Source organism: Schistocerca serialis, chromosome 8 (genome assembly GCF_023864345.2).
Source record: "Schistocerca serialis cubense isolate TAMUIC-IGC-003099 chromosome 8, iqSchSeri2.2, whole genome shotgun sequence".
NCBI lineage: Eukaryota > Metazoa > Arthropoda > Insecta > Orthoptera > Acrididae > Schistocerca > Schistocerca serialis.
In genome coordinates this window covers 339,756,592-339,900,770 of record NC_064645.1, presented here as the reverse complement: position 1 = coordinate 339,900,770, position 144,179 = coordinate 339,756,592, and the positions used below count along the sequence as shown (strand labels likewise).

Genomic DNA, 144,179 nt, shown 5'->3' with positions numbered 1-144,179 from the left:
TCTCTCTTAAGTGTTTGCAGCAATAGGCTATCCCCTTTTTCTGTCTATCTTCCTCTTCATTTCCGCGTAAGCAGTGCACTCCACATCACTCATAATCTCCTGCGTGTATAAAATCCTTTGTCATCCTGGGCGATTCTTTCCCTCCTGCTATAGTTCCTATGATGTTACTGTGTCTTAGAAATGCGTCCTATGAGTTTCTCTCTTCTTACGTGGATGTGTCTCCAAAAAGATCTCGTTTCCTGTACTCTTCTCAACATCTCTCCATTGGTAATTCTGCCTTTCCACCTGATCTTCATCATCCATCTTAGCACCAAATCGCCAGGGCTCCCGTACAGGGTCACGCTCCAAACAAATGCTTTCATGACCCATTTCCTTATTTCCAGACTGATGTTTTTGTTCGTGAGCAATTTTAGCCTGCTGAATTCTACTTACAATTTCTTTCTAGCTTGTACCATCGCTTGTAATTGTGCTTCCCAAATAGGTAAATTTCTCTATCATTTCTAGTTCCTCTCTTCCAGTTCACAGTCTTATAAAGGAACCGAGCGAGGTGGCGCAGTGGTTAGCCACTGGACTCGCATTCGGGAGGACGACGGTTCAATCACGCGTCCGGCCATCCTGATTTAGGTTTTCCGTGATTTCCCTAAATCGCTCCAGGAAAATGCCGGGATGGTTCCTTTCAAAGGGCACGGTCGACTTTCTTCCCCGTCCTTCCCTAATCCGATGAGACCGATGACCTCGCTGTCTGGTCTCCTTCCCCAAAACCAACCAACCAATCTTAAAGGTTCATACTCTTCTTCAGCACCACATACCATTACTTTAGTCTTTCGCTTGTTTTTTCTCATGCCATGCTGACGATAGAAAATCCTTTCCATTGTGGTCAGAATCTTCTCTAGACCTTCTTTCGTCTTCGTGATCACAGCAGTATCATCTGTGTAACGTAGTGTGTCGGTCTTCTGCCTATCAATTTTGATCCCCACATCAGCAGTTTCATGAACTTGGTCTACAACTTTCTGGATGTAAGCATTGGATATGACAGGAGAAAGAGCATCATCCTTGTCTCACCTCTTTTTTTAAATTTTTGCTTCTTGTTCTTGACGAAAATTCCTAATCACAGCCACTTCGCTCTTACAGAAGCTGTGTATTACCCTCATCTCTTTGTATTTTATCCCTGCTTTCTTCAGCATTCTGAACATCTCTTGCTAGATAACGTTATCAAATGCCTTTTTCAGGTCCACAAAGGCAATATAAGTTGGTTTATTTTTCTGTATTTGTATTTCGATAAGAACCCTTAATGCCAGAATTTCTTGTTCCTAATGCCTTCCTGAAACCAGACTGATCTTCACTCAACATATCGTCCACCTTCTCTCCAATTCTCTTCAGAATTATCATTATAAGAATTTTTGATGCATGCGATATTAGGCTTCAGGTTCTGTACTGTTCACATTTTGTACCTGCCGCCTTCATCGGTATAGGAACGATGATGCATTTCTGGCAGTCGGTAGGTATCTCTCCTGTGTCATAGATGTCCTAATCAGTTACGGCAGCATTATTTTCATGTTGTCACCAACATTCTTGATTAGTTCTGCAAAAATGTCATCAACAAGCGTTGCGTTGTTTTCTCATAGACCTTTAAGAACTTTCTAAAATTCTTGCAGACTGTAGTCTTCTTTGTCAACTTCGTCTATTTCCTCTTAATTTACTATTACATCCTCTGATAAAGATATTCCCTCATACAATTCCTCAATGAATTCTTTCCATCTCTTTCCAAATCTTTACCAAACAACATTTTTCTCTCTTTGTCTTCTCCTGTAACCGAGTTTACTGTTTAGAGTTTGTTAAAAAGTTTATTTGCTCTTCTGTAGGTTATATCACTTCTTCCGTTTCGCATATTTTCTTGCACTTCTCTGCACATTTCCTCAATAAAACTTTCTTTTACTTTCCTAGCTTTTCCTTAATTTTTTGTATTCAGCTTTTTCTTGTTCATCAGCTCCGTTTTTGTATAGTCTTCTGCTTTCGATGAGCTGAATAACATCTGATGTAATCCATCTCCCCTTACTTTCCCAACTATCTTTTCTGCTACTTTGTATATATCAGATTTAATTTGTTCCCAGTTTCTTTTACTTCGCCATGATGTACATTTTTAGCTAGGTGTTTTGTTTCTTGTGCATAGTACCTTGCCAGTCCCTCAGTTTTCAGTTTTTCTGTTTCCCATTTCTGTTTTACTGTCTTTTTCTCCAGACATTTGAATCTGAATGAACTATTCACAAGGCCAGATTGTGGTGACTGTCTATGTCTGCAGATAGATAGCTCCTATAGTCTTTAACTCAGTTTCTAAAACGTGATTTCACTAAAATGTAATCGGCCTTTTGTCTCAAGCCTACTGGGGCCTTCCAGATGTGTCTTCTTCGCTTGTGGTATTGAAAAATGGTGTATTTGCAAAGACTAATTGCTGTCTGGAGCAGAGCTCAATTACCAGGGCTCCTCTTTGTTTTCTTCTTCCAAGTTCAGTGTTACCCACCATCCCATCTTTCAGTTCTACACCCATATTTGCATTCCAGTCCCCCATGACAATCAGGTTTTCATCTCCGTTAATATTTCCTATCATATTACTTACGTCTTCGCACATTTCGTCAACTACCACATCTTTTAGTTTGGACGTTGTTGGTGTGTTAGCCTGTATTATCACAACTGTATTGCACTTATCCCTTGACACATGAGCCAGTGTTTTTCCTTAAAATCACTCCAAATCCTTCCACTCCAGGTCTTTCTTGATCAGTTCTGACGTGATTTACTCAGTATTCTCCACACCAGAAGTCTCCTGACTGCGGCCACATAATCTCTGATATGCCAAGTATATCGATTTCTAGTCGTTCCATTTCAAGTTCTAGGTTTTCTAATTTGCTGCATTGCAGCAGTGTTCTCACATTCCAAGTGGCTATTTTAAAACTGGATTTCTTTTCTTTACCTTAACGTATCTTTCTCCAGTCCTCTCCCGGTGGTCCGATTGGGGGACTATTTTATAGAAAATACTGGCACGGTTTTACTGCTGATGCTTGTGATATCGATGGATCCTTAATGTGATGGTTTTCTTTGCCTTCCACATCCCACGCCATTTGCCATCAATCGGTCCTTCTGCCTTCGGAAACGGTTTCTCATTTCCAGGAAAAGAGGTTGCTCTGCCCAGAAATTTGCTGAAATGATGACTTATTCCGGTCATCTCTCTGTCCCTATCTACGATAGACGTCGCATAAGGTGACGCTGACCCCTGTCTACCACTTGGAGGTATAGATCAGGAGTTTCCGTTCATCGGGTCTAAGACCTTAACGGCATTTCCTGGATCCCTGAGTACTTTAGAATGCTTAAATTAATCACGCCAAACCCGTTCATAACCATGATGAGTCTGCGCTGATGCTGGACAAAGACACAAGAAAAAGAAGAAGAGTGAAAAGTAATAGTCCTAGACCACTCCTTTGGGGTACACCCGAATCTACATAGGCCTTAGTTCCCAGAATGAAAAAGGTAATGAGTTGCAAACACTCATCGCATATCCTCTAACTTGGTTCAACGTGATCGCTATTCAGAGATTTTTTTACTGTAAACGCCTGTCATAATTATATTTGTGACCTAATTCTCTTCTCCCATTATTGAAAGTCTTTTTTTTATTAATTGGCCTTTGACGTTAACCATCTACCCAGAGAAATGAGTAACTACAGATTTGGTATACAATATCATATATACAGCATAGGCATTAAAAATTAAATCAGTTCCACGTAAATTTCATTCGCTCTATATAATCACCCACTCAATACAGTCCATGTATATCACAACTTCTAACGTTGGAACCTTCGTGTCCGCATTATAAACGGATATCCACTTCTTGCAGAAGCCGGACAATTCTGACATAATCCGTTGTTGTCATTTCGAAACAGTTCCATTACAAATGTGGGTTGGAGAAGTCCCGCTCTGACCAAAGCCTTAACGTGCGTTGGAACGCCCTATCCCGCCAATGTTAAATTTAGTGACTTGGCTTCCCTGTATTTCAGGAGCCACTGTAGCCATTGACATGAAACTTTTACAGGACATTAAACTGTGTGTTCTGAGTGTCCTGAACTACAATAATTGCATTTCAGCCACTGCTTTCGAAAATACAGTCTTTTAATTAAACGGTTAAAATTTTGCGTATTTTTTTGCACGTTATCGTTAATAATTTTAATTATACATAACATTATGTTCTTCTTTTAGTTCACTAGACTCAGGATATGTATGTTATTACTCCCTGAAAATTTGAATACTCTACTCGGAGTAGTTTCTGAGATTTAGGGAAAAATGCAACAGAAAAGTTAATTTTCAGGAACGGCCTATAAAGTTTCAAAAGACTCTAACTCAATATATGCTTAATTTTCTATTTTTAGTCACTCAGAAGCACCCTGCAGCATGCTGTATATCATCCTCTTCATCTTTTTCTAAGTTTTTTCTTCTTTTCTTCTTTCTGGACTCCTTAGTGGCCAACTGTGCTGCATACTCCTCTTTATCAGTGCGAACCTTGTCCATCCGTTCAAGTTCTCTGATGCAGTTTTCCCCAGGATTAATTCCCATATGCTGTAGCACTTTCACCCTAACAATGTTGCCATCATTAAAAGCATCACTTATCCCTTACTTTAGTGTCTTCATTACAACAAAAACATTTTTGGTAAGCGAGTCCATATAAGACTATTGAACGACCCACTGGGATTTTGAGTCTGGCCATGCACACACTTCCTCAGTAATTCAGGATTTACAAGGTCTCTGTAAATGGGTTTCATTATATCTATGACTGCTGCTGGGATGGAATGTTTATGGCTGTATTAACTGTTTGAGTACTGGGCATTGCGGTAATTGCACCAAGAATCATGTCCAGGAGGGCAAAGGTGGTGCACTGGTTTTTCATCAGTTAACAGTCTGTAGAAGAAGGTAGCCCATATTGCCTGCTTCATTTTCAACAAATCCTCAGTGTTATTTTTAATCACCATCCCATAATACTGCTGTAGTTCATCAATCATTATTTCTGTCAGCCTGCCGCTTATGGTTTTACCATCAGAAAGTTTCTTGTCTCTCAAGCTTTGTTTCAGCTTCCTCAACCTGGTGCCCATCCTCTTCTGGACTTGACATGACATTAAACCTTCATAACACAGCAATCCACAGCCTCCTATATAAAAAAAACTATCGATTTCATTAGATCTTGAAGTAATGCACGTAAAATCATTGCATGTAGGCTTTCACGGCCGGCGTCTTTATCAGTAAACTCTTCCGGGCTAAGTTGCCGTGGTCGATCTGTAGAACTTCTTCTCCCTGACGTTTCGTTCTCAACTACGGAGAACATCTTCCGAGGTGAGTCGACGACTGGCTGCTAGGAGCTGGGGCCGCCGCTTATATAGAGATCATAGGGGGGCGCCACCACACGTCACGTGGCGTCGATGTGCAGCTATCTCTGGCTATCGTCTGTTCTCTCGATTGCAGGCAATCGATTGTCACGTGATTGATGCAACGTCGACCGCCATATCTTATCCCATTTTAATCCTTCTTCTTTACGATTAAAATTGTATTGATGTTTGTGGATTTCAATTGCCTCTCTATACATACGTGTATAATAGTGCGACGTCCTCGCTAGCACGCTTGTTTCACCAAATTTTATGTCGTGATCTCCATCCTTAAAAACATGTTCCGCTACTGCCGATTTGTCGATATGTCCCAAGCGACAGTTTCTTTTGTGCTCCGTCAACCGTGTATTGATGCTTCTTTTTGTAGTTCCTATGTAAACCCTGCCGCAACTACACGGAATTTTATATACCCCTGGGGTGGCTAGGGGGTGACGAGCATCTTTTGTTGATCTTAGGCATTCACTAATTTTCTTAGTAGGTCTAAAAATGGTCTCTACCTGAAACTTGGCTAGTACTTTTCCAATGCGATCCGTGATATTATGGATGAACGGAAGAAATACTTTTCCAGCTGATGGTTGTTGCTGTCTCCTATTTTTAGGCATTTTTCTATTTGGGTGAAGTGCTCGATTAATCTCGTTTTTCGTATAACCATTTTTCGCAAAGGCCATTCGTAAATGATTTAGTTCTTCTTGTAAGTAGCCTGGTTCACAAATATTATTGGCCCTATCCACTAGTGTTTTTATGACCCCCCTCTTTTGCCTAGGGTGGTGGATTGAGTTCTTATGGAGGTAGCGATCGGTATGTGTACCTTTCCTGTAGACCTTATGGCCTAAGGTCCCATCCGCCCGTTTGATAACTGATACATCCAAGAAGTTAAGTTGTCCATTCTTCTCCTTCTCCATCGTAAATTTAATCTTTGGGTTGATGCTGTTTAAGTGTACCAGAAAATCATTCAAGTCTTCTTCCTCATGATTCCATATTACAAAGGTATCATCCACATACCGATACCACTTCGAGGGGCTTTTTTTGGCCGACTGCAATGCTTGATGTTCAAAATATTCCATGAATAAATTCGCAATTGCGGGACTTAGGGGGCTTCCCATGGCTACCCCATCGATCTGTTCATAAAATTCACCATTGTACTGAAAATAGGTTGAGGATAGACAGTGTTGGAACAAGGCTACTATATCAGTAGGGAACATATTGGCTATATGGGAGAGAGCTTCATCAACTGGAACCATCGTGAACAAAGACACTATATCAAAACTGACAAGTATGTCATTAGGACCGACAGTAATTTCCCTCAATTTCTCAATGAAATGTTGTGAGTTTTTAATATGACTCTCAGTTTTGCCTATGTGAGGTTGTAACAAAGAGGCAAGGTGTCTGGCTAGTTCTTGGGTAGGACTCCAATTGCGCTGACTATTGGTCTCAAAGGAACATCAGGTTTATGTATCTTTGGTAATCCATATAATCTCGGAGGATAAGCCTCCGTTTCACAAAGATACTTTTTAACTTCTGTAGGAATTGAAGACTGTTTTATCAGACGATTGGTGGCATTCAGCACATTCGTTGTGGGATCCTTTTTCAACTTCTTGTATGTGCTGGGTTCCAGGAGATCACTGATCTTCTTGTGATAATCCTCAGTATTCATTAAAACAGTAACATTTCCCTTGTCAGCGGCAACTATAATAACATTCTTGTCTGCATTGATCTCCCGCAATGCCTTCCTTTCCCCTTGAGACAGATTGCTGCTGGGTGGCTTAGCTTTGCGTAATATCCTGGAGGTTTCCATTCTAATTTCATCAGCAGAATATGATGGTAACTGACGAATTCCTGCCTCTATATTAGCAATAATGTCCTCCACAGGAATCTTGGATGGAGTTATTGCAAAATTCCCTCCTTTAGACAGAACAGAAAGTTCTTCCTTAGACAATTCTTTTTCCGATAAATTAATAACCGTTTGGGAATTGTTTGGAATCGGTGTTTCCTGTCGACCCTCTTGTAGACGATCAAACTTGTCCTTCTGCCTATTGGAAGACACTTCTGCACTAATCTCCATTGATCTAAATGTTAATCTGTCCACTTTGTTCCAATGACAAAACTGCATAGTATTGCTAATAAGTAAATGAAGATTTAGCAGTTGGCCATCACATACCGCCAGTCCTCGTCGTGTCTGATGTATCCGCTCACGTAGTAATGCCAGTTCCATGCGTGAATAAATACGGTTAGCTTGTGGCGAATAAAACAAGGCATTGCGGGAGATCAATGCAGACAAGAATGTTATTATAGTTGCCGCTGACAAGGGAAATGTTACTGTTTTAATGAATACTGAGGATTATCACAAGAAGATCAGTGATCTCCTGGAACCCAGCACATACAAGAAGTTGAAAAAGGATCCCACAACGAATGTGCTGAATGCCACCAATCGTCTGATAAAACAGTCTTCAATTCCTACAGAAGTTAAAAAGTATCTTTGTGAAACGGAGGCTTATCCTCCGAGATTATATGGATTACCAAAGATACATAAACCTGATGTTCCTTTGAGACCAATAGTCAGCGCAATTGGAGTCCTACCCAAGAACTAGCCAGACACCTTGCCTCTTTGTTACAACCTCACATAGGCAAAACTGAGAGTCATATTAAAAACTCACAACATTTCATTGAGAAATTGAGGGAAATTACTGTCGGTCCTAATGACATACTTGTCAGTTTTGATATAGTGTCTTTGTTCACGATGGTTCCAGTTGATGAAGCTCTCTCCCATATAGCCAATATGTTCCCTACTGATATAGTAGCCTTGTTCCAACACTGTCTATCCTCAACCTATTTTCAGTACAATGGTGAATTTTATGAACAGATCGATGGGGTAGCCATGGGAAGCCCCCTAAGTCCCGCAATTGCGAATTTATTCATGGAATATTTTGAACATCAAGCATTGCAGTCGGCCAAAAAAAGCCCCTCGAAGTGGTATCGGTATGTGGATGATACCTTTGTAATATGGAATCATGAGGAAGAAGACTTGAATGATTTTCTGGTACACTTAAATAGCATCAACCCAAAGATTAAATTTACGATGGAGAAGGAGAAGAATGGACAACTTAACTTCTTGGATGTATCAGTTATCAAACGGGCGGATGGGACCTTAGGCCATAAGGTCTACAGGAAAGGTACACATACCGATCGCTACCTCCATAAGAACTCAATCCACCACCCTAGGCAAAAGAGGGGGGTCATAAAAACACTAGTGGATAGGGCCAATAATATTTGTGAACCAGGCTACTTACAAGAAGAACTAAATCATTTACGAATGGCCTTTGCGAAAAATGGTTATACGAAAAACGAGATTAATCGAGCACTTCACCCAAATAGAAAAATGCCTAAAAATAGGAGACAGCAACAACCATCAGCTGGAAAAGTATTTCTTCCGTTCATCCATAATATCACGGATCGCATTGGAAAAGTACTAGCCAAGTTTCAGGTAGAGACCATTTTTAGACCTACTAAGAAAATTAGTGAATGCCTAAGATCAACAAAAGATGCTCGTCACCCCCTAGCCACCCCAGGGGTATATAAAATTCCGTGTAGTTGCGGCAGGGTTTACATAGGAACTACAAAAAGAAGCATCAATACACGGTTGACGGAGCACAAAAGAAACTGTCGCTTGGGACATATCGACAAATCGGCAGTAGCGGAACATGTTTTTAAGGATGGAGATCACGACATAAAATTTGGTGAAACAAGCGTGCTAGCGAGGACGTCGCACTATTATACACGTATGTATAGAGAGGCAATTGAAATCCACAAACATCAATACAATTTTAATCGTAAAGAAGAAGGATTAAAATGGGATAAGATATGGCGGTCGACGTTGCATCAATCACGTGACAATCGATTGCCTGCAATCGAGAGAACAGACGATAGCCAGAGATAGCTGCACATCGACGCCACGTGACGTGTGGTGGCGCCCCCCTATGATCTCTATATAAGCGGCGGCCCCAGCTCCTAGCAGCCAGTCGTCGACTCACCTCGGAAGATGTTCTCCGTAGTTGAGAACGAAACGTCAGGGAGAAGAAGTTCTACAGATCGACCACGGCAACTTAGCCCGGAAGAGTTTACTGATAAATGCACGTAAAATTTTGACATTTTTAACTGGTGTAGATTATATTTTAAAAATTAAATAAAATATTTCTCATGTGAGTTTATAACATATATATATATATATATATATATATATATATATATATATATATATATATAATTTTATTCGGAAAATTGCAAATTTTATAATGAGATAAAAATTGGGAAACGTGAAAAAAATTTCCGTTCTGACTCCCCTTCCGAAACTTGCGGCGTTGTCTGTCATAGCATGAACACACTAGTATCACATGGCTGAGGTCTGAAATCTCAGTTGGGTAGACTTCGCAATATCGAGATGGATGAACATTCATCCTATAAAGATGTGAAAGGCAACAGCCGTGACCCAGCCAGATGCACGCTATGGTAGTGATATGACGTCTGTTCAGCTTGATTGGGGAGATCCAGGTTTTTCAAGAAATATTCGGCTTTATTTCGTCATAACGTCTTCCTTTGGACTGTTGTAAGATCTCTCCCATCTGTGACCATTCTTGATGGACCTTTATGCTTACATTAGCAACAAAATATATATGCAGAAGGGGAGTGTAGTAAGGTTGACCATCAATCCCACTTTGTTTCTCCAGGTGGTCCGCCGTCACGTTACATGAAATACCAGAGTGTCCCTTGATCCATAATTACTGGACATGTGTATGTTGACTTTCAGACTTGTAGATTAATTTAATTACATCGACCACACGGCGGTTGGTGTTGAAGTCCCGCTGCATTTTCCAGGCTTCCCAGTGAGCTCCTTGGATCCGTGACAATAAAGGATGTCGTCCAAATGATTTGCCACGTATTGAAAGGCTTCCTTAATTGGAAGAAGTTAGCAGTGAAGATGCTAGTTTCAGTCGGTAGCTCAAACATAGCCCAGTAAAGTGGATCTCCGCAGAAGTAAGTAAAGGCGGTGCTCTCTCTTGCTTTGGAGCCGTCAGTGAATGTTTTGACCAATGAGGGCTACTTCGATGCAACCAAATGGGAAAGGCCAGTAGAAGTAGTGAAGGTGCGATCCGTCCCTCTGGTCTGATAGAAGATTGTGGTCTGGTAGTTCAACACTTCGTATTCTAAGCTAAATGCGGGAGACAAAGAATCGTTTAGGACCATGGATATCACATATGTTTAGGTGCCTGAAACTTTGAAATAGGAGAGGTAACGTCCTCCTTCGAATCCTATCGACGTACCCGTTGTCCTCAGTGGAGCAGTTAAGATTTTTTAGAAGAGGATGAACTGTTTGCTCTGCCGTGATAAGGATGAATTTCTGAGCCAAAACAGTCCTCCAGAATTGAAAGAGCATCCCCGTTGCCTCCACCAAAGGCGAGTTCGCAGGTGTAGAAATCATTACCCCAAGACATATGCGTATAGCACGATACTGCAGAGTATCGATCTTGCTCAGTAGAGTTGTCGAGGCATTGCCCTATAACGTGCATCCATAATCCATTATAGACTGAATCATGCCACGGTAAAGATATTAAAAGATTCTTTTTGGGCTCGCGCGGAATTAAGCTAGTGCGAGGAGAAACTCTATCGTTGCAGAAAATTGTTTTTATCGTATCAGTTTACTGTAGCTGTGGAGATGTATATCGCCTCTCTGACTTTGCTGTTCGAACGATATTCCACAGACTATTTCTTTCAGCCAACGCATTACTAATTAAATTTTGATTTATGTAGCTTTCGATATTGATGGCAGTCTTCGCAAAACTGAATGTATATGTATGGTGTCAGGGTCAATCAACTAAAACTTGCATCGCAAATATTGCGGAAATGGAAAATGCTATTGACGTGTGGTTTTCACAGAATAGATTGGCAGTCAGGGGCTCATACTGTTAGCCAAGCAACAGACTGTAATAATAAGTAGGATAAGTTATAATGTTAGGTGTGTTTGTTGCAGGACTCTTGTGCGAATCGTTTACGAGATATCATATTTTGAAAAGTTCCCACACTGACAATTGTAGAATACCTGTGGTAGCACACACTACAGAACAACACAAATGCGTACCGCAGTTATGTGGATTCTGACCAGTAACGAGAAAAATGACCGTTACATGTTGTGTTCAGAATGATCACCAGCAGTGACAATACACGCTTCCAGTCTGGTATGGAACGACTAATGTACACGTGGTAGCGTTTCAGCGGAGATGTCCGAGCAGAATGCAATAATACGTCGTTGCACGTCATCAGATGTAGTTGGTATGTCCTTGTAGAAAGCGTCTTTCAGCTTTCCCCCCAGAAAGAAATCTACTGGCGTCAAATCTGGGGAATGCGCCGTGCAAGGAATAGATCCTCTGCGTCCAGTCCCAACGATTTGGAAAAAATTCGTGAAGACTGTAACCTCCCCACAAAAATTTGAAAGAAAGAAACACGACAATATTTAATTATGAATGCTAATGGACATTGCGCTAACCGTAACCTGCCCACAATGAAATGTACTGACAATGGCAACAAAAATTGTGAAATTCGCAATCTGACTCAAATATAAATTCTTCACAAAATTTAAAGTCCGTTCAGTGACAAGAAAATACAATTAAACCGAAATATCGGTCTTTGGCCCTGTGTAAAACAATCAGAATTAAAGTCTTACCTCAGAATAAATGGATGTCACATATCTGCTCTTGTTGTTGCGCACCGCTTGGAGGAACTGCATTGCAAATAATAATATTCTCCTTTTTTTTTTTTTTGATTCTAGTGGAATTTTTCTTCAAAAGAAGTGGAATGAAATGGGAAGTGCAACGAGATCTTTAGTTCAAAAAAATTAAACTTTTGAGAAAATGCTTTTGAAATAAAAAATTATTATTGGGAGACTTGTTGGAGAATAATTACAATAAATAAAATTTTTCATTATCTAATGATTATATTAATTAACAGTATACCTTATTCCTCATCTTGACCATTGTTGCCGACCGCCTACATCACACAACCGCACTGGGCTGCTACTACTGACCGACCGCTCTGCATGACGACTACAGACTGAGTACTGCTCTCAACTAGACAGAGCTACAGACTCGCAACGACTGACTGACAGACTCGCAACGACAGACTGACTGCTACTCTGCATAGCGACAACTAACTCGCAAAGACTACTACTGACTGAGAACCGCTCGCAACACTCGCGCGGTCAAGCGCATACTCTCTGGTCACAGATGCTACAATGCCTCGCCATCGCTGCTGCGTTACATACGTGTTTCATAACCCTCCACTCGGGGGGCAAAAATTTGGCAGCGATGGTGAGTCATTTGGACTTGCCAAGCGCGGCAAAATTTTTCTTTAATTAACAAAATCCTACAACTTACAGAATATTTAAATGTTGTGCACACGCACTAAGTACAAAATATATCAGACAAGGACAAAATGTGAATACTAAACATAGTAGCAAATCAGAAAAAAGTATATACAAACTTTTTGACAGATAAAGTGCACAGGCACTGAAAAAATTCTTTAGCATATGCAGAACAAATAGACAGACTGGCAAGAATAATTAGATGTAGTACATAAAGTAAATGTTGTGCACACGCACTAAGTACAAAATATATCAGACAAAGACAAAATGTGAGTACAAAACATAGTAGCAAATCAGAAAAGTATATACAAATTATTTGACAGATAACAAAGTGCACAGGCACTGAAAAAATTCTTTAGCATATGCAGAACAAATAAACAGACTGGCAAGAATAATTAGATGTAGTACATAAAGTAAATGTTGTGCACACGCACTAAGTACAAAATATATCAGACAAAGACAAAATGTGAGTACAAAACATAGTAGCAAATCAGAAAAGTATATACAAATTATTTGACAGATAACAAAGTGCACAGGCACTGAAAAAATTCTTTAGCATATTCAGAACAAATAAACAGACTGGCAAAAAATATTATGTTGACAAGTGTACATGCACTGAAAAATGTCTTTAGCAATTTCACAACAAATAAACATAATGGCAAAAAAAAAATTCATGTCCAAAGTGCACATGCACTGAAAAATGTCTTTAGTATTTTCACAACAAATAAACATAATGGCAAACATCATGTCGACCAGTGACATAAGTGTACTCACACTGGAGTTTAGCGAATCGAAAAATGTATAACCTATGAACATAAATGATGTTACCAAAAAAAAAATTTTTTCTTTATGTGACAAGAATCAGGATAGGAAAGGGAAGGATTGCATCATGGTTGTAGCACTTTAGATTGCACACAGCCGCTCTGAAAGTCCATATCTTTCCACAGTAGTACAACACCAAGTGACACAACTTGAAGTTCTTTTCCCATCAGAATTTATCAGTGTAGCCAAGACACTGAACTGTCGTAGTAATGTTCCATGTTTTCATTTTGGCAGTACATTAGGTACACCAAACAGTGGGACCATAATAATGTCTTCATCGCTCATGGTGGTGGACAGCATGTCGTGTCAACACCACACTCTTACAAGGCACACCAACGTAGAATTAGTGCAAAACCAAATATAGTGCTCCATGATCACTGGGATAAACAGGACAAATGGACATTGCAGTAATTCAGGGTAGTCAGCTTATGAGGTGAAAGACATCAAGTCACATAATATTGACAATTACAGTCTTCATTGATAGTTCGTGGCATTCATAGCCCAGTTATTGAACATTTCTGTACCAAGTATGTAGTATTACAGAAAAATGTTCATTAATTGTTTTACATAGAATCAGTAGCCTTCTTGTCCTGGTTACAAAATATTATGAAATAATCGCATTCTTTTCAGTTACAGAGTATAATTAAGAATCATTAACCTTCTCCTAATTACAGTTAATTAATCATTTGTCATTAATTAATCATTTGTCTAATTACAGTTAATTAATCATTTGTATAATTACAGTTAATTAATCATTTGTCGTTAATTAATCATTTGTCTAATTACAGTTAATTAATTAATCATTTGTAGCCTTAATTAATTACAAAGCATTATTAAACAGTACCATAGTTAATTAATTATGTGTCATTCCAATCTATTAAGAATCATTAGTCTTTTCCTAATTACAAAGCATTATGAAACAGTCACATTCATTTCCAACAACAAAGTATCAACATTGGAAACAAGAGCTAATCAGTGGCATAATTAATAACAATTCGTGGAGTGACATTAATTATTGGCACTCAGTGGCCATCAAGTATTGAATAGAATAAAACATAGTTCATCATTCAGTATTATTCAGATCATTACAAAGTCATTATTAAAAATCAGTTAATTACAGTCAAATCATTAGTAATCACAGGCATTACAATAAACAGTGGCAGTTATTAGCTAGTGACAAAGCATTATTTTGAATATAGTCTCATTAAGAGGTCATTACTCGAGTGACATGCTATTCAGAGTTGATCAGTATTATTCAGAATTATCATAAACTAGTGACATTATGTGGGACTGGTAATACATTTTTTTGGTAGCAATGCATTGCGCTGGGATCGATAATTAATTGCTGAGGCATAATACTTTTTGCTTTTGACCTATTGCTGCAAATGAGGATAGGTAACGTCATTCGTCATGAGTCAGCTGTAGCAAGATTATGTAACAAGGCAGTACATGTGATCACATTTATAAATGATAAACACAAATGGGTAAAAATATAAAAATGCAAGTACTAGAACAGGTATAATAAGTAACAGGTTTAGTAAGTGTCATGAAAAACTTCTCCTGGAAAAAATACAAAAACGGATTATTGACCTGAAAGAAGAAACGCACACTATGCTGAAAAGTAGTGAACTTCGAATTAACAAGTAGTGAAATGTGTATAAAATGTGTTCCATAGCTGTCCTTTCCAAAACTTTCCGTCATCCTACTATGCAATGTAACACCTGCTGTCAAAGCAAACCGCAACAAATACTTAAATAACTACGTGGCATAAAGAAAAAAAAACTTCATTATCCATATCATCATAACTTCACCATTATCATCACCTGTAAAGAAAAACTTCATTATTCATAATACCATTTCCTTCATCATTATTCATCAGTATTCACTATCATCTGCAAAAAATCACTTCATTACTCATTACCTAACTATTCCTTATCTCTAGCATATTTCATCACTAAAACTAAGATGTGTAGTTCTCTCTGACAGCCTGCATCAATCACCTTGTATTCTGAAAGAAAAAATTAGTTAAGACTGCTATTCTGTGATGAGTATAGTATAGTCTTGTTAATGCTTGTTAATCCTGATCCCTTTACTCTTCCTCATAAAGTTATTGCATCTCCTTTCGTTTATTCCGTAGGTGAAATTCCCATTTATGTTAAATTTATTTCTTAGAATCATCATTCCTTTCTGAAATTGATGAACAAAGATTAATGTCTTGCATTTAAATCCTATACCCACTAAATAATGACTGGTTTATGGTGACACAATTAACCATACAGCATAACATGACAGAAAACGTAATATGTCCAAGACATTGACAGTGTTCGGATGCGAAAAAATGTACACAGAATAATACAATGCAGTAGCAAAAAAAATGTGAAACAGTCACGATGTTGAGATGTCATAAGGCAAAAAAAAAATGTCAAAGTCGACTGGTGTGTGTTATATCTTAACTATTTCATAGTGCATACAAACAAAACTGGAGTACAGTCATATACACAAAAAAATGGAAAATGTGCACGGTCTGATGTGTAACGACAAGAAAAGCGACCTGCTAACCTTACCTTGCCGGGCACTTGCCAAGAAAAAAAAATACGATAATCATCAATAAGTAGTCACATAAATATAATTGCAGAAATAGTCGTAAATGTGTAAATTCATCTGGAAAAATATGCACGGTCTGATGTGTGACGACAAGAAAAGCGACCTGCTAACCTTACCTTGCCGGGCACTTGCCAAAAAAAAAAATACGATAATCATCAATAATTAGTCAGGTGAATTAATTGCATTAGTAAATGGCATCATAGTGTGTTGAATCATACAGTGGTTTCACTCAATAAACGGTTTAATGTTTGAGATATGGTGATTGCCTTTCGATTTTCTGGTTCTCAAAGTTTCGACGTGTACAACATTGGGGTGAGGGATGCTGCGAATCCGATACGGACCTGCGTATAGAAGTTCAAATTTACTGCACTTACCTTTTAATTTGCTGGATAAATAGTGTGTACGTACTAATATCTTCTGTCCAACGTGAAAGTCGCGGCGTGTACAAACCTGTTTTTGCTGTCTTCTCCGGCGCTCTGCGGCACGTTTGATGTTGTTCAGCGCAATGTCAATTATTTCGTGGTGTCGTAGGCGACGATTTTTGGGGAATTCTATTAATTCTTTAATTTTGTTCGGTGGTTCAACGTTTTTCAGTATAACAGTCGGAGATAGCATAGTGGATTCATTTGGAATGGAATTAATTACATCTTGGAATGAGAGTATGTGTGTATCCCAATCAATATGTCTTTTGTGGCAGTATATTCTGCACAGCTTACCAATTTCCTTCATTAATCTTTCACAAGGGTTCGAAGAAGCGTGGTACTTGGATATATAGATCGGAGAAATGTTTCTAGCTCGTAACATGCGTGTCCATACACTACTACGAAATTGAGATCCATTATCAGAAATTACTTTCATTACATGCCCTACATGAGATAGAAAATGTTTTACAAATGCTTTCGAAACAGTTTTAGCAGTAGCTTTGCGTAACGGAGTGAAAGTAACAAATTTTGAAGTGAGCTCAACAGCGACAAAAATGTAGCAAAAACCTCTGTTAGTTCTCGGAATCGGACCAAAAATATCTACTGCGGCCATGTGTCTTAATTTCACAGGTATAATGGGATATAAAGGAGGAATATGTGAAGTGGTGTCTGATTTAGCTTTCTGGCAAATTTTACAAGACGCTAAAACTCGTCGTATACGTTTTTCCATGTTGGTAAAATAACAGTTCTGTCTCAGTATAAGAAAACATTTTCGTGCTCCGTAATGTGCGTAACTTAAATGAGTGTACCAAATTAGTTTGTTAACCAGTTCGTCAGGAATGCATAATAACCAAATGTTGCTGTCAGGATGAGAGCGGCGAAACAGAATGTCATTGCGTACAGTGTAGTGGTTCCTAATCGTAACATTTTTCCTATCTTGCCAAAGGTGTTTAATTTCTTTCCACACATTGTCCTTATTTTGTTCTTGTGCTATGTCCTGTAATGACGATGAAATAAAATTTTCAAATGCAACTTGTTGAATGTACATGACGCTGAAATTTGCTTTGCAGAAGTTGGTTGCGATGTCTTGCTGATTGTTGCCGAGAGAACGCGATAGTGCGTCTGCTATAACATTTTGTGTGCCGGGAATATGAACAATCGTAAAATTAACTTCTTGTAAATATAGTTTCCATCTACTTAATCTGTCGTGAGTAAATTTAGCTGAAAGCAAAAAATTGTATAGCTCTATGGTCTGTGTAAACGGTGGTATGTCTGCCATAAAGAAAGTGCCGAAATCTCGTAAAAGCCCAGACAACGCATAATGTTTCCAATTCCGTAACAGAGTAATTTCGCTCAGCAGGTGACAGAATGCGGCTTGCAAATGCGATGTTTTTGATTACTATTGAACCATCTTCTTCAATTTCCTGGAAAATGTGTACGCCTAAAGCGGTGTTAGAACTGTCGGTGGCAATGGAAAAATTTCTAGTAAGATCTGGGTGCGATAATAGTGGAGCATTCAACAAAGCATGTTTCAAATAACATTCTCGTGAGCAAAATTCTGCTTGTCAAAAGTAATGTTTGCGTTACTGTAGTATGCAATCTGTGCTGTATCTGGTTAAATTCTATCGTACGTGTTATTATTTACGGGAGAATGTTGTGGCATATCCACTGTATGAACTGTTCTGTTATTTCATACTGACGTGTTACGCTATGGATGACACCTATTGTCTGGATCATTCATGATAATGTGTTGTTGCTAATGTTCTTGCTGCTGAAAAGATCGACTGTTATTAAATGTACGCTGAAAATTGTGCTCATCATTTTTACGTCTGTCATGATAGTAATTTCTATACGGCGCATAGCGATGCGAGTTGAAATAGTGTGTTGTCTGTACGTAGTTATTTCTTTGCTGCCATGCGTTACTATTTGTTATACCAGGGACTATACGTGCACGCGGCGAAACATTAAAGTTTGGTTGACCTTGTAGACTGCATTGTTGGTTAGGTATGCTAAGCGGCTTACTTTCATGCTATTGTGGTGAAAAACATCTATTGTTACCAAAAAATGCGTTTGCTGTTAATTTTACTTTTACACATACTGATGATTACGATTTTATCTGTTATTAAAATTACGGCGGTAGTTGTCATTACGGGAGTGCCTACTGAATATTGTCACATTCGGTAAAAGTTTGTCATATCCGGTTTTCATTACATGTTCTTAATCCTAGGTAGAGCAATAGTTAAAGAGCAGTTTGGATAGATATAAAGGATAGTAGAAGAAAAGGCAGCAGTGCAGAAAACTAAAGATGAAACAGCACTACTACAGCTCGGGGCCCTATGCTCGCTACGGCACATATTCATTAAAGCGTAATGAATCCCCTGAGGTCCATTACGCACTGCAAATAAATTTTAGCTTTTGCGTTGCACGCAATAGCGGTAAAAATTCAAAAGCAAATAGTTGTATCCATGTTAATTCTAGTTTCCTCATTACAGGCAATGCTGATGAAAATACAATAGCAATTTGTCGCTTCAGGTTCAAAGCTAGTTTCTCCATTACAGATAATAGCGGTGAAAGTACAAAAATAAATTGTCGTATACAGTGCAAATCGTGTATCTGTGTTCTGCCATTATTAAATTCCTTACATTTTCTTACAAATGCAAACTGCTTATTATCAACGTTCTCGTCACTGAATTTGAGAACACGTTCGGGTTTGTGTGTGAATCTGTTCGTCTGTGTCATTTCGGATTTCAAGTTGCGTAGCTTTTCAGATTTTAATTCGCGTAGTCTCTGTAAATTGCTCACATTATACACACTGCGTGAGTCAGACAAATGTTCACAACGTGGTAAATTCTGTGACGTATTGGTGACTGAAATAGTTTTTAATTCTGTTACTTTAAAACTTTCGACATTTTGGTTGTTCTGTCGTTCACTTTTATTATTGACTTCCGTATTCGGAGTGTGTGAAACTTCCACTGACTCTAAATTAACTTCGTCGCGAATCTGTACTTCGTTTTTAGGGCATTCTTCAGTGACTGCATTAATTTCGTGTATCAGTGTTTCGTTCGCTGAACATTGTTCAGTGACTACATTAACTTCGTCTTTATGTGATTCTGTTGTGCCTACACGTGTGCTACTTAATTCTTGTGCAACAGTGCCAACTTTTTCATTACTGTTATTAGCACAAGTCATAGTATTCACACGTAATTGTACTTTAGTGTCCTGACATTGTATGGTAACAGCTGTAATCTGTTCGCTAGCTTGTTTGTTCTGTTCATTAAGGTTATCGTGTTTTTCCCTCGGCTGTTTAATACATTCAGAAAATTGTTTGTTCCGTTCTCTAAATTGTTTATTCTCTTTTTCCAGTCGTTTGTTCTGCTTATCAAGTTTTTCATTAATTTTATTAAGTTTTTCGTCCCGTTCACTAAGTTGTTTGCTCATTTGTCGCAACAAAGCCATAATTGGATTCGACTCAAGGTCAGCATTTCTATTCTCTGTGCTGTTCAATAGTGGATCTGGAATTGTTTCACTTTCTGTGACCATTTGGTCATTTTGAAATTTACAAAAAGGTTTGCCAGTCAAATGTATACTATCAGTCATTGTTTCGGAATTAAATAAATCTGTCCTACTTTGTGTGATCTGTTCATTTTCATTAGACAAATTTGTCTGTACATTACTTGAGTTTTCCGAATCGGGTGTGTTAAGCTCTGCAGCGCTCATTACAATAGAGCATTCTGCGTCATCAATTGTCGTCAAGTTAACAGACGAGGCAATTGAGTTCGTTTGTTCATCATTAAGGTGAAAGTCATCATTAGTGGTTGGAATGCACTGATTGTTAGTGAACGCAGGATTGTCATCATTACGTTGCGTATCACAATTACTATCGGTCACGTTGTTTAAGTCGGTAATTTCATTCACAATACTTCGCGATACACTATTCACAGTCTTTCGCGGCATTTTTACAATAGTCAAAATTTTTCACAAAACAAATCAACACAATGCAAAAGCAACACACAAATACAACAGAGCAACAAATTGCCGTTGACCTGTAGAAAGAAAGTCACAAGATTAATAAAAGCGTAGCGCCAAATCTTAATTATATCTAAGCAAATAAGAGCAGATATCTGACTGTCGCTCAAAAGACTCTCAACGAAATACGATCCTGGACTGGGTGTCGCCAAGTGTAACCTCCCCACCGTAATTTTAAAAGAAAGAAAAAATTGACAATACTTAATAGAAATGTGGAGCCAAGTGTAACCTCCCCACAAAAATTTGAAAGAAAGAAACACGACAATATTTAATTATGAATGCTAATGGACATTGCGCTAACCGTAACCTGCCCACAATGAAATGTACTGACAATGGCAACAAAAATTGTGAAATTCGCAATCTGACTCAAATATAAATTCTTCACAAAATTTAAAGTCCGTTCAGTGACAAGAAAATACAATTAAACCGAAATATCGGTCTTTGGCCCTGTGTAAAACAATCAGAATTAAAGTCTTACCTCAGAATAAATGGATGTCACATATCTGCTCTTGTTGTTGCGCACCGCTTGGAGGAACTGCATTGCAAATAATAATATTCTCCTTTTTTTTTTTTTGATTCTAGTGGAATTTTTCTTCAAAAGAAGTGGAATGAAATGGGAAGTGCAACGAGATCTTTAGTTCAAAAAAATTAAACTTTTGAGAAAATGCTTTTGAAATAAAAAATTATTATTGGGAGACTTGTTGGAGAATAATTACAATAAATAAAATTTTTCATTATCTAATGATTATATTAATTAACAGTATACCTTATTCCTCATCTTGACCATTGTTGCCGACCGCCTACATCACACAACCGCACTGGGCTGCTACTACTGACCGACCGCTCTGCATGACGACTACAGACTGAGTACTGCTCTCAACTAGACAGAGCTACAGACTCGCAACGACTGACTGACAGACTCGCAACGACAGACTGACTGCTACTCTGCATAGCGACAACTAACTCGCAAAGACTACTACTGACTGAGAACCGCTCGCAACACTCGCGCGGTCAAGCGCATACTCTCTGGTCACAGATGCTACAATGCCTCGCCATCGCTGCTGCGTTACATACGTGTTTCAAGACATGCTATAGTACATCCAGCACTATACGCTAGACAGTCGTCATGTTGGTACCACAGGTTCCTCCCATTCTGCAGAGGAACTTCTTATAGCATTCATGGGAGATGGTCTGTTAGGAGGCTGTGATACTTGCGCGTTCTCAGAGTTCCGTCTTTGAAACATGGACCTGTGAGGTGATGGTTCACCATCCCACACCACAAGTTTACGCTCCATGAACGCTGACGTTCCACCTGACGATCTAACAGGGATTGTCAACAGACCAATAGTGCATGTTTTGGCAGTTTACCTGGTCATGACTGATAAATACGGCTTCATCATTTAACAAGATATGTGATACATCTAGAGTATATTGTCTTAACACAATGGTATTATAATCGTTTCCATGCAGCTGTTATTGGAGACAGATTTTATAGGGATGTAACCTATGTCAATGGAGAATGCGTATTACACTTGGCTGACTCATGCCACTTCCTCGTGCGATTGCCTGGGAGATAACATGTGGATTAACTGCAACAGTAGCAAGAACGTTGATTTCCCCCTCTTCTGCAGTCACTTGTTTACTCCTGTTACGTTGTCTAGGGGCTACACTACCACTTTCACGCAAATAGTTGAATGGGTTGATAAATGATTACGGAGATGTTTAGCATATATTAGGAATACTTGCCGCATACACCATACAAGAACGAACTACATTCTTCTTACGCTCTTCATATACCATGAGCATGTCAGCTTTTTTTTGCGTTAGTAAATCCCATCGTCCACTCACCCCCTAATGCTTGGACTGTCATACACTGATTAGCAAATGACAATGCACTCAAAGAAGACACAAGTACACTGTAAAGAAATATAACAGGCAACTGTGCAGGCTGAATGGTACAAACAATTGTCGGTGTGGAAACTTTTCAAAATACGATATCTCGTTAACGGTTCAAAATGGCTCTGAGCACTATGGGACTTAACATCTATGGTCATCAGTCCCCTAGAACTTAGAACTACTTAAACCTAACTAACCTAAGGACAGCACACAACACCCAGCCATCACGAGGCAGAGAAAATCCCTGACCCCGCCGGGAATCGAACCCGGGAACCCGGGCGTGGGAAGCGAGAACGCTACCGCACGACCACGAGATGCGGGCTCTCGTTAACGGCTCGCACTAGAATCCTGCAACAAACACCACTCGACATTATAATTTACACTACTTTTAGTTAGTATCAGTAGGCATTGTTCCATTTAAAAAAGTGTATGTTAGCACAAAAATACGCTTTCTAAGTATTATTACACTCTGTTTATTGGCCAACAATACAAGCCCGGGACTACCAATCCATTCTGTGAAAACTGCATATCAATAGCATTTTACATTTCCGTTGTATTTGCAGTTCAAGTTTTAAGTGACTCATCCTGAATCTTCAGTTTCAGTTTTATTGGATCCTCACAGTAAATTGCACAGCTTATTTAATAATACTTTCTGCCGCAATAGACAATAAACAACAACATACTCACAGTTGCCGACTGTTTGGCAGGTTGTCATACTTTTTGTTTCACTGTATAATGATATAGTTGAAATAAAAAACATTTCTATTTTTGACATATTAATTAAAAAGCATTCATGCAAGCTAGTCCATGGACAGGTCCTTCTGTAACCTGGTCGTCGGGGGCCTCCTTTGTCTTCGCTCGGTGTCATGAAACAGGAAACAAACAAAACTATTTAGTTTAAGTAACTATTTCGATACTAATATATTAAAACGTCACTGAAAGAAGAAAATAAAGGAAAAACACGGACTCATCTTCAGGCTTTCAGCTGTTCAGGAGAATAGTGCGCCGAAAAGTTTTGGCACGCTACAATTTACATCTGAAGATTTCTCTCCATTAAGTATGACGTAGTGTATTCAGTTTCACTAGGAATTCTTGAATCCAATCACATAGCGTATGTCATGCACCGAATGTTCGTATTTTGATAATTACACGTCTGTGTGGAACTGCATAGAACGCTTTCCGAAAGTCAAGGAATAAGTGTAACATCTAACATGCTTTCCGCCTTCCATCCAGCGTAGCAATTGCATTCGTAAAGTTTTTTTTAAGAAAATGTCAAACAATAATTAAGCGACTAATCTCGGTATGAGATAATGTTAGCCACAGATAAGATAATATGCGCGTCGCTGCGTACCTTCTTGTTGTCGTGGTCTTCAGTCCAGAGAGTGGTTTGATGCAGCTATCCGTGCTACTCTATCCTGTGCAAGGTTCTTCATCATCCAGTACCTACTGCAACCTACATGCTTCTGAATCTGTTTAGTATATTCATCTCTTGGTCTCCCTCTACGATTTTTACTCTCCACGCTGCCCTCCAATACTAAGTTGGTGATCCCTTGATGCCCCAGAATATGCCCTACCAAGCGATCCCTTCGTCTAGTCAAGTTGTGCCACAAATTTCTCTTCTCTCCAATTCTATTCAATACCTCCTCATTAGTTATGTGACCTACCCATCTAATCTTCAGCATTCTTCTGTAGCACCACATTTCGAAAGCTTCTATTTTCTTCTTGTCAAAACTATTTATCGTCCACGTTTCACTTCCATACATGGCTACACTACATACAAATACTTTCAGAAAGGACTTCCTGACACTTAAATCTATACTCGTTGTTAACAAATTTCTCTTCTTCAGAAACGCTTTCCTTGCCATTGCCAGTCTACATTTTATATCCTCTCTACTTTGACCATCATCAGTTAATTTGCTCCCCAAATAGCAAAACTCGTTTACTACTTTAAGCGTCTCATTTCCTAATCTAATTCCCGCAGCATCACCCGATTTAACTCGACTACATTCCATTATCCTCGTTTTGCTTTTGTTGATGTTCATCTTATATCCTCCTTTCAAGACACTGTCCATTCCGTTCAGCTGCTCTTCCAAGTCCTTTGCTGTCTCTGACAGAATTACAATGTCATCGGCGAACCTCGAAGTTTTTATTTCTTCTCCATGGATTTTAATTCTAACTCCGAATTTTTCTTTTGTTTCCTTTACTGCTTGCTCAATATACATCTGTCCTAAGCCTGAATAACAACCTTTTACAGTGCGGACGGCTGCGAGACGTACTGGAAGAGAGTCAGTGAGGTTCGGGAAAGTAACTACAGGGATGTGTGCCATGCCGACTCCATGCCGTATCCGGCTGCGCTAGGTTTCTCGGTTGAGGATCGATGCCGCGAACAACCCGATAGAGGTGGTCCCAAAGATTCTCGATTCGGTTTAAATCCGAGGAATTTGTTGGCCAGGGGAGTATGGCAATCTCATCCTGGTGCTCTTCAAACCACGGACGTAGACTGCGAGCTGTGTGACACTTGCACTGTCCTGCTGGTAGATACAACTGTGCTGAGGAAAAGTGAACTGCATGTAGGGGTGGACATGGTCCCCAAGGATAGATGCATACTTGTGTTGATCCATTGTGCTTTCCAGAATGCTGATATCATACATGGAACGCCACGACAACATTCCCCAGCCCATAACGCCCCCTCCTCCGGTCTTGACCCTTCCGACGATTTTACATGGTGCTTGCTTTCAGACGTTCCACGCCATACACGTCGACGGTCATCTGAAAAGGCCACCTCTCCCCTCTTGTCGCTGCTCAGTGCAGCTGCTGTTTTGGCGCACATTCCAGGCCTCATTGCTGATGAACAGCTGTCAGCATGGATACATAAGCCATGTGCCTTTGTGGAAGCCCATACAAAGCAACGTTCGCTGAACGGTCGTTGAAGAGACACTGTTGGTAGTCCTTAGTTCAGCTGTGTGGTCAGTTGCTCAACAGTTGCAGGTCTCTTCGCCTGTACAAACCTACGCACTCCCCCTGTCATCTATTGCTTGTGGTATCCCATAGTTTTCTCAGCTCCGGTTGTGGACAGCGCCATACTTTAACCACATTAACAGTTACAAACTTAGCCGTTTCGGAAATGCTGCCACCCTTGGCTCGAAAGCCAGTATCATGTCTTTATGGACGTTAGACAGATGGCTCTTTTTCTGCACTACGACAACTATACTCTTTTCCGCATCCCCCCAGTACACTTTAGACATTCTCCACTGCTGGTGCTGCTTCCTGCCGTCTGTGAGTGATTATTGCACGCCGACGTTGAACATAAGCGGTGGTCACTTTAATGTTACTGGACTGTGCATAGCTCGTCACTGTACAAGAAAAGGTATTCGCTAATCTTAGATCTACTAGTACTGGCTGAAACGATAGTAACTTTTGAAAGCCAAATTTATTTTGTAGCACAAATTCTACTCGTTTCTAAATAAAATTTCTAATAAGATTCGTATGCCTCGTCCAAAGCCTTTCTGACCTATTTTTCATTTTCCAGGGCTCATCGAAATAAGAGTTCATTCTGTTCAAGACATCTTTCTTCGACATGAATTTCCTTCCTATGATATATTTCTTGAAGACTTTGAAGAGAATTTAGTTGGAATTTGGAGAACAGAGTGGCAGAGGCAGCATTTAGTAGTTCGGTCATGTTGAATATGGCAGTAGCTGGAGAGTGTACGACTGCAATGACCGAACCAAAGAGCAAGGGGGTGAGAAATAGACAGACAGATGGCCTATATTACAAAAAAAACGTGAATAATAAAGTGGGAAATTAATAAAAGTTTCCATTGAGTAGGGTGCTATATAGGATGGTAGTATACTGACGCAGTTTCTCAAATAATATATCAAAGAAGCAGAAAAATTGAAAGAATGTTAAAGAATGGGAATAAGAGTGTTAAGGGACAGATACCAATGCAAAGGTTCAGAATTGATAAGTGCTTTTGTGCAGGAGTATAAAAGACTTAAAATTGTTGAATGGATTGGAAAGACTCCTGACGAAAACATCGAACAAGACAGATGGCATACCAATAATTGTACAATGCTTGCACTCACTCCAAAGCTATTGCGTCTCTCGTAGTAACCATCAAATATTTTCCAGTGTTAGAATCAGTTTGCATGGCTTTACAGGCTGTTGAATTGAATTTATCAAAAGCACATATCCATGTACAAGAAATAATAAAAATCTTGAAGCAACACACAGAAAATTTGATATCAGTATTTGAAGATATACTTACAACTGTTAAAAATGTACCGGCCGCGGTGGCCAAGCGGTTCTAGGCGCTTAAGTCCGGAATCACGGGACTGCTACGGTCGCAGGTTCGAATCCTGCCTCGGGCATGGATGTGTGTGATGTCCTTAGGTTAGTTAGGTTTAAGTAGTTCTAAGTTCTAGGGGACTGATGACCTAAGATGTTAAGTCCCATAGTGCTCAGAGCCATTTGAACCATTTTTTTGCTAAAAATGTGACAGATTAAGTAAATGTGGATCTTTCAGTACCAAGACAAGATGAGAAACATCATCCAGGTAACTCTCTAAATGAGTGTTACAGATGATCAAGTTTCATCCCATTTATTTGATTCTATAATTTCCTCATCGCAATCCTGACTTTCAGATGAGTATACAGAAACATCTTAGTTTATTTAAACTACATCCTCATCAAATGAAAAATGTGTGCAAAAAATACAGAAATATTCAGAGGTATTATAATAGTGAAAATTTCCTACCTGAAAGTACACTGTTGTACAATTTTTTTCTCAGTGAGAGTGTAAATACTTACAAATCTATCAGCCATTGTTGACAAACGTACAGAATTTTTCCCTGCTGTAAAAACGGCGCTGTTAATTGCTCTTCCTTTAGCTACAACTACAGGTACACATGAATTATCATTTAGTATTCCATGAAGAGCAAAAAAGTGTCCTCTTTCCACAGTGAATGAAAACCGGAGTTGTATGGTTTGTGCACACTAAGTGTTCACAGAAGAAAAGTGATTGAAAAACCAGATTTTTCTAAGATCGTCACTGACAAACTTTGGTAACAGTCTCAGCAATTGTCATCTGTCTTCAAATAGGATTAAATATAATATTCCATTTTGTGTAGTTACGTATCAGATATGGCTCTTTGTGAATAGTCTTTCCTTCATCAGCTCTTTTTCAGAAAGCAGTTGATTATATTATTATTTTAAAGCATAATTTATAAGCTTTCATTTGATATCATTGAAACTACAACTTTTGGTGCTTGTGAGTAGATGTATTTCGTGCAAGCTATGATTATAGAGTATAAGCATGTTTACAATATGTTCCCTACATTTTTACTTTCGAGGAAGATTAGTCAAAGGCTCTTTGCGACTGGTTATTTTTGTTTAAAACTAACAATTTTCTCATTTTAGATTTCTTCTTGCTTCAGATCTTTCACATTTAGTTGTCGTTGTTGTTGTTGTGGTCTTCAGTCCAAAGATTGGTTTGATGCAGCTCTGCAAGCCACTTGATCTTGTGCAAGCCCCTTTGTCTGTGAGTAACGACGGGAGGACGACGGTTCAATCCCGCGTCCGGCCATCCTCATTTAGGTTTTCCGTGATTTCCCTAAATCGCTCCAGGCAAATGCCGGGATGGTTCCTTTGAAAGGGCTCTGCCGATTTCCTTCCCCTTCCTTCCCTAATCCGATGAGACCGATGACCTCACTGTCTGGTCTCCTCCCCCGAAACAACCAAACCCAACTACTGCAACCTACATTCTGCTGAATCTACTTACTGTGTAAATCTCTTGGCCTCTCTCCACGTCTTTTACCCACCACACTTCTCTCCAGTACTAAGTTGGTGATTCCCTGATGTCTCAGAATATGTCCTACCTACCGATCTCTTCTTGCACTTGTAGTCAGGTTGTGCTACTAATTTGTTTGTTCCCCAATACCATTCAGTACTTCTTCATTAATTACGTGATCTATCCATCTAATCTTCAGCATTCTTCTGTAGTACAACATTTCGAAAGCTTCTATTCTCTTCTTGTCCAAACAGTTTATCATCCATGTTTCACTTCCGTATATGGCTGCACTCCATAGACATAATTTCATAAAAGAGTTCTTGACACTTAAATCTGTACTTGATATCAACAAATTTCTCTTCTTCAGAAGTGCTTTCCTTACCATTGCCAGTCTATGTTTTATATCCTCTTTACTTAAGCCATCGTCATTTATTTTGCTTTCCAAATAGCAAAACTCATCTACTACTTTAAGCGTTTGTTTTCCTAATCTACTTCCGTCAGCATAACCTGGTTTAATTCGACTACATTACATTATCCTTGTTTTGCTTTTGTTGATGTTCATCTTAGATCGTCCTTTAAAGACACTGTCTATTCTGTTCAACTGTCCTTTGCTGTCTCTGACAGAATTACAATATCATTGGAAAATCTCACAGTTTTTATTTCTGCTCCCTGGACTTTATTCCTTCTGCAGATTTTTCTTTTGTTTACGATACTGCTTGCTCAGTGTACAGATTGAACAGTGTAGGCATCAGGCTATAACCCTGTCTCACTCTCTTCTCAGCCAATGTTTCCTTTTCATGCCCCTCAACTGTTATAACTGCTGTCTTGTTTCTGTACAAACTGTAAATAGCCTTTCGCACCCTGTAGTTTATCCCTGCTATCCTCAGAATTTCGAAGAGAGTATTCCAATCAGCATTGTCAAAAGCTCCCTCTAAGTCTACAAATGCTATAAACGTAGCTTTGCCTTTCCTTAACCTATCTTCTACGATAAGTCATTGTTTTAATATTGCCTCACGTGTTTCTACATTTCTCCAGAATCCAAAAGATCTTCTACCAGTTTTTGCATTCTTCTGCAAAGAATTCGTCTTAGTATTTTGCAACTGCGACTTATTAAACTAATAGTTTGGTAATATTCGCACCCGACAGCACCTGCTTTCTTTGGAACTTGAAGTATAGTATTCTTTCTGAAGTCTGAGAATATTTATTCTGTTTGATGCATATTGCTCACCAGATGGAACAGTTTTGTTATCTGTGGCTCTTCCTAGGCTACCAGTTCTTCTAATGGAACGTTGTCTACTCTCAGGGCCTAGTACTGACTTAGGTCTTTCAGAACTCTGTCAAATTTTCCCTTCTTTGCTTGTGACTAGTTGTTCACCTGTGATCTTGATATTCATACAGGTGATTCTCTCTTCTCCAAACGCCTCCTTACTTTCCTGTAATTTGTAGCTATCTTTCCCCTAATGATAATGCTTCTAAAACCTTACATTTGTGCTCTAGCCATTCCTGCATAGCCATTTGCATTTCCCGTCAGTCTCATTTTTTAGACGTTTGTGTTTGCTTTCGCCTGCTTCATTTACTGCATTTTTATATTTTCTCCATTCTTCAGTTAAATTCAGTGTCTCTTCTGAAACCCAAGGATTTCTTCTAGCCCTCGTCTTTTTACCTATTTGATCCTCCTCTGCCTTCACTCTTTCATCTCTCAAAGTTACTTCTAATCTATTCCTTTCCCCTGCTCTTATCAGCTGTTCCCTTATGCTCCCTCTGAAACTCTCAATAACATCTATTGCTTTCTGCTTATTCAGGTGCCATCTTCATAATTTCGTACCTTTTTCAGTTTCTTCAAGTTTTTATTTACAGCTCATAACCAATACATTGTGGTCAGAGTCCACATCTGCCCCTGGAAATGTCTTACAATTTAAACCCGGTTCTGAAAGCTCTGTCTTACCATTATACAGAGTGAGTCACTAACTATTGCCACCAGGAATAACTCTGAAAGTATGATAGTAGCTGAAAAGTTAGTGGGAAAAATATTGCATGGGACAACGGGGGCCACAGTACGACGTTTGTTTCTTGTTGCTAGGTAGGGTCATGTCAGAGATATGAAGGTCAACTCCGTTTCTTTAAATGGGATACTATAGCTTGGTACTTATTTTCTGATAGCGGCTATCGAGATGAATACAACGATGTGTAGCAGTAAGGTATTTTAAGGTCAACGAAGGTAAAAAAGGTAGCATGAACGTCTATTTACAGAAGGTGTTCGAAGTGATAAATATTGGTATCAATGCAGTGCTGCACTCTCCTTATCATGGATTGAGTGGTATTCCTTATCACTTCGGCGCTTATCGAAGCACATGTTCTGACAGTTCTCTCTTGTATATCGTGCAAATAGTAAATATTCGCCGAAAACGGCGTATCCATCTAAATTGCCATTGACATGTAAACACCAGTCGACAGTTTCGCAATACAACACTAACAGGAACGGTAAGACTAGTATCGTCGACTCAAGCGAATGTGAATTATGTATTCCTGCGAAGAACAGGTCGATATGCCTCTCATTCACGAAGAAAGCCAACTAAGTTCAGTGAGAGCTAGAGACTTATACGCTGACAGATATCTTCAACATACTCACCCTACACGTCGTACATTGAAATATGTGTATGATAAATTGAGAACAACTGGGATATTTAACGCATCGGAAATGTATTTGGCAAAGGGAAGTTACTAACAAGGAAGCGAAAATTGGTACTTTTCCCACTGTGGTTCGAGATCCTTGTGTTAGTTCACGTCAAATCGCAAGGGAATCTGACATGAGCCAGAATAGTGTTGTTCGTGTTCTACATCGCCATAAATATCATCCTTACCATATTGGTCTCCACCAAAAATTAACTGTTACGGATTGAATGCGTCGCATTGAATTCTGCCGGCGGACTCAACTACAGATTCAGAGGGATGACACATTTATTAATTTCATTTTATTTACTGACGAGACTACATTCACAAACCGTGGAAATGTTAATTTGCATAACATGCATTATTGGGCAACTGAAAATCCAAATTGGCGGCTGCAAGTTGCATACAAAACACTGTGGTCGGTGAATGTATGGTGTGGGATTCTTGAGGAATGAACTATAGGCCCCATTTCGTCGAAAGAAATCTTAATGCTGGGAAGTAAACCACATTCCTGCAAGAAACATGTAGGTATGTTATTGGAAGAAATACCTTTAGGAACAAGGTACAGAATGTGGCATCAACACGATGGGTGTCCAGCACATTGTTCGTTGATGGCTAGAAATAAGCTGCAGAGACAATTTCCAAATCATTGGATTGGACGCGGAGGATATGTGTCATGGCCGGCTCGTTCGCCAGACTTGACGCCTCTGGATTTTTTCTTGTGGGGATTCATAAAAGACATTGTTTATAAAGACGTTCCAACTACACCTGAAGATATGCGAGAGAGAATTGTCAGAGCATGTGCTTCGATAAGTGCCGATGTGATAAGGAATACCACTCAATCCATGATAAGAAAATTGCAGCACTGCATTGATACCAATGGTCATCACTTCGAACACCTTCTGTAAATGGGCGTTGCTGCACTTTTGTGACCTTCATTGACCTTCAAAGAAGTTACTGTTACACATCATTGGATTCGTCTTGATAGCCACTATCAGAAAACAATAACCAACCTACAGCATCCCATTTAAAAAAGTTGACTTTCATATCTCTGAAGGGACCCCACCTAGCAACCATAAACCAACCAAAAAACACCGTTGTCCCATGCAACTTTTGTCCCACGAACTTTTCCCATCCTATCATACTTTCAGAGTTATTCTTGGTGGCAATAGTTAGTGACTCATCCTGTACAATCAATTTGCAACCTTCCAGTGTCTCCAGGTCTATTTCATGTATACAGCATTCTTTCATGATTCTTAAACTAAATGTTAGCGATGATTAAATTATGCTCTGTGCAGAATTCTGCCAGGTGGCTTCCTCTTTCATTCCTTTCCCCCAGTCCATATTCACCTACTATCTTTCCTTCTCTTCCTTTTCCTGCTATCGTATACCAGTCCCCCAGAACTATTAAATTTTCGTCTCCCATAACTATCTGGATAATTTCTTTTATCTCATCGTATGTGTTTTCAATCTCTTCATTGTCAGTGGAGCTAGTTGGCATAGAAGCTTGTACTGCTGTGGTGGGTGTGGGCTTTGTGCCTGTCTTGACTACAATAACGTGTTCACTATGCTGTTCATAATAGCTTACCCACACTCCTATTTTCTTGTTCAATACCAAACCCACAACTGCATTACCCCCGTTTGATTTTGTATTTATAATCCTGTATTCACCCAACTAGAAGCACTGTTCCTCCTGCTATGAAACTTCACTAATTTCCACTACATCTACCTTTAACCTATACATTATCGTTTTTAAATTTTCTAACCCACCTTCCCAATCAAGGAATTGGATATTCGACCCTGTGATTCATAGAAGGTTTGTTTCTCCTGATAATAACATTCTCCTGGGTAGTCCCTGGCCGAGGATCTGAATGGGGACCTACTTTACCTCCAGAATATTTTACCCAAGAGGGTGTCATCATGATTTAACCATACAGTAGAGCTGGATGCCCCCGGTAAAAATTACTGCTATGGTTTTTCGTTGCTTTCAACTCTTCACAGTACCAGCACAGCAGGGCCATTTTGGCTAATAATAAAAGGGCAGATCGGTCAGTTATCCAGACCCCTGCCCCTGCAACTATCAAAAAGGCTGCTAGACCTCTGCAGCCGGCCGGAGTGGCCGTGCGGTTCTAGGCGCTGCAGTCTGGAACCACGCGGTCGCTACGGTCGCAGGTTCGAATCCTGCCTCGGGCATGGATGTGTGTGATGTCCTTAGGTTAGTTAGGTTTAATTAGTTCTAAGTTCTAGGCGACTGATGACCTCAGAAGTTAAGTCGCATAGTGCTCAGAGCCATTTGAACACCTCTTCAGGAACCACATGTTTGTCTAGGATCTCAAGAGATATGCCTCCATTGTGTTTGCAGTTAAAGTGCGGCTGTCTGTACCACTGAGGTATGCAAGCCTCACCACCAACAGCAAGATCTGTGTTTCATGGGGGGTCACATTAAGTATTATTTTAAAATTGTCAGTAAATGAACAAAAAATACCTTTTCAAATATTTTACTGCTTTATTTCCTAACCTTCCGATCACTTTGTTGAAGAATGTCATATTTAATTTAGAAGATAGTCAGCTTCATAAATGTGTCATATCCATAATCATTTTAATATTACCTTGTTACAAAAAGATATACTGTGAAGATAATCGTGCTTACATTTTAAGTATCAGAGTAATCTATCTACAACAAGTATAAACACTTCGTAAATAACCATCAGTACTCTGAATTATCATAAGTTTTTTGTATCACTGAGCCGTGCTGCAGGTCGCGTTGGTGCTGTTTGTAGATATCTGCCCTCTGTTGCAGGCCAGGCGGTATCGTTTAGTTAGCTCGGCTGGGGTTGTTTGTCTTCTTCTCGTGTTGACTGGCGCCAGTCGGTTTCGCAAGCGTTGCCTGTCCGCCAGTGGCAGCAGCGGCGGTTATCGATATGTAGTAACTGTTGCCCTATCTTTGGGGCGACGCTGTTGTTTTTCCGGGTCTTGTGAGTGTAAGAATTCGGTTGGGGACTCTGGAGGAGCCAGGTCTGTGCATTCCCAGAACACGCCGGGACTGCTGGCGGCACGCATGGACTGACAGATGGAAGGGCTGTGGTCACGAGAGTGCACGACCTCGTCGTAAATCGGATCCAACAAGCTTTAAGATGAGTGCATTTCGATCCAAGTAAAGAAACCTTCACAAGTGTGCTATTTCGCGATTCTCCAGTGACTTGGGTTCGTATTGCTACTCGTAATGTCGCCGAGGCGAAGAGCAGCGAGTGGAGTTCTTGGGGAAGGCGGATCTGAATCGCTTTCCTCGACTTCTTATAATTATTTCTGCGTTCAACTGGTTACAATTTATTAAGTTGAACCAGTGGTAATTTTTCTTGGCTGGTGACCACTAAGGCCTCAGTTACCTGCCCTGGGGATTCGTGTATGTAACGGCAGTGTATATTTCCTAGCCTTGCCGCTGCTGTACGGTAAGACGTGTAGTTTTGACAGCTGTCTTGATTGTAGGCCGGTTGGTTATTCCTCTACTCTGGTGGTAATGATTTCTTTCTCGTTCTGGGGGCTCTAAACACAGTATTCTGGACGTAGTGCAGACCGCCGGTTCCGGCTTTGGCGTATTGTTCCATCGTTGCATTTGGTTTATCGGACGTCAGGTAGCTTCAGCAAGATTATCATTAGTCATTCGTTAGTCTGAGTTACCATCTTGTGAAGTGAATGCAACTCTTGGCAGCCTATCTCATCGCTCGCGAAAGTGTTTGTAGCCGGACCTTCTCAGAGGTCAATTCCTGGAGCACTGTCTGGATCAGTTGCTTGTTTTTTTTTTTTTTTTTTTTTTTTTTTTTTTTTTTTTTTTAATTAACTTTGCTATTGTATTTGCTGTTTAACAGCAGGTTACAAAAATTTTTATATTGTTGCCATTCCTGGCGTGTAAGGCTTCCATCTGTCACTGTGGACATTTGTCTTAAAACTCAAATTTGGTATTTGTATTTACGGAGTAAGCCTTTAAAACCTTATTTACTGCCATTCCTGGCGTCTGAAGCCGTCTGCTGTGTTTGTGGCGACTTGCCTTTAATATTTCAATACCTGTAATTTGTAAGTTGCAGCGAGTTTTAAACAATTCTTAATTTATTGCCATTCCTGGCGTGTAAGGCCTTCTGCCCAGATCACAATGGCTTGCTTTTAAAACACTATCTGTTGTGTCTGTATTTAATGGTGATTTGCTAAATTGTAACTCACTGAAAACACTATTATTTACACTGTTGTTTATTTCATCATTAATAACATGTGGTATTTTTTATTTATTGTTGAGTCTGAAATTACTGCTTTAAAATAAGTTGTGTGTAATTGTAAAGGCAACTAATAGTAACTGGTTAAGGCCCTGTCCACAATCGTAACCAAATCCTGCCTTCCCTTGACTACCACCAGGTTTCAACTGGCAGCAGAACGTGGTTACGATTGTAATATCGTCATTTCAGTGGCTGTTGGTTTGATTTGTTAATGTCTGTGAGTGTTCTACGATTTCTGCCTTTGGTATTCTGTTCTGTTTTAGGTGATCAACTCTGTAATGGCGGTCAGGCAGTGCCCCGGGATCGTCCTATTGAGGAGGGACCACGTCACTTGTGAGTTGGCGATAAGACGCCAGCCTATTGAGGGTAGTGTTCCGGACTTAGCAGCCCGCTTGTGTGCTACTGCTCTTCAGCCGGTGGACGTCATGCCGGATGTTGTGGCTGAGACAAAGGCAGCCATTGAGTTTTTGTTTAAAGCTGTTAGGAATCTTGAGGTCAACATCGGCTTTTCAGAGGGCACTCAACCTAGTGGCAGTCAGCTAGACAGGGTGCAGGCACAGTTGATACATTTAACCAACTGAATATCTGATTTAAGGGCGTTAAAGTTAGAGGATTGTGATATGGAATCAACCGCTGAATTGGCGTCCTTGGTCAATAAATTGCAGTTTAAGGTCACATGGTTAGAGCTTGATGGGAAGAGGACAGGGGAGCAGGATTTGTTATCTTCCGAATGGTCCGCTAGCGAACCCCGGAATAACGCCCTTATGTCCTCCGAGGGGTTAGCCGGGGCGTTTGCTTAATTGCCTAATCCCCTGGTGCATCTGTATCTATCTGCTACAGACCGACTTGAGCAAATTGAAAGGTTGTTATGGTTGTTGGTTCGCTTTGAGCAACACGCTGATGTGTTTTGTCTCTATCGTATCCTTTAACTAGAGGCGAATTGAGGTCTCTGGTATCCAGGGCCATGGCAGAAGGGTTTTCATTGCAGCAGTTCAGGGAGCTTGTGATCAGCGAAAGATTGACCACGGGAGTTTGTAAGCAGTTCGAGTGTCGCTATATTTGGTAGATGCAGCAAGGTAGGGAGGAATTGCATCAATAAGTGGAAAGAGTTAAGATAGCCTATTTGGCCTTGTTAGTCGACTTGCCAGAACGGGAATTAGTTTCAATTGTCCTGAGGGGAATGCGAGCGGCGGATAAGTCACATTTTGTTTTTCGTGGTTGTCCCTCCACTTGGGAAAAACTTCGTGCCGCCGTTGTAGCGATATCATTGTAATGGTAAGCAATGTTCTTAAAAGCTAATGGTAAGCAATGTTCTTAAAAGCATCATTGACTAGTTTCTGCACATTGTCACACTCTGAATTTTAAAAAGACATTATATATTCAGTTCTGCACATCTAGGTACTACACCAGTGATAAGTATAACACATGGTGAGGAAATAATAAATAGGGTGGAAACTTCAGAATTCAAAGGTGTCCATACTGATGAGATTAAACTGATGAAAGCACATTTTGTAACTTCTGAAACAATTTACTTCAGTCACATTTCGCTTAGAATATTTGCAAATCTTGGGGAGAGATATATTAGTAAGATCGATTGAAGACTCTCTCAGGGTATTCCACTGATGAACTCTTCTCAGGTGATGAGCAGAGTGGTGGTGTCGTCTTGTCAAAACGTTTCGATGAGTGTCATACCCATCATCCTCAAGCGAGTTGTCAGGACGCTGTGCTGGATATTTCTATAGAGTTACTTGCCAGCAGGCCAATCATGCGCCTCCGGAAAAAGGTGCCGAGTGGCTCGACGGTGGTGGAGGATCACAGCGCGGCCGGTGGTAGGGGACCACGGTGTGGCTCTGGTGCGGGCGTCGAGTCCTGGTCGCTGTCCATGCCGTCCGCGGACGCCACCACCTTCCGAACGGAGTGTACCTGACGTATCAGTTGCGGGATCCCACGCTGCGCTAAGTTGAAATCCCTTATCCAGATTGACCAGACTGTTGTGGAGACGTATTTCCACTGTCTCCTTAAAGATGGAGTCCCAGAGTCCGTTGTCAGTGCATATCTTCTTCGTTTCTTCAAAGTTGAAGGTGTGCCTCTCGTTAATGCTATGCTCTGCTACCACGGACTTTCTTATTTGCCGTAAGCGCACGCTTCTGACGTGCTCCGTACACAGCCGTGATATACACCGTTGCGTTTGTTCGATGTACTGCCTTCCACATTCACACTCGATACTGTAGATGCCCGGCATCTGCAATCCTAAAGGGTCTTTGGTCGAGCCACATATGTCCTTTACATTCCACGTTGCGTGGGAAATGGCTTTTATATCATGTGTAAGGTGGCTATAATTTCGCACCTTACATACTTTGCCATGATTTACAGTTGGAATTAGGTATCATTTGATTGGTTGTAGTCGCGCGGTATTAGGCGAGCGGTCTCGGGCGCTGCAGTCATGGACTGTGCGGCTGATCCCGGCGGAGGTTCGAGTCCTCCCTCGTGCATGGGTGTGTGTGTTTGTCCTTAGGATAATTTAGGTTAAGTAGTGTGTAAGCTTAGGGACTGATAACCTTAGTAGTTAAGTCCTATAAGATTTCACACACATTTGAACATTTTTGATTGGTTGTACATCGCATATATGAATATTTAAAGAAGACTGACATTGTCACCTACATCTTGTAAATAGTTGTTAACGCTTATTGCATGAAAGGTTTGTCTTTATTATCAAAACGGCGTAATGAATGATTGCCTATACTAGCAGAGCTTGTAACGCCAGTGGAAATGAAACGGCAGGCATAATTCAGGCCCTGGGTGGAAAAGCCCGCACAGGTGTGTTGGTCCTGTTTAACACAGGCCCAAGACTGAAGATTGGGGCACCTGAGTGCTGAAGCACGATAGAGCGGCGGCCGGCCAGTTGTGTAGCGAGGCCAGAAGGATACCCAGACAATACTTCGGAAACTCTGAAAATCTTGGACACGACAGACAGGAAAGAGGAAGCATTACCTCGAAAATCACGCAAGCTGGGTTATTTCCGAGGATTTTTACTCTGAGAAGTGTACCATTGAATGACTTCCTAATTAACGGGAATAGGTATTTCCTCATAAACTTTCCACGCCGGACGTCAAAAGACTAAAATATGGTTGGTCGGCGTTTGGAAGAATCTGTAGAGGGTGAGGATGTTCCGTGGTTTCGAGAATATGATTCACCTTCTGCAGTTACGAGGGTGGGGGGGGCGAGCTTTGCTGGGAAGTTCAAATGACTCTGAGCACTATGGGACTTAACTTCTGAGGTCATCAGTCCCCTATAACTTAGAACTACTTAAATCTAACTAACATAAGGACATCACACACACCCATACCCGAGGCAGGATTCGAACCTCCGACCGTTGCAGTCTCGCGGTTCCAGACTGTAGCGCCTAGAACCGCTCGGCCACTCCGGCCGGCCCTTTGCTGGGTAGCTAGCAATGAAGAGAAAGCGGTCTTCCGTTTTGAGCACCCATGTTAGATAGTCGTTCAGTATCAGCTTTTGTTGGTATAGATGGACTTGCTGTCTTTGCTCTCAGGAGATTTTATTGTTAGTGAACGGTTAGACACTGTACTGCTGCGAACTTATACGATTCTCTACTTCGCCTCTGGGTAGGGATTCGATGTTAAGTACACAGCATTCAATGATTGAGAGCACTACTTCTGTCTATACTCACATTGAGATGTTATATGAATTCCGTCCTTGTGGCTGAGAGTTCGCGTTTGTCTTCTGTAGAACACAGAGAGGAGAAGACAGTATTAGATTATGCTAGTCAGAGTATCGCCTTCTGCCATTCTAGTATTTTGAATTAGTCTTTTTTTATATTTTGTGACTGGAGTTCTTCCATCGTCGCAGACATGTATGAGAACCATCACTCTGATGCACCGGATGCAGTACATATGGTGATTTTGCTAATTGCTTCAGCTTATTGGCGATATAAAGCTAAATAGCTGTGATCATGTAAGTTTATTTCCACTGAGGCTGCACAGCACTGTAGATCATCTTTGAAAGTAGTGTCTTCTAGTGTTTGGTACCTAGATGACATCAGTCATTTTTCACGCGTTATTTGTATTAGATCGCGTATCCGTAAAAAGGAAAGATTTGGGCAATTGATCGGTAATATTAGTTAGGAAATTTATTTGTATCTCGTTATGTCCACTGGACATTGATATATAAACATTTGTGATATATAAACGAGGTTTTAATCTACAATAAATGAATAAGCAGAAACTTTATTTATAATTTTGTAGTTACTAGAACCTACTCATTCATTCATGTTTCATGTTGTAATTTATATGTTAAAGAGTAAGAAGGAGGAAATACACTCCTGGAAATTGAAATAAGAACACCGTGAATTCATTGTCCCAGGAAGGGGAAACTTTATTGACACATTCCTGGGGTCAGATACATCACATGATCACACTGACAGAACCACAGGCACATAGACACAGGCAACAGAGCATGCACAATGTCGGCACTAGTACAGTGTATATCCACCTTTCGCAGCAATGCAGGCTGCTATTCTCCCATGGAGACGATCGTAGAGATGCTGGATGTAGTCCTGTGGAACGGCTTACCATGCCATTTCCACCTGGCGCCTCAGTTGGACCAGCGTTCGTGCTGGACGTGCAGACCGCGTGAGACGACGCTTCATCCAGTCCAAAACATGCTCAATGGGGGACAGATCCGGAGATCTTGCTGGCCAGGGTAGTTGACTTACACCTTCTAGAGCACGTTGGGTGGCACGGGATACATGCGGACGTGCATTGTCCTGTTGGAACAGCAAGTTCCCTTGCCGGTCTAGGAATGGTAGAACGATGGGTTCGATGACGGTTTGGATGTACCGTGCACTATTCAGTGTCCCCTCGACGATCACCAGTGGTGTACGGCCAGTGTAGGAGATCGCTCCCCACACCATTATGCCGGGTGTTGGCCCTGTGTGCCTCGGTCGTATGCAGTCCTGATTGTGGCGCTCACCTGCACGGCGCTAAACACGCATACGACCATCATTGGCACCAAGGCAGAAGCGACTCTCATCGCTGAAGACGACACGTCTCCATTCGTCCCTCCATTCACGCCTGTCGCGACACCACTGGAGGCGGGCTGCACGATGTTGGGGCGTGAGCGGAAGACGGCCTAACGGTGTGCAGGACTGTAGCCCAGCTTCATGGAGACGGTTGCGAATGGTCCTCGCCGATACCCCAGGAGCAACAGTGTCCCTAATTTGCTGGGAAGTGGCGGTGCGGTCCCCTACGGCACTGCGTAGGATCCTACGGTCTTGGCGTGCATCCGTGCGTCGCTGCGGTCCGGTCCCAGGTCGACGGGCACGTGCACCTTCCGCTGACCACTGGCGACAACATCGATGTACTGTGGAGACCTCACGCCCCACGTGTTGAGCAATTCGGCGGTACGTCCACCCGGCCTCCCGCATGCCCACTATACGCCCTCGCTCAAAGTCCGTCAACTGCACATACGGTTCACGTCCACGCTGTCGCGGCATGCTACCAGTGTTAAAGACTGCGATGGAGCTCCGTATGCCACGGAAAACTGGCTGACACTGACGGCGGCGGTGCACAAATGCTGCGCAGCTAGCGCCATTCGACGGCCAACACCGCGGTTCCTGGTGTGTCCGCTGTGCCGTGCGTGTGATCATTGCTTGTACAGCCCTCTCGCAGTGTCCGGAGCAAGTATGGTGGGTCTGACACACCGGTGTCAATGCGTTCTTTTTTCCATTTCCAGGAGTGTAATATCATCATTGAGAGATTACAAGATCTCCAGGGGGTTGTCAGATAGGAACAAATCTTCATTTTCGCGTTCAGTTTTTTCCATTGCGCACATTCTTTTTAACACATGCTTGGAGTAGCATCATTGGCATGCTTTTTCAGTATTCTAACGATTTTGGCTGTTGGCGAGCCTCTTCTCACGTGTTATCTGCGTCTCGCTGTAGCCTTTTTTATGGAAAGTTTCCCGCAGACGCTGCAACTCCTATGGCAAACTCCCCCTAGCACAGATAGAGCTGACTCTATGTACTAACGTGTTTAGTACGGAGTTGTGTTGTGCTGGCTGGTGGCAACTCTGAGCATTAAGATAAAGGCCCATGTGCATCTTCTTCCTGTAGACCAAGTATCCCAACGTGCCATCCGGATTTCTCTTGATTAAAATGTCCAGGAAGGGTAGACATCCATTCTCTTCTACTTCCATAGTGTACTTGATATTTTCATGAGTGCCATTGAGATAACGTAGAAACGTCTGTGGGTTTTCCTTGCCATGTGGCCACACCACAAAAGTGTCATCAACGTATCTATAGGACACCTTTGGATTTAGGTGGGCGGCATCCAGTGCCACATCTTCAAAGTCCTTCATGTAAAGGTTGGCAATACCTGGAGCTAAGGGGGAGCTCATGGCAACCCAGTCTATTTGTTCATAGAATTTCCCACCACATTTGAAATAGGTGGTAGTTAGCACATGATGGAAGAGTCTCATTGAGTCTCCAGCAAAGTGTCCCTTGAGAAACACTAAGGAATCGCCGAGTGGCACGTGAGTGAGAAGGGATGTAACATCAAAGTTGACTAGTAGGTCCTCATCTATGCACAGCTCTTGGAGTACTTTAACAAATTCTGTCGATTTCGTATGTGGAGTGGGCAGTGACCCACAAGTGCTTTTAGCAGTTGTGCTAGATGTTTGCTTGTCCCATATCTTGGTGAGTTTCTGATGTTCAGTATCAGACATAGTGGAACCTTCTCCTTATGGATCTTCGGGAAACCATATAATCGTTGAGGCGCCGGTGCCCTGGGTTAAAGCCTTCTGATGGTGTTCCTGTCTAATGCAGAGATGTTGGGAAGATCTGTGGTCTTACATGTGACTGCAGTTGTCCCTTCTTTCTTCGCTTATTTGTATGCAGGGTCTTGCAGCAAAGTCTGGATCTTTTGCCAGCAATCTTCTGTCTGCAGTAGTACAGTCGCATTGTCTTTATCTGCTGCTAAGCCCACTATATCCTTGATCGTCACGGAGGGCTTTCAGCGCCTTGTGTACTGCTGCTGAAATGTTGTTCTTTCGCAATCCGGCTTTCTCAAGTATTCTGCAAGTCCCCCTCCTCACTTCTTCATTGGTCTCCGAAGAGAGCTCACATGTGACTTGCTCAACATTGCTGATGATGTCACGGTTTGGTAAAGTTCTAGGAACTGGAGCAATGTTCAATCCTTTTGACAGGACGGAGAGTGTTGGTTCATCCAGTTTTCTCTCAGTCAGGTTGATGCTGGTCTTCACACTGTTTGATTTGTCTTCCTGCTGCCAAGCCCCTGTAAGGCGGAGAAACTTGTTGCACTGTTTCTCGCTGGCTTTCATCTTGTGGAGCTCACTACTTGCATAATTGTTGCCATCTAGCCACTCCCAGGTATGTGCTGGCTGAATGGAAACCAGGTACAAGTGGTGAGAGAACAAATTTCTCGTGTTCTTGTCGAGTTCCATTCTAGTAATACGGATATGCTTCTATACCAGTGCTGAACTGGTTCATCGTAATATGGATTTTGTCATGCCTCTGCTGATGAGATGCTGTAGGTTAGAAAACTGCAGCATCACATTCTTATCCCAACAACTTAGCAAGAAGGCCAACCTGCTGAGCAGCTTCTCCTTCTTCATTCATGGTTTCTGCAGCATCTTGTAGCTGCGTTGGATGTCCTCCCCGTAAAGGTGTGACAAATGCGATTGCAGGCTTTCCCGGCATCCATTGATGAACTCTTCTCGGCTGATCAGCCCAGAGATGGCGCCGTTTTGTCGCAACGTTTCGCCTGCAGAAGAGCACAATGGTCAAGTAACTATATAGATATGTGCAGCACAACATCCCAACACCTCGCTTGAGGATGATGGGTACAAAACTCATCGAAACGTTGCAATTACTGCAGTTGGTCGTAAGACCATAGATCTTCTCAGCAGCTCGGTACTAGACAGAAACACCATCAGAAGGTTTTACCACATAGCACCGACACCTCAACGACTATATGGCCTTCTGGAGATCCATAAGAAGAAGGTTCCACTATGTCTGATACTGAACACCATAATCTCACCAACATATGGGGCAAGCAAACATCTAGCATAACTACTAAAACACTTGTGGGTCACTGCCCACTCCACGTCAAGAACTCGACAGAATTTGTTAATCTACTCCAGGAGCTGCGCATAGATGAGAACGACCTATTAATCAGCTTTGATGCTACATTCCCTTTCACTCGTGTGTCGCTCGACGATTCCTTAGTGCCAAGGGACACTTTGGTGGAGACTCAATGAGACTCTTCCATCATGTGCTAACTACCACCTATTTCAAATGTGGTGGGAAATTCTATGAACAAATGGACTGGGTTGCCATTAGCTCCCCCTTAGCTCCAGGTATTGCCAACCTTTACATGAAGGACTTTGAAGATGTAGCACTGGATACCGCCCACCTAAAACCAAAGGTGTCCTATAGATACGTTGATGATACTTTTGCGGTGTGGCCACATGGCAAGGAAAACCCACAGACGTTTCTACGTTATCTCAATGGCACTCAAGAAAATATCAAGTACACTATGGAAGTAGAAGAGAACGGATGTCTATCCTTCCTGGACATTTTAATCAAGAGAAATCCGGATGATACGTTGGGACACTTGGTCTACAGGAAGAAGATGCACATGGGCCTTTATCTTAATGCTCGGAGTTGCCACTAGCCAGCACAACACAACTCTGTACTAAACACGTTAGTACATAGAGTCAGCTCCATCTGTGCTAGGGGGAGTTTGCCATAGGAGTTGCAGCATCTGCGGGAAATTTTGCGAAAAACCAGCAACAGCGAGACTCAGATAACACTTGAGTGTTGCGGACAGAGAAGAGTTGGGTGCGCTATGCTGGTTCGCCAACAGCCAAAACCGTTAGTATACTGAAAAAACACAGTATAAAAGCCATGTTCCATGCAATGCGAAAAGTAAAGGACACATTGGGCTCGACCAAAGACCCTTTAGGATTACAGACATCTGGCATCTACAGTATCGAGTGCAGATGTGGAAGGCAGTACATCGAACAAACATCAAACAAACATTTCTTATGGCAAATAAGAAAGTTCGTGGTAGCAGAGCAAAGCACTAACGAGGGGCACACCTTCAGCTTTGAAGAAACGAAGAAGATATGCAGTGCCAACGGATTCTGGGACTCTGTCTTCAAGGAGGCGGTGGAAATACGTCTCCACAACAATCTGGACAACCGAGATAGGGGATTCGACCTTAGCCCAGAGTGGGATTCCGCAATTAAGGAGATACATAAGGAAAGCTATGTTCGGAAGATGGCGGCGTCCGCTGACAGAATGGACAGCGACCATGACTTGACGCTTGCACCAGAGTCGCGCCGTGGTGCCCCACCAGCATCCGCACAGTGATCCCCCACCAACGGGCACGCCACTCAGCACCCGTTTCCGGAGGTGCATGATTGGACTGCCTGCAAGTAACTACACAGATATGAGCAGCACAGCATCCTTACAACTCGTTTGACGATGATGGGTACAAAACTCATTGAAACGTTGTGACAAGACGACACCACCACTTGGCTGATCACCCAAGAAGAGCTCTTCAAATATCTGTAAGTTGATATATTTTGCCCATTTTGATTCAGTGATGTGCGGAATAATGTTCTTGTGTATTGTCTTTAAAAAGGAATTTCTTCAATGATCAAAAACGTGCTATAAGACTAATATATGATGCTCACCTATGATCATCATGAAGACATCTGTTTAAGCATTTAGGCAATTTGACTACTGCTTCACAGTATGTGTGCTTCCCCATGAAGTTTGTTGTAAATAGTCGACTACATTTTAAAAGGATCAGTGGTGTACATTATTACAATACAATATAGAAAAAATGACATCCATTATGCCATATTGTGGTTTTTTTAGCACGAGAAGGGGTACACAATGCTCCAAGCAAAGTTTTTGATCACTGACCCAGTGACATAAAACTTCTGACAGAAAGCAAAAGTAAAATTTGGAAATAAATTCAAAAAGTTTCTCCATGATAATTGCTTCTACTTCACAGAGGTATTTCTTTTATTGTTATGTGTAAAAAGTCGTAGGAGTTATACCTCGCATCTGTATGTTAAAAAAAGACAAAAATGCTTGAAAATCAATAGCTTGTAGCCATATTTACAAAATAATTTTTAATTTGAATATAAAAAACTTCTTCGAGATCACTTTGATTTGTCATTCAGATGATCTATGGAACATGAAATTAATTAATTAAGTACATAATCCCTCCCCCTTGTGGGGGAAATTTTGCTTCAACTCTGAAAAAAGATTCATTCCTACCTATCACCTATTCTAATAAACAGTTTGGAACAGTTTTTATTCTCTCTACCAATTGATACTTTCTACTAGTTCATGAGTTTGAATTATTCTGCTACTCGTTTCTTGAATATTTACTGCCGACTAAATCTGTACTGTGTATTGCAGTATTTTTTAGGAAATTTTTGTCAAGAAGAACTGATATTTTCCTAACAGAAAACTACTGAAGCAGAAGGCAAATGACATTTATTTATGTACAAAAATTAGTTATTATCTAAGTCATACCCAGAAGATTGTAATTGAGATGTAATTGATAACTGTATGATCTAAAATATCTGTGAGTGTTATTTTGTGGGAAAAATGGACCAACTTTGCACCATTGACAACGTGGGTCAAAGTAGTTCCAAAGGATTTTCATTACTTGTTCTAGACCTGATTCAGCTTGGGATGAATCTTATTATGCTGAAATTGAGCAATGCTAAACGATTAATGCTGTTATAATATGGTATGTGTGTAAACAGAAGCTAGGACCTCCCTGCAGTTTACACCATAGAAAACCTGATATAAAGATGGAAATCGGTTAGAAACGGAACACGTGCTTGAGATGTCACAAAGCTCTTCTAATCCAATGCAGGTACTAGTGAATGACCTAAGCAGAGGATATCCAGACAGTGCTTGATTCTTTAATGATGAAGGCCTGTTAAAGAACAAATTCTTCATGAAAGTTCAGACAAAGATTGGCAACCACACAAAAGAATTCAAATGGAAGCTCAGCAACATCTACTGATAATGCAGAGAGCCTCTCAAAAGTGCAAAACTGAAATCAATTAGCTAGCAATTGCCCTATTTCTGGTTATGCAATGCGAAAATAAACATTACCCTGGTGTTATTGCAAGTTTTATCGAAGCTGGTGCGATCATGAATATCTTGATGTCATGGCTCGGCAACTGGAAATAGCCTGTAAACAAAGATGTACTTTTTCATAAATTGGGTGGTATAGTTATGACTCTATCAAAATGCTTAAGCGAAAGAGCCATTTTCTCAGTGCCAGAGTTGGTCGATGGTGATGAATTTTGCAAAATATTTTCCTGTATTTCTCTGGTATAGATGCTGACATTTTGTCAGACCAACATAACTTATGAAGCTTTTTCCTTTTCTTTGATAACAAAAATACCTAAATTTTGTTCACGTTTGTTACTTTTTTTACGTCTTAAATTTAAAAAAAGTGACGCTACCCTGAATTTTTATTGCTTTTGTCCTTTTAATACCAAAAATTACATTAATGTTGGTTTACTATATAAGGTAAGACAATAAATTTTAAAGAGGGTAACATTGCCCAAACTACTGTCCTGTATCAAAATAGTGTTTATATTAAGTGGATCAAAGTAACTCACACCAGGGTTTGCTTTGCTCCAATTTTTAGAACTCTATAAAATGAGAAAAATAAATCTTTGGTATCTTTGTGTGGTACTCTAAAGGTTTCCACGTCAATCAACAATAGACTAACCTCATTTTCAGAGTCCTTTTACGAAACTGTTATGAATTACATGATTTTGTTTGAAAATTTGTCCAAAATTGAAGCAAAGTAAATGCGAATACCAAATTTCAGTAGTAAAGACTGAAAGATTGCAAGAAAAACTATAGACTTAAAACTTGACTTTGAGAGGTATTCATAAGATTTATTTTTTAAGAAATCGAAGATTATTTCAGCAAGCTAGGCTAGTTGTATTTTATTTTTTTCCCCTAGGACTCATGGATGTGGAAGTCAGAGATGCTAGCATTAAGTCGATAAGTGGAGACGACTGATACCCGTAAACTTTGTGGTCATGTGATCCTTGTACATGTGGTTGCGTCATGAGTGTCATGTAGATGGAAAAGGTGATATTGGCAGATAGTAAACAAAGTTAAGTGAATAGTGAAGAAACGGATTGCGACGTCTATCCATATAGTTTTCGATATGGAAGAATACAATGGAAATGGAACTGTGAGTGTTACGTACTGTCATCTCTCCTGAAATAAATTTATTGCGTTCTACGGTGATGGCGTTACTTGTGCAGAAGTATTATATTCTTCTGACATTTTTAGGATCTCTACAGCCACCACGGAGTGCTGTTGAAGATTCATGGAAGTCATGGAAAAGATGATGACGGCCATAGTTTGGGCACCTTGAGTATTGTGGAATTTGTAAGTGTTACAGCTGGGGTGTAATAGTTAATGCACGAAGTTGACAAGGCTACTACAAAGTTACATGGTTGGCACATTGCACTGTTAGTCCATAGGCTAGTGATATGTTCACCAGAGGTCACAGGTCGTTTGTACACAGCAACTTATGTCTTCTAATTAGTCAACGCTGTTGTGGTTTCTTAGTAATGGAGTCGTTTAGTTACAAAGAAAACAAATTGACCAACATGAGTCAGAAACATTGTTATTATGGAGACTTAAAATATTTCGTTGACATGTCGTCATACTTTTTGCCGACTGGTACACCGTATATTTCCATTGTTCATAAAACTTGTGACAGCTTGCGGTGAAGGCCAAGCAGATACCATTTTGACTAGGGAAAATACAGTTTCTGTGCTGTGGTGTTAGATATTCAAAGCTGTGCATTCCACTTCCTGAATACAATGACTGAAAGAATGTTAATGACACTGCCAGCACATCCTTTCTCTTCTTTAATTGTTGGTACACATCCTAACCCACAAAAACAACAGTTAAAACCTGGGCATCATTACCACATTATTTACATGGTCACTAATGCAGTGCTTACTGGAGTCATTCTGAATCGCCATTTTCCTTTCATTGAAAATATGGGTAGGTGTATCATTAATTTGTATCGCTTTTAGCACAGATAAATAGAACTTTAAAGATGGGTTTGTATTCAAAATGAAACAATCCCCTCTCACTAAAAGTGAAAGTTGAAACCTGTGAACTGCCATTAAATTCTCCCCATACAAAGTTGCACTAGGTAGTATGACACTAGCTGTTCTGAAGACCAAGACAGCCTGTTTATTGAGGCAATTGATCCCAAAATTATTTGTATTAGTTTGTCTTTAAAGCTTATCAGTATCTTCATTTGTTTGATAAGTTAAAGTTTCTTAAGTTACATAGGTGTTTATGTAGGCTTCTAAAATTGTTGAAAGGTGATTATTCAGTTTTAATACATGATATGTCATTAGTTAATAGACTGTATTAGATTATATAAAGCTGTGAGGAGACATCTGCAGTTATGATAAGCTATTGAGACCCATACAATAAGCCACTTCCTTGCAAGCTGCTAATTAGGTAAACTTCTAATGATTTGGATAGTTTTTGGAAATCTTGGTTACTTTGGTTAAACCTGTAGAGCATAACCATGTTCTTTCTCGCATGTTGATCAGTTGACTACTCAGAAACAAACTCTTCAAAACAGCAGCCTTCAAAAACAGATTACAGGTATTCATATATAAAGTCATAGCTTTTATCTGTTTGCAGCATGTGGGGACATTGTTTACAATCATGTAGCTCTAAATTGTGATATCATTTGATTATAATTACTACTACTACTACTATTTGTTTCTGGGAAATCCCATAAGACATGGGATATTGTATTCTCCTTCTGCCCCCCCCCCCCCTTCCCAAATGGTCTTAACCGCTTTCCCTCACACCACAACCAGGTTGTTTTAGTATCAAATGCATTGGCTTCGCCAACTCACAACTGAACTCTTCCCTTCCAATCTAACTTATACTTTGGGTTAAGCTAAAGATCAGTGTATCACCACGATCAGTGTATAGATATTAAATTTGTTGACTTTGCCAGCTAATGACAAAACTGTGAACATATTCACCAATAGGTGAGGTGATAGCAGCTATTATTGTCACTGGCCAAAGCCAATAATTTGCATTTTACCTGAAACATCTTTGAAATATGACAGATTTTATCACTTTTCAAATAGAGTATGCAAGGATATTTGCAAAGCCATATTTAGTCCTTTCTTTGCAAGCAGTGCTCCCACTAATGTGTAGTTAGTGATGCATCAGACCCCGCTATCTGAGAGAATTGTGTACCTTAGCAAAGTGTTTCAAATGTTACATAATGATTTACAATAGTATGTCATCTCCATTAAATACTCTGGTCATATATTATTTTGCAATCCCCTTCTCTTCACCCAACCTTAACAGCCATAATTTGGTGATTGCGCCTGACCATTGAAGGGCTGAAAGAATGAGCAGAAGAAGAATGATGTAAATTTCTGGATCTACATACTATGTACTCCATAAACTACTGTGTGGTGGATGGCAGAGGTACCTGGGGGTGAATTTTTGACAAATGTGGGTATGAGACCAGTAATATGTAAGAGCAAATTTCATAAAATCAAAGATCTGCCACAGCAGATGAGCACAAGGCACTGACAAGTCCTTTCTGATGGATTTTTATAAAGAATATTTATAAGGTGCTTAGTATGCTGTGTCAGCATTATTTGTGTATTAGTGTCTGAAGGAGTTATTTCAATGGTGTTTCTTGATTTTATTATATGTATATTGTGTCAAATTGGAGGGATACACTCAAATTGTCAACTGTTTTCTCTGGTCACGATTTCGGATTTCTCCTTGCCCAGCAACTAACAAATTAGTGCACAGAAGTGTGCACACTCTTAACTTACTGGAAGGAGTGAGAAGCCATCACTGTATCCCATTACAGCAGTGTAGCAACTGAACCCACCAGGAAAAAGTAATTCCGAATATCCAAAATGCTTTGTAGCAGATAAAAAGAAAAGGTTAACATGCTACTTGGTAGTAGGAATTCAAAATGTCATGTGCAATCCCACAACATTCTATCAAATCACTGCCGAGTAATGGGATTGTATGTCTCTGGGAAACAGTGGTTGGAAGTAGCAGAAAACAAGCTGCAGGTAGTCAGCAGAACAATTTCGTCTGATAAGTGTCTCACCAATAGTGCTCTTTTATACACAAGTCCGTCAGTGTGATGATCAAAATGGTATATGAAAGAAATGGTGTATCACTTTAAATACTATATATATTTAACTGGGTGTCTTTTATTTACTGACTAAAACATTCTCTACTTATCTGGGGATTTACTCTTGTCTCTGTTTTAGAAGAGGATGGTTAAATGTAGAGTATATTTTGAATTTTTTGAGGTATCTGACTTCTTAAAACATTAAGAGATAAGTTCCTTGTTTGTTTTAGTAATAAGCCAGCCACATCTAGGTTAAAGAGGTTTATACTTCTGAAGCTCCTGTTGTTAATTAGTTTTGTACAGGCAGTTTTGGTTTCATTTTACAGAGACGATGTGTGTGTCAACAAATAGGTAGTCTAGTGATAGTTATTTACTATACCAGTATATAAGCAAGTGAAGTATTATGCGATGTAGTCTCGCTTTACTATACCAGTATATAAGCAAGTAAAGTCTTAAGCAATGTAGTCTTGCTTGTCCACATGCCTAGAGTATCCTAGCAGTTTGGTGCTCTTGTTGGATAACCAGCAACCATCCATTTTAGTAACAATCGGATGAATATTGTAAGCATTCTGCAGTTAAGAGAGGTTGCTGGATGCCCAAAACACTAAGATTTTCTTGTTTTAATAGAATGCTGATTATTCTAGTCTGTCAGCAGTCACACATTTCTGTAATTTTTTCAACTTTGTACTAGTTTTACCTGTTTATAAAGTTGAAAGAAGAGTACTGTTCTATATAGTGGTGTGTGTTGGTGGGGCTTTGGGAGGGTTGGCTCTTCCTGCATTTCTGTCCTATAAATACACTGGCTTGCCATTGGAGATGTAATAGGCATACAGCTGTTTCTCATTTTTCCAAATGTGTCTAATTTTCCTATAGGCAGCATTTGTCTTTTCCTTAGTTGTGTGTGCATCTGTATAGTAGCGTTTCCCTCTAGCCATTTCTTGTTAGCTGTTTTGCAGTCTCGGTCAATCTCATTTCTTGGACATCTCCATTCCTTTTCAATGAAATTCAGTATCTTATGAGAGATACAAGAATTTCTATTAGGCCTTATCTTTTTTACCTGTATGGTCCACTGCAGCCTTCACTGTTTCATCTCTCAAAGTTACCTGTGGTATCATCTCTTTATCTTGCAACCTTTTGCAAATTCTTTGCTTTTAATCTGCAGTTCATAACCAATAAATCATGGTCAGTGTTTGCATCTGCCCATGGAAGTGTCTTCCAGTTTAAAATCTAGGTGTGAAATCTGTCTTGCCATTATACAATCAACCTGTGACCTTAGTGTCTCCAGGTCTCTTCCATTTAAAGAATCTTCTTTCATGATTCTTAAATCAAGTGTTAGTGATGATCAAATTATGCCCTGAGTAAAGTTCTCCCTGGTTAATTTCTTTTACCCAGTCCATATTCCCATACTATTTTTCCTTCTATTCCTCTTGTTAATATTGAATTCCAGTCCCCCTTCACAAACTTTGGTCTCCCTTAACCACCAGTATAATTTCATTTATCACGTCATAGGTACATTATTTCAATGTCATCTGTGGAACTACTTGACTTGTAAACTTGTAGTGTTACAGTGTGTGTTGGTTTCATGTCTGTCTTAAAAGGAGATGTCCCCAGCTGTGCAGTTGACTGTTTGCAACCACCTATAGGGTGGTGTAGGTTAAGAACCCAGGTATCACTCCCTAAAGATGTTCACCCTGGTGGGCCCTTGTTTATGAGTAACAGCTGAAAAACAATTTATCATGATCCTCTAGAATATTAAATTAATGCCATATGCTCGACTGCCGTTGTAGCATAATGGATAGCTTGGAAGACTAGGAAACTGAAGTGGCGGCTGGAATTTTGTCACATTCATTAATGATTCTTTTTTTAAAAAAATTTCTAGTTTCTTCAGTATTTGCTTCAAATGTAAATCTTTCAATTTTCTAATCCTTGTATTCTTTATTTGCTCTCGTATTGTCTTCCTGCCATTCTTTTTTAATTTGGAATCTTTGTCCATAGGGTTTTAATTCTTTTTTATTTATGTATTGTAATATTTAGTCATTTAAAAATACTGATCAAGCAACAGAAAAGTGAAATAGTTATTAGTATTCATATTGACAGTGCTACAGTCACAAATATTTTCCATTGTGAGAGGTACAGTTTTTTGGGTGGTAATTGTCATACAAACATTTGAAACATAAATTTTTCTTGCACAATGGACAAACTATAAAAGCTATCTTTCTGCATTTGCATAGTTTCTTCATCAAATTCAATGGGAAGCACACCTCATTCATGTTATGAAATAATGTCTTTTCACTGCATCTTCGATCCATACCAGGCATACCTTATGTTTCGAAAGACTGGTGGACAAAGAATCCGATGAAGAGTGGAATGTATTTTGATTACGTCTTCACATGTAGCAATTTCAGATTTATCTTGAAGTAATTCAGGTGTGCTCTGGCATCTTTTAATAATATTTTTCACCTGACAATAAAAATATATGTCACATGGCTGACGCAAGAGTACAGTTTTGAGGAGGGATTTTGACAGTGCATGTAGCATTTCCAACACTGTTCACCAATATTTTGTTGTATAAAGTGTTGACCATCTTACCACTCCTTGAATAAACTAGTTACAAAGTCATTGTCTTTAATGTATGGTTTCATTATAGGTTGCACGTATTGTCTGTACAGCTTTCGTTAATTTTCCTGATTTTGAGCAGGTGACGGCCACGTTTCAGTATTCTGACTCCAAATTTTCAATTTCTTTAGCAGCTTTAGGTCTAAGTTTATTTCTGGCCTCCAGCATATGTAAGAACACTTGTGCCAGCAATCCCCTTGTGAATGTCAATGTATATTGCGGTATATATGAATGTGTAGCTTTCGCCAAATCTCTCTTGCATTACACTGTTTTTGATCCCAGAAATTCCAGTGGTAGATGTTACGTTGATTTGTAATTGCAACCCATTTGATTGGTATTATTAAGAATGTTTGGATTGTAATTGCCTCTTATCAGTACTATTTGCTGCAGACTCGCAAAGCAAATGTGAGAGGAAAATGAAAAAAAATAAACAAAAAAGAATTGATTTGTGATTGGTAACTGCAAGTCCACCAATGATTTTGAGCCCAAGGGAGAAATGAGAACAAATAAGAAAGTTAATACAATGGTTACAATAACTTGCTAAAGGCTTAGAAAATTTAAAATTATTACATTTGAAGCAAATAACTGAAGAAAAATAAAAATTAGGAAAAATTTCTTAAAAAAATATTAGGAATGTTAAAAAAATCGAACCTACCACCTTCTTTATCCAGTCATTTACACTATCCATTATGCTACAACAGCAGTCAAAAATTAGGTGTTAATTTAATGTTCTAGAGGAGGAGGTTAAATTGTTTTGTGGCTTTTACTCTTAAACAAGCCGCCCCCCCCCCATCTGAAGTATACTGTTTAGAATTAAAATGCAGAGAGCTGGCAATACACAATTTTTTGAGTATAAATGTGGTGGATGATTGCACTGGTACTCTCTTAACAATTTTTTATCCTTTTTTGTGTCAGGAAAATTTTTCTGTGAGCAGCCCGCAAAAATGGGGGGGGGGGGGGTTGTGTTGGCTACACTGGGGTCCTGGACAACAGTTGCTGATTTTTCCTATAGAAATTCACAGTTCTGAGATATTTCAGTTTGTTCCATTGTGCCTTACCACATAAATTCAAGCAGTGGCTGCCACTTCTAATACAAAAGAGAAAGTCTTGTTGAAAGATTCATTTTCAAAAACTCTGTAGGAACTTGCATACTTCATTTGCAGTAATATCCCCTTAGTATATTTCTAAGACTGCTTCCCGTAATCTGTAAAAACAATATGAAAAAAGGGAATTAACAAGAGTGTTCTGTTGGAAATCATTAAATTACTTAATTTTGAAGTATCATAGAAACTGTTACCAGTAACGAAGAGAGTCCATTTATTATCAAGCAGTGATGAGACTGTAACCCATAATAAGGGGAATAATTTTTCTTTTTTTTTCCACTGAATAATTTTCATAAAAGGGCTTGAGAGATAATGTGTAGCAAAGAAAACACACTAATTCAGAAACAGTGTTTCTTTTTGTGTGTGCGCAGAAAGTAAGATGCTACTCAGAACACAAACTTCAGAAATGGATGTAGTTTAGCTTGATTTACATAAAACTGTTCTCTTTGTGGGTGCAGTGGATGCCATTTAGTCCCAAATTATAGGTGCAGATGTGCTAAATACATATGCAACAACTGAGAACTGTAGTCATATAGTTCACATATACAATACTTCTCGCTTGCATATTAAATTTATTTTGGTGTTCAAGAAGAGAATTCTTGATCTGCCTACTGCCCCCTGCACACTCACCCAATATAAGGTGACCCAATGATTAAGAAATTTGGCTTACAGAATTACTGGTTTCTGAACAGTATTGGGTTTTCCATGCTTCACGTAAATTGCTTCAACTACCCTTATCCAACTGAATTAGTGCATTGTGTATAGTGATGGAATATTGAATCATGACAGAGGCTTTCCCAGCTGGTGAACACAGCCTTGGGTAAAGTGAGTGAACGAGTAATCCAAAGGCTCAGCAGTAGATGGTTACTACACATCAAATATTAAGTTTGTTAATATTTTCATAAAACATTTTGTTCTATCTGTTTTGAGCTATGGATTTTCATTGTATTATTGTGACAATTATTATATCATTGAGAGATGATCCTTGGAAGGCTAAAGATAAAACAAGAAAATAAAAATAACACTTGTCCAATATACTACACAGAATTGAATCTAGATGATTTTTGAACATATTCATTTGTCAAGTAATGTGTTTAGAAAGCTTGCAGTTGGTCAGCACTGTGATGCAAACTATATCAGTATAGTATTACCTTCAATTACAGTTAAGCTTATTGTTAAAAGAGGTAGTCATTACAGTTGCAAAGATTACAGTAATGTAGAAAGTGTATATCCCCTTGTCATGTTTGTGTTTACTGTATTATGAGGATCATACTGAAATTAGTGTGCTAAGTTTGATAAAAATGACTAAATTTTCATAATCTACAGACTTTCCACTGTGATGACATATTGTGATGTCATTAACTTGTTAAGATTTTATTTTATTGTGTACTGTCATTAAATTCCTCATAAAAGGACAAAAGCTGCTTTGGAATTTCTTCTAAGACTGTCCTCACATTCACCATAGAAGTGCCTGTGCAATACACAACACGAAGAGTTAACAGGTTCACAAGAGATGATGGACATGCCATTGTGAATGAAATCACATCAAAACTTGCAGTAGGGTATGATGCAGTGTACATAATGATTGATTGATAGTGTAGGTTGTCTAAACATTTGTGTCCATGGGGCATTTATTGACCCAAGAGCACAAAGTTCAGGGAAGAACCATCGTGTTAAAATTTCTTTAGAGATTTCAAAATGGAGGAGGAAGTTTTTTTAGCAAATACTCCAACAGATGATAAAAACTAGTTCTCGTTACAAACCTGAAAGAAAACACCCGAGTATAGAATGGTACAATTTTGATTCTCAATCAAAATAGAAAGCAAGAACCATATGATCTGCTGGGAAACTAATCGGTGTTGTCTTCTGAGGTGCAGTGTATTGCGTTCTGTTTGATCTCCTGTATTCTGGACACACCATAAATGCCCTCCACTATGTCCAGGCATCTTGGAACCTCCATAATATATCATACCATAAGTGCCCTGGGAAGATAGTCATCTTGAACCATGGTAGTACATGATCTCCCACTGCTTGTGTCATTGTGAAGAAAATTAGCCTTCCATACCCTGCCTTTTTGTCCCAGTTTGTCATTATACCGTCTTTATGGTTCCGTGAGAAAACAGCTGTTAGTCCAATACTATGAGACGTTGGAAGACATCCAGAAGCAGTACATCTACAGAAAAGGAATTTTTTATGCATGGATAAGTGTGTGGAAAGTGTGCAAAGAAATGGAGATTGTTGAAAAGTAATAGAAAAGTTTGTAGATTATGGTGATGTACACACTTGCTCTAAGATAAAATAAAAATTATATCAACTGTTTGCTCATGACTCTCAATACAATCCTCATATTTCAGGGTGCAGCAGCGAAACTTGATTACTCAAAAGATCAATGAAACAAAACAAAAAAAAAAGTGCACCACTTATTTCTTCTTGTGTTTCTACTTATTTGGGAAATCAGAATTATACATTTAAAAAATATCTAGTAAATACTGTATATTGTCAGTACATCGATTTCATCAATTTCTTAAGTTAGCTCTTTTGAGCACATTGTTGGTTTTGTGGGCTATTGCTAGACAAATTTTGTCCTTCAGGTGTAAAAGATCCATAGACAACTGATGGTAATGATGATTGTATATAGCCTCATTTAAAAAAAAGAATAGCAAAAGGCTATATTGAGCAAGCGCTCTGATCTCAGAAAATAATCTATCAAGATCCAGTCTCCAGAGAACTTCCCTTTAAAACATGCATTGCATTTCTCATGTCTCCATCTTGCTGAAAAAATGCGTTCCCAAAATCAGTTTGTTAAAGACTGGGTAAGTAGTAGTTCTCAGATATGTTAACAAATTGCTAAGACTTCACAAAGCTCATCACAAAAAACACTAGCAAGTTCTGAGGCAACTTCTCAAGCAGCTCTTTCCATGTATTTTGCCGTGCAAAATAATTGTGTACACTGATTTCTTGCTCAACATCAAACTTTTGCCAATGGAAACTAACATTATCATGAATATAGACCTCATAATGATCAGAAAGTTGGTCAGATGTATGCTTACATACTGAGTGCCAATGAATTTAAAAAAAATTAGTGTCTAACTGCTTCGATGTTTTGTAGCTGAAGTAACTGCATTTTTCCTCTTTGCACATTCGCGGTTGACTTGAAGCTGTCCACCCATGAAAAAACTGATTTGCTGGCAGAAAGAAGGGGTTTGTGAGGAATATTGCAGTGTGCACAAAATGAATGCTACACAGTGACAATCAACTGGTATTTGAAAAAGTAGACCTCTGCAACAAACACCTGTGTTGCACATTTGGCAAAGGTGGTTTTGGTGCTAGGCAAGTGGTAAACGAAGTTACTAGTCCACTGCTTTGAATGAGACCATCCCCACTCTTGGCCTACAATATATCCCTTTACAGCACCCCATTCAAATCTGCAAGTTTCATTGCTGCACCCTGTAGTATTCATGCACTATACTACTTTCTAATACTGAGTATGAAACTTAGCCCACAGGAAAGGCTATTGAGTGGAAAACATCAGAGGTGTCTGTTGATTCCGAGACTCATGACCAAGATTGGTCTGTTGTACATACTGTCGGGAACCGTACTCGAACAGTGAGCTGTGAGTGTTACTTTTATTCTGGTTATGAAACTCTTATTTTTAAGTCTTGTTAGTATGATCTTACGTAACAGTGTAGTTTTTCGTTATTTGTTATAGCTTCAAGTGCTGATAGTCAGGCACAAAGCAGATGTCTTCGAATTCCTTTATCGGATGTCAAAAGTTTCAGAGTCACAAGAAATAAGCAACAGCTCACTGTAATGCAGAGAGATGGATCAGTACACAGTTCATTCTTCTTTCAGAATGGAAATGCAGATTGTTTTGTAGATGCGTTGAAAGGAAATTTAAAGACTGTGAGGTAAGATAACCTTTTTCTTTTATTTGTGAGAAAATAACAGTTGCTTTGTAGTTCTTTTCTTGTTGGCAACAGATTTGTGATTTCCATTTATGGTGAAAATCATGTATCACCATATGTTTTAATTATCTTCTTACTATAATGATTGAAGTTTAAAGTATTCTGCAAAGATATTTGTGGAATTGAATTATGAATATTTGTCGATCATGACAGATGCTTTGTAATTGATAAAATGCCTATAAAAGTAACCATAGGGATCAAAGAAGATTATATGAACACATTGTCATAGTCACCTTATTCCTAGACCCCATTTGCCGACGCCTATGTAATGCACTATTAGCTTTCACGTCACGAAGACATTATTCATGAATATGGGGATCAGAAATGTGCAAAACTTATAATTGTACAAGAATCTATGCAATACCTATACTACTGACAATATGCTCAAAGGCAATAAAAAATATTGAGACAGCAGAAGTTTGATATGTACAGTCAATTTGATCTTGTTTGTGTAGCGTGTACTGTTCATCCCTTTCTTGTGTATTTGATATTTTGCTTGCAAAGCTGCATATTTTTCCTTGTAACATTGCACAGCTTTGTAATCTGATGACTCAGATATGTAAATATCAGCAGTGGACATAAAAGAGACTGTGGAACTTTTTACATATCTAGAGAGCAGATCTCAGTGAAAATGTGATAGAAACTGCATTATATGTGAACTTCGGTCATAGAAGACCATACAGCAGCAATGACTCCCAACCATGGTCAGGCTAGTAAAGAGCATGCAATTGCCGAATAACTTCTGGAAAAGATAGAATCCCCACATTATTCACCGCATTACTCACTCAGCCCGAAGACTGTATAAGAGTAAGGTGCTGCATGCTTACACCATGAAAATGGTAAAAGAGTAACTGGTTATAAATATGGAATTATTCTGGGCAGATTAGCTGATAAATGCTTGAGACACTAAGATTGTTGAAGATGGAACCACCATTATCGAGACAAAGGATGTGCCCCCAAAGATCGTTTGGCAATGGAGAACCAAGAACATTTAGATCCCATTGAAGAGGTATGGGTATTCCATAAACTTCCCATGATTGAATTCTTGAAGTGGCACATGTTCACTGGTAAAAATGTATGCAAAGTGCATTGCCCTGAAACGGGACTCCGACAGGACAGAAATGTCTGTGTGTCCCTAAAATCTTTAATTGCCAGGCCAAGATATTTTTTTTTTTTTGCTCTTTTACAGACACAATTGAACAGAAGATAACTATTAAGAAATATGAAATAATTTTAGCTAATTCAATTCATTCAATGTAATATGTCTTATTCTCATTAGGGATTGCATGTTGCAAGGTACTACTCCCACTCTCATGACAAAAATAGTGGTTTGCTGATTTTAATGTTGAAGTAGCATGTCTGAAGGTCCCCATAATGGATTATATGAATGATATTGAGCAATTGTAATCTGTACTGGAAGACTGGTTAAGGGCTTGCTATATTTCTTTAGAACCTCTCGAGAAATTATATTATTTTCTTTGCAAAAAACATGTTAAAATGCCATGTAGTCATAAGGAATTCCAGTCTTGAATTCTGGCAGGTTTTTACAGTTTTGAATTTCAGACTCTGCCATGTAAGGTTAATATTCATATTGATTTGCCAGACTCCAGTCTTTCCTGCAGCTTCTGTTGATCATAAGTGTTACAATCTGTTAATTGCTGCTTTTTGCTTGAAGAATATATTTCTCACAGTAATGTCATGTTTTTCAGGTCCAAAAAGGATAAGAATCTGTACTTGATTCTGGACCAGCCAGAGAGCCAAGTTCTAGATCGATCCTTTGCCGAGCTGGATCTGTTCACAGAAAATACAACTTATGCAGTATGGAAGTTTGTCAAAAACCTTCACAATCACCCTTATGAGACAACAATGGAAGCATTCAGCAAGCTGACTGATGTTTTGTGTATGTAATTGAGAAATTCTGTATTATTCCTCTCAATTTCTATGAACACGTAATGACAAAAGGTAATTCCTTTTAAGGTTGGCAAAGCAGATATTTTTGTATCTGTAATTCAGTCTGGTTCCTGGTGAACATCGAGCGAGGTGGCGCAGTGGTTAGCACACTGGACTCGCGTTCGGGAGGACGAAGGTTCAACCCCGCGTCCGACCATCCTGATTTAGGTTTTCCGTGATTTCCCTAAATCGTTCCAGGCAGATGCCGGGATGGTTCCTTTGAAAGGACATGGCCGACTTCTTTCCCTAATCCGATGAAACCGATGACCTCGCTGTTTGGTCTCTTCCCCCAAACAACCCAACCCAACCCAACCCTCTTGGTGAACAGTTAAACATAATCACTCGTGTGTTGAAACACAAGTCACCAAAAAGTTTACAAAACAGTTGTACAACAAAGATCTACTCAAAATTGCTGTATGTTGCATAGATTACTGCACTCATTTAACAATTTTGTTGTTCTCCATTTAGTTCACAAGTGACTTATTAACAGATTAGTGAATACAGTTACCACAGAATAAATGACACATTGTTTATAAGTTATGTAGCATGTGAATTCTCGAGTACCAATAAGAACAATTTTTAATTAAAAAACTTGAATTTAGAGTGTGGGAACCACTCGTGGTCAAGGCAAAAATCACTCTCTTGACCAAATGGTATTACAGTCAACCAAAGTAGAACTTTTGATGGTAATGGGTGGAAATCACTGTATTCACATCCCAAGTAGCCCTAGTCATCATGAAGGCACAACAGTCAGTCCAGGGAATATTCAGATATAAGAGATGTGGTGCAGTGCTGTCTTCAGTCCATCAGCTAGCCGTGGAGAGGAACACATTAGCTATCAAATAGAAGTGAGAATGGGTCTGTGACCACGTGACCGTTTTCTCGTAAATCTACTGGCTGATTAGGCCCATGTGACCTGCCACCCTTTGGTGCACACAGCCATGCCACCAAACATAGATGAGTCAATAGTATGGAGTCATCCATGAATACACCCTGCGGGATTACAAGTACCAGACTAACATTTAAGTGCATGAATCTCAGGTGGTTGTTAATGATAACTCCACACACACACACACACACACACACACACACACACACACACACACACACACACACGAAACTTTTTTTTAAAGCCATTTGCACAGAAAGTTTAATGTTAACGACTATGTGAAATTGGAAAGGTTATTAAGGACTGTTAAATGTGAGGAAAGCTGGGGGTATTGATGTTGCTTTTGGTACAAACGTTCATTTAGTGAATAATATTTAGTAAACTGCAACACAGTTTAACATTTTCAAAAGTGTGTGTTAATGATATTGACAACCTTTTTTTTCCTTCCACGGGTTTGAAGCAGCACCTTAGATTTGTGGACAATATGTTGTTCAGTACATAATCAGTTTTCTTTTGTACTGTGATGCCTAAGTCAACAGCGAAGGCTGCTTGATTAGTGAAAACCAAAGCTAATCAACTTAGCCATCTTCCAATCTGGACCAAATGATATGCACTACTAGTAACACTTGAACTCATTTCTGAATGTTGATGATTTAAAATACTAGGATGAAAACCTGCTTTTGATTATCTCATGTTTGGAAATTATTTCCTGTGCTGGTCACTGATTTGCTCAATGAAAACGCAGCAGCCATACCTTGTCATACATTATTACTAGGGACAGGAATAAAGTTTCGTTTTTTCGTCATATTTAGCATTACTTTTTGCTAAATTGGTGTTACTTTTAGCCATGTTTTTCTAATTTTGTTACTTTTTTTTTTGCCAGAATCGGTGTTGGTTATTTTGCAAAACTCAGCCTTTCTTTCTTTTTTCCTTAAATTTTGGCGTTTTTCTTGTCAAATTCATCATTAACAACCCTCCACTAGACCTCGGGTGGCTGTGGTGGACCAGCAGCGTGCGCGCGGTGGAACCCTGTGATAGCGGCAATCCATCAGGAGCGCGCCCATCAACGTCCTCCACCACTGATGCAGACAGAATGCTTACACCGAGAACCAAACATGGCCGCCGGGGGTGACTGCTATCCCCACCACTGCGCGCATGCAACTGGTCCACCACGTCACCAGAGGTCTAGTGGAAGGGGATGACCGTGCATATAAATAGCCCGCTCTCCGCAAATCTCGACACTTTGCCAGAGAATGGGTAGTATGATACTTCCTGAAACGTTGCAGGACATCAATGCTACCACTTGGCTGGAGACCTGAGAAACCATCATCAACAGTTTGTGCCGGGAAAGCCTACAGTCACGTAGACGACACCTCTACAGGGAGGAAATAGTCTGCAGCTTCAAACGGCTGCAGAAAGAACGCACCAGGAAAGCGAAACTTCTCAGCACACTGGCTTTCCTACAATGCTGTCGAGACAAGAACATTTTACCAAGGTTTGCAGTGATTCGATATCCAGTAAAATCTAAGAAGACCGTCCGGATATTATGACAAGCAGGCATAGCCTTAGTAAGGGAGCGCATTCATTTCACTCAGAAGGAGCTTGACAGGAATGCGTGCATCCTCCTCACATGCCACCTACACCTGGCAAGGACATTACCAGCCTATCTGTGGGAATGGGCCGACTGCAGCACGTACTCCAACAGTGAGGTGCAAAAACGGGGCTCTAAATCTAAGCAACTCAGCAAATTCGGCAGACTAGCAGGGACTTAAGACGACAAGAAAGGAGATGAATGACAACAGAGCTGTGGTCAATTTGATTGGAAAACAACTGGATGCTGCCACAATCACAGTCCTCAAAATGGACTGAATTTCGCCCCCATTCCCAAAATGATCCCGAAATGAGACATTATCAGTGGTGTGGATGAAGCAGTACGAGGGCTTCCAAAGGAGGAAGTTAGACGGGGAACTTGCTGAATAATCAACAGATCTTGATTACCTAAAAGTAATGTATCTGCAGAAGAACAAGCAGCTCTCCGGCCCTTAGAGATGGTCCTGATAAGAGATGACCCTGATATAACGATCCTACCAGCGAACAAAGGGAACGCTGCAGTGCTATTAAGCACTGCCAAGTACTGACAGAAAATAAACCTGCTGCTACAAGAAGGATCCAACCCTGATGATTAGTAGAAAGAAGATAGCTCTGCTGACTTACCTGGGCCAGTGAAGAAGCGGCTGTACCCCAGAGCGCCAGCGATACCACACCTCTATGGACTCCCCAAGATCCATATGGAAGGGGTACCTCTGAGACCGATTGTGGACTTCATCAACTCTCACAGTTATGGACTTGCAAAATACGTGGGGACACTGCTCAAACCCCTTGTGGGACACTGCAGCACCATGTGAGAAACTCAGCCGAATTCGTAAAAATACTCAGGGACATGTGACTACAAAGGGAGGACCTACTTGTGAGCTTTGACGTGATGTCGCTTTTCATGAAAGTGCCCCTTAAAGATTCCTTGGCACTTTTAGCTCAGCACTTTGAACCACAAACAGTGAGCCTCTTTGAACATGCACCAACAACTACCTACTTTCAGTGCAACCGGGAATTCTTCTAGCAGATCGATGGTGTGGCCATGGGCTCCCCACTGGCTCCTGCGATTGCAAACCTCTATATGGAACATTTCGAGGAGGTGGCCCTTCAAACTGCCAGACATAAACCAAAGCACTTCTTCCGCTATGTTGACGACACTTTTGTCGTGTTGGGGCTTGGCAAACAGGCGCTAGACGAGTTTCTGGAACACCTCTACAGCATCTATTCGAACATCAAATTTTGCAATGGAAACCCTTGATACAGGGTGTATACAACCCAGGAAAACTGGGAGATCCAAGAAAAACCTGGGAATTTTTTCGTCCGGGAGAAAACCAGGAAAAATCCGGGAATTGTTTGGAATTCTGGGAAGTTTTCATTGTTTTAGTTTTCAGTTAAATTTTTATGATTTTGACTGGTAAGAACCAATACTCTAACAAAGGATATTACTGTATCCTGCTACTGCAGAATAATACTGTAGCAACAAAACATGGACGAGAGAAAAAAAAGAAAATAAAACTTAAGTTTCAAAGGAAATGCGCCATATACAACAACAAAACAGTGCTCATACAAGCGTCTGCCAACAGCAAAATGTGTCAAAAGCTGTAGGAAGACTATGCAATGCTTTGTAACAACAAATTGCCTCCGATAAGCGTGGCGTGACAACTGTTTAAATTAGATTCGTTTGAGCAGTTGCGGTCGGGTTCTTGTGCATGCGCAGTTGAGTCACGTATGAGCAATACCTTCTCCTGCTTCTGGTTACAGAAGTGTGGCTGGGCGCCACTACTTAATATTGCCCCGGTTCAGAAATTAGTAAATCTGGGGCTGATGCACAGAGTAGTCTGGCTTGTGGTGGGGAGGTGGTCGTCTCCATGTGACTTGTTTACATTTAGTGATTATGTTGTTTTCTCTTCCTTTATTGCTCTCACGTTAAATGATAACAAAAAGGATTTTTGTGGCCGGGAGCTATCAAATGAATTAAAATACGTTCGTGTTATTACGGAAGGCTAAAATATGTTATTAGTTTTAGATTTTATTTCCACCTTTCTGACACTCAAACATTAATCGCTTTACAGAACAATGAAGTTATTTTTGCCGGTTTGCTAAAGAGATTTGGCTTTTATTAATCTTTTCTGTTGAGGCAGTCAATTTATTTGAAACTAAGTGTTTAATTTCACACTATTGGCTAGTTTCAACTGTTCACTGCATTTCAAGTGCACGTATGGCATTATGCCATAATAAAGAACCAAACATGTGATAATACAGTACTGGTACTCCAAGAAAATTACATATGAATGTGCATTTTAAACCGAATTATGCGTCTTAGTATGGTTCACGAAATTCCGAAGCTCTTGAAGTATCCTCTGATGTCTTGTTTCTTTTATGACATACCGTATTTACTCGAATCTAAGCCGCACTTTTTTTCCGATTTTTGTAATCCAAAAAACCGCCTGCGGCTTAGAATCGAGTGCAAAGCAAGCGGAAGTTCTGAAAAATGTTGGTAGGTGCAGCTACAAATATTAACTTCTGCTGTCGAATATACAGGGTGTTTCAAAAATGACCGGTATATTTGAAACGGCAATAAAAACTAAACGAGCAGCGATAGAAATACACCGTTTGTTGCAATAAGCTTGGGACAACAGTACATTTTCAGGCGGACAAACTTTCGAAATTACAGTAGTTACAATTTTCAACAACAGATGGCGCCGCATGTGATGTGAAAGATATAGAAGACAATGCAGTCTGTGGGTGCGCCATTCTGTACGTCGTCTTTCTGCTGTAAGCGTGTGCTGTTCACAACGTGCAAGTGTGCTGTAGACAACATGGTTTATTCCTTAGAACAGAGGATTTTTCTGCTGTTGGAATTCCACCGCCTGGAACACAGTGTTGCTGCAACAAGACGAAGTTTTCAACGGAGGTTTAATGTAACCAAAGGACCGAACCCCCCTGCGGGTCCGGGGATTAGAATAGGCCCGCGGTATTCCTGCCTGTCGTAAGAGGCGACTAAAAGGAGTCCATCCCCCTCACGGGGGTAGTTCGCGCCTGCGTCCGGAGACGGACGGTTCCACGACCTATCATCGTGGTCCTTTTGGTTTTTTCACTTCTCGTTTCTTCCTTCCTTTTGTTGGTTCCTTTCTTTGCTCTTCTCCACCTCACTGTCTTCCTTACTCTTTCCCTTGCCTTCTCCTTGCCTTCTCATTGCCTTTTTCTCCTTGCCTTCTCATTGCCTTTTTCTCCTTGCCTTCTCATTGCCTTCTTCTCCTTGCCTTCTTATTGCCTTCTTCCCCTTGCTTTCTCATTGCCTTCTTCTCCTTGCCTTCTCTGGTCTCCGCCTCGGCGTTTGAGACAGTCTGTCCTCTTTCTCCCTCTCTCTCTTCTTTTTCCTCCTCTTCCTTCCTCCCTGTGCGTGCCTGAAGGCCGACCCACGCGTTCGCACGCGTAGCCGGTGACGGGGTAACGCGTAAGTCCCCGCCCTGGGTAGACATGTAAGGCACGCGCGTACCCCCTGGTAAAGGCCAGGCCCGGGGAGGGGTGATTGCCTGAGCTGATACCTTCTGACCATGCCGATTGGTCCCTCCGTCTGTTTCTCGGGAGGTGTGACCTGAGGTGTAAACATTCACCTAAGGCGGGAGTGCCCTCTGAGAGGGTCCCCACAAGGAAGGAGCGCGCCATCGGAGACGCTGGCAATCATGGGGGATTCCTCCGCAATGGATTCTACTCCATCTCTTTCGACTTCGACCCAAAAACGGAAACGTGACCAGCCAACAGTGACAAAAGTACTACCGCCTGCCCCACAGTTCCTCGTAGTTTCTCGAACTGAGGACGGAAAGGATTTTTCCTCTGTCAACCCTTTCGTTATTCAGAAGGGCGTAGATGCCATAGCCGGATCTGTCAAATCCTGTACCAGGTTGCGTAACGGCACCTTATTACTGGAAACTGAGAATGCCTTTCAGGCACAAAAACTGCTTCGGGCCACCCTCCTGTACACGTTCCCTGTCCGGGTGGAGGCCCACCGAACCTTGAATTCGTCTCGTGGTGTGGTCTATACTGGCTCCCTCGACGGATTGACTGACGAGGAGCTTCAATCATTCCTCGCTGAGCAGGGCGTGACGGCTGTCCATAGGGTCATGAAAAAGGTCAACAATGACCTTGTACCGACCCGGACAATTTTCTTGACCTTCGATAGTGTTAAGCTGCCATCGCGCATCAAGGCGGGCTACGAGGTTATTTCTGTTCGCCCCTATATCCCGACACCTACGCGCTGCTACCAGTGTCAGCGTTTCAATCACACTCGACAGTCTTGTTCCAATGCGGCTAAATGTGTCACCTGTGGCAGGGATGCCCATGAGGGTGACTGTCCACCTCCGTCTCCTCATTGTGTGAACTGTCAGGGTGACCATGCAGCATCCTCCCGCGACTGTCCTGTCTATAAGGAAGAACGCTGTATCCAGGAAATTCGGGTCAAAGAGAAAGTGTCCACCTCGGCTGCTCGCAAGCTATTGGCTAGTAGGAAGCCCACGCTGCTCCCAGCGGGGAAATACAGTACTGTCCTCGCCTCTCCTCGGACTACCCGGGAGGTAGCAACCCAGACATGCGATCTGACCTTCAGCACCACGGTCGTCCGTTCGGCCAGTGCTAAGATCGCGCGGTCGACGTCTCCTCTTCCTCCCATCACCCCACAGACACCAGCACCTTCTTCAGCTTCTGCTAAAACGAAGACACCGAAGTCAGATGCACGGGCCTTCAAGAAAGAACCATCCCGTGCAGACTTCCTCCGTACCTCGACCTCACAGCCTTCTACCGGTACTTCCACTACACGTCCTTCCAAAAAGGCGCATAGGAAGCACAGTTCTCCTTCCCCGCCACGGCGCATTTCTTCTCTTGCGCCACCCAGCGGCTGCCGCCCCAGGCCGTCATCCGTTTCGCCTGGCCGCACCGCTGGTCGCCGTACATCTGGCCGTTCACTGGCGGAGCAAGCTCCCCCTCCCGACCATCCTCCCGAGATGGCCGATGATCCTATAGGCCCAATGGACGATGACTGTCCGCCTACTGATAGCGGCGGCAGTGCTCGCTCGAAGCCAGGCCCTAAGCGGCCTTCGAGGTGACCACTTCTCTCATCTTTCTTTTCTTACGATGGCACTTATTCACTGGAATATTCGCAGCATTCGCTCCAACCGAGAGGACTTGAAGTTGCTGCTCTGCTTGCACCGTCCGCTTGTCGTAGCCCTCCAGGAAACGAAGCTACGCCCCTGCGATCAAATTGCCTTGGCACACTACACCTCTGTGCGTTTTGACCTACCCCCTGTGGTAGGTATCCCAGCTCATGGAGGGGTTATGTTGCTGGTCCGGGATGATATTTACTACGATCCCATCACGTTGCACACCGGCCTGCAGGCAGTTGCCATCCGCATTACTCTCCCCACTTTCACGTTTTCCTTTTGTACCAATTACACTCCATCGTCGTCTGCCGTTACCAGGGCAGACGTGATGCAACTTATTGCTCAGCTACCTGCACCATTTTTGTTAACTGGAGACTTCAATGCCCACCATCCCCTTTGGGGCTCTCCAGCATCCTGCCCGAGGGGCTCCTTGTTAGCAGACCTTTTCAACCAGCTCGATCTTGTCTGCCTCAATACTGGCGCCCCTACTTTTCTTTCGGACACATCTCACACCTATTCCCATTTAGACCTCTCTATATGTACTCCCCAACTCGCACGCCGGTTTGAGTGGTATGCACTTTCTGATACATATTCGAGCGACCACTTCCCGTGTGTTATCCATCTCCTGCAGCATACTCCCTCTCCGTGCTCCTCTCGTTGGACCATCTCCAAGGCAGACTGGGAGCTCTTCTCTTCCAGGGCTACCTTTCAGGATCAAACCTTCACAAGCTGCGATCGTCAGGTCGCACACCTCACGGAAGTCATTCTCGCTGCTGCTGAATATTCCATCCCTCACCCTCCTTCTTCTCCACGTCGCGTACCGGTCCCCTGGTGGACCGCAGCATGTAGAGACGCTTTACGTGCTCGTCGACGTGCTTTACGCACCTTTAAGCGCCACCCTACAGTGGCGAATTGTATTAATTATAAACGATTACGTGCTCAGTGTCGTCGTATTATTAAAGAAAGCAAGAAAGCCAGCTGGGCTGCTTTCACAAGCACCTTCAACAGTTCTACTCCTTCTTCTGTTGTCTGGGGTAGCCTGCGCCGGCTATCTGGCACTAAGGTCCACTCCCCAGTTTCTGGCTTGAAGGTCGCGAATGAAGTCCTTGTGGCCCCTGAGGCTGTCTCCAATGCCTTCGGCCGCTTTTTCGCCGAGGTTTCGAGCTCCGCTCATTACCACCCTGCCTTCCTCCCCCGCAAACAGGCAGAGGAGGCTAGGCCACCTGACTTCCGCTCCTCGAATTGTGAAAGTTATAATGCCCCATTCACCATGCGGGAACTCGAAACCGCACTTGGCCGATCACGGTCCTCCGCTCCAGGGCCTGATTCTATTCATATTCAGATGCTGAAGAACCTTTCTCCTGCGGGTAAAGGTTTTCTTCTTCGTACATACAATCGCATCTGGATTGAGGGACATGTTCCCTCATGCTGGCGCGAGTCTATTGTTGTCCCGATTCCTAAGTCGGGGAAGGACAAGCACTTGCCTTCCAGTTATCGACCTATCTCGCTTACCAGCTGTGTCTGTAAAGTGATGGAGCGAATGGTTAACTCTCGATTGGTTTGGCTGCTCGAGTCTCGACGCCTACTTACCAATGTACAATGTGGATTTCGTAGGCGCCGCTCTGCTGTTGACCATCTGGTTACCTTGTCGACCTTCATTATGAATAACTTCTTGCGGAAGCGCCCGACCGCGGCTGTGTTCTTTGATTTGGAGAAGGCTTACGACACCTGTTGGAGGGCGGGCATTCTCCGCACCATGCATACATGGGGCTTTCGCGGTCGCCTCCCTCTTTTTATTCATTCCTTTTTAATGGATCGACAGTTTCGGGTACGTGTGGGTTCTGTCCTGTCCGACACCTTTCGCCAGGAGAATGGGGTGCCACAGGGCTCAGTTTTGAGCGTCGCTCTCTTCGCCATCGCGATCAATCCAATAATGGATTGCCTCCCAGCTGATGTATCAGGCTCCCTTTTCGTGGACGATTTTACCATCTATTGCAGCGCGCAGTGTGCACGTGTCCTGGAGCGCTGTCTTCAGCGTTCTCTTGACCGTCTTTACTCCTGGAGTGTCGCCAATGGCTTCCGTTTTTCTGCCGAGAAGACGGTCTGTATTAACTTCTGGCGCTACAAAGAGTTTCTCCCACCGTCCTTACGACTCGGTCCCGTTGCTCTCCCAATCGTGGAGACAACCAAATTTTTAGGCCTTACATTTGACAGGAAACTTAGCTGGTCTCCACATGTGTCATATTTGGCCGCCCGTTGTACCCGTTCTTTAAATGTCCTCTGTGTTCTCAGTGGTCTGTCGTGGGGAGCGGATCGAACCGTTCTACTTCGTCTATATCGGTAGATCGTCCGCTCCAAGCTGGATTATGGGAGCTTCGTATACTCCTCTGCACGGCCATCCATCTTACGCCGCCTCAACTCCATACAACATCGGGGTTTACGACTTGCGATCGGAGCATTTTATACCAGTCCCGTAGAGAGTCTTCATGCTGACGCTGGCGAATTGCCACTCACCTACCGGCGCGATATACTGCTTTGTCGGTATGCCTGTCGGCTACTGTCAATGCCCGACCATCCGTCTTATCGTTCCTTTTTTGACGACTCTCTTGACCTTCAATACGGGTTGTATGTCTCTGCCTTGCTACCCCCTGGAGTTCGCTTTCGTCGCCTCCTTCAACACCTTCATTTTTCACTCCCTGCAACCTTTCGAGTGGGCGAGAGCCGCACGCCACCTTGGCTCCAAGCTCAGGTCCGCGTTCACCTCGACCTCAGCTCGCTCCCAAAAGAGGTCACCCCCGGTTCGGTCTACCACTCCCGTTTTTTGGAACTTCGTTCGAAGTTCAAAAACATGACTTTCATTTATACAGATGGCTCTAAGACCAATGACGGGGTCGGGTGTTCCTTTATTGTCGGGGCACAAAGTTTCCAATACCGGCTCCATGGCCATTGTTCGGTCTTCACAGCTGAGCTCTTTGCCCTCTACCAGGCTGTTCTTTACATCTGCCGCCACCGACATTCTGCTTATGTCATCTGCTCAGATTCCCTGAGCGCCATCCAGAGCCTCAGTGATCCGTACCCGGTTCACCCTTTCGTACACCGGATCCAACGCTCTCTTCAGCAGCTGGTGGACGTCGGTACGCCGGTTAGCTTTATGTGGGTTCCTGGCCATGTCGGTATCCCTGGGAACGAAGCTGCAGATGCCGCGGCCAAGGCTGCGGTCCTCCAGCCTCGGACAGCTTCTTGTTGTGTCCCTTCGTCCGATTTTAGCAGGGTCATTTGTCGGCGCGTTGTGTCGCTGTGGCATGCCGATTGGGCTGCACTTACCGACAACAAGCTTCGGGCCTTAAAACCTCTTCCCGTGGCTTGGACGTCCTCCTCACGCCCTTCTCGGCGGGAGGAGGTCGTTTTAGCAAGGTTAAGAATTGGACACTGCCGGTTCAGCCATCGCCATCTGCTGACAGCTGCGCCGGCGCCGTTCTGCCCATGTGGGCACTTGCTGACGGTTAGACACATTTTAATGTCCTGTCCTGATCTTAACACACTGCGCCTCGATCTTAAACTGCCTAATACTTTCGATGCCATTTTAGCGGATGACCCACGAGCAGCTGCTCGTGTTCTTTGTTTTATCAATTTGACACACCTCGCTAAGGACATTTGATGATGTTTTTTAATCCTATGCCTGTCAGTCTGTCTTTTATTGTGTTTTCCCTTTTAGTTGTTGTTGTCAACTTGTGCCTCGCGGTGCATTCTTAGAGTAGTCAGGGCGCTAATGACCATTGAAGTTGTGCGCCCGAAAACCACAAAAAAAAAAAAAAAAAAAAAAAAAAAAAAAAAAAAAAAAAAAAAAAAAAAAAAAAAAAAAAAAAAAGGACCGAAAAGCGATACAATAAAGGATCTGTTTGAAAAATTTCAACAGACTGGGAACGTTACGGATGAACGTGCTGGAAAGGTAGGGCGACCGCATACGGCAACCACAGAGGGCAACGCGCAGCTAGTGCAGCAGGTGATCCAACAGCGGCCTCGGGTTTCCGTTCGCCGTGTTGCAGCTGCGGTCCAAATGACGCCAACGTCCACGTATCGTCTCATGCGCCAGAGTTTACACCTCTATCCATACAAAATTCAAACGCGGCAACCCCTCAGCGCCGCTACCATTGCTGCACGAGAGACATTCGCTAACGATGTAGTGCACAGGATTGATGACGGTGATACGCATGTGGGCAGCATTTGGTTTACTGACGAAGCTTATTTTTACCTGGACGGCTTCGTCAATAAACAGAACTTGCACATATGGGGAACCGAAAAGCCCCATGTTGCAGTCCCATCGTCCCTGCATCCTCAAAAAGTACTGGTCTGGGCCGCTATTTCTTCCAAAGGAATCATTGGCCCATTTTTCAGATCCGAAACGATTACTGCATCACGCTATCTGGACATTCTTCGTGAATTTGTGGCGGTACAAACTGCCTTAGACGACACTGCGAACACCTCGTGGTTTATGCAAGATGGTGCCCAGCCACATCGCACGGCCGACGTCTTTAATTTCCTGAGTGAATATTTCGATGATCGTGTGATTGCTTTGGGCTATCCGAAACATACAGGAGGCGGCGTGGATTGGCCTCCCTATTCGCCAGACATGAACCCCTGTGACTTCTTTCTGTGGGGACACTTGAAAGACCAGGTGTACCGCCAGAATCCAGAAACAATTGAACAGCTGAAGCAGTACATCTCATCTGCATGTGAAGCCATTCCACTAGACACGTTGTCAAAGGTTTCGGGTAATTTCATTCAGAGACTACGCCATATTATTGCTACGCATGGTGGATATGTGGAAAATATCGTACTATAGAGTTTCCCAGACTGCAGCGCCATCTGTTGTTGAAAATTGTAACTACTGTAATTTGGAAAGTTTGTCCGCCTGAAAATGTACTGTTGTCCCAAGCATATTGCAACAAACGGTGCATTTCTATCGCTGCTCGTTTAGTTTTTATTACCGTTTCAAATATACCGGTCATTTTTGAAACACCCTGTATGTAGCGCTACACAGGTATGCTTTGTAGGCACAAAGATAAATACTTTCGCCAAAACCTCTGCGTCAGTAAATAAGTTAAAAAAAAAAAGGTGGAAGACGAGCTTTTTTTTTTTCCGCCCCGAGTTTCGACCACTGCATTTTCATACATTATCCAACGAAGTAAATACAAATTCCGTATTGTTCATCTTCGAATGTAGCAGAATTTCAATGTACTACGAAAATCCGACTGGCAAGACTGTTTAGGATGTTTGTCAATATGGCCAACTCTACGTTCTGAATTTTTTCCTACCAGTGAGAAGAGTTGGTTGCTAATAGGAACCTGATGAAATGTGAATTACATGCAGTATTCTCTTCACCATAAGAATAATCGAATATAAACATTTTGCCATGTATTCATTCGCGTTTGCTGCTATCTCATTTAATTCCTGCCTAATAAACTACGAAACTAGAGTGAGACAACAGCAAACGCGGAAGAATATACGTATCGTGTCATGTTTATATTCGTATTATTCTTATGCCTAATGTGATACAGTCAGAAATGAAGTATGGCAACTGACTAGATTTTTAAATCTAAGATGACTCTAATTTCTGTGCAGAATTTGATGTACTACAGAAGCGGCCGCAAAGATTTTCAAACGGAGAAAAATTTTCGCCGAACTCTCGTTCAGAACATGTTCTGAAATACGCAGTCTATTATTTGGTTCTTGTTGATCATTATCAAAGAAAGCAGCAGTGTAAGTAACAACAAATAGCAGTCTCTTACCATTGTTTTGCTAGTGAGACGATTCCCTCCTCTCTTTTTTTTTTTTTTTTTTTTAAATTGTAAGCGGCGGTAGCGCGCACAAAAGCAAGCCGTGCCGCGAGCGGCGACAGGCCGTAAACATGCGCTGTCAGAATGCGACAAACAATGCATGACAGTACAGTAATGCATTTTCAGCTTAGGATGACGTGAACACCTATAACAAAGAAAACGGCACTTATCAGATCAAAGCAAAATAAGCAATCGATTCAAACCAGACAGAGCACGTGAAAAAGGAATGGTACTCGCATAAATACGAACGGAGCGCCTGACGCATAGCAATGGCTACCTGGTAAAGCTTAACTGCTAAGCTTACGACTCGAACCAAACTACTGTCGCTGTATCGTCATTCATTCGACGTAAATTGTGTCTCATATTACAATGGACCAACTTTGTTTCGATTTGGAGGTGTGGCCTAAAACTTTTCTCTCCCCTTGAATTTCGAGTCGCAAATTTCAGGTGCGGCTTAGATTCGGGAATTTTTTTTTTTTTTCCTTTATTTCGAGTCTCATTTTTCAGGTGCGGCTTAAATTCGAGTGCGGCTTAGATTCGAGTAAATACAGTAATGTAAGATCTTTTAATGTTTTACACGTACGAACATATGTGCTTCCTGCTTCATTGTAGCTGTGCAAGCGTGGCGCTCTCTTGAAACTGCAGAAATGAACCTATTTCTAACAGGTCGCGGGAAAATATTAGGAATGGTGGTTTGAAAAGCGTTACGTTCAAAGCAGATTTCCTTTAACTTTAGATGAGCTATGTGCAAAAATGTATGATGAATTTCTTAAATCATAAAGCGTTTGACTCTCATTTAAAAATCAACTCTTTGAGGATGACCATTTAGAAGAATTTTGAGCCCAGATCAGACATTTACGTCGTTATTAAAAATTTTACTCATTTGTGTGAGTTTCGTTTTCTAAAGTGCTGGGAAATTCTACTCTGGTATAAAAACCATAAACATTTAAAGGGTTGATGAGTATTAAAGTGCCGAATAAGAGTATACTGCCACTTAACACGGAAAAAGTGTATCTTCACCCGGGAGAAAGTGTATTTTTAACCAGGAAAAACCCGGGAATTTGTTTTCCTTGTCCACGTATACACCCTGTGATATTTTAATCAAGAGGAAGGCAGATGGTTCACTATGCCATACAGTACATAGGAAGAAGACACACACACACACACACACACACACACACACACACACACACACACACACACACACACACACCTATACCTTCATGCAACAAGCTGCCACCATCCAGCACAAAGACAAACAGTACTGACTACCCTGGTACATAAGGTGCACGCCTTATGCGACAAAGACAGCCTACCATCCGAGCTGCAATACCTGAGGGAAGTCTTCCACCAAAATGGCTACAGTGAAACACAGATCAACAGGGCGCTTTAAAGGAAGAAGGAAGCAGTGAGAACCCCAGAAGATGATGAAGATGATGAAGGAGAATAAGAAGAAGAAGACAAACATAGTATCTTGTTACAGTGAATATTCATATGAGTAACAGTAAAATATAAGGAATTACACTTTCCACATCATCAAAAAGGAGATTTTTATTAAATAACAGTTCGCAAGAAGTACTCCAAAAATTGTGAATTTCAGATTTGAATTAAATTTGAAATATTTTGCCAGTATTTTTTATTTAAGTAATAAGACATTATTTAATCTTAAAAGTTTGCACACAAATAAATGTGTTATTTTCAATGTTTATCACAATTTTTGATGGCCAAACCAGTTAATTTAATCTTATTTTAGGGCTTGATTGAAAATATCTGTGCTTTGTATCTGGAATATTTCTTGTCAAATATGTTGTCCTTTATCTAATGTTTTGCAATTCACTTTGTTTTTTGATGGTACATTGAAATGTCAATTTGCCTGGGTATGTTAGATATTTTCAGTTATGCATGAACATATAAAACAAGCATTTTTTTTTTTTAAATGCAATAGAAGTACTAAATGTGTAAAGCATGCTCATCATTCAGGTTCCACCACTGAAAAGACTGTTTGGGAAAAAATATAATAAAACTCTAGAAAAGTCCTGGAAAATTAAAGAAATTTAATCAGCCAGTAGAATGGCAACTGTGGTGGTGGTGGTGGTGGTGGTGGTGATTAGTAATAGTTAATATTATTATCTTCTTTCCTTTCTCGGACCTTTGGTCTGGTTAAAAATGGAAAGTGATGCGGACCTAGATCAAGCGTGACTTCCTTTTAACTGTACGGTATATGTTACATTGCATTTAGAAACTTTCGGGTAATTGAACATGTATCAATAATTACAGATTTCTGTAGTTGTATATATAAGTTTGGATGTAGCTGTATTGCGTTGATGTACTGGTGGATATTGTGTTGTATGACTCCTGTAGTTGATAGCATAATTTGTATAATGTCAACTTTATCCTGATGCCACATGTCCTTGACTTCCTCAGCCAGTTGGATGTATTTTTCAATTTTTTCTCCTTTTTTCTTTTGTATATTTGTTGTACTGGGTATGGATATTTCGATTAGTTGTGTTAATTTCTTCTTTTTATTGGTGAGTATGATGACAGGTTTGTTATGTAGTGTTGTTTTATCTGTTATAATGGTTCTGTTCCAGTATAAATTCTATTCATCATTCTCCAGTACATTTTTGGTGCATACTTGTCTGTGGGAACATGTTGTTTTATAAGTTTATGTTGTAAGGCAAGCTGTTGATGTATTATTTTTGCTACGTTGTCATGTCTTCTGGGGTATTCTGTATTTGTTAGTATTGTACATCCGCTTGTGATATGATCTACTGTTTCTATTTGTTGTTTGCAAAGTCTGCATTTATCTGTTGTGGTATTGGGATCTTTAATAATATGCTTTATTTTGCTAGTTTCTGCTCGTTCTATAAAGAATTTTCTTAAATTGTCTACCTGTCCATAATGTAGGTTTTTATGTTGATATTATTATTATTATTATTATTATTATTATTATTATTATTCAGTTGTAGAGGCAAGTCACCTGTAGATCGCCTAGCATTTGCAGACAATTTAGTGATATTAACTTGCGACATTTCCCAAAATCAGATTGAACTTTCCAAAGAAACTACGGAAATGGACAGTCTCCAAATTTCTTTTGATGAGACAGAGTATGTGAGCTGCAACAAGGATAGGCTCCAAAATTTATGATACATAGCAAAACTGAACAAGTTACACGATTTAAGTATATCGATGAAACCATTAGGGAAAATGTAATCAGAACAAAAACAAATACAATTAGATACCAAGAGATGGAACTGGATACCAGTCTACCTAAAATATCTACAACAAGAAACGTATCCCCAAGCCCACAAAATTAAGGTATTACAGTACAGTAATTAAACCAGAATACATCTATGGATCATAAAAACTTACTTAAACAGAAAAAACACATTGAAAAAGTTGAGAAGGAAGGAAGGGATGCAAAATCATGAGGAAAAATTCTAGACCTAAAACTTGAGGCTAAACAATACTGACTCAGAAGCAGTCACGAAATAAAAAAATATACAAATATCTGTAGTGACATTAGAAAATGTTGCTTAAGATTCTATGGATACAATAAAAGAATGAACCCAAACAGTTACTAAACAGACAGGTAACTTTTTTGATACTAGTAGCAAAGCTAAAACAGACATGATAAAATGGATTGGTGACATCAGAACTGATCTGACATTGGCAAGAATTGCTTCTGGTGATATCAAAAACCATGAAATATTCAGGTCCATAATTTGCAAATGGCAAGGTAACAAAGAGGAAAAAACCAGGGAAGAAGACTGGAACAACAGTCTGAAGAGAGAAAGGAAGTTCACAGGAAGAGAACGAAAGCAATGCAGGTGCAAAGAAAGGAAGGTATCCACCTCAAAGTACTTTTCGTAGTCCTGATGGGTGTAATGACTACTTTGTCACATCAGTCAGAGAACTTTTGGATAAAATTAAAGCCACTGTCATATCTGCAAGGGATCTGCTTATTCTCCTGCTGTCTGACGGTCTATGGTTTCATTTGGATGAAGTCACTTCAGATGAGTTCTGTAAAACTCTTTCCAAATTGTCTAATTCCAAAAGTATCGACTGCTACTTAATTTCTAATAATGTTGTTAAATGAACAATCCACTTGATAATTAAGCCACTGAGAGTTATTTTTAATGAATTTTTAAAGTGCGGAGTTACTCCAGATAACTCAAGATCTCTTGTTCATCAGACTTTCACAGCTTTCAGAAGTAAGAAGGTGGTGTCACTTATGTGATCTAAGTAAAGCATTCATATGCATTCCTTTAAACAGATTACTAACAAAATTGGAGTGTTATTGTATACACATGTTTACATTAACAGTAATTTGTTCCTACCTGAACAACAGCTGAAAGCTTCTTAATTGTAAATACACACTCCTTGTTTGTAGAAATTGCTTTGAGTGTTCCACAGGGCTCTGTTATTGGCCTCCTTTCTTCATTGTGGCTATCAATTACCTGCTCCATTGTGTATCACAATCTGTGTTCGGCTATGCTGATGAGACAAGTTTACTTACTTTGAATCATGATTTCCCAAATTTTGGTAGCATTGTGCAAGAGACAATTGACCCTGCATTAAATTGATTTGCAGCCAGTAAACATTTTTGTAATCATGACAGAATCAAAAGCATGTGTTAGGACTGTCTAAGGAATACATATTGACACCAAATTCTATTGGGAAGAGCATATCAATCAAGTCTGTCAAAAGATCTCTGTGTGTCATACCTCATCTAGAAACTGAGATATGGTCAGTAATAATTATCTCCGTTTGACAAATTTCACACTCACATATGGGGACATTCTCCTCACATCAGTAACATTTGAAAAGCACAAAAAAAGTCCATGTAATATGGAAGGCTGATAGGCTGATCCTTCTGGGGTTAGAATACAATATCAGCTCAGTGAATGTTACCCACAAAGCTTGCAGTTGAACTCAGTGACAGGCCCTTTATTGGGTTAAAATATCCGGTACCAGTCCTAACAGATGATGATTTTGTTTGACAAGTGACCAGTTTCATGCTTGTTCTCATGGTCAGGTGGTTTGGTGAGCTGCATGTTTTCATAGTCAATGTTGGAGATCACAGATTAAATAAAAAACCATTTATTGAAAAATATTAAGGTACATAAATGTAGCTGAAGTATCCATATCATTGCCACATTACATTTATTACAAAAATATTTCAATTTTTACATGTTAACTGTATATTAATAACCATTGTAATTAACGGTAATTCCATATTTCTGTGATATAGTAGGTGACACTTTAAATGTTACTGACTTCAGAAGCACATGCATTTACAGTATCATGTGTGTTGGCACAGGAGAACAGTGGTTGTGGTCTAAGATCATAGATGTATGAAATACAGAGATGTTGCACACACAGAAATTTAAAATGTCAGAGGATGAAAAGGAAATGTACAGTTGTGGAACCACAATTTCATGTATAATATGTAGAATGGTTGCTGGCAATTTGTATGAGATTAAGTAGTCACTCAATTCTGGTTTTTAATTTTTGTAATAAGAGTTGCGAGGGGCAATGAGATACAGTTTTTGTTCTTAAATATTTCATTAAAGATGTGTAGAAATTGACTTGTTTGTAATGTCTACTTGTTTAATGAGAATGAGAGGTGAGTTGGAGTTACGGGTGTAAATTTAGAGTTCTTATGGAAGATTGTGTCCTTTGTTTGCTGACAGTGTTTGTATCTGCAGGTTGTCTATAACGACTGTGGCTGGTGGCTGTGTTTTTCTGATGTGTTGCAAAAGTGGATTTATAAAAGTTATTTTGCCATATGGCCTACAGTGTTCCCAGTATCTTATAGTGAAATTCCATCCTAGAACTGTGGGCAATAATTGTCACATAAAAGTGTGTAAATACATGATTTGCAATGACGCTGGATAATTGTCTTGCAGCAGTGAATGATGTGCTGCTGTAGCTTATTATTAATGCTGAATGATATTTGAATACAACAAGGTTATCAACTACGTATGAATTTTTTCCTATAAAGGGGATGTGAGCAAGTGTGTTTTTTGTGTTCATGAATCTGATTTAGGTGGTGTGCCTTCTTTCATTTTGATTTTGCTCTGAAGTTTAGTGGCTGTATCTGGGTTGTATCCATTCTTGTATGCAATTCCTGTATTAATGTTAATTTCTTTTCGTTCATCAAAAGGACTAAGTGGAACTTTGTGTAAGCAGTTAAACATAGATCTGAAAAATGCCATTTTGTCTTGTGTTGGGAGACTGGAGTTGTTGTGGCAACATCACTGGTGGGTGGTTTGTGGTAAATTTGAAACACACGTTTGTCACTTACATTAGAGATTGTAAGATCAAAGAAATAGATTCCTTTTATCCACCTTATTTTTAACATTCTTGTGCATGCTACTGAGAGAATTTGCAAGTTTTTCAACCTTCTTAATTGTACTATTGTACAGGATAATGGTATCAACATTCCTCATGTAATGAATTAGTTAATCATTAAATAAATGTTGTGCCTTGAATAGTTTTTCTGTGTATTTACTGTGACTATCTGCCATGATTGCTGCCAAACTGCTGCCCATTGGAAGACCATCTTCCTGCTTATAAATTTTGTTGTTAAAAGAGAAACAATTGTGTGAAAGTAGTTGTTCAATCAGATGGAGGAGTTTAAATATCTCAGCCTTAGATAACTTTTTGTGTTTTAATACAATGTTTTTAATTATGTGGATTGTCATAAATAGGTGTGTTGGTGTAAAGGTTTACTATGTCCATCGATGCAAATTTGGCACCCTCTGATATGAGCATATCTTTGATATCTTCTATATGATTGTAGCTATTCTTAATTGAGAAATTGCTGAGAATATATTTCAGGTTGTAGCTGATAAAATATGCTGCTCTATTTCCTGAGTGGACTTCAGGACATAACAGGACAATTATGCTTATGAATTTTTGGTTGTGAATGTAGTTTCGGTGCTGGCGGGTTCTTGACAAGGCATGAAATATGACAAAGGGAAATCAGTTATTATGTATGAATCTGAGTATATCAGCAAAACTTAGGGATGTTTTCATAAACGCAACATACATGAAATACAAAATGACCCCACACCCAAAATTCAAACCCAGCTAAGGAAACTACTGAAATCCTCTGATTTCCTGTTATCTGACTGATGTCTGAAAATATCTCTTCTTGAACCCATAAGCAGTGATGTTGCTATAAATAACTGCTCCTCTCGCTCAGTACAACATAAAATGGCATTCTTCAGATTTACGCTTAATTGTATACCCTACTGGCCATTAAAATTCCTACACCAAGAAGAAATGCAGATGATAAATGGGTATTCATTGGACAAATATATTATACTAGAACTGACGTGTGATTACATTTTCACGCAGTTTGGGTGCATAGATCCAGAACAACCACCTCTGGCCGTAATAACGGCCTTGATACACCTGGGCATTGAGTCAAACAAGAGCTTGGATGGTGTGTACAGGTACAGCTGCCCATGCAGCTTCAACACGATACCACAGTCATCAAGAGTAGTGACGCGTATTGTGACGAGCCAGTTGCTCTGCCACCATTGACCAGACATTTTCAATTGGTGAGAGATCTGCAGAATGTGCTGGCCAGGGCAGCAGTCGAACATTTTCTGTATCCAGAAAAGCCCGTACAGGACCTGCAACATGCGGTCGTGCGTTATCCTGCTGAAATATAGGGTTTCGCAGGGATCGAATGAAGGTTAGAGCCACAGGTCGTAACATATCTGAAATGCAACGTCCACTGTTAAAAGTGCCGTCAATGCAAACAAGAGGTGACAGAGATGTGTAACCAATGGCACCCCATACCACCACACCCGGTGATACGCCAGTACGGCGATGATAAATACGCGCTTCCAATGTGCGCTCACTGTGATGTCGCCAAACACGGATGCGACCATCATGCTGCTGTAAACAGAACTTGGATTAATCCGAAAAAATGACGTTTTGCCATTCGTGCACCCAGGTTTGTCGTTGAGTACACCATCGGAGGCACTCCTGTCTGTGAGGCAGCCGAGCTGATACTCCATGCTATTGCAAACGTCATCGAACTTTTCGTGCAGATGGTTGTTGTCTTGCAAACGTCCCCATCTGTTGACTCAGGAATCGAGACGTGGCTGCACGGTCCGTTACAGCCGTGTGAATAAGATGGCTGTCATATCGACTGCTAGTGATAAGAGGCCATTGAGATCCAGCACGGCATTCCGTATTACCCTCCTGAATCCACCGATTCCATATTCTGCTAACAGTCATTGGACCTCAACCAACTCCAGCAGCAATGTCGCGATACAATAAACCGCAATCGCAATAGGCCACAATCCGATCTTTATCAAAGTCAGAAATGTGATGGTACGCATTTCTCCTCCTTATATGAGGCATCACAACATTTCACCAGGCAATGCCAGTCAACTGCTTTTTGTGTATGAGAAATCGGTTGGAAACTTTTCTCATGTCAGCATGTTGTAGGTGTCGCCACCGGCGCCAACCTTGTGTGAATGCTCTGAAAAGCTAATCATTTGCATATCACAGCATCTTCTTCCTGTCGGTTAAATTTCGCGTCTGTAGCACATCATCTTCATGGTGTAGCAATTTTAATGGCGAGTAGTGTACATGACATGTCACAGTGGTATTCAATTATCCTTCAGCACTAACAATAAGCTATAACACATCATTTATTGCAGCAAAACAAATAGCTGGTGCTACAACAAATCTAGTATTTACAAACTTTCATGTGACATTTGCCTACAGTCCTCTCTTAACATACCGAGAACACATGGATGCCTTTCAGCAAAATAACTTACATAAATCCTCTTTTGCGACTCATCTGAAAGAAAGTGACCACACCGCTGCACTCGTTGAAGGCAATCAGCAAACAAAAGAAAATGAATCTACCTACAGAACTTGGAATTTACATCCGTAGCTCCAGGTCCCAACACTTTATTCTGAGTGAACAATTAGGCCTTGCAAAAAAAGGTTTTTCTACACGTCTTTAATGAAATGTTAAAAAACAAAAACAATAAATCATTGCCCCGTCACAACTAGTATTTACAAAAACAAAAAAGCAAAATTGACTAACTACTTAACCATACTATGCAGGATGTTCCAAAATTATTCATTCAAATTAATCCAGGAAATAGACAACATCAAAACAAATACATTTGGACATGGGAACCACTTGAATGCATGACCATGGCCCATGTGTGTGCAGTACGTAGTCAGACCATTGTTTTCCCTTCAAAGATTCTGGAATGTCTGCAATGTTACCAGCGGAGATGGAAATTCTGGGAATGAGATTTTCTTCTGTTTTCATAATATTTTCATACACCACCTGTGAATGGAAAGGGAAGAAGCCCTAAAAAGTGGGACAATGAAAAGTACCCTCCGCCATGCACTTCACTGTGGTTTCTAAAGCATGGATGTAGATGTAGACAGGAACCATATAGACTTCTTGCATTTCTCTCTGTACCATTGGGATACCTCACGAGATGGTGCAATGTTTTATACACTGGGGGCAGCAGTCCTCAAATCTGTGTGTAACTACCTAGATTTAAGTGTGCCATGGTTTCTCTAAATTTCTGAAGCTGAATTCTATAACAGCTCATTTGAAATGTAATTCTCTGGTTTATTTTTGTATCCTTATTCAAAATGACCTTGCTGTTCCGCCTGTAACTATATTAACCTTTCTTTCAGTTTTCATTTCTACTGCCGTAATCTGTTGCCTCTACACATGCGCTCTCTCTCTCTCTCTCTCTCTCTCTCTCTCTCTCTCTCTCTCTCTCTCTGGATGCAGTTTCATATTTTGATTTATTGGCTATTTTTTCCTGCTTATTTCTTCTGCTTCATTTTTTATGTTTCTCCAGTTTCCATTTGCTTTTAAGCACTGCCATTTGGTTTCATGCTCATTCTCTTAACCACTTCAGTCTTCAAAGCTTGAAATTTCTGACATAAATTCCATGTTCTGTATAAAGTTCCACTTCACAACTGTGTCCTTGACAACTTGATACAACTCATTGTTTGGCTTATGTAAAACATTTCACTGTCTACAAAACACGAGAACTGATACCAATCTCTTAAAAATCGTTTCCATGTTCTAGCTAGAAAACACTGGTTACTGTCATTTGAAGTATCGCTGTAAGTGCTTTCATCAATAAAGAGATAACAAATAGTTGGCTACAGTGTGCAGCTGGTTCTTAGGGTATGGGATTATGAGAAAATGACAAATTGAGCAGAACTACTAAAATAAAATTTGCTTTTTCTTAGCACATGATTTGCAGTAAATTGTGTTACATTGTTCAGATGGTTTATTAAGGTTATTTGCAAATGAGACCTTAAGAACTGTTCAGCTCCTGAATTGAAAGCAACTACATTTCAGTATTATTCAAACAGTTCGTTAGATAGGTATATAAATTGTACGCTTATTTCAGTTTTGGCAGTTGTGTAGCGAAGTGTTTCACTGTGATCCATCAATGTGTATTTTGACGTAAATTTCGTTTTCAAATTGAGTTTTGTACATTCTCATTATTGTGATAATAGAAAAGAGAATAAAAAATTAGATTTGCTTGCTTTTCATGGGTTCCCAGCTTACACATTTTTTCTGATTTACATTCACAGTGTACAAACCAAATGAGCCTGAGGAACAGGAAGTAGCAGAATTATTAAATCGAAGTCTGTCACTGGAGGGGACACCATCTCCACCACCAGGAGCAGCAGAAGGCTATGAAGTGATTGGACGTGTGCTACCACCCCGCCAAAGTGTTTGTCGGGGACCACCACTGTCGGCGGAGGAATGGTCAGCTTTGATCACTGCTGACCCCTGTCATCGAGATGTTGATAAAATCAAAGCTACCATTTTCAGAGGGGTTAGAACTTCAGTACTTAATAACACTAAGGTCATTTAATAAGTAAGGCAACAGATTTTTCTGAAAGGTTGGTTTTATTCAAGATTCCAATACATCACACTATTCCCCACTCTCTTTGTTACAAATCCCTATTTTTCAACGTAATCATCTTTCAATGCGATGGCTTGACACCACCTTACTGGGAGGGCCTGCATGCCCTCATGGTACCACTATACTGGCCAATGTCGGAGCCAATGTCTTGCTGCATCAATAACCTCTTCATTACCCATGCACTGTTTGTCAGATTGCATCCTTCATTGGACCAAATAGATAGAACTTGGCAGGTGCGAGGTCTGAACTGTAAGGTGTATGAAAAACAAGAGACCACACCTTTGAGTGTGCCATCTGGTGGGTGACTGTGTCAGCACTACCAACAGAGACGTCCACTTGTGTAGCAAGGTGTTTGACTGTGATCTATCGGTGTGTCTGCACTTTCCAACATTGCAGCAATCACAGCTGTGTGTAGCTGGCTGGCATGCAGGAGATCGGACAGGTGTGCCTGACCTTGTTGCGATGATGAGAGGCACCTCGCTGAATGACTCGCTGTACTTTTGTTCACTGCCAGGATTCCATGGACATTCTGCAAGTGTCTAGGAATGTCTGTGATGCCCTGGTTTTCCTCCAAAAGAAACCAAATTACAGCTCTCTGCTTGGAACGTACCACTGTTAAGAGACGTCAGTTTGAAGGCTAAGTATAGTGCCTCCACCTGTTCGAATTTCATGAAACTATAGGGGCTGCAGTGGGAATATTCCATGGTGTCCCATAACAAATTTCACATTTCTTCAACTGAAACTGGCTGAGAAAAATTTGTGTGTTGCATTACTTATTGAATGCCCCCTTATATTTAACATCGTAATTTGTGATGTTCGAAAAACTTATGGTAGTGACTTCTGCTGTTTCCAGTTACGTTCTCAAATGATGATGATTTCTTGAATAAAGCCACTGCCATATCCTTTAGGCATTGTCCATAATGAGTGGTCTGCAGTACTGTTTGTGCTACCAGAACATGAACTCCTGCCAATAAAATTAGCTTGCTTTGGAAATGTTTGATTCAGGCTACAAGACTAACTTGTAAAAATTTGTAGTAGCTATAACAAAACCTTGAAAACCTTATGAAGGGATCTTCTGTAGCGTTGTATCAGCTAGCTTCAAGTTAGCCACAAGTTGATGAATTTATTAACTAATCTAATTGAAATGTTAGATATGGTCATGGATGTAAGCTTTATTTTTTTTAGGTTTAATTCTCCTCCAGTTTGTAGATTGACGTGTGTCTTTACTAATCACAATAGAAGTTTTCCTATGGGTGAATGTATATTTGTGTGTGTGTGTGTGTGTGTGTGTGTGTGTGTGGTTTTTTTTTTTAAGGAAGAAGGTGAGCATTGGACAGAAGCCTAGTGGAAAGTGGAGCCAAGAGGATTACAGGATCGAAGGATGTGTTCAAAGAACAAATCTCATGTATTCAGAGACGCTAGTGTTGGGGTTTTATCCGAAAGAGAGTTCTGCTACTGGGTGGTCAACTTTGCTGTTGGCCGCAGTTTGACCGTGGCCATGGTTTTGGATGAACAGCTGGTTGGTAGAGTTGCCCACATAAAATAGTGTGCAGAAATTACAACAGAGCTAATACACTGAAGAGCCAAAGAAACTGGTACACCTGCCTAATGTCATGCTGGGCCCCCACGAGCATGCAGAAATGACGCAACACGGTGTGGCGTAGACTTGGCTAATATCTGAAGTAGTGCTGGAGGGAATTGACACCATGAATTCTGCAGGTCTGTCCACAAATCCGTAAGAATACGAGGGGGTGGAGATCTCTTCTGAACGTCATGTTGCAAGTCATCCCAGATAAACTCAATAATGTTCATGGCTGGGGAGTTTGGTGGCCAGCAGAAGTGTTTGCACTTTTATAGTGTGTTCCTGAAGCCATTCTGTAGCAATTCTGGATGTGTGGGGTGTCGCACTCCACAATGGACATGAACATACGCAGGTGATCAAATAGGACACTTACATGTGTCATCTGTCAGTCATATCTAGATATGTCAGGGGCTCCATATCACTCCAACTGCACACGCCCCACACTATTACAGACCCTCCACCAGATTGAACAGTTCCCTGCTGACAAGAATTCATGAGATAGTCTCCATACCCGTACACATCCATCTGCTTGATACAATTTGAAACGAGACTCGTCCGACCAGGTAACTTGTTTCCAGACATCAACAGCCCAAAGTTGGTGTTGACAGGTCCAGGCAAGGCGTAAAGGTTTGTGTCGTGCAGTCAGAGAGAGACCACGAGTGGGTCTTTGGCTCCGAAAGCCCATATCAATTATGTTTCGTTGAATGGCTCACACACTGATACTTTGTGAATGGCTGAGAATTGAAATCTGCAGCAGTTTGCAGAAGGGTTGCACTTCTGTCATGTTGAATGATTCTCTTCACGCGTCGTTGGTCCTGTTCTTGGAGGATCTTTTTCCTGTTACTGTGATGTTGGAGATTTGATGTTTTACCAGATTCCTGATATTCACGCTACACTCATGAAGTGGTTGTATGGGAAAATCCCCACTTCGTCGCTACGTCAGAGATGCTGCATCCCATCGATCGTGTGCCGACTATATCATCACATTCAAACTTGCTTAAATCTTGATAACCTCCATTGTAGAAGCAGCAACCGATCTAACAACTGTGCCAGACACTTGTCTTATATAGACATTGCTGACCGCAGTGCTGTATTCTGTGTGTTTACACATCCCTGTATTCGAAAACACATGCCTGTACCAGTTTCTTTGGCACTTCAGTATATATAACAAGGCTGCTTTTGTAAGTAACCCTACCATATAAGACATGCATGTTATCGGACTGGATTAGGATGTTTGGTGTGTGTATTGAACAGGTATTGCACCTCGTTGTCTTCACTGAGGTAGGAGCCTTGTTGCAAGTGTTTGAGTGTAGGTGTGGCGTAAGGAGGAACTAGGATGTTGTGTAGATTGTGTGAGCAGTAGAATACCACTTTTGGAATCTCCCCTTCCTCTGGTCTACTCCCCCTCCCAATCCACCTCTCCATGTCATCATGTGCTGCACACAACTCCTTATCTGCAATCAGAATGTGTTCACTGGTATCACATTCCTAATGTGGCCACTTTGTGTCGAAAAGTTTTTAACGTAACTAGTTTCCAGGCTGTAAAGTTGTATTTGTGCTCATATCATCAAGTATTTCCTTTTTCCTGGAACGTTTTCCAATCAGCTGTACTGTTCTGTTGCATATTAAAAGTCAACCAGTTGCACATAAATGTTAGGTACATTGATCTAGATTTTGACACCTATTAGGAGTGTCTTCATCAGACTGAACAGTTGCTAAATCATAAAATTACATTGCTAAAAAGCAATAGTCAGAATTTGGAGCAGCTATGCTCAAGTCAAAAGTGAAACAAAATGTAGTAACCTTTGCCTCCTGTACCCAGCTGGGAACATCAGACATGTGTCCCAGCTGGGTACATGTTGCAAGGCTACAACATTTTGTTTCACTTTTGACTTGAGCATAGCTCTCCAAATTCTGACTATTGCTTTTTAGCAATGTAATTTTATGAGTTAGCAACTGTTCAATCTGATGAAGACATCCCTAGTAGGTGTCAAAACTTAGGACTATGTACTTAATGTTTATGTGCAACTGGTTGGCTCTTGAATCCTATATTGAAACTAGTATATAGTTGCTGAATAACAGCCATGTTCAAAACTGTAAGCCTTATATATGTTAACAATGAAGTAATTATGATTAGTTCCCTTTTATAGGGTGTTTTACCAAATATCCGGTTAGATGTATGGAAATACCTCCTGGGATACTACCCCTGGACTTCTACAGAAGAAGAAAGACAGCAAATAAAGAGAAACAAAACTGATGAGTACTACCAAATGAAACTGCAGTGGCGGACCATAACACCATCACAGGAACTGAGGTTTTCAGACTTTCGGGAGAGGAAAAGCCTCATTGGTTGGTGGTTTCTTAACTTTGTTATAAATGTAGTTGCCCACAGTCCCTTGTATTTTTGCCATTGTTTGCTATATATTAAATTCTAGTACAGGTTATTCTTGTTTATATAACTGTTCTTTTTTCCTTTGAATGCTCTTACATGAATAATAATTTGTGGTGCTTTATTAGTACTCTTTCTTTTATTATTTTTTTGGCAGAGAAAGATGTCAACCGCACTGATCGTACAATACAATTCTTTGCTGGTGATAACAATTGCAATCTTCAAGTATTGTCAGATGTCCTGATGACATACGTCATGTATAATTTTGATTTGGGATATGTCCAAGGAATGAGTGATCTCTTGTCGCCAATACTTGTCATTATGAACAATGAAGTGGAAGCATTCTGGTGTTTTGTGGGTTTTATGGACAAAGTGGTAAGTTTGAGTTTAATTTTAGATGTAGGTACCACAGAAACATCTTAGTGTGTCAAATTGAATTACAATGGCACTTTTAAAAGTGGAAAATTTACATGTTGCAGTAGTTTCTCAGTTCTCTTCAAATTTTCTCATGAATATGTCTATCATAAATTTGAATTAGTATATGTTACACTATGGATCTGTGAGATCAGTTTACTGCAAGATCAATGCTATTCACGGTGAGATAATCAGGCAGTCCATGTGAACTTTCAGTGCTTACCCTATGTCCTACATCCATGCTGAAGCAGGAAGTCCAGAATGGAATAACAATATGAAAAGGATAGATCGCTACGCACTACATGGAGAAAATGTTTTCGCAGACAAGCACAATCAAAATGAATGTTACAAATATTGCAACGTTCAGACAAAATCCTTCTTCAGAAGTACGAAACCTGTATTGACACAACTCGTACACACATGGTCACTGTCTGTGGGCACTGAGGACCTTTGTGCCTCAAGACAGTGGTCGTGTATGTGTGTGTGTGTATGTGTGGGGGAGGGGGGGGGGGCGGGGGGCGGGAGACCTGCTGTTGGGTGAACGTAGGACCAAATTGAGGAGCAAAAGGTCATGGAACATGTCAGTACATGAAATTACAACATAAAAGTATGTACAGATAAAAATAAAATGTTCATGAAACCAAAAAAAGTCAATCCACAAGTTTAATTAAACACAATCTACAATACAACAAGAATCAACTTAATTTTTCAAGGAACTCCTCAACAGAATAGGAGTGACCCACGAGGAAACTCTTCAGTTTCGATTTGAAAGTGCTTGGATTACACCTAAGATTTTTCAAATTAGGTGGTAGCTTACTGAAAATGGATGAAGCAATATACTGCACACCTTTCCACATAAGGATTAAGGAAGTCGATCCAAATGCAGATTTGATCTCTGCTGAGTATTAACTGAGTGAAATACACACACACACACACACACACACACACACACACACACACACTCACTCCTGGAAATTGAAATAAGAACACCGTGAATTCATTGTCCCAGGAAGGGGAAACTTTATTGACACATTTCTGGGGTCAGATACGTCACATGATCACACTGACAGAACCACAGGCACATAGACACAGGCAACAGAGCATGAACAATGTCGGCACTAGTACAGTGTATATCCACCTTTCGCAGCAATGCAGGCTGCTATTCTCCCATGGAGACGATCGTAGAGATGCTGGATGTAGTCCTGTGGAACGGCTTGCCATGCCATTTCCACCTGGCGCCTCAGTTGGACCAGCGTTCGTGCTGGACGTGCAGACCGCGTGAGACGACGCTTCATCCAGTCCCAAACATGCTCAATGAGGGACAGATCCGGAGATCTTGCTGGCCAGGGTAGTTGACTTACACCTTCTAGAGCACGTTGGGTGGCACGGGATACATGCGGACGTGCATTGTCCTGTTGGAACAGCAAGTTCCCTTGCCGGTCTAGGAATGGTAGAACGATGGGTTCGATGACGGTTTGGATGTACCGTGCACTATTCAGTGTCCCCTCGACGATCACCAGTGGTGTACGGCCAGTGTAGGAGATCGCTCCCCACACCATGATGCCGGGTGTTGGCCCTGTGTGCCTCGGTCGTATGCAGTCCTGATTGTGGCGCTCACCTGCACGGCGCCAAACACGCATACGACCATCATTGGCACCAAGGCAGAAGCGACTCTCATCGCTGAAGACGACACGTCTCCATTCGTCCCTCCATTCACGCCTGTCGCGACACCACTGGAGGCGGGCTGCACGATGTTGGGGCGTGAGCGGAAGACGGCCTAACGGTGTGCGGGACCGTAGCCCAGCTTCATGGAGACGGTTGCGAAAGGTCCTCGCCGATACCCCAGGAGCAACAGTGTCCCTAATTTGCTGGGAAGTGGTGGTGCGGTCCCCTACGGCACTGCATAGGATCCTACGGTCTTGGCGTGCATCCGTGCGTCGCTGCGGTCCGGTCCCAGGTCGACGGGCACGTGCACCTTCCGCCGACGACTGGTGACAACATCGATGTACTGTGGAGACCTCACGCCCCACGTGTTGAGCAATTCGGCGGTACGTCCACCCGGCCTCCCGCATGCCCACTATACGCCCTCGCTCAAAGTCCGTCAACTGCACATACGGTTCACGTCCACGCATGCTACCAGTGTTAAAGACTGCGATGGAGCTCCGTATGCCACGGCAAACTGGCTGACACTGACGGCGGCGGTGCACAAATGCTGCGCAGCTAGCGCCATTCGACGGCCAACACCGCGGTTCCTGGTGTGTCCGCTGTGCCGTGCGTGTGATCATTGCTTGTACAGCCCTCTCGCAGTGTCCGGAGCAAGTACGGTGGGTCTGACACACCGGTGTCAATGTGTTCTTTTTTCCATTTCCAGGAGTGTGTGTGTATATATATATAAAAACAAAGATGATGTGACCTACCAAACGAAAGCGCTGGCACGTCGATAGACACACAAACATACACACAAAATTCAAGCTTTCGCAACAAACTGTTGCCTCATCAGGAAAGAGGGAAGGAGAGGGAAAGACGAAAGGATGTGGGTTTTAAGGGAGAGGGTAAGGAGTCATTCCAATACCGGGAGCGGAAAGACTTACCTTAGGGGGAAAAAAGGACAGGTATACACTCGCGCGCGCGCGCGCGCGCGCGCGCACACACACACACACACACACACACACACACACACACACACACACACACATATCCATCCACACATATACAGACACAAGCAGACATATTTAAAGACAAAGAGTTTGGGCAGAGATGTCAGTCGAGGTGGAAGTGCAGAGGCAAAGATGATGATGAATGACAGGTGAGATATGAGTGGCGGCAACTTGAAATTAGTGGAGATTGAGGCCTGGTGGGTAACGGGAAGAGAGGATATATTGAAGAGCAAGTTCCCATCTCCGGAGTTCAGATAGGTTGGTGTTGGTGGGAAGTATCCAGATAACCCGAACGGTGTAACACTGTGCCAAGATGTGCTGGCCGTGCACCAAGGCATGTTTAGCCACAGGGTGATCCTCATTACCAACAAACACTGTCTGCTTGTGTCCATTCATGTGAATGGACAGTTTGTTGCTGGTCATTCCCACATAGAATGCATCACAGTGTAGGCAGGTCAGTTGGTAAATCACGTGGGTGCATTCACATGTGGCTCTGCCTTTGATCGTGTACACCTTCTGGGTTACAGGACTGGAGTAGGTGGTGGTAGGAGGGTGCATGGGACAGGTTTTACACCGGGAGCGGTTACAAGGATAGGAGCCAGAGAGTAGGGAAGGTGGTTTGGGGATTTCATAGGGATGAACTAACAGGTTATGAATGTTAGGTGGACGGCGGAAAGACACCCTTGGTGGAGTGGGGAGGATTTCATGAAGGATGGATCTCATTTCAGGGCAGGATTTGAGGAAGTCTTATCCCTGCTGGAGAGCCACATTCCGAGTCTGGTCCAGTCCCGGAAAGTATCCTGTCACAAGTGGGGCACTTTTGTGGTTCTTCTGTGGGGGATTCTGGGTTTGAGGGGATGAGGAAGTGGCTCTGGTTATATGCTTCTGTACCAGGTCGGGAGGGTAGTTGCGGGATGCGAAAGCTGTTGTCAGGTTGTTGGGTAATGGTTCAGGGATTCTGGACTGGAGCAGATTCGTTTGCCACGAAGACCTAGGCTGTAGGGAATGGACCGTTTGATGTGGAATGCGTGGCAGCTGTCATAATGGAGGTACTGTTGCTTGTTGGTGGGTTTGATGTGGACGGACGTGTGAAGCTGGCTATAGGACAGGTGGAGGTCAACGTCAAGGAAAGTGGCATGGGATTTGGAGTAGGACCAGGTGAATCTGATGGAACCAAAGGAGTTGAGGTTGGAGAGGAAATTCTGGAGTTCTTCTTCACTGTGAGTCCAGATCATGAAGATGTCATCAATAAATCTGTACCAAACTTTGGGTTGGCAGGCCTGGGTAACCAAGAAGGCTTCCTCTAAGCGACCCATGAATAGGTTGGCGTAGGAGGGGGCCATCGTGGTACCCATGGCTGTTCCCTTTAATTGTTGGTATGTCTGGCCTTCAAAAGTGAAGAAGTTGTGGGTCAGGATGAAGCTGGCTAAGGTGATGAGGAAAGAGGTTTTAGGTAGGGTGGCAGGTGATCGGCGTGAAAGGAAATGCTCCATCGCAGCGAGGCCCTGGACGTGCGGAATATTTGTGTATAAGGAAGTGGCATCAATGGTTACAAGGATGGTTTCCGGGGGTAACACATTGGGTAAGGATTCCAGGCGTTCGAGAAAGTGGTTGGTGTCTTTGATGAAGGATGGGAGACTGCATGTAATGGGTTGAAGGTGTTGATCTACGTAGGGAGAGATACGTTCTGTGGGGGCTTGGTAACCAGCTACAAGGGGGCGGCCAGGATGATTGGGTTTGTGGATTTTAGGAAGAAGGTAGAAGGTAGGGGTGCGGGGTGTCGGTGGGGTCAGGAGGTTGATGGAGTCAGGTGAAAGGTTTTGCAGGGGGCCTAAGGTTCTGAGGATTCCTTGAAGCTCCGCCTGGACATCGGGAATGGGGTTACCTTGGCAAACTTTGTATGTGGTGTTGTCTGAAAGCTGACACAGTCCCTCAGCCACATACTCCCGACGATCAAGTACCACGGTCGTGGAACCCTTGTCCGCCGGAAGAATGACGATGGATTGGTCAGCCTTCAGATCACGGATAGCCTGGGCTTCAGCAGTTGTGATGTTGGGAGTAGGATTAAGGTTTTTTAAGAAGGATTGAGATGCAAAGCTGGAAGTCAGAAGTTCCTGGAAGGTTTGGAGAGGGTGATTTTGAGGAAGAGGAGGTGGGTCCCGCTGCGACGGAGGATGGAAGTGTTCCAGGCAGGGTTCAATTTGGATGGTGTCTTGGGGAGTTGGATCATTAGGAGTAGGATTAGGATCATTTTTCTTCATGGCAAAGTGATATTTCCAGCAGAGAGTACGAGTGTAGGACAGTAAATCTTTGACGAGGGCTGTTTGGTTGAATCTGGGAGTGGGGCTGAAGGTGAGGCCTTTGGATAGGACAGAGGTTTCGGATTGGGAGAGAGGTTTGGAGGAAAGGTTAACTATTGAATTAGGGTGTTGTGGTTCCAGATTGTGTTGTTTGGAATTTTGAGGTTTTGGAGGGAGTGGAGCTGGAAGTGGGAGATTGAGTAGATGGGAGAGACTGCGTTTGTGTGCAATGAGAGGAGGTTGAGGTTTGCTGGAAAGGTTGTGAAGGGTGAGTGAGTTGCCTTTCCGGAGGTTGCCTTGTTTTTAGAGGGAAACATTCCACGCGGGAAAAATATATTTAAAAACAAAGATGATGTGACTTACCATACGAAAGCGCTGGCAGGTCGATAGAAACACAAACACGCCCATACATACACACAAAATTCAAGCTTTCGCAACAAACTGTTGCCTCATCAGGAAAGAGGGAAGGAGAGGGAAAGACGAAAGGAAATGGGTTTTAAGGCAGTGGGTAAGGAGTCATTCCAATCCTGGGAGCGGAAAGACTTTCCTTATGGGGAAAAAGGACGGGTATACACTCGCGCGCGCGCGCGCACACACGCACACACGCACACACACACACACACACACACACACACACACACACATATCCATCCACATATATACAGACACAAGCAGACATATATAAAGACAAAGAGTTTGGGCAGAGATGTCAGTCGAGGCGGAAGTGCAGAGGCAAAGATGATGTTGAATGACAGGTGAGGTATGAGTGGCGGCAACTTGAAATTAGTGGAGATTGAGGCCTGGTGGGTAACGGGAAGAGAGGGTATATTGAAGAGCAAGTTACCATCTCCGGAGTTCGGATAGGTTGGTGTTGGTGGGAAGTATCCAGATAACCCGGACGGTGTAACACTGTGCCAAGATGTGCTGGCCGTGCACCAAGGCATGTTTAGCCACAGGGTGATCCTCATTACCAACAAACACTGTCTGCCTGTGTCCATTCATGCGAATGGACAATTTGTTGCTGGTCATTCCCACATAGAATGCATCACAGTGTAGGCAGGTCAGTTGGTAAATCACGTGGGTGCTTTCACATGTGGCTCTGCCTTTGATCGTGTACACCTTCCGGGTTACAGGACTGGAGTAGGTGGTGGTGGGAGGGTGCATGGGACAGGTTTTACACCGGGGGCGGTTACAAGGATAGGAGCCAGAGGGTAGGGAAGGTGGTTTGGGGATTTCGTAGGGATGAACTAACAGGTTACGAAGGTTAGGTGGACGGCGGAAAGACACTCTTGGTGGAGTGTGGAGTATATATATATATATATAAGGCCTGTGTCAAAATAACCAGACTCTTGAGCAGGGGTCAACAAGAGGTTTGTGAACTTACACCACTCATTGCCCAGACTGCCCATTTCTGAGCCAAAAATATCCTTTTCGAATGGGGAGAGTTACCTCAAATTCTAATACCATACGACATAAGCAAATGAAAATAAGGAAAGTAGACTAATTTTTGTGTCGAAAGATCACTCACTTCAAATAGTGTTCAAATAGTAAAAATGGCAGCATTAAGTCTTTGAACAAGATCCTGAACGTGAGCTTTCCGCAGCAGTTTACTATCTACCTGAACACCTAGAAATTTGAACTGTTCAGTTTCACTAATCATATGCCCATTCTGTGAAATTAAAGTGGTAGGTTTTGTTGAATTGTGTGTTAGAAACTGTAAAAAACTGAGTCTTAACTGTGATTTAACGTTAGTTTATTTTCTACAAGCCATGAACTTAGGTCACGAACTGCACTATTTGAAACCAGGCCAGTGTTGGACACGACATCCTTTACTACCAAGTTAATATCTTCAGCAAACAGAAATATTTTGGAGTTGCCCTTAATACTAGAGGGCATATCATTTATATAAATAAGGAATGGGAGTGATCCCAACACTGACCCCTGGGGCACGCCCTACTTGACTGTACACCTCTCAGACCCTACATAACAGCCATTCTTAACATTGTGAATAATGACCTTTTGCTTTCTGTTGCTAAACCAATTGTGAGCTACTCCGCGTGTTCCGTAATGGTGCAACTTCTGAAGCAATACTTTGTGCGCAACATAATCAAACGCCTTAGTTAAATAAAAAAATATGCTTAGCGTTCGAAACCTTGTAACCCATTCAGTACCTCACAGAGCAAAGAGAATCGAGCATTTTCAGTTGCTAACGACTTCTAAAGCTGAACTGTACATTTGATAGCAAATCGTGTGATATAAAATGATCTATTATCCTTACATACACAGCCTTTTCAATAACTTTAGCAAACGTTAATGGCATGGAAATAGCTCAAAAATTGTCTAAATTATCATTCCCCCCTCCCTTTTTAATAAAGCGGCTTTACTACTGAGTACATTAATCGTTCAGGAAACTGACCATTCCTAAAGGAAAAATTACAAATATGGCTAAATACGGGGATAACATGTGCTGCACAGTACTTTAATATTGTTAGGAACTCCATCATATCCATGACAGTCCTTAGTCTTCAGTGGTGTACTTATTGACTCAATCTCCCCCTTGTCTGTATCACAGAGGAGTACTTCAGACATAAATTTCGGAAATGCATTTGCCAAGAAAGTTATGATTCCCTGTAGAAACTAAATTTTTATTTAATTCACCAGCAATGCTCAGAAAATGATTGTACATAGCCTATATCTGATTTGTCAGTAACAGAAATATTTTTAGTACAAACTGACTTTATATCGTCAACCTTTTGCTGCTGATGAGAGCCTTCCTTCACAACTGACTATTTGGTTTTAGTTTTGTCCTGTGACTTAGTTATTCTATTTGCGTACCACATACTCATATACTCTTTGCCTTCCTAATAACATTTTGAAGCACATTATAATACTGTCTGTAATGGGCTACTGTAACTTGATTGCGACTACTTCTAACATTTTGATATAATGTTTCCTGCTTCTGGAGGAAGACTTTGTCAGAAAGTTGAAACATTTCTAGCATTCTTTTTCAGTGTGCCTGTCAGCGACTCGGCACCACCTACATCATGAGTAGCAATCTATCCTTGCCATATTGTTGTTGTACTAGCTGAATACATTGGATTTTATTCTGTTTGCTACCTATGTACAGTTTCCATTTAATTTTGTTTCAGCCCCTTTTAAGGCTACCACCTTCTTTAATGCTTAACACCTGGTGTGATGACTGTATATTTCTGTTTGGTCACCTACTTTGGGGTCAGACAATGTCTTTGTCAAGTTGACGAAACAGTATTATGAGAAGAAAAGATGCTTCTCACCATAGAGCGGAAATGCTTAGTCGCAGATACGCACAACAGAAAGACTCTCACAGTTACAGCTTTCGCCCATAAAGGTCTTTGTCAACAACAGACACACGAATGTGCGTGCGCACACACTTACACTCGCTCAAATGCAACCCCCACACACGACTGCAGTCTCAGGCAAATGAAACCACTGAAACTGTGGTTTCAGTTGCCTGAGCCTGCTGTCGAGTGTGTGAGTTGAGTTTGTGTGAGAGTGTGCGCGTGTGTGTATGTGTGTCTATTGTTGACGAAGGCCTTTGTGGCTGAAAGCTATAATTGTGTGTGTCTTTTTGTTGTGCATATCTGTGACTAAGCATCTCCGCTATATGGTGAGTAGCAACTTTCCTTCTCATAGTGTTGTTACATTCCATCCTGGATTTTCCATTATTCTAGTTGATGCCATATTTATCAATGAACAATGCAGCTTTCATTCTCACATGTATAGAAATACACCTTGACTGTTATTTGTATAAAAATACACCTTGACTGTTACTGTGTGCCCCAATTACACTCTGAAATTATTGAAATAGAGAGAAGGTAGTTTATCTTTTAAGCAGTCTGTCTCTCAAAAAGAAGTGCCACGTTCTGAATGGAATTGTTGGCATCAGTGATAAACTTCATATTGTAGGAAATATGTGATGGGGTAGATGAAACATTTTATTCACCAAGTGGCAGCAGAAGAATGCACACATAAAAGGAGGTTATACTTAAGCAAGCTAGTGGAGCCACTGGTTCCTCCTCCTGGCAGAAGGATTGAAGGGGAAGGAAGAGGGGTGATGGAAAAGGACTGGAGAGATTTAGGAAAAGGGGTAGATTTCGGAAAAGTCACCCAGAACCGTGAGTCTGGGGAGACTTACTGAATGGGATGAGAAGGAAGTCTTTCCTTTTCATCCCGTCCAGTAAGTCTCTCTCCTGATCTGTGGTTCTACCTGGTTTCCTAAACCTCTCCAGATCTTTTCCTTCACCCCTCTTCCTTCTCATTTAACCTTTCTCCCAGGAGGAGGAACCACTGGCTCCAAAAGTTTGCATGAGTATAACCATCTTTTATGTCTGTTCTCCTGCTGCTGCAGTGAGTAGATATTTTTATTTATCCAATTGCATTACGTTGTTGCAAACAGGTTATTTTCATTGTTATATTATAGGAAATGTTGCATTCATATCCTGTACAGTAACGATTTTATGTAAGGTTATAGTATCATTACACCCTTAACACTCATACTCCATTCCTAAGGCCACCACTAGTGGTGCCTTGCCAAACATAACTTTTGCCAGGAAGCAAGTCGTATATGTAACAAATTTGGTAGAAATTGCTTCTTTTCTTTTAGTGTATTCTTTATGCAAGACCTTTACCCCACCTCCACAAATAAGAGTGCTAGGGGTGTCTTGTCCAGTTGTAATTGTCTCCCCATGTTGTGCTAGGTTACACGTGCCAGGTTCAGTTTAAATTCTTTCAGGCACCCTATAGTGCAACAGCTTGTAGAGTAGTCTGCAAACCCTGGCTTGTTAAATATTGTTCTTATCCATAGAATAACTTAATTTTTACTAACAACCAGGACTTAGCAACTCCAATCTTTTAAGGCTTCTATTGTGCTTTTAAATAAAACTCATTAACTGATAAGTATGTTGTTACAGGAGACCTTCTGGGTAATGTATAAGTAGTAGTTTTTCAATAAATAAATACTCTTTATTGATCTAAACTTCTGGTCATTGGTATTCCTTGACAGTGAGGCTGGTGCAGAAGGCTCTTTGCCACCTTTGACTACTTCGCACGTCAAGATTTCACACGTCTCCAACTCTATTGGAATGGCACAAAGACCAGGTGGAATACCTCACGCAAATAATAAAATACACAAAACAGGACTTGTCCAATAATAACTCTTCTTACGTAACAGTTAAAACTTTGTATTAGCGATGATTATTCTGGATGACAAAATGCATATAGTTCTACTAATAAAGCTTGTTCATTTATATTCAAAATTAGTACAAGATTTCACTTCCATTCAACAAATTATTTCTTTCCAAACTTTGGCTATAAAATACCTGGAGAATCTTGTACTGCCACAATAGCTATGCTGGAACATAAGCATACAGCTAAACAGTGAACTGAGAGTCAGTGGCAGGTCTAGGGATGCTGAACAGAGAAGACAGAGTGCAGGGGGATCTCAAGATGCTATACTTTCCCCCTTACCTACATCTACATTAATTTTATACTCCACAAGCCACCCAATGGTGTGTGGCGGAGGGCACTTTACGTGCCACTGCCATTACCTCCCTTTCCTGTTCCAGTCGAATATGGTTCGCGGGAAGAAAGACTGCCGGAAAGCCCCGTGCACGCTCGAATCTCTGTAATTTCACATTTGTGATCTCCTCGGGAGGTATAAGTAGGGGGAAGCAATATATCCGACACCTCATGCAGAAACGCACCCTCTCGAAACATGAACAGCAAGCTACACCGCGATACAGAGCACCTCTCTTGCAGACTCCAGCACTTGAGTTTGCTAAACATCGCTGTAATGCTATCATGCTTACCAAATAATCCTGTGACAAAACGCAGTGGTCTTGTTTGGATATTCTCTATCCCCTCTGTCAACCCGACCTGTACGGATCCCACACTGATGAGCAATACTCAAGTATAGGTCAAACAAGTGTTTTGTAAGCCACCTCCTTTGTTGATGTACTACATTTTCTAAGGACTTTCCCAATGAATCTCAACCTGGCACCCACCTTCCAACAATTAATTTTAGATGATCATTCCACTTCAAATCGTTCCGTACGCATACTCCCAGATATTTTACAGAACTAACTGCTACCAGTGTTTGTTCCGCTATCATATAATCATACAATGAAGGATCCTTCTTTCTATGTATTCGCAATACATTACATTTGTCTATGTTAAGAGTCAGTTGCCACTCCCTGCACCAAGTGCCTATCTGCTGCAGATCTTCCTGCATTTCGCTGCAATTTTCTAATGCTGCAACTTCTCTGTATACTACAGCATCATCCGCGAAAAGCCGCATGGAATTTCAGACACTATCTACTAGGTCATTTATATACACTACTGGCCATTAAAATTGCTACACCATGAAGATGACATACTACAGACGAAAAATTTAACCGACAGGAAGAAGATGCTGTGATATGCAAATGATTAGCTTTTCAGAGCATTCACACAAGATTGGCGCTGGTGGCGACACCTACAACGTGCTGACGTGAGGAAAATTTCCAACCGATTTCTCATACACAAACAGCAGTTGACTGGCGTTGCCTGGTGAAACGTTGTTGTGATGCCCCATGTAAGGACGAGAAATGCGTACCATCATATTTCCAACTTTGATAAAGATTGGATTGTAGCCTATTGAGATTGTGGTTTATTGTATCGCGACATTGGTGCTCGCATTGTTTGAGATCCAATGACTGTTAGCAGAATATGGAATCGGTGGTTTCAGGAGGGTAATACGGAATGTCATGCTGGATCCCAACGGCCTCGTATCACTAGCAGTCGGGATGACAGCCATCTTATCCACATGGCTGTAACGGATCATGCAGCTACGTCTCGATCCTTGAATCAACAGATGGGGACGTTTGCAAGACAACCATCTGCACAAACAGTTCGATGACGTTTGCAGCAGCATGGACTATCAGATCGTAGACCATGGCTGTGGTTACCCTGGATGCTGCATCACAGACAGGAGCGCCTGCGATGGTGTATTAAATGACGAACCTGGGTGCACGAATGGCAAAATGTCATTTTTTCGGATGAATCCAGGTTCTGTTTACAGCATCATGATGGTCGCATCCGTGTATGGCAACATCACGGTGAACACACATTGGAAACATGTATTCATCATCGCCATACTGGCGTATCACCCAGCGTGATGGTAAGGGGTGCCATTGGTTACGTCTCTCGGTCACCTCTTGTTCACATTGATGGCACTTCGAACAGGGACGTTACATTTCAGATGTGTTATGACCCATGGCTCTACCCTTCATTCGGTCCCTGCGAGACCCTACATTTCAGCAAGATAATGCACGACCGCATGTTGCAGGTCCTGTACGGGCCTTTCTGGATACAGAAAATGTTCGACTGCTGCCCTGGCCAACACATTCTGCAGATCTCTCACCAATTGAAAATGTCTGGTCAATGGTGGACGTGCAACTGCCTCGTCACAATACCCCAGTCACTGCTCTTGATGAACTGCGTTATCGTGTTGAAGCTGTGTGAGCAGCTGTACCTGTACACGCCATCCAAGCTCTGTTTGACTCAATGCCCAGGTGTATCGTGGCCGTTATTACGGCCAGAGGTGGTTGTTCTGGGTACTGATTTCTCAGGATCTATGCACCCAAACTACGTGAAAATGTAATCACATGTCAGTTCTAGTATAATATATTTGTCCAGTGAATACTCATTTATCATCTGCATTTCTTCTTGGTGTAGCAATTTTAACGGCCAGTAGTGTATATTGTGAAAGGCAGTGGTCCCATAACACTCCCCTGTGGCACGGCAGAGGTTGCTTTAACGTCTGTAGACGTCTCTCCATTGAGAACAACATGCTGTGTTCTGTTTGCTAAAAACTCTTCAATCCAGCCACACAGCTGGTCTGATATTCTGCAGGCTCTTACTTTATCAGGCGACAGTGCGGAACTGTATCGAACACCTTCCAGAAGTCAAGGAAAATGGTGTCTACCTGGGAGCCTGTATCTAATATTTTCTGGGTCTCATCAACAAATAAAGCGAGTTGGGTCTCACACGATTGCTGTTTCCGGAATCCATGTTGATTCCTACAGAGTAGATTCTGGGTTTCCAGAAATGACAAGATATGCAAGCAAAAAACATGTTCTAAAATTGTAAAACAGATCGATGTCAGAGATACAGGCCTATAGTTTTGCGCATCTGCTCGATGACCCTTCTTGAAAACTGGAACTACTTGTGCTCTTTTCCAATCATTTGGAACGTTCCGTTCCTCTAGGGACTTGCGGTACATGGCTGTTACAAGGGGGGCAAGTTCTTTCGCCTACTCTGTCTAGAATCGAACTGGTATCCCATCAGGTCCAGTGGACTTTCCTCTGTTGAGTGATTTCAGTTGCTTTTTTATTCCTTGGACACTTATTTCGATGTCAGCCATTTTTTTGTTTGTGTGAGGATTTAGAGGAGGAACTGCAGTGCGGTCTTCCTCTGTAAAACAGCCTTGGAAAAAGATGTTCAGTATTTCAGCTTTATGCATGTCATCCTCTGTTTCAATGCCATAATCATCCCAGAGTGTCTGGATGTGCTGTTTCAAGCCACAACTGATTTAACGTAAGACCAGAATGTCCTAGGGTTTTCTGTCACGTCGGTACATAGAATTCTACTTTCGAATTCACTGAATGCCTCACGCATAGCTCTCCTTATGCTAAATTTGACACGTTTAGCTTCTGTTTGTCGGAGAGGTTTTGGCTGCATTTAAATTTGCAGTGAAGCTCTCTTTGCTTTCGCAGTAGTTTCCTAACTTTGTTGTTGAACCGCGGTGGGTTTTTCCTGTCCCTCACTGTTTTACTCGGCACGTACCTGTCTAAAATGCATTTTACGATTGCCTTGAACTTTTTCCATAAACACTCAACGTTGTCAGTGTCGGAACAGAAATTTTCGTTTTGATCTGTTAGGTAGTCTGAAATCTGCCTCCTATTGCTCTTGCTAAACAGATAAACCTTCCTCCCTTTTTTTATATTCCTATTTACTTCCATATTCAGGGATGCTGTAACGGCCTTATGATCACTGAGTCCCTGTTCTGCGCTTACAGAGTCGAAAAGTTCGGGTCTGTTTATCAGTAGGTCGAAGATGTTACCTCCATGAGTCGGTTCTCTGTTTAATTACTCGATGTGATTTTCAGATAGTGCACTCAGTATGATGTCACTCGATGCTCTGTCCCTACCGCCCGTCCTAAACACCTGAGTGTCGCAGTCTGTATCTGGTAAATTGAAATCTCCACCTAAGACTATAACATGCTGAGGAAATTTATGTGAAATGTATTCCAGATTTTCTCTCAGTTGTCCTGCCACTAATACTGTTGAGTTGGGAGGTCGGTAAAAGGAGCCAATTATTAACCTAGCTCAGTTGTTGAGTATAACCTCCACCCATAATAATTCACAGGAACTATCCACTTCTATTTCACTACAGGATAAACTACTACTAACAATGACAAACACGCCACCACTGGTTGCATGCAATCGATCCTTTCTAAACACCATCTGTGCCTTTGTAAAAATTTTGGCAGAATTTATCTCTGACTTCAGCTAGCTTTCTGTACCTATAACGATTCCAGCTTCGGTGCTTTCTATCAGCGCTTGAAGTTCCGGTACTTTACCAACGCAGCTTCAACAGTTTACAATTACAATACCGATTGCTGCTTTGTCGCCGCATGTCCAGACTTTGCCCTGAAGCCTTTGAGGCTGTTGCCTTTCTGTGCATGCCGGAGGCCATCTAACCTAAAAAAAAAAAACGCCCAGTGCACGTCACCCAACCCCTGCTACCCGTGTAGCCGCCTGCTGTGTGTAGTGAACTCCTGACCTATCCAGCGGAACTTGAAACCCCACCACCCTATGGCGCAAGTCAAGTAATCTGCAGCCCACATGGTCACAGAACCGTCTCAGCCTCTGATTCAGACCCTCCACTCGGCTCTGTACCAAAGGTCCGCAGTCAGTCCTGTCAACAATGCTGCAGATGGTGAGCTCTGCTTTCATCCCACTAGCGAAACTGGCAGTCTTCACCAAATCAGATAGCCGCTGGAAGCCAGAGAGGATTTCCTCCGATCCATAGCAACACACATCATTGGTGCCGACATGAGCGACCATCTGCAGATGGGTGCACCCTGTACCCTTCATGGCATCCAGAAGGACCCTTTCCACATCTGGAATGGCTCCCCCCAGTATGCACATGAAGTGCACATTGGTTTTCTTCCCCTCCCTTGCAGCCATATCCCTAAGGGGCCCCATTATGTGCCTGACGTTGGAGCTCCCAACTACCAGTAAGCCCACCCTCTGCGACCGCCCGGATCTTGCAGACTGAGGGGCAACCTGTGGAACACCACCCTCTGTGACTGCCCGGATCTTGCAGACTGAGGGGCAACCTCTGGAATAGGACAAGCAGCCATGTCCTGCTGAAGATCAGTATCAGCTGGAGACAGAGCTTGAAACCGGTTCGTCAGACAAACTGGAGAGGCCTTCTGTTCAGCACTCCGGAATGTCTTTCGCCACCTGCCACACCTCGAGATGACCTCCCACTCTATCACGGGTGAGGGGTCAGCCTCAATGTGAGCAGTGGGCAGTATCCTGGGCAACCACAGCCGAAGTCCGATTGGGGGATGCGTGGGACGAGCTGGCTGTCCCCGACAAACCCCCGTCTGGACCCCCACAGTGATACCTGTTGGCAACAGCCTCAAGCTGTGTAATCGAAGCCAACACTGCCTGAATCTGGGAGCGAAGGGATGTCAACTCAGCGTGCGTCCGAACACAGCAGTCGCAGTCCCTATCCATGCTAAATACATCTGAACCATCTACAGAGAGCACAAACAATTCGACACAAAATTTAAACGGTTATTATAATACAAGGCTGCCTAGTAAATGCAGTAATGCTGCTACTTGCGCACTGCTGACACACTGCTTGGCGGCAGAAGGCTAACTGTACTGTCAGTAATGTACAAAGACTATTTGAAAAAAATAAACAAATGACAGACGACTACGCGACTTTACACGTCACAGATATTAAAATGCAAATCTGCCTCTGCTAAATACGAAACTACACAATGATTTGACAGATTTAACTAAACAAGTGCGCTAAGAACACTCAATCAAATTTTCAACTTGACTACAACACTTATATGAACACCAAATAAGCCACTTGCTGCTACTTGCGCACTGCTGACACACTGCTCAGAGGCAGAAGGCTGAGATGTATCTCCAGCTAATATTTAATCATACTAAGCCAGTAAGAAGCTTATTGTCCTGTCAGAGAAAAGCATTCAAAGTAGGATCACCATGTGCATGAAATGAATATGCCTATGGGCCTCATTCAGTACAGTGAAGAGGATGTTCCAGGCATCATTTGAGAGAGCAAGATGCACCCAGCTGCATATTGTGGCACAAATGGACAGTGCTTACCTCTTGGGCTCAGAGGTCACACTTCGGTCATTCCAGCAACTGTCGGAGAAGATTGAGAAGACCATCTGTGCTCACAGAAATTCACCAAAGCTCTCAATATGCAGCATTGTCTCTGGAACTGGTGTTAAAGAGTGGGCTGTGAAGTTCTTGGTGTGCATCACAGTGTTTATATCTGTAGGGTCTCTCGAATGGATCAGGATGACTGAACATCAGAAACTGCTCACCACATAGCTGACTGTGTGGGGTGCACCCAATGTTTCTTACATCAGATGGTTCCCTATCCTGTCCAGGCAATTAAGTGTTAAAGATCCCAAAGCATTAGTATCGGGGATCTTACAGTACCAGATACAGAAAACTGGCTAAAACATGAAACTGACTACCATGAGATTTTGGAAGTACATCTAAATCTTTTATCCACTGCTATTAACCGATAAAGACTCCGAAGTTTCAGGTGAAGTTGTCTGGATGAGACTCAGTATAAAGAGTGGTCATGCTTACATAATTGGGTCCACCAATTGACTTCCACATTCACTCCCAGATGTAATAAATTACTTCAAAGAAAACTTCGTCTCACTAATACTTATATTCTCTAGTCCTACTGTCATCATTCAGTAATTGATTATGATGATTACCTTCTCCTATGAGAATTTTTGTTGGTGTGAAAAATGCCAGAGTTGGATTGTGGTTTGAAGGTCACGTCATAGTGTCCCTCTATAACTGGCTGTGTAAGTCAGTTCAAAGGTCAGAGAAAGATAACGGCATATTCCGTCTACCAAGATCATACCTAGTAAAGCACTGTGGTGTTCAAACTAATATTTGGCTTGATGACAGCTTTACTTTTTAAATGTTGGGCCTGACAAGCAATCCTGTATTCTCTAAAAAGACTTAGAACTGATAGTTCAGATGCCTGTTCTTGATGGAAATTTGTTAGATCTAATGGCAACAAGTAGATCTTACCGTTTGGAAGATGTCCACATTGAAACTAGTATCAGTGACCTCAAGGCAGTTGTTACAAAAGTAACAAAAGGCAGTTAAAACAAGAAGAATGATTTTTGTGCTCAGCTCCAAGCATTCACCGCGTGACACAAAGATATTGAGCATCTTTGGTCGGAATTTACAGGTATTGTCCACCATGTGCTAGAGAAGTATGTGCCTAGCAAAAGTATAGGGGAGGGAAAGGATCCACCTTGGTACAACAAACATATTAGGAAGTTGCTGAGAAAGCAGAGAATTTTGCACAGTCATTTTAAACGTAGTCACTGCCCCGCTGACAAACAGAAATGATGCGAAATGAAAGCAGCTGTCAGGAGGACAATGAGAGACTCTTTTAACGAATTTGAAAGCAATATTTTATCTGCAGATTCTAAAAATAATCCCAAAAAATTTTGGTTGTCCGTAAAATCTATGAGCGCTACAAATAATTCGATATCTTCTCTTGCTGACAGTACAGGTAATGTAACTAATGATGATAAACAGAAGGCCGAAATTCTAGACCTAGCTTTCAAAAACTTGTTTACGATAGAGGACTGCAGCACCATTCCCCCTTTCAATTATCAAACAAACGAAAGGATGGCTGACAGTGTTTAGTGTATCTGGGATTGTAAAACAGTTAAGATCCTTAGACGCCAGAAAGGCATCTGGCCCAGACGGTATCCCTGTAAGATTTTATGTTGACTATGCTACAGATATAGCACCATTCTTACCCGTCATCTATCAGAGATCATTGGAATGGCGGAAAGTTCCATGGGACTGGAAGAAGGCCCAGGTCGTAGCAATCTATAAAAAGGGTAGAAAATCGGATGCACATAATTACCGCCAAATTTCACTGACATCGGTTTGTTGCAGAATCATGGAACATATTTTGTGTTCAGACATAATGACCTTTCTAGACTCTGAGAAGCTCATCTGCAGAAACCAGCATGGTTTTAGGAAACAGCGGTCATGTGACACACAGCTAGCCCTCTTTGTGCATGATATACAACAGACTCTAGATACCGGCTCCCAGGTTGATGCCATATTTCTCGACTTTTGAAAGGCATTCAACTCAGTTCTGCACTGTCGCTTGCTACAAAAAGTGTGCGCTTACGGTCTATCCAATGACATATGCGGTTGGATAGAAAGTTTTCTAACAGACAGGGAGCAGTATGTCGTCCTGAATGGGGTAACTTCAACAGAAACAAGAGTAACTTCAGGTGTGCCCCAGGGCAGCGTAATAGGTCCTCTGCTTTTTACGATTTACATAAACGATCTGGTTGATGGTATTGACAGCGGCCTTAGACTGTTTGCCGATGATGCTTTAGTCTACAGGAAAGTAGTATCACACGAAAGTTGTGAACAAATCAATAAGGATTTGCAGAAAATAAATGCGTGGTGTAATGACTGGCAGTTATCTCTCAATATTAGTAAGTTTAACCTACTGCATAGAACAAGGTGAAAATCCCCATTAATGTAAGAGTACAAAATAAAGGATCAGTCTTTGGAAATGGTAACATCAGTCAAGTATCTGGGTGTGACTATTCGAAATGATCTCAAATGGAATGATCAGATTAAACAAGTAACTGGTAAGGCAAACTCTAGATTGCGGTTTATTGGTAGAATCCTGAAGCGATGCAGTCCTTCAACAAAAGAAACAGCTTATGATGCGTTAGTTCGTCCAGTCTTAGAGTATTGTTTGTCTGTATGGGACCCTTACCAGTTGGGTCTGATACAAGAGACTGAGAAGGTCCAAAGAAGAGCGGCAAGATTCGTGACTGGTACATTTAGCAATCACGAGAGCATTACAAATCTCATAGAAAGTTTGAAGTGGGACACACTTGCATACAGACGACGCGCTGAACAGAAGGGTTGCTCACTAAATTCCGAAATCCGATCTTCGCCGAGGATGTAGTGCATATAAGATTACCACCAACTTTCAAATCGCATAATGATCATCATTCAAAGATATGGGAAATAAGAGCTTCTACTGAGGCGTTCAGACAGTCGTTTTTCCCTCGCGCGATCTGCGAGTGGAACAGGGGGGGGGGGGGGGGGGGGAATAAGACTTTGGTGCGAATTGTGCCCTCCGCCACACACCGCTTGGTGGCGAGCAGAGTATATATGTAGATGTAGGTATTAGTACTTAATAAATGGTGCACTTCATGTAAGGATAAGACCCTTTATTGGTCTTTACAGCAAGAAGATAAACAGCTTTCATCACATAATATACTATTATTGTTCAGCTGGTTATTTTCTGTACCACACATCTGCCAACCTCACACTCTTCGATTCTCACGCTGCGGCAGGTAGCAATATACCGTATGCTGGAGTGTGGTCTTTCCAGAGTCGGGATTTGGTGAGATTGCCAAATGATAGGTGTGGAATGACCTGCAAGCCGAGGTTGCTGCACTACTTCTCCACAATGAAAAGATAAAAAATTTAACCAATTTGAGCTATGGAATGTCTGTCAGCTCAAAACAGAACTACTCTTTCAATTTGTAAATGGTTCCTGTTGTGGCTGGATGGTGAGTTTGCGAGGTGACTGTTGCCTGTGGGTGGAGGTTTCCAGATGGACCGCAGTGTTCTGGCTGATGTTGCAGTATAGTGGCTGTGACATGATATGTGTTCACTTAGGTAGACTTGTTTGCATCAGTTGGTACACTCTACTTTGTATACCCCTTTAATGTGGAGTGTGAGTGTCCTGTTATTTCATCCTGTAGCTGTGGATGGGCTTTGGTAGGCCAGCTGCAATGATCTGTGCAGTGGACTGTGTCGAGGAAAACATGTTTTGTCATTGCCTTGTGTTTGGAAACAAAAATACCAGGTTTTCCATGCCGTGTAGTTTCAAGCGGTTGCATGATCTCCATTTGCCTCTGGGGATCCAATAGGAAACCTTGAGTAGAGTGCAGGGGCTAGGTTGTCGTCATTTGAAAAACTATCCTGGTAGACGCAGAGGTTTGCCATACACCAACCTTACTAGGAAGAGCTGCAAGCCTTATTAACACACAGCTCAATCACAACAGCACTACTGTTACGGTGTCAGTCCACAAATCACTCATGTGGCATGTTATAGCAGCCTTCAAGGAAGATGTAGGAGCTCCACAATGCAGTATGATATGGGAAAGTCTGTGTCATATGTGTTGTGTCTGTGAATGGAGGTACAGCAAATAATGTAAGGTATAATTAACCAACACAGTTCATTCCTCAAGAAACAAAGACAAAAACAGAACTATACAGAACTTCAATGACTGGGCTATTGCGGCAACAGGGACAGCGATTAGCGAAGTCTGTGGATGAGACCAGTGGTCAGAGTGCTGGGTAAATGAAATTTCACAATAGTTCAGTCCAAGCAGTCAGAGTCCAGACGAGGGCACTCAGTGTTGTGGTGTCATGGTAACAGTTTTGGCATAGTCCAGCAAAAGACTGCCTGAATGTAGTGTTACATGAGCTTATGAAGGCATGATGGTGTAGGAATATGCCCACCATCATTGAGTCTGCAGTGTATAGCATGGGGTGATTGGAGCAGTGCTGTTGTGAAGCTATTTTGTGAGAATGCGCTGGTTAGGTTTTGCTGTGATACTACGGAGGCAGCTATGTGCAGGGGCCATGGCTGCACTGTCCGGGTGGGTGGTGATCCTCATGAGCTGGAAACTGCTGGATGTGTGAGCCACAGCCATGTGGCAGCAGGCACCATGATGTAGGCATTGGTGAAAACACAATATGTGTCCCATACAACCGAGTCATTAAATGAAATATTTCTGCCTGCCGCAGCTGACCCTGGTCGTAAGTCACTTGCTAGGAACAGCCAAAATGTGAAATCGGATCACAGGTGTGAACACATATGTCACATTCTCAGCAGTCTGTTTCCATTGTATCAGTAACTGTGACCCAGTAGCAGTAGTTATGTGCGACTGGGGGGTGTCCTACAAAATACAGGTGGATATGTGTAAACGTTTTTGAGTGGAACTTGTAGGTGCCATGTTACTTTGCACATCTGGCAGGGAATGCATGTCTGAGTCCATGTACATCAGCCCTCCTTAATACTGGGTCACATAAAATTGTGTTACTAGTGCCTGTGGATTCTTGGATAGCTGAGTTAGTGTGAAGTAAAAAAATCTGTTGTTGTAACGGCAGTACATACAGCCACTGTTGACCTGCTGACCCATTGCAGCAAATTGACTCTTCAGTGGCTGGCAGTCGCATGTGATGCAAGTGCAGGGCCATCTTGCCTTTCAGAAGGTCCTTTAACTCGTCATCGTTTTGTGCTGTCACCAGCTTTGTGAAATCTGCAGTTGTGGAAATGCTTTTCTTTCTATACAAAGCATTGACGTTGAAATTTTTTGAACCGCGTACCTGCCGAGTTTCTAGTGTTAGCTGCAAAATAAAATTTAGTTGGCTAATGTGCACTGGGAGATAGTTATTTCTGGGTGTGAAAATGTGAAAGGCAGTGGTTGATGGTCTGTATGTATAGTGAAGGAATGCCCTTCAGCCATGCTTCCTTGACTGCTAAACGTCTGTATAAAATGGTTGTTAAGGTCACTATTTCTGTTGTATTCTTGAAGAAACTCAAAGACTGCCAGTGTCCATTTACATTCTGTTGTAGCATGGCACAAACAGCATAGGATGAGGTGTCTGAGAAAATCGCTAGTGGACCAACGGTGTTCAAATGCAAGAGCAGCATGGCTTGCATGTGGCTTGTATGGCAGGCTTCAAATGCTCGCTGTATTTCATTAGTCCAAGTAACAGCCGTGGAACCTGGTATTTTGGTGCCAGCAGTGGTGGTACACAGATACCAGACTGCAGTAGTGAGCTGGTAGAGTTCTCTTAGTTGCCACAGGTGTGCCAGCCATCTGGGTTCTTTGGTACAAGGTGAGGAGGAGAAGCCGAATTGTTTTCTAAAGGTCTTGCCATGCCTGCTTGGAGCATTGGATCAAATTATGCTTTTGCAGTGTATAATTTGTAGAGGGCCAGCCATCTGGGACACGAGGAAGTAAGAAGACAAGGCATGGTCCTGATGTGATTGATTGTTGAGTGCTGGAACAATGACAGCACCTTATCATCTTGAGTGAGTGCTAAGAAAACATTTAGCAGGCACACCTATAGCTATGGTGAGATCAGAAAGTGTGCCAAGGGATGGAGTGTGAATGATGTGACCCAGTCCAAAATTATAGCAAGGAAAGTCTAGCTCGATGGTAGTGCAGTCCGTATCTGTGATAACACTGGTCAACACTCATTTTCTTGCCAAGGATATTTGAGTGGCTTTAGGATGGGTTAGTGGTGCTGAGGACGAATATAGCAACCATTTATGCAGTTTGGCTCTAGTTTTTGAGATAATGCATGATTTATTCAAAAAAATAGAAAAAATTACTAATACTGAACTCGAGCGCTACAAACTACAATGAAAAAAGAAAATAATCTTTATAAATAGCTTCTATGAAAACCTGATAGGCATTTGTCCACGTATAAAACATAATTGAAAAGTTTCTCTATAAGTATATCATTTTCCTGCACGCTTTTATAGGTCTCCTCAGAACAGTCACGTTGCAGATTCCAGCAATAATCTGCCATCATATGCCTGTCCCATCTTCCTTTATATCTTTCCTCTATTCCTTTCATATCTTGATGGAACCGCTCTCCTTGTTCCTCACTGAAATCACCTAGATTACGAGGAAATCAATCAAAGTGGCTGTGAAGGAAGTGCAATTTTATGCTCATGTTAGCTCCTAAGTTTTGAAAGTTAGTGAGCATGTTTTTGACCAGTTCCTCGTAATTGGGAGCTTTATGATTGCCCAAAAAACATTCTACAACAGCGACAAAACTGTTCCAGGCCGATGCTTCAGTGACAGTCATGACACTTGTAAAATTGGTATCGTTGATGAGCCTGCGAATTTGAGGACCATCAAATATTCCTGCCTTAAGTTTTTCACTACTGAGTCCAGGGAACGTATTGCAGATGTATGTGAAGCAATTACCATTTCTGTCTAAAGCTTTGGTGAATTGCTTCATTAGTCCTAACTTAATATGTAATGGTGGAAGAACAATCTTGTCCCTACTAACCAGAGGTTCATTAATGATGTTTGCTTCACCAACAGCCATATGTTCCCTTGGAGGCCATGTTTTCTGCTTCCAATGTTCGTGCTTTGCCCTACTATCCCACATGCAGATAAAACATGGGTGCTTTGTGTATCCACTTTGTTGTCCAAGCAAGAAGTTCACCATTTTCAAATCAACACAAATCAACCACTGGTGCTGCATATACTCAATTTTCTGCAGAACCATCTTTATGTTAGAATATGCTTCACAAAGTTTTGTTGAGTGGGCAATTGGAATAGATGCGTAACGATTGCCATTGTGTAGGAGAACACATTTTAAACTTCTAGTGGAACTGTCTATGAAGAGACGCCAGTCCTCTGGTCTATATTCCGGCAGCCCCAATTCAAGTAAAAGTCCAGGTATATTGCTGCAATACACTATAACCTCTTCTTGGTTGAAGTATGGAAGAAGGTTTTCTTCTCTCGTCCGGTAAGCTGTTATTTTAACACTTGGATGAAGACAGTTCTTTTCCTTAAGCCTGGATGCTAAGAGTTCTGATGCTTGCTTTGAAAGATTGAGTTCTCGTATCAAGTCACTGAGCTCCTTCTGGTCGAACTGCTGGGGTTGTGTCTCACGTCCTTCGTATTCCGAACCACTACTTGTACATTCCTCGCCGTGCACATCGTCATCTGATGATGTTAGCGTGGGTAATGTTGTGTAGGTTGGTACAGGAACATCGTTGCTGTGCACCACCGGTCTTCTTGCTGACTCCAAATCGGGATATTCACACTTTCGTTTTTTGAACCTATTAAAACCTTTCACATTAACAATGCAAAAATAGCAATCATCTGTATGGTTCTTCTGCTCTCGCCATACCATAGGCACTCCAAAGCTTAAGCTTTTCCTTTATCGTTTTGTCCACTGCCGTAAGCACTCCACACAGCATTTACAAACTTTATGGGGTGCCCACGCCTTGTCTTGATCTCAAAGTTTAATTCCGAAATACGCCAGATACGCTTCCTTCACAAAAGGAGTGATATTCTTCCTGTTCTTTTGAAGAACGTATTCACCACAAATGTAGCAGAACTCATCTGGATGGTTCACGCAAAGACGGCGTGAAGAACTCATGTTTTCCTAAAACAAAATTGCACAAATACTACATATTATGTAGAACTTTCTTGTATTTGCATGTTAATCACATCCAACAAACATCATTAATTGTTTTGTGTGAAATGAATACTCACCTCTTATTTGCTACGTCACGATGAATAGGTTCTATCTCCTTGAAGCTGCACTGCACATGTGTGTGACTTTCGACCATCGCCATTTTTCTTGTTTACACTGAACGCTACCTATCGGCTGTTGCGGGGATTACCTCGGCCAACAAATGAATGTCGAGTACCGCCGAATTCAAATCTGCACAACCCTCAATATCTTCAACACACGCACTGCACAACAGGACTGAACACATGCTGACAGTGTGATGTTTGCATGATGTAATCCTCAACCACATAGATGCACTCCCTGAGCACAATTGTTTAATAAAGATAGTACAATATCACTAATTAAAAAACAGGTAGCAAATACATTACACCATATATGGACCCTGCAGTCGATATTATCCACATGAAACTCTCATTTCCACAAATAACCTATATCTCAAAAACCAGAGCCACTTTGGAACAAGCACAAATATACTCGGAATGAGTATCATAACAATATCCCATTTTTGTTCAAACTTCCCTGGCAACGAAAAAAAAAAATTATTTTGTAGAGCTGTGTAATAAATTGCAACTCAAATGACCCTAACAAACTGTTGTTCAGATTTAAAGTCGCAATCCGATCTGTAGCTCTGAGCAAACCATTTGCAGCTGCTAATTCGTAATTTGCATTTGGTCACAGTTGCCAAAGCAGGCTCATGGGAAATACACTCACATGCAAACCGGTATCCACCAGAAACTGCGACTTAAGGGCCTGTCTCTTACCATTAAATATCTCAATAGTTTCCTGGGCTAGTGCTTCTGGCAGACTTGACCACTAGGCAAGGGGGGGGGGGGCTGGTTTTTGCATTTCCCATAGATAAACATGGTAGCCTGCACCTACTTGCTTTGTTGGTGATAAAGGCTCTGGTTCCAGTCTGGTGAGGGCAAGGAACGTATTCTGTGTTGAAACTTCCTGGCAGATTAAAACTGTGTGCCCAACCGAGACTCGAACTTGGGACCTTTGCCTTTCGCGGGCAAGTGCTCTACCAACTGAGCTACCGAAGCACGACTCACGCCCGGTACTCACAGCTTTACTTCTGCCAGTATCTCGTCTCCTACCTTCCAAACTTTACAGAAGCTCTCCTGCGAACCTTGCAGAACTAGCACTCCTCAAAGAAAGGATATTGCGGAGACATGGCTTAGCCACAGCCTGGGGGATGTTTCCAGAATGAGATTTTCACTCTGCAGCGGAGTGTGCGCCGATATGAAACTTCCTGGCAGATTAAAACTGTGTGCCCGACCGAGACTCGAACTCGGGACCTTTGCCTTTCGCGGGCAAGTGCTCTACCATCTGAGCGACCGAAGCACGACTCACGACCGGTACTCACAGCTTTACTTCTGCCAGTATCTCGTCTCCTACCTTCCAAACTTTACAGAAGCTCTCCTGCGAACCTTTCAGAACTAGCACTCCTGAAAGAAAGGATATTGCGGAGACATGGCTTAGCCACAGCCTGGGGGATGTTTCCAGAATGAGACTTTCAACTCTAACCGCTTACATACCCGCTCATGATGTGTAGGTGTACGACGTTTCATCGCCCCTCGCACGTCCCGTCTCGCCCCCCTCGCACGTCCCGTCTCGCCCCCCTCGCACGTCCCGTCTCGCCCCCCTCGCACGTCCCGTCTCGCCCCCCTCGCCCGTCCCGTCTCGCCCCCCTCGCCCGTCCCGTCTCGCCCCCCTCGCACGTCCCGTCTCGCCCCCCTCGCCCGTCCCGTCTCGCCCCCCTCGCCCGTCCCGTCTCGCCCCCCTCGCACGTCCCGTCTCGCCCCCCTCGCCCGTCCCGTCTCGCCCCCCTCGCCCGTCCCGTCTCGCCCCCCTCGCACGTCCCGTCTCGCCCCCCTCGCCCGTCCCGTCTCGCCCCCCTCGCCCGTCCCGTCTCGCCCGTCCCGTCTCGCCCGTCCCGTCTCGCCCCCCTCGCCCGTCCCGTCTCGCCCCCCTCGCCCGTCCCGTCTCGCCCCCCTCGCCCGTCCCGTCTCGCCCCCCTCGCCCGTCCCGTCTCGCCCCCCTCGCCCGTCCCGTCTCGCCCCCCTCGCCCGTCCCGTCTCGCCCCCCTCGCCCGTCCCGTCTCGCCCCCCTCGCCCGTCCCGTCTCGCCCCCCTCGCCCGTCCCGTCTCGCCCCCCTCGCCCGTCCCGTCTCGCCCCCCTCGCCCGTCCCGTCTCGCCCCCCTCGCCCGTCCCGTCTCGCCCCCCTCGCCCGTCCCGTCTCGCCCCCCTCGCCCGTCCCGTCTCGCCCCCCTCGCCCGTCCCGTCTCGCCCCCCTCGCCCGTCCCGTCTCGCCCCCCTCGCCCGTCCCGTCTCGCCCCCCTCGCCCGTCCCGTCTCGCCCCCCTCGCCCGTCCCGTCTCGCCCCCCCTCGCCCGTCCCGTCTCGCCCCCCCTCGCCCGTCCCGTCTCGCCCCCCCTCGCCCGTCCCGTCTCGCCCCCCCTCGCCCGTCCCGTCTCGCCCCCCCTCGCCCGTCCCGTCTCGCCCCCCTCGCCCGTCCCGTCTCGCCCCCCTCGCCCGTCCCGTCTCGCCCCCCTCGCCCGTCCCCCCTCGCCCCCCTCGCCCGTCCCGTCTCGCCCCCCCCCCTCCCCCTCGGGCAGTACTGACATTTTTCTTGAACATAAGGTCTGGTGAACAGCTGTCTCATAACGTTGTAGACTTTTCTTTTTGATAACATGGGATAAATTAAAATGACCCATGGCTTTCCTACTCCAACAATAGGACACCCTCATGTACTAGTAACATACAGACTAGAGCAAACTTCATTTAACTAGTTACTTTTTGTACTTGAATAAGATGGTAGATGTTATTTCACCTGCATATCCACCCCATGTTTTTGCAGAAAACTGTGGTGCAAAATTTAAGGGCCAGAGAAATGTAATTCTGCTCCCTAACATACAGCACATATGAACTGGGCTAATTGTATCTTGTGTGTCTGAAATACCTATTTGCAAGAGTACACTGTGTCATAGCTCAATTTGCAATTAATATCTAATTATTTATAATTAATATCTAATTTGTGTAATTGTTGTATTGTGTAGTAATGGTTGTTTTTTCCTCTCTCAGTTCTCAAATTTTGAGTTGGACCAGGCTGGTATGAAGCTACAACTCCAGCAGCTCCACACTCTTTTAGCTGCTGCGGAGCCTCAGTTAGCAACATACCTTGATCAAAATGATTCTGCAAATATGTTCTTCTGTTTCCGTTGGCTACTTGTTCTTTTCAAGAGAGAATTTCCTTTACATGATGTCATGCGTCTTTGGGAGGTAAGCTGAGAATGTCTCTTTGGAACTTGGGACGATATTGCTTTAGATTGACATTACCTCAGAGCTATTTTCATTAGTTTTATTTCTCTGTAGCTTGATATCTGACTAGTGCACAGAAAGTAAACACTGTAATGATCTTTTCCAGGTACTATGGACAGATTTGCCATGCCCAAACTTTCATCTTCTTATCTGCGTAGCTATTTTGGACACGGAGAAAAACAACCTTATTGGCAACAGATATGGTTTTACTGAAATATTGAAGGTAGGCTTGGCTAATTTCACCTCATTGTTCATGATTAGGTTCGAAAAGGAGCAACATAATGATTTACCATTTAGCCATGATACCTGAAATGCATTGAAGTTACATAAATTGCAATGCCTGAGTCTGGAAACTATGCCTGTTTCAGGGGTGAAAGCAAATCTCATCTCGTTTGTGAAATTCCTCCTTTGACTTTATTGCTGGGATTTCCTATCCCTAGACACTCTATGGTGACAAATCTTCTGTATCTTGATTCAGTTTGGGAGTTTATTACCCTTGGTAGTTCATTGGTTAGGTGCCAAACTACAAATTTAAAAAATCTGGCATTTGACTCCTGCTTAGTCCCAGGATTTTTTTCTGTCACTAATCACTTTGTTCATCTCTGGCAATATTTGTTAATGTGAAATATTGCGCTCTGCACTGTCGTTTAGAGTTAAGGCAATGGTATGTCAGTTCCAGTAGGACCATGCTGTTTACGTTTATTTCATTGGCATCTCAGCAAACTATTCAGTGCACAAATGAACCTGGCTGCAGTGTGTTCTGGACGAGCTGCATTAAGTTTTAATGTTAGTTTTATTTGTGGTGACAAATTAAGACATTGTGACAGCAGGTTACGAAAATACACTTCCGGCCAACATTATGAAATATTTTATAAGCAAGAATTTTTTTTTAATTTCTATTTTACTGGAATTAAATGCATTCGTCTTTTCAGTGATCAGTCCCTGTAGACCAAGTGCTGTATCAACGATCTGCTTCCATCTTCTGTATCTCGCTATCTCTCTGCACTGTGTGGGGATTCCTAATGCTGTGACATCCTTCTGTCATCTTTCAACTGTTTGTAAGTTTGGGCCAGTGGTCTTGTTGCTTGGAGGGTGCCCTCAGATGCCTTCTTAGGAATTCTGTTGCTTTCCATTCTAGCCACATGCCCAGCCCATTGCAGTCTCCTACTTTCTAATTTCTAGACGATAGTTGGTTGTTTTATTAACCCATACGTTTCAGTCTTCTTTCAAGCTCTCCAGATGACATTCTCCGATACAGGTCCCCAGATTTTTCTCATCACTTTTCTTTTGAAAACATTCAGTTTTTCTCTCTCTCTCTTTTGTGGTAAGCCTCCAGCTTTCCAAACCATACAGTACTACTGGGCAGATGGTGTTACATACGGCATAACAATTATTGAACTATATGAAAAAAACAAGTTAATTAGTTACAAACTATGGTGTGCACACTTTATTCAACATGCAAACATCCCTACAGGTATTTGGATTTAGGTTATGACCTGTTCAATATGCCTGCTATTATTGGTTATGATGTGGCTCGGATGAATGGCAAAATTCTGCATGACCCGCTGAAGTGTCGGAACATCGATGCTGTCGATGAGCTCCTGAATGGCTGTTTTCAGCTTAGCAATGGTTTAATATAGCCCCACAAAAAGGAATCACATGTGTTCAGATCTGGAGAATATGGTGGCTAATTGGGGCCCATTCCAATGGCCTCAGGGTACCCCAGAGGCAGAATGCCATCCCCAGAGTGCTCCTCCAGGACATGAAACTCACTCATGCTTCGATGGTATAGAGCTCTGTCTTGTATGAACTCCATTTTGTCAAAATCAGAGTCTCTTTGGATAATGAGGATGAAAATCTTCCAGACCAACATGTACCATTCGGTAGTCACTATGCCATCAAGAAATATTGCACCGGTTATTCTGTGTGGGCATTGCACACCACAAAGTCAGCTGTTGAGGGTGAAAAGACTTCTCAATTGAGAAATGCGGATTCTCAGTCCCCCAAATGTGCCAGTTTTGCTTATTGAAAGTGGGCTTTGTTACTAAACCAAACCATCATACCCCACAGCCAACCATGCCGTTTGAATGTCCTAATGCAAACTGTTGAGAAGTTATGACAATTTTATTTAATTTAGGTCAATAATTGTCAGCCTGTATCTTCATCTTTGTCGTGACTGACAAAGCTTTAGTTTTGAGTAGGCTGCGTACAGACATCTTGATCCTGAGGCAATTCTCTCATTTATATCCAGTGTTATGATATTTTTATTGCTGAAGCACGACCTGAGGTATTTAAACTGATAAACTATTCTGAATCTAGAATGGTGGTCAATTTCAAAGTGTGGATTTGGGTTTATGACTCAACCTATTTCTGTATATTGTGTTTTCTCTTGCTTTATCAAAAGTCTCTTTTTGCTGGCAATGTCTCTGACAGATCTGTATATGTCCTTCAGCTCTTCTGCTTTACTGATTAAGACTACATCATCTGTGAATGCCAGGAGTTTTATTTACTTCACTGTGTTCAAATCTGAGACCATTGTATGGCTGTAAATTACTGTCTCAAACAACTTTCTCCAACGCAAGGTTGAAGAGAACAAATGAAAGAGCATATCCTTATCCCAAGCCTCGTTTGACTGGGGATATGGATCCTCTGAACTTCAGTTTCGCCTGTAAGCCATCTGTGTATAGTTGTATCATTCTAATGATTTTACAAGGTTGCTAAATGTTCTTAGTGGGTTGTAGAGGCTACTTGAATACTTTTTTGCAAACAAAATGTAAGAGTACATCAAATTTTCACCTACTCGAAGTTAGGATTCTGTCAGAGTATTCTAAAATGAAATAATTTCAATGAGATATGAAGCATAATGGTCCATTCACACATATTAAGAAGTCCCTCTGCATGGTTTTGTTAAGAGAAATGGATTGCTGGGTCTACAATTAATGTATTAAGTTATCTGATTTGTCTATTTGTTTCTAACATAACAAAAAAATAGATTTACACATCTTTACAGTGGTACAAAATGTATTTTAAATAGGCCAACTGGTGTTGGGAGAAAGGATGAAAATGATACAAAAAAGAGCAACTCAGTTTTGCTGCAAATTTTATATAGTAAACAGTGACATGTTTTGTGTGATACAGATTGAAGTCTTGAAATAATCTGCATTTGGAGTCAGTTGGTAATAATTTCCTTCTTATTGAAAAGTCAGAAATAGCAAATTATTATTTTATTTTGTTATTGAGCTTCTTGAAAACTACATACTTCAAACATTCAGCAGAATCTGCTCCATGGCATGCCAGATTTCACGTGGGCCTGGTGTGCAGGCCACATGTGGGCCAAGTATCAGCCTGTCTTGTTCCTTCTCACAAGCAGTCAGTACAGTGCTACATTTCATTTAGTACTCCAGTGTGGCATTTTTCAGTCGGAAAATTTCTCTTCAGTTTTGCAGAATCACAGTGGAAGCACTGTTTATCCTTCGCGATTTGTTCTGGTACAGATGTTTGCAGGTCCAGTGGCTGTTTGTACAAAAAGAGGCAGGCTTGTGACAATAGATCACTAGGCTATTGATCCATCATCACAAGTTTTTAGAACTGAATGGGAATGATGGAACAGAGGGATTAGAATTCTCAATATCCATTATGCAGTTGCATAATTGATGGGTACTACAAATTTGCTATGAAAAATTACAGTACCATGCAAGAAGAATTTAAAGATTTAATTGGCGATGAAAGAACAAAAAAAACTGCAATGATCAATGGACAAGATTCATTGTTCTGTACATCAGGAAGCACTTCATGCTAAATTTGCAGGCATCAAGCTCGTGAAGAAATTGGTGGTATGAAAAGCAAAATGTCTGAAGTCACAGGCATTATTCTTCTATTAGTTGGAACTGTTTTCCATGGAACTGAACAAAAAATATGGAAATACTATATATAACTACAAGGTACATTCATTAAGATAAAGGGCATGCCTAGAATTATTTTTTGATTTGAAACTTGCTGTTTAATTTATTACGGAAAAAGAAGTGTAATAACGAAAATTAGAACATGTGGAATGAATTACAGACCTCTGATTCTAAGAGGGCTTGACTGCGTACTGCCTGCAGCAAGACATTGCAAGGCGAGGAACAATTTCTTTCTGGCTAGGGATGCATTTAAAAAGAAAATAAAGTTGTAAAAGGGACACATTCTTACAGACACAGGTCTTTTTCCTAAGCTTACTGCCATTAAAGAAAATGTGACATCTAAAGAATTCATTGTGGCCATGAAAGAATAAAGAGCATAGTTTCCTAAACATTTTGAGGACACTGCCAGTCTTACTTGTTTTGAGCTGTGTTTAAAGACCATCTGCCATTTCAGTTGAAACCTGTGTGCATGTGGAGAGATAACTGATTGACCTGCAAGGTAATGCTTGTTTTAATGAAAAATCCTTTGTCAGCACTGTCCAGGACATATATTTTGCTTTCCACAGGTAGAGTTTTCATGTCTCCATAAAGAAGCTGCAAAAAATACTATATTTTATCGACCTATTTATGTGAAGAAGGATCTTTCTTGATCGTGAAACTAAATAAGTTATGATTACATTTCAACCTCACTGCGGAAATCTGTGAAATTGTCTGCATCTGTCTGTATTATGCCGATAGTGTGAACCAGATAAAAATTGTCTTAAGTGCACCAAAAATTAATGGCTGCCCCTGATCTAGAAAAACTGTTGGTGATTTCCGAGATTTGATATTAGTGTGTCCATAAAACTTATGGTAAATATGACAGGTTTCATTTCTCCTTCATAATATTGTGTCTTAATTGATTTGAGAAGCAGGAGATCGTTTGAGAGAAAACTCTGTGAAGGCAGAAGAATATGTTCGGGCCCTTGACGGAAAGCATTACCATTGTTTTTTCCAGTTGTCTGTGTAGCACTGCTTGACGTCATGTCAAGAATTGACTTCTATTTCATTGAGCCACATCACATTGTTCAGTACCACACAACAAAAATAGTAATAACAAATAAAGCCTTAACTCCTACAACAGTAAGAATTAAAACAAACAAAATCACGGTGCAACAATCACATGGGACAGCAAGCTGCCTCATTGTGGCAGAAACTGAAACTGAAGCATAGTGCAAACAGGAAGGGTTGTTTTTTGGGGTGAGGGGGGCGCAGTTGACAGTTTCATAACCGCCAGGGGCTTCCTACTTCCTACAGCTAAAAGTCTCATGAGATTGCTGGAATGTTTGTTGTGGTTCCCACATGGACTTCATCCCCCTACTTCTGTTACAGCTGTTAACTCTAAATTACTTTAAATAGACTGTAGCAAAGCATAGTGGTGTTGAAACCCACCGTAAGAGTTCATGACAGCTGTATCTTTCTACTAGAGCAATTAATTTCGATACAGCTACATATTCTGGAAAGATGAACTTGAATTACTGTTTGAACAGAGCAAATGTTAGCTGTCCATGTCGACAATAATGTGTTGTTGGAATTTTGTTTGTATATGTGTCTGCTGTTGATAAATGTCCTTTACTAAACTGATATGCCATATTAAGCTGATGTAAAATTTGTTACTCTATAGATCATCAGAGTTTTCTCTTAAGCCATTTTCTTGCTTTTTGTCCTCATTTAAGTGTGTTAAATTCTATGTTTTTTGCAGCATGTAAATGATCTGTCCCTGCATATTGACTTGGAGCTCATTCTGTGCAAGGCAGAAAGTATTTATCTGCAATTGTCTGAGGCCACAGAACTCCCTGATGCTGTCCGCAGGATAATTGGACTTGCACCAATAGAAACCAATGGCTGTTCCACAGACGGGGGCAGCGATGATGAAGCAAATCATGTAGCTGATGGTCCAGTTCGTGAGGGTCCACACTCAATTGACTCAGTCACATTAGTGGCTGGTTTGGGAGAAGCTGCTTATGAAAAAGGACTTGATCTGCACTACACTTAAGACTGAGGACTTCACAGTTGCAAGCTGTTTGTTGTTGTAATGCTGAAAATTCAAACCACTGGAGGTGGATGGAATAGCCGGAGATATAACCGACTTTGAGGAATAAAATTAATGGATAATGTACACACTGACTGAAATCGACTTTTGATTTTAACTGCAGAAATGCAAGGAAAAGGTAATTGCTACTTACTGTAAAGAGTACACGTAAAGTTGCAGACAGGCACGACTAAGACACTTATACATTAGTTTTGAGGCACAGTCTTTGTGAGGAGGAAAACACACACACACACACACACACACACACACACACACACACACACACATTCACAAAAAGCAAGCACACTTCATACACATATAACTGCCATCTTCAGAATCTGACCCAAGCTGCTGGTCAAGTTTGTGAGCGATGTGCTTGCATTTGTGGATGAATGTATGTTTTTCTTTTTCTGACAAAGGCTGTGGTTGAAAGCTAATGTGTAAGTGTCTTTTAATTCTGCCTATCTGCAACTTAATGTGCCATCTTTACGGTAAGTGGCAATCCACCTTTTCCTTAATTTGTTGGTATTCCAACCTGGAGTTTCCATTGTTTCAATTTTAACTTACTTTTGAATTAGTAATGCCAATTTCTTGAGTCTGAGAAATTCTGGAAAGAATGACATTTGGTCCTGATGATGATGTCTGTGAGTATTTTAAACTGTTTGTGAGTATTTTAAATGCTTTTTTTTATTAGGCTCAGTTACATAAAATTTGTCCAAGAACTTTACAGTTTTGACCTCACTGGCCATGAGGTCTGCAGAATTGTCTATCATGTAGATCTGAAGATAGTGATGATGGCTGAAATTGGTAATTTCTTGTGGCAAGTTAATGTGGCTGTTGTAGAATAAACTATCTAAAACAAATAATTCAGACGTACGCACTCTACCGTAACACCCCTAAAATACCATGATGTCTCCAGAAAACTATTATTGTTAATTTTGTCATCATCATTGATTGAAGGGTATATTTACCAGAACTGTTGTTAGTTATGGCTAGGATCTGCATATTATGTTGAGAAAGTGTCATAGCGGTAATTAAATGTGAAAACTTTCTCGAAGACACATGACTTAGCCTTTGTAAGGCTGTGGAGAATAATCCAATCTGAAGTTCTTCATTGGAATCATGTATTGTAAATTAATTTTAATTTAGTTGTATATACATTTGTACCAAAAAAGAAAGACTGCTTTTAGTATTGTGCAGTTAATTGAACCAAGTTATTTAATGGTCCTAATATTATGCACTCTTCTGCAGTATCTGTGGGTAAACCTCAACGTGTACAAATACATTTGTAATATCTACATAATGCTGTTCCTGAAGTATCTGCATGAGTTTCTTAATTCTGTCACTTCATGTTAAAGAAAATATATCTAACTTTTGTAAATTTTATATATATAAACAAGCCATTTCATGAACATGACTCAGTTATACAGTTATTTTAATGTGATGACATACTATACTTAGAGCAAGGTTTCTTGCATGGTGGCTAGGCTATTCCTTCTTTCACAAAAGGTTTTTGCAGTAAAGTGAAATGAGGTATTAGTTTTCCTACATGTCAATGTTATAATAGATTGTAGAATGTATTAAGAATATTACATATTTGTGTGCCTTCTTGTACTCTCAGAATTTGGTAATGTTTGTGAAATTTATTTTGAGCATTGGTTTCAGCAGTTATAAAGATTATAAATTGTAATTATGCTGTGTAACTATTGCCAATATTGGACATGTCTCTCTGCTGCCTTAATTTGTTCTGTGAAACAGAGCAATCACAATAAATGTGCTTAATTATTTGAACACTCATGTACACATAATCATTTGTTGAATATAGAGTGAAAATTATATTTTATGAGCTTCTTTCAAATTATTGTCTTATTTTAATTTAAATAGTAGTCCGTTCTTTGAGAGATTGCCAACAGAACATTGCCAACAGAACTTGGTGTGTGTGTGTGTGTGTGTGTGTGTGTGTGTGTGTGTGTGTGAGAGAGAGAGAGAGAGAGAGACTTCACCCCAAATGAATGAAAATGATAAAACTGACACTCACAATTAGTCCGGCCAATGAAGGAAAACTACTCAAAAAAGTAAAATCGTGTTGTCACAAATTTTCACATGGTACTAGAAGGGAGTGTCCTGAACAACATACTGAAAATCCTGATTCCTACAAAAAGGTCCTATTTTTTTTTTCTCTGGGGTAATGTTTTGCACATTGCAGGGGATGTAAAAATCGCCGGCTATTAAAAATATTGCCATTGTTATAAAATTGTTTATCTTTAAATGAAGTGAGCTGATAAGAAATATTAATTGTGTGACCAACGTCTGAAGTGCAATAAAGCCATATTAAGAGATAAATTGTATTTTGTTGGTATAACAGGATGAAGGGGGTGATGTGTGGAGTGGAACTGTCAGGGAAGGTTGTTGCTGGATTGTGTTCATGCACTTGCTCCTACATAAGTCTGCAAATTGAAGATTGAGCTGGTGATACCCTACTCCACAAGAGCAACTTCAGGCTGTTTCTCAAAGTTACATCGACTCTCCACAGTGCGCCTTTTGAAACACTGGTGACTCAATGTGGACAAAATGCATTAACACTGCCTGGAACATAAATGCACTGAAGAGCCAGAGAAATTGGTACACTTGCCTAATACCATGTAGGGCCCCAGCAAGCGCACAGAAGTGCCACAACATGACATAGTATGGACTCGATTAATGTTGCAAGGCATCCCAGGTACGCTCAATAATGTTCATCTCTGGGGAGTTTGGTGGCCAGCAGAAGTATTTAAACTCAGAAGACAGTTCCTGTAGCCACTCTGTAGCAATTTGGATGTATGGGGTGTTGCAATGTCCTGCTGGAATTGCCCAAGTCTGTTGGAATGCACAATGGACATGAATGGATGCAGATGATCAGACAGGATGCTCACGTGTCACCTGTCAGTCATATCTAGATGTATCTGGGGTCCCATATCACTGAAACACCATTACAGAGCCTCCAACATCTTGAACAGTTCTCTGATGATATGCAGGGTCCATGTATTCATGAGGTTGTCTCCATACCTACACACCCGCTCAATACAATTTGAAAAGAGACTCGTCTGACGAGGCAACATGTTTCCAGTCAACAATAATCCACTGTCAGTGTTGATGGGTCCAGGTGAGACATAAAGTTTGTGTCATGGAGTCATCAAGATACACAAATGGGCATTTGGCCCTGAAAGCGCATATTGAGATGTTTCATTGAATGGTTCACACACTGACACTTGTCAGAAGGGTTGCACTTCTGTCACATTGAACAACCTCTTCAGTCGTCGTTGTTCCTGTTCTTTCATGATCTTTTTCCGACTGCAGTTGACGTTTTACCAGATTCCTGATATTCACAGTACACTCATGAAATGGTCGTATGGGAAAATCCCCACTTCATCGCTAACTTGGAGATAATGTGTTCCATCACCCCTGCACCGACTATAACACCACATTCAAACTCACTTAAATATTGATAACTTGCTATTAGCAGCAGTAACCGATCAAACAACTGCGCTAGACACTTGTCTTATATAGGCATTGCTGACTGCAGCATTGCTGACTGCAGCACCATCCACATCCCTGTTCACATCTCTGTATTTGAGTGCGCAAGCCTGTACCAGTATCTTTGGTGCTTCAGTGTATGTACTAATAATGCTAATACAAGTAATACTTATGGACAGAAACTCTGTAAATTCTGGCACACTGTTCTACACTGCTACAAGGAAAATAGATTCTTAGTCATCCTGTGTGACAGCTCTAGTGTTACTCTAGGAAAGGCAATATCCCCCACTACAAGTGTTGCTCAATTTTCACTTTACAGACAGACTATATCTTACAGCATTATCTGCCAAGTTCTCTTATGTGGGTAGAAAAAATAAATTCAGTGAGCTCTTGTGTTTATATTGTGGAGTTACTTTCAGGTTATTAAATGAATATGTTCTTCGTGTCTTATGTGAGCTACTAGGTAAAATACAGGGTGATTCAAAAAGAATACCACAACTTTAAAAATGTGTATTTAATGAAAGAAACATAATATAACCTTCTGTTACACATCATTACAAAGAGTATTTAAAAAGGTTTTTTTTCACTCAAAAACAAGTTCACAGATGTTCAATATGGCCCCCTCCAGACACACGAGCAATATCAACCCGATACTCCAACTCGTTCCACACTCTCTGTAGCATATCAGGCGTAACAGTTTGGATAGCTGCTGTTATTTCTCGTTTCAAATCATCAATGGTGGCTGGGAGAGGTGGCCGAAACACCATATCCTTAACATACCCCCATAAGAAAAAATCGCAGGGGGTAAGATCAAGGCTTCTTGGAGGCCAGTGATGAAGTGCTCTGTCACGGGCTGCCTGGCGGCCGATCCATCGCCTCGGGTAGTTGACGTTCAGGTAGTTACGGACAGATGGTGGCGCTCCATCCTGCTGAAATATGAATTGTTGTGCTTCTTGTTCGAGCTGAGGGAACAGCCAATTCTCTAACATCTCCAGATACTGTAGTCCAGTTACAGTAGCACCTTCGAAGAAAAAGGGACCAAAAACTTTATTGGCTGAAATGGCACAGAAAACGTTCACCTTAGGCGAGTCACGTTCATACTGAGTTGTTTCCCGCGGATTCTCAGTGCCCCATATACAGACATTGTGACGGTTGACTTTCCCGTTAGTGTGGAAAGTTGCTTCATCACTAAACACAATCTTTGAACCGAAAGATTCATCTGTTTCCATTTGAGCAAGGATAAAATCACAGAAATCGATTCTTTTAATCTTATCAGCTGCAGACAGTGCTTGAACCAATTTCAGACGATAAGGTTTCATAACTAACCTTTTTTGTAGGACTCTCCATACAGTTGATTGTGGAATTTGCAGCTCTCTGCTAGCTCTGCGGGTCGATTTTCCTGGGCTGTGAACAAATGCTTGCTGGATGCGTGCTACATTTTCATCACTCGTTCTCGGCTGTCCAGAACTTTTCCCTTTGCACAAACACCCATTCTCTGTAAACTGTTTATACCAACATTTAATACACCACCTATCAGGAGGTTTAACACCATACTTCGTTCGAAATGCACTCTGAACAACTGTCGTCGATTCACTTCTGCCATACTCAATAACACGAAAAGCTTTCTGTTGAATGGTCACCATCTTAGCATCAACTGACGCTGACGCCTAGTCAACAGCGCCTCAAGCGAACAAATGTACAACTAAATGAAACTTTATAGCTCCCTTATTTTGCCGACAGATAGTGCTTAGCTCTGCCTTTTGTTGTTGCAGAGTTTTAAATTCCTAAAGTTGTGGTATTCTTTTTGAATCACCCTGTACATTTCTGTAAACAATGGATGATGAGTGTTTCATTTCTAAGTTTGATTTTATTACTGACCTATGTAGTCTTGATGGGGAGGGGGTAGGAGTGGTAAGTGTGACATCTTGCTGCTGTCTGTTATTGACAGTGTATTTTAAAGCTGTGTGACTGTGTTGTCACTTGCTGGTAGGCCAGAAAAGTACTACACTTCTCTCATCATTAATTGTTGCTGATAGGTTGCATAAATCTCCTCCATTGAACAATTGCTGGCATTTGTAGAGTGGGCCACACTGAGGAGGAGCCACCTATCACAGTATACGCTCCAACAGGGGTGTGAATAATGGGACTGATTGTGTTCTCAGCGAAGTTTGGAAAAGGTATTTTGGTTTTCAATTTCATTCTTAGATTATGGCGGAGTACTTCATATGGTATGCACAGGTGCATTACAATGATGTGCTAGTAGTGGTGAACAGTGGTAAATCCCTACACTCTCACTCACATCAGTATCTCTTTACTTCACTACTAAGCTTGAATCATGAAGTTTGCAATTTTTTCTTAGCCATAGCTAGTATGTTTTGAAAGTCAACATAGGTTTTTAAAACAATCACATTTTGGGCTGGTTGGCAATTTACTTCATTACATTAGATGTTGCTGTACATAGAAAATTGAGTAACCTTGGTAAGTCCTATCCTCATATGGCTCAGTTATCATACAGATTAGTATGCTGAAGACATTTTTTGCTTGACAGTAGTTACTTTGCTTCATCACTCACAGAATCCAAAAGCTGTTTTATTGTACCACACCAATATTCTATAATCTGCATTCCTTAACACATTCATTTACCTGTATCATTGTCTAATCTGTCAGTGTTTATCTGTTAAATGACGATCTGTCTTAAACAAGATTACGTATTTCTCAACCCTTTGTATAGGACAAGAGAGAATCGCACGCCAATTTTCCACCAGTTTACCCTATATGTCAGCCTACTGACTTCATTGCCCTTATTTCTCTCTAATTTCACTTATCCATTTATTTTGATGCTTCTTTCTCCCTTTCATCATCATCCTATTGACCTCTATGTTTCCCTCTGTTATATTCGTATCATTATTAATATATATATATATATAATTTTTTTTTTGGCATGATCTGTATGTACACTGTTTCCACACGTTTCCTTTAATTTCCAGACGCTTTGGCATGCATCTTGTGCCAATATTTTATTACTCTTTTTGACCTACAAACAATATTTCTTCCAACTGAAAATTATTTTATGTAGAGTTTATTGTTTCAGATTTTAGGAAATTCCAGCCACAAGTGCTTCTCTTGGCACAAAGTAACTGTACTCTACTGCTACTAATCCTTTTTGTGGATCTCATTTATTATCTGTTTACTTCAGTCATTATTTTCCTGTTATTGGTGCTCAAATGTCACCCATTCTCTTTTTAATATTCAGAATTTACTACCGCAAACTACCTCTCATATTCTCTGGTAAGTCAACATTTGGGTTTAGTCATTTTCTGAAATCAGTTCTTACTTACTGTGAAGATATTAACTAATAGTGTATGCACAACATGAAGACATTTATTCCTAACTTGCTGTATTTAGAATAGGAGAAGAGAATAAACTTGGAAGGGAAATAGTTTCATCCAGCTGGGACTGCACAGTATGCCCAACTGTCTATCTACTAAAGAGTGGCAGACTTCCTACAGCATTTAATTCCAGTTAGTCTTGAAGCGCTTCAGGTCTATGTTGTTACATAGTTCGTACTTACTTTTTGGGTATTCCAAACGCTACTGGTTTGCATGAGGCTTGCCTACTGTCCTCAATAGTCCTTGATAAACATGCATAACATCTTTGTTTCTACTGAAATTCTCCTAGATTTTTCTTTAGTTTTAACTAATGCTAGTTTACCAATGTTAAAACTATTGGGGAAGATTTTGCATCATGCCTTCTTTTTCTGTTTAAGGCTCTTTCTTGTATGTTTGTTCTAGCCTGTGTCTTCTTTTCATCTATATAGCTGTGAGGCAGGACTGAAAAATCAGCCATGTTTGAGAATATGTTATGAGGTTCCCGATTAAACATTACTTCACAAGCAGCAAAGCCTGTTTCATCCTGTTTAAGGTTGTTGAAGATTTCTTCAAAGTTTTTGATATGATTGGGACAAGGTGAATGCTCCCTGGCACAATAACTTCTACACAATCTGCTTAGCTCACCCATAACCATTTTGCTCATATTTCTCTGTGGAAAATACCCCAAGATCTTTACATAGTGAATTTTGGCTTTTTATCGACATGCTTCAAATTTTCCAGATAAAAACTGCAGACCATTATCCAATAAGAGACTCTTAGGCTTGCTCTAGCTTGTCTACCAGTATTTCGTCATTGTTGTTGTTCTTGTTGTGGTATTCAGTCCTGAGACTGCTTTGATGCAGCTCTCCATGCTTACATACAGTAAAGCTGCATGCCCTCAGGAAAAATTACAGGTGTAATTTCCCCTTGCTTTCAGCTGTTCGCAGTACCAGCACAGCAAGGCCGTTTTGGTTAGTGTTACAAGGCCAGATCAGTTAATAATCCACACTGTTGGCCCTGCAACTATGAAAAGGTTGCTTGCCCCTCTTCAGGAACCACATGTTTGCCTGGCCTGTCAACAGATACCCCTCTGTTGTGATAGCACCTACGGTACGGTTATCTGTATTGCTGAAGCACTCAAGCCTCCCCACCAACGGCAAGATCTATGGTTCATGGGGGGGATTTTGTCACTACCTCTCTTTATTGGATATAGTTTGACGTACTTGCTAAAACTGTCAGTCACCACAAAAACATAGGTACATCTCCTTTGGATGCTGTGAGGGTTCAAAAGAGATCGGCTGTACATAATTCCATGGATTCACATGGGTCTACATTGTGCATATCTCCCTGCATTATACTATTTACTGCACACACTTTCTGATACACGACTTCTTGCTACTACATGTTGTCAAAGTCACCTTCTCATTTAATTTAGCAATGCATTTCTTGGCTCCATAATGGCTATGTTGTAGATGCACATAATCTAGCAGCAAATCCACATGTTTCAAAGGAAATCAGATTTTCCATTCTGTTGAATCTAACTTCCTTCTTCGGGGTAAAATCCCTTTATACTGCACTATTTTTGTATATTTAAGGACCCGTAAGTGGCTTTTGACTAATCTCAACTGATCATTCTGTTCCCTTAAATTTTTGTATACTGTTAAGGCACTATACTTCTTGAGCTCAAGGGCGTCCAAGAGGCACACTTCATTCCTATCTGCTAAAGGAATTTCTGATTCCCTGCATAACTCAGCACTTCTTGATAGTCCATCAGTTACTGGATTATTCTTCCCAGGTACATATTTAATACATTGACTGCCATGATGAAATTTGGACCATGTGTTGCTATGCCACATTGAAATCATGAATATTACTTCTGAAGCCAAATTGATTTTTTGTATCAGATGTCTTCTTTTGAACATGTAGAATGAAGTTAATTATGGCAGTTTGACTGATAACAGGTGTGAGCTGTATATGGCTCACATGGCCCAACAACACTTTAACACAATTATAATCTGTGGGCATGCGAACCACATGTGGCTCACGATTTATAACAATAGGTATAAAAAATCGTTTTGCAAGAAATTATTCAAGCACTTAGTTTATTTGATTATATTAGTACATATAATATTATTATTTACAATTTTTTTACTTGATCTGACAATAATGTTCATGAATAAAGATCTTAGAATATTCTAATTTTTCAACACGGCACCATGAATGTCACTAAAACACTCATTGCAGCCAGCCGCGGTGGCCGAGCAGTTCTGGCACTTAGTCCAGAACCGCGCGACTCCTACTGTCGGAGGTTCGAATTCTGTGTCGGGCATGGATGTGTGTGCTGTCCTTAGGTTAGTTAGGTTTAACTAGTTCTAAGTTCTAGGGGACTGATGACCTCAGATGTTAAGTCCCATAGTGCTCAGAGCCATTTGAACCATTTGAACTCTCATTGCACATAAAACTGTCACTTTCATTGCATTTAGTGTACACCCTCTTCACTTTCTTAGCAGCATCCTTTCTTTCTTGTGTTCTTTGCAGGTGATTATAACAGGCCGAACATTTTCTTTGACTGCTCTGCTTTGGTCCCTCTACTGTCACAAGGCGAAGGCTGTTACCTTTGTGGAACGGTTTTAGTGTTGCTTGTGGTTGTGGATCTTTGGCATTCAATAGCAGTAGAGTCAAGCGCTCCCTGAAAGGAATTATTTGTATGTGAGACTTGGATCCTTTGCTTGCCAAGTTGTACAGCACTTGAGCATTTACAGCAAATGTTCCAAGAAAGATGTACAAAACAGATCTTTCTGTACCCTTTAACCATACGCCAAAGGTTCGTTGAGTATGAGCTCATCTGATCGAATACATCAATAAATGACTGCTTTGGGTTTCAAAACTTCCACACCATTTTATTTTTTACAGGCGCTCTATCATTGTTATGTTTGGTAGAAATCATAAAAACATTGTCTTTATCTTTCCATTTGATCACAGAGATTTTTGTGTTGTTCTGTGAAGATACTGTTTGCCATTTTTTCACTTCTGCAGATATTACATTTTGTGAGTTACCTTTTCTGTTACTCCTAAGAGTGCCAAGAAGGTTGGTAGAGGCTTGCAGGTAACTCAATAGGTCCACGCAGTTCCATGATGATGCACCCTCTTCTTCTAACCTCAGTGCCGGACGTAGCTGTGATGTAGTGTTGTCTTCTTATGTCCTTCCGTCATGTTCAAAGTTACTGTGGCTAACATTTAAAATTTAGTTCTCACACTTGCAGACAAATCTTAACACTGTTCTCTCACTGGTTTCACCATATTTCACTTCGGTATCCTGTTAGTATAACTAATGAGGAGGTATTGAATAGAATTGGGGAGGAGTTTGTGGCACAACTTGATGAGAAGAAGGGACCGGTTGGTAGGACATGTTCTGAGGCATCAAGGGATCACAAATTTAGCATTGGAGGGCAGTGTGGAGGGTAAAAATCGTAGAGGGAGACCAAGAGATGAATACACTAAGCAGATTCAGAAGGATGTAGGTTGCAGTAGGTACTTGGAATGAAGAAACTTGCACAGGATAGCGTAGCATGGAGAGCAGCATCAAACCAGTCTCAGGACTGAAGACCAGAACAACAACTTCCTGTTATTGCCTATCAAGTTCCCTGTTTTTTACCAGTCACTTTCACTGTTCAGTTTCCCAGCCAATGAACCATATGTGGGACGGTGTTTAAAATGGCTTCACCATTTTACAAGGGCCTGAAAACCATTTCTGCGGTCAGATAGAAAGCGATGGAGAACACGCTGACCATAATTTCCATTCTGCAAGTACAAATTACTCTTCATACTCAAAGAAAAAATTGCTCCGCATTGCTATTTACTCAGTGGGTCAGGAACTGTGAGTATAAATAAAAGTTTTGAATCATAACTGATTCATATATTCAGTAAAAGTTCACACACACGAACATAATAATATTCTTGATCATAATAATGATGCACATATCGGAAGCAGCACTATTGGCAGTTCAGAGGCAACCTCTGTGGTAAGTTCCATGTAAAGTGGTCTATCACCCTGACTTCTAACTATGCCTTAAAAGTGAAAAATAATGTAGCCACTTGCCATGCAGTGTTGTCAACATCACGGGTGGCGCACGAACAGTTACATCCGCGAAAACTAAGTGATCTAGGCAGTGTACAGTTCTCGTGAGTTCACTTCCTACTTTTACCGAAAACATGTTTGGTAGCAATTTGGCTGTGGTGTCATCCAAGGCATGGTACATGCAGGCATTTGACTGACACGGTCAAGATTTGTGTCTTGGTCAAAAGTTTCTCTTCTTACTGCTTCTTGGGCTATATTTATGTATGGGCGCAGCGGACTGCTGAACACATTATCAGCCATTAACAGTTGTAGGCACAGATAGCAGCATCTAAATGTCCCCTTTATTGGACAGGTATTAATTAATATCTCTGTTATTTAGCAATTTAGAGTCTTCTTAATTTTATACAAACAGAGCTAAGTTGGCTTTAGTTGTTGAAAAAATTTTAACTCGACTACATTTAAACTTTACCAGCTCGAATTGTTAGAATGGAACTCACTGTTGAACAAGACCTTTGAAGTGCCTCTTTAAGACTCTTTGTAATGATTGTTATTCACACTGAAGTCCTGAAACTTGGTGCAGCTGCCTTATTTTATCAATGTATCTGAGAGCTGTAATTAGAACATCCTATAACAAATACTACTTAAACTATTATGAATAAGGATGTTTTTGTTTCAAATTTAGTTTTTAGTGAATAACCTGAAAAGTAATAGAGGTAGCTTAAATGGGGTCAAATAGTTAACGTTTTTATATCAAACTGAGGCTAAATACGAATTTTCATCTTTCTGAGTCTAATATTCAGTGCCTTCAGTTTTTTTGTAAAAATGTTGATTTTGACCAAAATATTCCTCCTGTCAAGTTGAGACTCATAACTTTTGATTGTGACATACATTTGGATGTTCTGAACAATTTCTAGCTTACAAAATTGTTAAGCCTTTTTTGTGTCCGCTTGTTGAAAAACTGCTTGTTGGCTTCTGTCTCTGGTTCTTCGGCTGACATTTATCTGATGATTTTTCTGACATTTTGCCAGCATAAGTGGCCAGTAGTGCCAAAGCTCCATTGCTGGTGGTGGACTGGAGCTGAGATTGCAGCTGCAGACTATACTTACCTTGTGCACTAACATGCAGGGGCTTCTCTGCAGTCATTTCCAGTGCTGTTTTCCTGTTGCTGTCTGCAGTTGTCGTTCACTGCAGCACCAGAATCTGTTTACGTTGAGGCTTTCAACAAGAAAGAAGAAAGCCTCAAGTAAACAGATCCATGATTTCCTTTTGATTCACATTGAGGAGCAGTTTGTTGTGACCAATGTATTGAAGTAGTTCATTGATGTTACAGCTTTTGTCCTTTGTAATTTTGAAGTTTAGCACACTGATAGCATCTTCTTGTGGTGCCTGCACCCCAAGTTGTACTAAGGTCAGGTTGTTTATTGCTAAATATTTATCTTCTAGGCAAATGAGTGTTTCATTGAAGATGTCGTCATCGAATTCGATGGGCATTTCATGATGAGCTTGCTGGATTTGGTGCAGTATGTCATCACTCACACTCTCTTTGAAGGAGCCCCATAGCTGTTTTGGTTTTGATTGATTTCGCATTATTAGAATTATAGTGAATAAGTCTCTCATTTGTTCAGCTGAGGCTGTGAGTGAGGCTTCTTGTAGTGTTAATTTCCAGTGGTTGCCGTAAGCATTGGCTTGCTTCTTGTATGTCTGGGATACAAACGGTCAACAGCCTTGAGATCTGTGAAACTTGTTGGTCCCTGTATTTTGTACAGCATCATCTGGAGATAGAAACATTTGGAGCTGTTCGGATCTATGGTGTATACTCGGCCTAGTGTGCCAATTTTCATGATTCCTGAATGATCTTCTACTGGAATTCCTTGTTTTCCCCGGTTGAAAGATTTTTCTGTTGTGTTCTGTGTATAACAGGTAGTGACACCGACATACAGTAATGCTTTTGCAGATGTATCCGTTTGGCACAGTTCACAAAAAGGAGTTAGCGTTGTGTTCTAAAAACGTACTACTAGATGTTGCACAGCTGGTTTGTGTTCATGTATAGGAAAATTGAAAATCCGTTATGCTGCTTCATTACTGTTGATGTATCTTCCCATTTGTTACATGAGGGTCTCGTTTTCTCTCTCTCCCCCCCCCTTCCCCCACCCCCCACGCCCCGCTGTCTTTGGCCATGAGAAATTTTGTCATGCCACTGGCTTTGTTCACATATGTGCAGACGTATTTGATGGATTTCACTGAAATGCATTATTCTACATTTGTATATGCTTGGAACATTTTGAAAAGTAGTACGTTATGATACTACCCCCTGATTATCTATTTCCAGTTCGTTGCTGCCTCATATTCGTATCTATGTTGTGAAGACACCTTTTTTTGTCGATCATCTTTTGTATTTGGGATAGTCATCAACTCCGGTTTGTGTGTTGTTAAAGTATGGTTTAGGTTTTTTTTTTTTTTTTTTTTTTTTTTTTTTTTTTTTTTTTTGTCGCTCGTACAGGGCGAACTGTGGTTTAATGGCCCATGTGGTCCATGAATCATATTTTCCACTAATATATCATACAATTCTGGATCTTCTGGTGGACTGGAAAATTTGGCTTGAATGATTGTGTTGATATCTGTGAGAGTGAGTGGTACAAGCTCAAGACGTGCAACATTGAGCGGATCTGAATACCTACGGTGTTGAGGCTACAAGGTCTGTTCAAAAAATTCTTAACGTTCATTATTTTGCACCAATGGTGTGTTGGTGTGAAATGCAGTTAGCACCCTTGCACATGCCTGTGTTTGATGTGTAACTGCTGGAAGTTTCCTTGTTGTACGTGTGTTATTGTTCAGTGCTGAACTGAGTAGAACATTGTGTCACACATTTTGCGAATTTTGAGGTGGCAGAGTTAGAGGAGAAAAACGTCTGCATTAAATTTTGCTTGAACCTCAAGGAAACCTTTATAGACATACACCAAACACCACTGGAAGCTTATGGTGAGGAATGCTTAACCTGTTTGATGTTATGAGTAGTTCACATAGTTTAAAAATGGCCAGACCGAAGCTAAAGATGATCCTTGTTCAGGACAACCTTCAACATCTATGGATGATGCTCATGTCAGGAACACCAAAGAAATTGTGCATGCCAATCGAAGACTTAGAGAATGCAGAAGAATGTAACATTTCAGCTCGATCATGTCATGAAATCCTGGCACAGCATCTTGGAATGCATCATGGTGCTGCTAAATTTGTCCCATGGCTCATGAGTCAAGACCAGAAAGACCTTTGCCTTGCAATCTGTAGGAGCTTTTGGCTCATGCAAATGAGAACAAGATGTTCCTTAAGAGAATCATCATTGGCTAGTTGGCTGATTTGGGGGAGGGGATCAAACAGCAAAGGTGTTGATTCCACCAGATGAGGAAGGGATGGGGAAAGAAATTGGCTGTGCCCTTTCAAAGGAACCATCCCAGCATTTGCCTGAAGCAATTTAGGGAAATCTCCGAAAACCTAAATCACAATGGCTGGATGTGAGATTGAACAATCATCCTCCCGAATGCGAGTCCAATGTGCTAGCCACTGTGCCACAGTCATAACTAATGGTTAGACGTGGGTCTGTGGGTATGAAGTTGAGACCAAGGTTCAGTCTCCACAATGGTTCTTGAAAGATTCTCAAAGGCCAAAAAACACTCATCAAGTCAGGTCAAATGTCAAAGCCATGCTGATCGTTTTCTTTGACTTCGAAGGATTTCTTCGTCATGAATTCATGCCACAGGGACAAGCTGTTAATCGATGGTACTATTGGGACATGTTCCAATGCCTGCAAGAAAATGTGAGGAGGAAACAGCCTGGCAAGTGGCAAGTCAATCCATGGGTCACAGTAATACACCCGCACAATCATCCCTGTTATTGTGTGACTGTTACATAAGAAACTAATTCACTGTGCTTCCTCACATATAGACTTTTTTTTTATTTCCAAAATTTAAAAACCCCATTGAAAGGATGAAGATTCTGAATGATAGACAAGATAAAAGAAAAGAAAATTCATGAATGGCACTTTGTGCGATCCAGCAAGAGGCATACCAAGACTGCTTCCAAAAGTGGAAACGGCAGTGGAAGCCGTGTATCAATTGTGGAGGAGACTATTTTGAAGGGGACCATGCACAATAAGTAAAAGGTAAGCACAGGAAAATTTTGTGCACAAAGTTCGGGAATTTTTTGAACAGACCATGTATAGGGCCATGGTGGTGGGCTGTGAAGTGGGAGTTCAGTCTTCAAATCTCCCTCATGCCCACTATTGGTTTTGTTCTCCACAAAATTATGAACTGCCTATCTGGTCATTGACATCTCTGTTCGCTGTACTCAGATTTGTGTTTGTGTCGTGGTGTAATGTCTGCTTGCAACAGCAACGTACCTTCCGTTTGTTCTATGCAAATACCACTCATTATGACTCTTGCATACCATTTTGGAAGTTGGGACTTTTGAATTGCTTAGTTGTAACACACTTCACAACTGCTAATTTGTTGTTTTCGTTTCTGTGAGCGGTTATGTGACATCTTGTCGGCTCTCACTATTCATCACTTTAACTTGCGAAAGTAAGATGTTCTTACCACTTGACTCATATTCTATAAACAGTGTACAGTATGATAGTTTCCAAGATTGCAGAAGGGGAACAGACATGTCATTGACTGAATGGGAAGTTCATAATTTTGTGGAAAAGAAGGGGGGCATGAGGGAGATTTCAAATGGATCTCCTGCTTTGGAGTCCAACATCGTGACCACACAACCATGACACCATGATTCCTGCAATGCGCCCAAAGTTGCATATATTTAACTTGGACCGTTCGCTGCTCCCATTTTGCTTATTTCTTCGCAGTTCATTACACACTCTTCCTATTTTCATGCCTGCCCTGTGTTCAGTTTTTGATGGGCTGTTCTCTGGGTCATTTTACCACTAAATCTGAGGGGCTCAGTTTTCTGTCCCATCCTTGTGTGTGTCAGCATCTTGGATACAATGGCTGTTAAGGTGATTGTGCAAGAATTATTACATGTGTCAGTTCTTGCAATCTTCAGGATTGTGTGGATGATGTTTTTCTGAAACTCAGATGGTATATCGCCAGACTCATACATTCTATACACCAACATGAATAATCGTTTTGTTGCCACTTCCCCCAATGATTCGAGAAATTTCGATGGAATGTTATCGATTCCTACTATATTATTCAATTTTAAGTCTTCTAAAGCTCTAAGCTCTTTTAAACTCTGATTGTAATATTGGATCCCCTATCTCTCCTGTATCGACTCCTGTTTCTTCTCCTGTCACATCATCAGACAGGTCTCCAGTGTACTCTGGTGTCACCTCTGCATTTAACAGTGGAATGCCCACCCATTGCACTCTTAAAGTTTCCCCCTGCTTTAAATTTCACTGGAGGTTATTTTGACTTTTCTGTATGCTGAGTCAGTCCTTCCGGCAATCATTTCTTTTTCAGTTTCTTCACATTTTTCATACAACCATTTCACCTTTGCTTCCATGCACTTCCTGTTTATTTCATTGCTGTATCCCTCAATTTCCCTGAACATTTTCATACATCCTTCTTTCATCGATCAACTGAAGTATTCCTTTTGTGACCAATGAATTCTTCAGTTACCTCCTTTGTACCTATGTTTCTTCCCCCCCCCCCCCCCCCCCTCAGCGTCTGCAATTGCCCTTTTTAGAGGTGTCCATTCCTCTTCACTGAACTGCCTGTTGAGCTATTCCTTATCTCAGTACCTATAGCCTCAGAGAACCTCATGTGTACATCTTCATTCCTTAGTACTTATGTATCCCACTTTTTTGCCAGTGATTCTTCCCAACTAGTCTCTGAAACTCACTTAAAACATGAAATACTGTACTATGTAAACAGGAGCTCAGTTAAGTTATTTTGCCTACTTGCGCAAGATAATTGGACAGGAAATGATGGCAAGGCATAGTCTTGTCTGTAAACTGAAAACTTGTTGTGGGGGAAGTCACCTTTCCTGGAGGAACACTACAGCTGCTGTACAGGATGACTAAAAATTATTTATCCTTAGAACAGTGTAGAACAGTGTACAAGGATTTAACAGATTCTGTTCATATGTATTACTTGTGTTAGCAGTACTAGTATATATTTGCTTTCCAGGTAGTGTTAATGTCTTTTGTGGGAGTTAACACTCTCTCCCCCTCCCTCCCCCCTTTGGCATGCCTTCACATTGTGACACCAGTGTTTCATGAGTATTGCAGAGGGTTGACGTAACTTTGAGACACATTCTGTAGTTGCTTGCTGTGAGGTAGTGGGTTAGATAGTGGGGAATATCTGCGTAATCTGCACCTTGCAGACCTATGAAGGTGGGAAGTGCATGAACATGGTCCAGCAACCTACCTTACCTTGTGGTTTTACCACACACATCCCACCCCTTTACCCTAATACACCCCTGGAACACAATTTATCCCTTAATATGGCTCTACTGCACTGAAATGTGGTACACACATATAATATTTGTTTTTGACCCACTTCATTTAAAGATGAACAGTTTTATACCATTGAAACAATATTTTTAGTACCTTGTGATTTCTCCATCCACTGCAATACAAAAGCTATTAGTCCTAGATAAAAAATGAATAAAACCTTTTTAGTAGGAATTCTAATGTAGTTTAACTTTGTGTGGGGAAACATTTTTGCTAGAAGCCACAGTTTTAGAGTGGTTAAAGAAACATGGAAAAAGTGGCTTTTAAATGCCCCCCACCCCACTGCTTACATCCTAAGTCAGGACTTTTAGTATGTTGTTCAGAACAGCCCTGCAGAGCACTGTGCAAAAATTTGGGACCACTATTTTCCCCCTTCTTGACCTTTTTTGTCTTCATTGATTGCGGTAATACACCAAATCCAAAATAAAATTTGGAAGGGAACTATCTGAACTGTTTATGATTAAAATTGGAACAAGTCAGAGTGACTATCTACCACACTCTACTCTCTATATATGCTTTGGAACACGTATGAGAATGGTACAAGGAAAATGCTAATAAAATAAAAATTGGGACCAAGAGAGAGCAAACAAACTTAAATTGCTTAGGATTTGCAGAATTAATATTACTAAGCACAAAAAATAGGATCCGGATATCATTCAGAAAGACTGAGGTGATGGTAACAGACCTACTAGTAATAAACCACGTAATGTTGAACAACATAAAAATAAAAATAGTGAAACAATCAAAACATCTAGGAGAAATTCTAAAATACACCTTCAATGAAAAACTGCTTGGCAAGACAAAACTAACACAGTGATAGTCTCAAAATGTAACATAGTCTACGTATGATAAAATGTCTATCAATTCAATTCAGTTCAATTTTTATTATCACATAACATGCCTTATACAATCAAAGATTGTGACATAGGTGACTTGTCAGTTTTACAATATATATAATAATACTAAAAATAGATGATAAACTAATAATAAATATGGTGTAACATCTTCAAAGAGGTATTTTAATTACAATTATAATGCATTGTTGCCATTCATGAAATCTTCTACACCATAGTAACATTTATCTTTCAGATATTTTTCCAGGTCTCTTTTGGTACCTTTTACATTTGGGTCATCCATATCTTTCCATATTTTATTTACAAATTTCATACACATATAGTATGGGGTTTTTTCATATGATTTTAAACGGTGAGTAGGTAACATGTAGCTCATTCTATATCTAGTATCATATTGATGCAAGAAGAAGTTTCCCTCAAAAAGTTGTGGGTTTCTTTTCGTGAAAGTGAGAGTTTCATAGATGTATATGCTTGGAATGTTAATTAGATCTAGTTTTACAAATGAAGGTTTACAATGTTGCTTTGGTTTTGCTCCCACCATTGCACGGATGATTCATTTTTGTAGTCTAGAAGCTCTAAGTAAATTTGTTTTTTCAGACCCCCAGAAAATTATACTATACCTAATGACTGAACCAAAATATGCATTATATACAGTTTTTCTTACAGCTAAATCAGTAATACTATACAAAAAATTCATAATATATACAAGGCTATACAGTCGACCCAGTCTGTTGTCCATATGGTGTCTCCATAACAGGTTTTCATTGACTAATACGCCAAGGAATTTGACACAGTCTGCAGTCTCTAATTTTTTGTCCATGTACCTTATTTCACTTATAGACTGTGCAGATTGTTTTGTGGTGAAATGAACAATTTCTGTTTTTCTAAAATTTAATGTCAAGTTATTGTTTTTGACCCATGCCTCCACTTCCCCAAGTGTTTGTTCAATATGACGAATTAGGTCTACCTCATTTTTACAACAGCTGTTGAGTCATCTGCATAGAGGATAGTATCAGACTGGACCTGACATGGCATATCATTAATACAACACAGAAAAAGTAGTGGCCCTAATATTGAACCTTGTGGAACACCTAATTGAGTGTGTTTCCAGCCAGAGAGAAATTTCTTGCCGTTGATTTTAATAAGTACTCTTTGCTTTCTGTTTGCCAAGTATGACGACATCCAGCTAAGAGATTTGCCTTGAAAACCACAGCGTGCCAATTTTTGGAGAAGCAGGTCATGATTTACTGTGTCGAAGGCTTTGGACAGGTCACAAAAGATGCCTGACACACACATTCTATCATCAAGACATCTGCTGACTTTTGTGACTAATTCATTTATTGCATGGATTGTGCTGTGGCCTTTTCTGAAACCATATTGATTGCCTAAGATAATGCGGTTAGATGAAATGTGATTTTCAATCTGATCACATGCAGCTCTTTCAAACAGTGAGATTGGCCTGTAGTTGCCAAATTCACCTTGTTTGCCTTTTTTATGTATGGGCTGAACTTCTGCATATTTTAATCGATCTGGGAAACATCCCTCATCAAAAGATTGGTTGATTATGAAAGAGAGTGGATATGCAATACTGTGATGGACTATTTTTATTATTTCAGTGGGGCCTCATCCCACCCCACAGATTTTGAATTTTTTTGGGACGTTATGATTTTGATGACATCTGAGGTGGAAACATGAGAGAACTTAAAACATGAGAAATTGCTGTCTGTCACATTGGGCTTTGTTTTTGGTGGTGAACAGTCACTAAATTTGTTACAGTTTATGAAAAAGTCATTGAATGATTCACAAATGGCACTGGGCTCTACCATTTATCACTATTTTAGAAGGGCATTTTTTCCTCTGCCACACTGCCAACTTCGCTTCTTATAACAGACCAAACAGCTTTTGCTTTGTTACAGGACTGTGATCCAGCCAGAGGTAACACATGTGAATGTAATTCTTATTAAAGTTGGACAAACAATCCACAAAACTAAAAGTAGCTAGAACATACACAAATAAAAAATAAAGAAAAGCCAGAAGGACAGTAGAGGATAGCACCACATCGAGTGTACATGGAGCTGGGGCCTATTACAGATTCTGTATGTAAGATTTCTTTCTTTTTTCCACCTAATGAGAACACTGGAAAACAGACTAACAATAATTATAGAGGAACTCAGCACTCTGAAACAAGTAGGATGGATCAAGGAAATTACAGAGGATTTGGAATAAGTAAATAATCTTTATGACCTGAAAAAGAAACAAAATCTCAAGAAACCGAAAAACAAGAAAATAGTGTTTAAACCACAAATGTACAAACAAAACAGTGGAAGTGGAATTTACAGATGAGGAAAAACAGAATGGTGATAAGACATTGAGCAATTCAGAAGAAATGAAATGAGCACTTCCTGAAGGTGATCCGCAAATTACTGACTAAAGTGGTCCAGTGAGGCCACAAATTTATAATAATAATCCCCACACACTATAGGCCTATTTGTAAGGGATAAAAACGGCTAATTTTCAGTTGCTTGTGTTCAATTCATTTGTTGCTGACACTATGTGAGAGAAGCATCAACCAATAGATAGCCTATTTAACAGTGGTGAGATGTGGAGGGTTACAGAGTCTTACCATGGGACTATGACTGATGCAATGTGTAACATTACATGAACTCTGCTCTACACTAGTTGGCATAATTTTAACTCCAAAGTTAGGAGTTAATCCTACGAGTTTTCCACTAACAGGCCAAGCTCTGTGCCAAAAAAACATTCTGTATTAATATTGAGTGGATGTCACCTGAGCAGAAAGTTTTACTGTGGCATCTTTAAGTGTACAAGTTGAGACTTCATATTACTCAAGAAAACACATGCTCAGATGAATGAAGGCCCAAGATAAGTAGCATGAATTTACTCATTGAAACATTGCTTTTTAAGTGCAGTATTAAAGTAG

At 41.2% G+C, this 144,179-nt stretch overlaps 1 protein-coding gene across 2 annotated transcripts; it reads left to right on the top strand.

Annotated features, from left to right (window-relative positions):
* The first annotated feature begins 47,444 nt into the window (after positions 1-47,444).
* LOC126416191 (TBC1 domain family member 15) lies at positions 47,445-123,255 on the top strand. 2 transcript variants are annotated; one of them, XM_050083775.1, is made up of 11 exons: positions 47,445-47,608; positions 47,710-47,808; positions 57,796-57,910; positions 58,007-58,205; positions 59,972-60,162; positions 84,308-84,555; positions 88,378-88,576; positions 88,774-88,991; positions 116,753-116,950; positions 117,096-117,212; positions 122,633-123,255. In XM_050083775.1, the coding sequence occupies exons 1-11, from the start codon at positions 47,582-47,584 to the stop codon at positions 122,924-122,926; spliced, it is 1,905 nt and encodes a 634-aa protein (XP_049939732.1). In that variant the 5' UTR covers positions 47,445-47,581; the 3' UTR covers positions 122,927-123,255. The 2 variants fall into 2 exon arrangements, with proteins under 2 accessions (XP_049939732.1, XP_049939733.1); XM_050083776.1 differs by lacking the exons at positions 47,445-47,608; positions 47,710-47,808 and having other exon boundaries at positions 57,987-58,205.
* Positions 123,256-144,179: the final 20,924 nt, after the last annotated feature.

Coding starts and splice junctions, on each gene's coding strand:
- LOC126416191 (XM_050083775.1), top strand. CDS start 47,582: ATGGAAGAATACAATGGAAATGGAACT. Junction 47,809..57,795: donor CCTTGAGTATTGTGGAATTT/GTAAGTGTTACA, acceptor TATGAAACTTAG/CCCACAGGAAAGGCTATTGA. Junction 117,213..122,632: donor GTTTTACTGAAATATTGAAG/GTAGGCTTGGCT, acceptor TGTTTTTTGCAG/CATGTAAATGATCTGTCCCT.